This window comes from Scyliorhinus torazame, chromosome 2 (genome assembly GCF_047496885.1).
Source record: "Scyliorhinus torazame isolate Kashiwa2021f chromosome 2, sScyTor2.1, whole genome shotgun sequence".
Taxonomy (NCBI): Eukaryota; Metazoa; Chordata; class Chondrichthyes; order Carcharhiniformes; family Scyliorhinidae; genus Scyliorhinus; species Scyliorhinus torazame.
Window position 1 is genome coordinate 101974053 of NC_092708.1, and position 144179 is coordinate 102118231.

At 47.9% G+C, this 144179-nt stretch overlaps 1 protein-coding gene across 2 annotated transcripts; it reads right to left on the minus strand.

Annotated features, from left to right (window-relative positions):
• Positions 1 to 10305: 10305 nt before the first annotated feature.
• Positions 10306 to 96264, minus strand: LOC140390178 (polypeptide N-acetylgalactosaminyltransferase 5). 2 transcript variants are annotated; one of them, XM_072475135.1, is made up of 11 exons: positions 94970 to 96264; positions 94510 to 94708; positions 78526 to 78692; positions 70283 to 70402; positions 54167 to 54302; positions 33628 to 33747; positions 32701 to 32818; positions 23215 to 23550; positions 21997 to 22077; positions 11969 to 12127; positions 10306 to 11016 (listed from the first exon to the last, which is right to left on the minus strand). In XM_072475135.1, the coding sequence occupies exons 1-11, from the start codon at positions 95844 to 95846 to the stop codon at positions 10876 to 10878; spliced, it is 2454 nt and encodes an 817-aa protein (XP_072331236.1). In that variant the 5' UTR covers positions 95847 to 96264; the 3' UTR covers positions 10306 to 10875. The 2 variants fall into 2 exon arrangements, with proteins under 2 accessions (XP_072331236.1, XP_072331227.1); XM_072475126.1 differs by having other exon boundaries at positions 94510 to 96262.
• Between the last annotated feature and the right edge of the window lie 47915 nt (positions 96265 to 144179).

The following is a 144179-nucleotide window of genomic DNA, read 5'->3' on the forward strand; positions in this document are numbered from 1 at the left end:
TATGCAGCAAGTCTGTGAGGAAGGATAGACTGTTGATAGGGTAAAGTTGCACTCAGTGGAATGGGTTAAAGTGTGTTTGTTTCAATGCAATGAGTGTCAGGAATAAGGGAGATGAACTTCGAGCATGGATCAGAACTTGGAACTACAATTTTGTGGCCATTACGGAGACATGGATTTCACAGGGGCAGGAATGGTTGTTAGATGTTCCGGGGTTTAGATTTTTTCAGAAGAATAGGGCGGGAGGTAAAAGAGGAGGGGGAGTGTCACTGTTAATTAAGGAGTGCACCACAGCTGCAGAAAAGCAGGTAGTTGAGGCGGGTTTGTCTACTGAGTCAGTATGGGTGTAAGTCAGAAACAAAAAAGGAGCAGTCACTTTATTGGGAGTTTTCTATAGACCCCCCAATAGCAGCAGAGAGATAGAGGAACAGATTGGGCGGCAGATCTTGGAAAAGTGCAGAAGTAACAGAGTTGTTGTCATGGGTAACTTCAACTTCCCTAATATTGACTGGAACCTCCTTAGTGCAAATGGTTTGGATGGAGCAGATTTTGTCAGGTGTGTACAGAAAGGATTCCTGACTCAATATGTAGATGGGCCAACTAAGGGGGAGGCCATATTGGACTTGGTGCTCGGCAACGAACCAGGCCAGGTGTCAGATGTTTCGGTGGGAGAGCATTTCGGTGACAGTGACCACAACTCCTTGGCTCTACCATAGTCATGGAGAGTGATAGGAACAGACAGTATGGGAAGGTTTTAATTGGGGGAGGGTAAATTATACTGCCATTAGACAGGAGCTGAGGAGCATAAAGTGGGAACAATTGTTCTTGGGGAAATGCACAACAGTAATGTGGGGGTTGTTTAAGCAGCACTTGCTGCGAGTGCTGGATAGTTTTGTCCTACTGAGACGAGGAAGGAATGGTAAGGTGAAGGAGCCTTGGATGACATGAGAAGTGGAGCTTCTAGTCAAGAGGAAGAAGGAATCTTATGTAAGGTTGAAGAAGCAAGGATCTGGCACAGCCAGGAAGGAACTCAAAAATGGACTGAGGAGAGCTAGAAGGGGTCATGAAAAAGCCCTGGCGGGAAGGATTAGGGAAAACCCCAAGGCGTTCTACACTTATGTGAGAAATAAGAGGATGATCAGAGTGAGAGTAGGGCCGATCAGAAATAGTGGAGGGAACTTGTGCCTAGAGTCTGAGGAAGTAGGGGATGCCCTTAATGAATATTTTGCTTCAGTATTCACTGGAGAGAGGGACCTTGTTGCTCATGAGAACCGTGTGAACCAGGTTAATAGACTCGAACAGGTTGATATTAAGAAGGAGGATGTGCTGGAAATTTTGAAAAGCATCAGGATAGATAAGTCCCCTGGGCCTGACGGGATATACCCAAGGTTACTACGGGAAGCAAGGGAGGAGATTGCTGCGCCATTGGTGATGATCTTTGCGTCCTCACTCTCCAATGGGGTACATAGATTACATAGAACATACAGTGCAGAAGGAGGCCATTCGGCCCATCGAGTCTGCACCGACCCACATTAATCCCTCACTTCCACCCTATCCCCGCAACCCAATAACCCCTCCCAACCCTTATGGACACTACGGGCAATTTTTTAGCATGGCCAATCCACCTAACCTGCACGTCTTTGGACTGTGGGAGGAAACCGGAGCACCCGGAGGAAACCCACGCAGACACGGGGAGAACGTGCAAACTCCGCACAGACAGTGACCCAGCGGGGAATCGAACCTGGGACCCTGGCGCTGTGAAGCCACAGTGCTATCCACTTGTGCTACCGTGCTGCCCATGTGCTACCGTGCTGCCCAGTACCGGATGATTGGAGGGAGGCAAATGTTGTTTCCCTGTTCAAGAAAGGGAATAAGGAAATCCCTGGGAATTCCAGACCCATCAGTCTTACGTCTGTGGTGAGCAAAATACTGGAAAGGATTCTGAGAGATAGGATTTATGATTATTTAGAAAAACATAGTTTGATTAAAGATAAATCAGCATGGCTTTATGAGGGGCAGATCATGCCTCACAAGCCTCATTGAATTCTTTGAGGATGTGACGAGACACATTGATGAAGGTCGGGCAGTGGATGTGGTGTATATGGATTTCAGTAAAGCATTTGATAAGGTTCCTCATGGTAGGCTCATTCAGAAAGTTAGGGGGCATGGGATGCAGGGAAATTTGGCTGTCTGGATACAGAATTGGCTGGCCAAAAGAAGGCAGCGAGTGGTAGTGGATGGAAAGTATTCTGCCTGGAGGTCGGTGACCAGTGGTGTCCTGCAAGGATCTGTTCTGGGACCTCTGTGCTTTGTGGTTTTTATAAATGACTTGGATGAGGAAGTGGAAGGGTGGGTTAGTAAGTTTGCCAATGACATAAAGGTTGGGGGAGTTGTAGTGTTGAGGGTTGTTGCAGGTTACAACAGGACATTGACAGGATGCAGAGCTGGGCTGAGAAGTGGCGGATGGAGTTCAACCTTGACAAATGTACCTTGTGTTGCCTTATTATGTATTTTCTTTTATTTTCATGTACTTAATGACCTGTTGAGCTGCTTGCAGAAAAATACTTTTCACTGTAACTCGGTACACGTGACAATAAACAAAATCCAAATCTTCCCCAATCTTTTCACCTGCCCCCTTGCCTGGGTCGGAAAAACCTCAGTTTTGCCCATATTCAGTTTATAACCCGAGAACTGACCAAATTCCTCCAGTCCCCATAATACCTCCAATTCCCCCCCCCCCCCCCAAGTGGGTCTGTTATATAAAGGAGAAAATCGTCCGCATAGAGCCTGTGTTCCACCACGCCTCGCACTATCCTCCGCCAAATGTTCAACGCTCGCAGAGCCATTGTCAAAGGCTCTATGGCCAGGGCAAACAGTAATGGGGCGAGTGGACACCCCTGCCTCATCCCCCGACACAAGCCAAAATATTCCGACTGCACCCGATTCATCCTTCCATTTGCCACCGGTGTCTGATATAGCAACCGGACCCAATCCACAAATCCCTGCCCAAACCCAAACCGCCCCAGGACTTCCCACAAATATTTCCACTCCACCCCGTCAAAGGCCTTCTCTGCATCCATGGTCACCACCACCTCGACCACATGTCCCCCCCCGTAGGCATCATTATTATTAGCCACCTTAATATTGGTTGCCAGGTGTCACCCCTTAACAAACCCCGTCTGGTCCTCCCTTATTACCCCTGGGATGCAGTCCTCGATCCGTGTGGCCAGGATCTTTGGCAACAATTTAGCATCCACATTTAATAAGGAGATTGGTCTATATGACCCACAGTTTTCTGGATCCTTGTCCTGTTTTAAGATGAGAGATCAATGCCTGTGATAACATCGGGGGGAGCATTTCCAACTCCTTTGACTCATTAAAAGTCTTTACCAAAAGCGGCCCCAGCACCCCGGAAAATTTCTTATAAAATTCCACCTGGTATCCGTCCGTCCCCGGGGCTTTGCCCGATTGCATCGCCCCCAATCCCTCTATTACCTCCCCAAGTCCGATTGAGGACCCCAGGCCCTCCAACAACTCCTCATCCACCTTTGGGAACTCCAGTCCCCCCCACAAAGATCATCTCATCCCTCCTCCCCGGCTGAGGATTCCGATTTATACAGCTAACTATAAAAGTCCCGAAACACATCTTCCCCCCTGCATCCCTCACTTTCCCAATCTCTCTCGCTGCCTCCTGCTTCCTCCGCCAGCATCCTACTAGCTTTCTCCCCATATTCATAGACCCTTACCCTCCTCAGCTGCCTTACCTATGGACAGGAGTCCAAATTCTAGCTGCAGCCTCTGGCGTTCTTTCAAAAGCCCATCCTCCGGGGTCTCCGCATGTCTCCTGTCCTCCTGTAAGATTTCTCCCATCAATCTTTCTAACTCCACCCACTCCGCCTTCTCCTTGTGCACCCTTGTACTCCGCAAGAAGCGCAGGGAAGACAAACATTCCCATCCCAAAGATCCTGTGCGGGATATTACACATCGGATCATCCCAATTAAGTGACAGTAATTTCTGTAAGGAGCATTAAAAATGCTAGTGATGTATTTCAAAAACAATTTCATGAAATACTCAATGATGTTGATGTATAGTATTGCTTTGACTTGTGGTTTCACTTTGACGTGGCCTTCACCTTCAATTACAGAACTTGGGAGAACTTTGATTGAATTGTGCAAAGCAAATTACTGCAGATGCCAGAAATCTGTAATAAAAACAGAAAATTCATGAAATACTCAGCAGGTCTTGCAGCAACTGTGGGGAGAGGAACAAAGCTGAAAATTCAGACCTGTGGCCTTTCATTTGACCCGAGGGACTATTGGCCGACACACCAGGAGAGCTCCCTACTCAATGAATAGTATAATGGAATATTAACCTGAAAAGGCATATTATGACACCTCAACACTGAGGTGCACTGAGTACACCGGATTATCAGCATAGATCATACTCATATCCCAAAAAGGGAGAAGGATATCCTCAATAGATTAAGCCAAACTGACATGAGAGTGTAAATCTTGGAGCCCTTTACAAATTGCCCACTGAACTTCGAAAACCCTAGCTCAAATAAAGCATGGCCTCAGTTCCATGTGCATTGCAAAATAATTTACTATTTAATTTTATTTTCTACCAGGTTGAGGAACAACTCCTTACTTACATTTATTTCACAATTATGCAACTTACAGAGAGGACTAACCAAATTAGTATGCATATACATCATACAATTCCATTAACAAAGTCAAAATCTTAATTTTAATTAACACTTCTTAAACTTACTCCTGTCATGTAAAACATTTTATTATGTTCAGTGGCAGTCAGAAATACCACTACTGAAACCCAAATCTATTATTATAAAGTATTTAAATATAGCTCAGTTCAAAGTATGAACTTTATTTCCTGTTTCCATTCACTTCAACGGTACAAAACTAAATATAGTAAAATTGCAAGCATTTGATGGTAATCAAATAGGTTTTTTAAAAAAACGTTCAGCCAGCAGTTTAAGTGTAGCGTGGACCAATGCTCCAGCACATAGTGTCAAGGAATTCTGGAACATCTGTTGGGTATTCATAAATCTCATGTTGGCGGTTCTCAATTTTGCTCTTGTCAATGAGGGAAGATTCTACATTGTTCAATCCCTCTCAGTGGCATGTCTGAAATTTGGAGCTAGGGCTATGCCCAAGTTGCAGATAGTTCTCCAAACGTTAACTCAGGCAGAATGACAGGAGGCTGGAAGCACGTTACAGGCACACTTCTTGACTGTGGAAACATACCAAATTATTTTTTTGTCTTTATTAAGAGAGATTAAAAAAACATGCTGAAATTAATTAGTGGCCTAGTTAATGGTGAATGAACATTCCCTGCTAAATTAGCATCAGCTTTTCAGATCAAATGACTAAAAACAAGAACCACAACACAGTTGTCTGCTAACTTACCGGGACTCAAAAACTTCAAGAATAAATATCAGCCGACAGCCAACATAAAATATTAAATATGGAAGTATTTATAATTACTTGCCACTAAATGTTTTACTAATTAAACAGCACTAAACAACATTTTTATTTATTTAAAGAAAATAATACATTGCCTTTTTTTAATTGCCTGAATCATTTTGTATACACTAGTGTTGACATTACAAAAACAATTGTTTATGACTAAAGCTGAAAAAATGAACCACATCTGCAACCATTTTGGCCTTGTACCATTAACAAAATAAGAGAAACAATTCTCTTGCAGAATAAATAGATGAATCATTGCACTAGTTTGGGAAACAAATTTATACAAAAATATTTTATTTTCACCATGTTGCAAACATTTCTATTTCTGGATTTTGCATGGTTTATAGACCCTATGTAACCACAGCTGTATTTGCATGTGAAAGAGTGACCCCTTCTGGCACATTAGGTGCATAGCCACATGTTATGTTACAATTTCAAATCAGCAAAATTTCTTTAAATTAAGAAAAATCTATAATCTACTTCTGAACTATCGATTGTGAATATCAATTAAAAATGTTTGCTAAAGGTATCTACTGTAGGTTATGAGGAACACTTTATCACTGCTCCTCTCCAAATTCTTCTGGAATTTCTTTAGCACTTGCTAATGTTATACTTGTTCAGTTCTCTGGCCTGAAAGTTCAACTTGTTTGCGACCACTGTCTCTGGATCAAGCACATGTGTGCATGCCTCTCAGCGAGTGTGAATGACAGCTATATCGTGATGCTCTCGAGAGGAGGAGAAGGGGGGACATGTGGCCTCATCTGCGGAGGGGGCGGATCTGGAGGGGATGGATGAGGAGCCAGGGGAGGACCCGCAGGGGGAATCGGAGGTTGAAGGACAGGCGGCAGCAAGGGTCCAGCTTGCCCAGACCACCAGGGAGGCCCTCATCGATGAATCAGACTACAGGAGCGAGATAAATCACTTGGTTGCATGGTGTACAGAAAACAACCCCTCTGTAAATGTTGGAAAAACCAAGGAACTGATCATCGACTTCAGGAAGCGTAGCACAACACACACTCCCAACTGCATCAATGGCTCTGAAGTGGAGATGATCGATAGCTTTAAGTTCCTGGGGGTCACCATCACCAACAGTCTGTCCTGGTCCACTCATGTTGATGCAACAGTCAAGAAAGCCCAACAACGTCTCTACTTCCTAGAGAAGCTAATGAAATTTGGTATGTCTGCATTGACTCTCACAAACTTCTACAGATGTGCGATGGAGAGCATCCTATCCGGCTGCATCACAGCCTGGTATGGCAACTGCTCGGTCCAAGATCGCAAGAAACTGCAGTGTGGTGAACTCAGCCCAATGCATCACACAGCTTGCCACCCCCACATTGATTCTGTATACACCTCTCGCTGCCTCAGGAAGGCAGACAGCATTATCAGAGACCCATCCCACCCAGGCATTGCCTTCTTCCAGACCCTTCCATCAGGCAGAAGGTACAGAAGTCTGAAGACCCGCACATCCAGACATAGGAACAGCTTCTTCCCCACAGCTACAAGACCCCTAAACGACCCCCCCCCCATCGGACAGATCTGTTCCCTGTAGGAACGCTATTCATGATGCCCTATGCTGCCCCACCCCATGCCCATTCCCTGACATTCCTCCCCCCTCATCCCGACCCACTCCCCCAATTCCCTGTCACTTCCTTCAGCCCATGCCCTCATTTCCGGATCTGCTCCATTACCTGACATGACACTCCGCACCTCACCCCACGCTGCCCTTCCCTGATGCTCCCCACCCCATTCCCCGACTCACGCCACCATTCTGACCCCCCCCCCCCCACCCTATCACATACGTCAACCCTTCTCCCACCCCACCAACCTTCCCTCCACGTCCCGACCCTCCCTCACTGATCCTCCCTCACCCCCCCCCCCCCCCCACCCAACCCATGAAGGGATTGCACTAGTGGGTGCCAGGGGGTGCAAAAGAACAAGCATGAAGACCGGATATTGGAGGCTATGTGCTGTCAACCAGCGATTTGTGGTGGGGGCAGCAGTGGTTGGGAATTTGAGGAGTGGTAGGTTGAACTGATTTCAGGTGAGAGGTGGTAACTTTTGCAGCTTGGTGGAGGTATTGGTCTTCAACTGACATTGTACAGTGTCTTCCTCATCATGCTACTCGAACCTCGAACTGACAGCCGCTGTCACTGCCTCCCAGGTGGCATACCCTTGGGGGAACAGGAAGTGCCGTCTCGCATTAATGGCATCAAGAAGTCTGGCCACATTGACATCTCCAATGCCATTCTTGTGTGTTGACTGGGAGTGAGGGAGCGTTTAAAAGCAGCTCCCCCTTGTTAGCGGTGAGACACTGAAGCATGAGTCTGGTGAATCAGCTAGTAATGGCGAGAAGCTCGTGGAGGCTCACTTCCAGCACTAATAGTTCTTTAATACAGGCCGCAATCTCAGCAACGCGGCCGTTGAGCAACGCCCCTCCAATCTTGCCCAAAATGACACTTAGGAAGTGATTCCCCCAAAAGGGAACAAGGTCCACTAGTGAATACGTTTAGCCGCGTATTTCCTGGCACTCGCAGTGCCGAGAAACACATGGCTATTCAACGCGGCTCACGTTGAATAAGGGGCTCACGTTGAATAAGGGGCCGAAGCCGCACATAGGCCCATTTTGTACAGTGGGGAGCCCCGCTCGCCGGAACTCCCCCAGCCCGAATGCAATGTGGGAGGGTCCCAGGCTGACCCACACACCGCCCCCCCTCCCCAATATCGGGCAACCCCAATCATGTGTGCGGAAAAACTGGCAATGTAGCCTATGCCAGCTGGCACTGCCAACATGCCAGGCTGCACTGCCAGGGTACCCAGGTGCATCAGCAGTGCCAAGACACCACTCTGCCCAGAGCATGCAACTGGGGGCCTCCAATCCCCTGGGAGTCCCCCATGACTGCCATTCCGTCTGGTCCCCATTTGTGGGGACCAGTGTTTAAGACGCTCATCTTAAGGTCTCTGAGGTGAAGTGGTTGAATCCCAAAGTCTCAGATACCCTGGGAATCTGCAAATTAGAGTGAGGCTTAATGCATCGCTCTAATGTGCAGATTTTCTACATCCATTGTGGGTGGGATGCACATCGCAGTGACATGTTCAGAATTAAAAGGTTAATGTCATATCATAATTAACCACTAGATGGAGCTAGATGCACAACTGTATAAAGCACTGACTCACAGGCTTCTGAGAGAAGGTTGGAGAAAACTGGAGAGGAGCAGTGAGAAAGTCTACAGTTATAGATAGGGTGTAGGGACTCGTGTTAGTAGATTATAGATTACTAGGTTATTGTTTACTATAGGAGTAAGTGGTCGAGCTTTAATAAGTAGTGTAAATGAAGGTAGCTTTGTTAATGAACTTAGCTTCTTTGTAAACACTACAACATCCTGTTGTAGGGGGGCTGGTTTAGCACAGGGTGAAATAGCTGGCTTTCAAAGCAGACCAAGGCAGGCCAGCAGCACGGGTTCAATTCCTGTATCAGCCTCCCCGAACAGGCACCATAATGTGGCGACCAGGGGCTTTTCACAGTAACTTCATTTGAAGCCTACGTGTGACAATAAGCGATTTTCATTTCATTTTCACATCCATCCTGATAATAGAATCACAAAGAACACCACAATGGCAACGTCTTGCGAGATTGCATTGAATCTCGCAAGGAGTTGTGAACAAGGTAGAACCCGGGAGCTGAGTCTCCAGGGTTTCAACGGCTGTGCTGTGTCATGCCGCTTTTCCGGCGCAGCTTGGCCATTGGGTTGCGTCCTTAGAAATATTTCCGTAGGCAGCACGGTGGCGCAGTGGGTTAGCACTGTTGCCTCACGGCGCCAAGGTCCCAGGCTTGATCCTGGCTCTGGGTCACTGTCCATGTGGAGTTTGCACATTCTCCCAGCGTTTGCGTGGGTTTTGCCCCCACAACCCAAAGATGTGCCGGCTTGGTGGATTGGCCACGCTAAATTGCCACTTAACTGCAAAAAATGAATTGGGTACTGTAAAGTTAAAAAAAAGGGCGAAATTCTCCGGAAACGGCGCGATGTCCGCCGACTGGCGCCAAAACGGCGCAAATCAGTCGGGCATCGCGCCGCCCCAAATGTGCGGAATGCTCCGCATCTTTGGGGGCCGAGCCCCAACCTTAAGGGGCTAGGCCCGCGCCGGACGAATTTCCGCCCCGCCAGCTGGCGGAAAAGGCCTTTGGTGCCCCGCCAGCTGGCACGGAAATGACATCTCCTTGCGGCGCATGCGCGGGAGCGTTAGCGGCCGCTGACAGTTTCCCACACATGCGCAGTGGAGGGAGTCTCTTCCGCCTCCGCCATGGTGGAGACCGTGGCGAAGGCGGAAGGGAAAGAGTGCCCCCACGGCACAGGCCCGCCCGCGGATTGGTGGGTCCCGATCGCGGGCCAGGCCACTGTGGGGGCACCCCCCGGGGCCAGATCGCCCCCGCGCCCCCCCCAGAACCCCGGAGCCCGCCCGCGCCGCCTTGTCCCGCCGGTAAGGTAGGTGGTTTAATCTACGCCGGCAGGACAGGCATTTTAGCGGCGGGACTTCGGCCCATCCGGGCCGGAGAATCGCGTGGGAGGGCCCGCCAACCGGCGCGAATCTCCGGTGGTGGAGAATTCGGCAACCGGCGGAGGCGGGATTCACGCCAGCCCCCGGCGATTCTCCGACCCGGCGGGGGGTCGGAGAATCTCGCCCCAGATGTTTCTGTTAAATCGTGTCCAAGATGTACAAAGTTTACAGAATCACAGTTGATTAGCAAAGCTTTCTGGGAAAACCCTACTGTAAAACAATGCCCCAAAACACTTTAAGAAACAAATCTGTCACAGAAAATTACATTAAAAATATCATTTTATTCAGTTTTTTTAATCATTGGGAATGTTTTAATGAGTGAAGTAAAAATTGAAACTTGAAAGCCTAAAAATAAAATTACTTCAACTCCCCTATCTTGTCATTTGCATTTGAACAGTTAAAGCTTCCTTTATTTTTAGATATGAAAGAATAGTTTTAAAAAGACTCAACAAAGGGAAAATGTCCAAACTACATTAATTCACAGAAGATTTACATTTGTTACAATAAATTATTTTCCACAGTTTTCATAAAAGGATAGAAAAATACACCACATTAGCAGATGGAACAAAATAAGTTTTGAATTTTCTGCAGGTGTGGAAAAATATTTGTTCATGCCTGAATCCAAGTATTGCTTAACTCCGTGTTTCAGTTCTTTCAAGTACTCACCTGGAAATATGTGTTCCTAAAACTTATTTGCATGTTACGGCTCAATGTTCTTTGTTTAATGTTCACTGATCTGGGTGTCAATCCAACCAAACATTGTTTCAAACAACTGCAACCCTTTAAAAATGCTTGTGACACTCAAAACTAGTATCACCATTGTTATCTCCATCAATCTTCATAATAGTTGGTAAATTTCCATTTTTGGAGAGTGTTGGCTGGATCACAGGTGTTTATGATTAAGATTTTTCCAAATGGATTGCCTTCTAAACACAAAGGAAACTGAGAAATCTCCCAAAGAATATGATCTTTCTGCAAAATGAAAATACATAATAGTTAGCATGTCTTTAATAACTTGAATATTTTAACCATATTTTAACCAAACAACGTTTGCACCTTTAAAAATCGTAACCCTCTTCTCTTAAGTTATTACTTCTATGGCATAGGGGAAAAAACATTGAAGGAAATGGGAGAAAAGGAATTGATATGAAGCAACCCTTAAACCTCTTTGAAAGCTCCGACCCGGACAATAAAGGAGATGGAGGGCCATACTATATATTTTGGACTTTTATCTGATCTTTTAGAATCCATGAAAAAAGTGGCAACTTTTTCCTGGACAAGTGAGTCAATCTAGTCATACGAAACTAGAAAACTAGCCGATGCTGATGCAGCCCCAAAAAACTGATCTCATTTCACGATCACTGTAATTCAGCAGGTAACAACTTTAACTGCTGCCACAGCCCAGTTGATCATTTTTATTGTCGGGACAAAATCCAAAAGCACATAGAAGCACTTTGCAACTGTGATGAATTTAGAAGTTATTGAAGGAGACAAGTTCTGAAGGAGCAAAATTAATGTTGGGTGCTGTAGAAGCATGTTACCCTTGTCTCTCCTGCACATTGCTCTGCTGTCTGCCACCCTGCACCTCAAACTGGCAGTTTGGAGCAGGAAGTGCTTCTGACTTTCAAGTAAGATGGGTAGAATCTGCCCATTAATTAAAAAATATTTTCAAAAATAATCAAAACCAAAAAATACTGAGATTGGTTACAGTTGAATGGGTATGCTGGTGAATTAATGATAATTTTCATAATATAAAATTATTTTTAATGTAACCAATGAGAATCCTTCTTCTAGTATGGAGAGTTCACACAATAAACATGAATATATTATTTCATTTTGGTCAGGGATGAGGAAGCTGGGTTGGGAGAAAACAGTCAATTTTACATGGAAGACATGGAAAAACCCACCTTCAGTCGGTACTTACCAAAGTTGGTTCATCTATAAAGGACCGATGGAACCATCTTAGATTATTGTTTCTTTTATCACAGGGTTTCATCCCCAACCCCTGTTTCACATCCAATAAAGCTATGCACATGTCCATCTGTTTAATTAGTCTTAACCACGAATGACTAAAATGTTGGTTCTATGAAAAAAACATTTAAAACTTTTCTGATAAGAGGTACTTAAGCCACCCTTCCCAAATAATCTGAAGAATGATTCATCCTGGAAGTGACAAGACATTGAAAAAATTGGTTCAATTTCAAATTATTTCTCATACTTTCTCAATGAAAACCATTCAAGGTGTACTTCTTTGTGGTTGCAGGACATAAGCTGAATGCAATGAAATATCGCTACCAGCGCCAGAGACCCGGGTTTGATTCTGACCTCGGGTGACTGTGTGGAGTTTGCACGTTCTCACTGTGTCTGCATGGGTTTCCTCCAGGTGCTCTGATTTCCTCCCAAAAATGTGCAGGTTAGGTCATGCTAAATTGCTGCTAAGTGTCCAAAGGTTAGGTGGTTACAGGGATAGGGCTGAGGTAGGGTACTTTTCAAAGGGCTGGTGCAGACTTGATGAACCGAATGGCTTCCTTCTGAACTGTAGGAATTCTATGATTCAAACCATTCCCCTATAAAACGTATTGCAGAAGCCATTATGGGGCAATGGGATATAATAATCTTTATTAGTGTCACAAGTAGGCTTACATTAAAACTGCAATGAAATTACTGTGGAAATCTCCTAGTGGCCACACTCTGGCATTTGTTCGGGTACACGGAGGGAGAATTCAGAATGTCCAATTCACCTAACAAGCACGTCTTTCGGGACTTGTGGGAGGGAACCAGAGCGCCCAGAGGAAACCCACGCAGAAACGGGGGGGGGGGGGGGGGGGAAAGAGTGCAGACTCCACACAGACAGTGGCCCAAGCCAAGAATCGAACCTGGGTCCCTGGCGCTGTGAAGCATAAGTGCTAACTACTGTGCTACCGTGCCGCCCACATATGTGGCCAAATTGGCATTTCCCATTCCAAATATTGTGTTCTTATGGCTGACCTAACCTTTTAGTGATGTTTGTAATCAATGGAAAGGAAAATTGGACATTATTACTTTGAGGAATATCAATATAAAGCAGCAATTATATAATATTCAGTTCTATCACTGCGGAATAAGTTCTATCACTGCGGAATACCTGTGGAGAAGGTGAAAATGTGATGAGATTTCCCTCCTGTATCTCCCCATACTCCCTCCTAATCATTACTGCAGAATCTCCAACAAACCCACTTTATCTGGTTGAGAAAAGCATTTGTTCTTGTTTTTGAATTTTGGAGCATTTGAGAGGCAAAACTGACACTGACGGTATGCCTATTGCAAAATCCATTTTGGAATTTGTGAAATGACTGATCCGATTCCAAGTGCTATGTTTGCTGTGTTTTATTCTCTTCAACTAGTTTAAGTTACTGAATTCAAACTAAAGAGGCCAAACATTGATTGTTGTATAAATGAGATTATTTTAACTAGTGGCAGTGCCACACAAACTGGGCGCAGGAGTAGGCCTCTTTGGCAAACTGTAATAAAGTTCAGTAACTTAAACTAGTTGAAGAGAATAAAATAAACATGAAAGTAAAAGAACAAAAACAGAAAATGCTGGAAATACCCAATAGGTCTGGCAGCATCTGTTCAGAGAGAGACAAAGAGCGCGATTCAACGGGAACATTTCAAAGTCCGGTTTTGGGCACGTTTGGGGGCGAGGGGGTATTTTGTGACTGCTGAGTAGGTGAGATGACGGCCCATATTCAAAGGTACTCAGTCCCAAAAATTAGCCCCCACAAGATTCTCAACAATACTGGCTGCCTCGCTGTCTGATTCACCCGACTTGCGCCTCAGCAGCTCGCTACAAGGGGGAGCTGCTTTTAAGCACTCCCTCATCATTCACTCCAGGTCAACACAGAAGCATGGCAGCATGCAGACCTGCTCCTCGCTTTGGGGATGGCGACCTCACAAAGTTTCTCGACACTGTGGATGAGAGGGGGGGCCACCCTGTTCCCCTGCGGAGGTCGGAGGACCAGTAGCAGGGTCAGCAATGCTGCCTGGGAGGCAGTGGTAGTGGCTGTCAGTGCGGGCAGCAATGGTAAGATACCACCTTTCTCCTGCCTGCCATGCCACAAATTCCCAAACCACCCCCCCCCCCCCCCCCGAATTCACTGCCTGACACCGCGCATGCTTCCCACATCTGATCTTCGTTCTTGTTCCTCAGAACCCCCGGCACTCACCAGCACAATCCCTTCATGTCTAGGGGCAATGCCCACAAATGCCAACCTCTATAGACCCCCCTGACTCGTCAAGCGTACGGCTCACAATGCCCTCTCTTTGTCCCTGCCCATATTGAAGGGAAAGAGTCCCAGAGAACTGAGTCCTCACCCCTATGAGTAATGGGCCCTGGAAATCGTGGGGTTGACAAGGAGAGAGCAGTCACCGACAGCGAGGTTGATCTGCACCAGAGCGGTGAAGATCCACTGCCCTTTCATCCAGGTGACCTGTCTCAATTGAGTAGTTCATGTCAGACAGTGGTTCATGTCCTCCCTCTCACTGGCCACATGTCCATTGTTAGATTTAGATTTGTCACGTGTACCTCGGTACAGTGAAAAGTATTGTTCTGTGCACAGTTCAGGAAGATCATTCCATACATGAAAAAAACATAGGACATACGATAAATACACAATGCAAATACATGGACATAAGACATTAGGTGAAGCATACAGAGTATAGTGCTACAATAGTAGAGAAGATGCATAGAGAGATTGGTTCAGTCCATAAGAGGGTCATTCAGGTGTCTGGTAACAGTGAGGAAGAAGCTGTTTTTGAATCTGTTCATGCATGTTCGCAGACTTTTGTATCTTCTGCCCGATGGATAAGGTTGGAAGAGAGAATAACGTGGGTGGGAGGGGTCTTTGATTATGCTGCCTGCTTTCCCAAGGCACTGGGAGGTGTAGACAGAATGGACGGGAGGCAGGTTCGCGTGATGGACTGCACAGTTTTCACGACTCTCTAGTTTCTTATGGTCTTGGGCCGAGCAGTTGCCATAACAAACTGTGATGCAGCCAGAAAGGATACTTTCTATGGTGCATCTGTAAAAATTGGTAAGAGTCAATGTGGACATGCTGAATTTCCTTAGTTTCCTGAGGAAGTATAAGCGCTGTTGTGCTTTCTTGGTCATAGCATCGACGTGGTTGGACAAGGACAGATTGTTGGTGATGTGTACATATAGGAATTTTAAGCTATCAACCATCTCCACCTTGGCACTATTGATGCAGAAAGGGATGTGTACGACACTTGTCTCACAGGATCTCCGATGAGGCCAGGCCATGTAGAGATCTTCTCCCCCCCTGCCACCCAAGAGGAGAGCTCCGAGGAGACCACTGGTGAGACACACATCTAGATAGGAGACATTAGTGGACAGGCTTCTGGGCACAATCTGGTGAGCATCAAACAGTAGCTGATGCACAACAGGTGGAGCCAGGAGCATCCAGGGGTGACGGCTGGGTTCCAGGTGGATGCCGAGCCTCTGGTCAAGGTTCTCCCAGAGCTACTATAGGACTCAGCCTTGAGATTCAGGAGACGGTGACAGCAACATTCCAGCGACTGCTAGGCCGATTGATGCAAGTCGCAAAGGCTGCAGGCGCAAGAGATGGTGCCGACAATACATGGCACCAAGGCAAACACTGCTAGGGTGACGACCACAGTGGAAAACCTGGAGCACGACATCTGTGTCTTGAGTGGTGGTGTGCAAGGCATGGCTTAGTCTGTGATGACCATGGTTGAGGCCCTCGACATCATGTCCCAGTCACTGGGGGACGTGTACCAGACGCAGATGGACATTGCTGAGACACTGTAGAGCACGTACCAGACGCAGATGGACATTGCTGAGACACTGTAGAGCACGGCCCAGTCACTGAGGAACATCCCTGAGGGCTTCGACCATGATGCAGACAATGTGGGACTAGCAGTGCCAGATGACGGAGGCCTCTCGAGCTTCCTCCAGCTGTCCTTCGCCCCATGGAGTCACCCAGGGCCCTATGGGCACCATCAGGGAGGAGAAAGCGCTGGAGAGCAACCCGGGGGCTACTAACAAGGAGGCGGACTCCAGTTCTTTCGAATCAGCCCCTCCTGACACTGGCGCATTTCAAAGGCAGCAGATAGAACAGGGTGGCACGGTGACGCAAGAGGGCGTTCCCCAACGGCATCAAAGGCACCAGGGCGTGAAAGGTAGCAGGGTGCCTCCACCTCTGATTTGCATGGTGGTGGAGACACCTAGGCATAGCGCGAGACAACTGAAGATCAGGAGTGAGGAGCACTGAGAGGGCACTGGTGAGATCACTATGTGTAGCTAAGGGGAATGGAAAAATGTCACAGTAAAATGTTCACTTTTAAAACATATCATACCACATACATGTGACGTCTCTGCCCTTCCCCCTCCTACCCACTCCCTCCCTCCCTGGTCCTCCTTGCATGACAGATCCTTGCCCTCACTAAGCGTGGCGCAGCGTGGCGACTCGCTGCAAATTCTCTCACACAGATCCTCTTCTTACATCTCCTATAGCCGAACTAATCTCTTAAAACTTAATTCGAACATTAACACTATCACCAACCTTTCTCTTTTATCTTCACCCGATGCCTCTATGTATTTATATTGTGTATCTTGTGTTGCCCTATTACGTATTTTCTTTTCATGTACGAAATGACGGTTTGAGCTGCACGCAGAAAAATATTTTTCACTGTACCTTGTTTCACGTGACACTAAACAAATCCAATCTAAACCATCAGCCCCTCCTGGACTGCCTCCTCCTCAGGCGAGACCACATGTCCCTCTGTCTATTCCTCCTCCTCCTTCAGCAAGTCGCCCCGCTGCTGTGTCAGATTGTGGAGGGCACAGCAGACCACCACAAAGCGTGAGATCCTTTGCAGGGTGTACTCAAGGCACTGTCAGAGCGGTCAAGGCATCAGAACCGCATTTTCAGCAGGCTCAACGACAGCATGGGTGGCAACGTGGACCTCATTATAACGGGTCTCCGCCTTGGTCACAGGCCGCCGCACCAGCGTCATTAACCGTGGCCTCAACGGATATCCCTTGTCCTCCATGAGCCAACCTATCATCCTGGGATGCTCCTCGAAGACACAGGGGATCTTCGAATGCCCCAGGATGTAGCTGTCATGCACAATCCCGGGGTAGGGCACAGTAGGCAGCACTGCCGCTTCACAGCGCCAGCGTCTCAGGTTCGATTCCCGGCTTGGGTCACTGTCTGTCCAGAGTTGCACATTCTCTCAGTGTCTCCGTGGGTTTCCTCCGTTTGCTCCAGTTTCCCTCCACAAGGTCCTGAAGACATGCTGTTAGGTAATTTGGACATTCTGAATTCTCTCTGTGTGTACCTGAACAGGTGCTGGAATGTGGCGACTAGGGGATTTTCATAGTAACTTCATTGCAGTGTTAATGTAAGTTTACTTGTGACAATAAATATTATTATTATTATAGTGGGCAGGCATGCATGATCCTAAGGCAGTGGTTGCACATGTTCTGGACATTCAGGAAGTGGAACCCCTTCCTGTTTATATGGGACACTCCTTGATGCCCCGGTGATTACAGGGCGACATGCGTACCAGCGATTGCCTCCTGGGCCATCTCGGCAATGACTGCAAATCCTGCAGTCCAGGCATCTTAGTGGGACACTTGCTGCTGGAAAGTGTCATAATATAATAATAATAATCCCCCCGCCTCAGTAAAATGGAAATGGCTACCCACTTCCTCACTTCCCTATAGTAGCCATTGCGCCTGCTTCATGTTTTTGAAAAGGAGTTCCAAACAACGGCCAGATGACTTCCTGTCGGGGAATTTCCAGGAGGCCGCTGCATTCGACTTCAATCTCATCAATGAGATTGTAATCAATGCAAATGAGGGTTAATGATATTCTTGCCATTTTTGGGCATGATCCAGAACGGCCACGCCATCAGGGGCGGATCAGATGGATCGCAGAATGGATTCACACCGGGTCCGAATTTTGATTTTGCCCTCTCCCACTTTCAACCGGAACGCCTAGATCCACGCCAAGCGTAACATGATTGCTGAACCACGTCCAATGCTTCAGGTCGTGATCATTCATCAGAAAGGTCACAAGCTGAAAAGTTGACTGTTTTCCTCTCCACAGATGCTGTCACACAGAGTATGACCAGTTTCTATTTCAGATATTCAGCCTACACAGTATTTTGCTTGTAGATAAAAGTAGACTTCCGGTGACGGGGATGTGCTGAGCGGATGTATTAAAGGTGGCTCTTCTCCTGAGAATTTAGTTTTAGGCACTTTTGGAACATAGAACACAGACCATACAGTGCAGAAGGAGGCCATTCGGCCCATCGAGTCTGCACCAAACCACTTAAGCCCTCACTTCCACCACATCCCTGTAACCCAATAACCCCTCCTATCCTTTTTGGTCACTAAGGGCAATTTATCATGGCCAATCCACCTAACCTGCACGTCTTTGGACTGTGGGAGGAAACCGGAGCACCCGGAGGAAACCCACGCAGACACGGGGAGAACGTGCAGACTCCGCACAGTCAGTGACACAGCGGGGTATCGAACCTGGGACCCTGACGCTGTGAAGCCACAGTGCTAGCCACGTGTGCTACTGTGCTGCCCTGAAATTAACCAAAATTAACCCACCGGATCGCGGAAAAAACACTCCCTCATCCACTTCCAACTACAGCAAAATGAACTATGCCTAGCAGTAGCAGTGCCACGGTCCGAAAAGTGGCAAAAGGCAACTTGGAGAAATGAACAGAGGTGATTGCGAACACATGAGACAATGAAGACCCACCTACACCCAACAAAGAGAGAACGCCAGGCTGTGCACAGAGCTTCCCCTCGCCGGTGGGCGGGTGGAGAGAGTTTGTCACGAACAAAGTGCAAGAGCTCAAGGAGGCCATCAAGACTGATACGAGGGCAATGGTCAAGGTGGAAGTGGCATAGGCACTAATTGCCATGCTGGCGGCCTTGGACAAGGTGGAGAGACAGCTGGAGGCCCAGGGCAACACCATAAAGGAGCTGGAGAAGGCCTCAATGGACCAGAGTGACCGGATCATTGCACTGAAATCCGAGGAAGCAAGGTTGGTGGCAGCACAAGGACCTAAAAGGGAAAATTGTGGACCAGGAGACTAGGTCGAGGCAGCAGAACCTGCAGATAGTGGGCCTACCGGAGGGGACTCAGGGGAGGAACCCCAGGGAATACGTTGCCCAGATGCTGGGAAGAGACAGCTTCCTCAAGCCGCCAGAAATAGACAGGGCCCACAGATCAGTCTGGCCAAAGCCCAGGGCCAGCAAACAGACAACGGCCAAAATTGCCAAGCTGGGCAGGGGTGAGGACAGACATACCATTCATGCTGTGAGATGAGAGCTAGTGAGGTGGACATACTGCTCAGTAAGAGGGCAGTGTTTACTGCGAAAATTATAGGCCGGTTAGCCTTACTTCGGTTATTGGTAAGATTTTAGAGTCCATTATTGAAGATGAGATCGCGGAGTACTTGGAAGTGCATGATAAAATAGGACCGAGTCAGGCTTTATCAAAGGGAGGTCATGTCTGACAAATCTGTTAAGAGTTCTTTGGGGAGGTAACAAGGAAGTTAGACAAAGGAGAACCAGTGGACGTGATTATTTAGATTTCCAGAAGGCCTTTGACAAGGTGCCGCATAGGAGATTGTTAAATAAATTAAGAACCCATGGTGTTAAGGGTAAGATCCTGGCATGGATAGAGGATTGGCTGACTGGCAGAAAGCAGAGAGTGGGGATAAAGGGGTCTTTTCAGGATGGCAGCTGACGACTAGTGGTGTGCCTCAGGGGTCTGTGCTGGGACCACAAGTTTTCACAATATACATTAATGATCTAGAGGAAGGAACTGAAGGCACTGTTGCTAAGTTTGCAGATGATACAAAGATCTGTAGAGGGACAGGTAGTATTGAGGAAGCAGCTGGGCTGCATAAGGATTTGGACAAGCTAGGAGAGTGGACAAAGAAGTGGCAGATGGAATACAATGTGGAAAAGTGTGAGGTTATGCACTTTGGAAGGAGGAATGGAGGCATAGACTAGTTTCTAAATGGGGAAATACTTAGGAAGTCAGAAGCTTAAAGGGACTTGGGAGTCCTTGTTCATGATTCTCTTAAGGTTAACGTGCAGGTTCAGTCGGCAGTTAGGAAGGCAAATGCAATGTTAGTATTCATGTCGAGAGAGGTAGAATACAAGACCAGGGGTGTACTTCTGAGGCAGTATAAGGCTCTGGTCAGACCCCACTTGGAGTATTGTGAGCAGTTTTGGGCCCTGTATTTAAGGAAGGATCTGCTGGCCTTGGAAAGGATCCAGAAGAGGTTCACAAGAATGATCCCTGGAATGAAGAGCTTGTCATATGAGGAACAGTTGTGGTTCTGGGTCTGTACTCATTGGAGTTCAGAAAGATGAGAGGAGATTTTATTGAAACTTACAGGATACTGCGAGGCCTGGGTAGAGTGGACGTGGAGAGGATGTTTCCACTTGTCGTAAAAACTAGAACCAGAGGAGACAATCTCAGACTAAAGGGACAATCCTTTAAAATAAAGGTTAGGAGGAATTTCTTCAGCCAGAGGGTGGTGAATCTGTGGAACTCTTTTCCATAGAAGTTGTGGAGGCCAAATCACTGAGTGTCTTTAAGACAGAGATAGATAGGTTTTTGATTAATAAGGGGATCAGGGGTTATGGGGAGATGGCAGGAGAATGGGGATGAGAAAAATATCAGCCATAATTGAATGGCGGAGCAGACTTGATGGGCCGAGTGGTCTAATTCTGCTCATTTGTCTTATGGTCTTATATGTTGGTTGGCCAATAACAAGAAAATCCATGCCTTGACTGTGTTAAATGAACTGTCATCATTGCTTTCTGTCAAGAAATAACAAAGGTCTTTTTACAGCTGTAACGAGCATGGAAAATAATAATACGGGATATAGTAGATTATACTAAAACTACATAATGAAGTTAAAGGGAACATTTCACTTTCAACATGATTTGTTTTCCTGTTTTTTGAATTTTGAAATAAAATCCTTAGAATAGAGCTTCAGTTTCAACTTGCTTCAATCAAAATTTAACTGTAGGTATTTTTATTCAAATTCAATGGGTTCAGAACAAAGTCTAATACAGGAATCTAAAATGCTACCTAGTTTTATATCAAATAATTGTTAAAATTCTACTCACTTAAGCTGCAGGAGTCTTGACTATAAAAAAAGGTCTTATGGGCATAAAGATTTATAGAAAATCATTGGTGAAAGGTGAAGATTTCAGTAATCCGAATAGGGATAATACAATAAATGACAATGGGAATTATTTTGAGGTACAGGATAGATTTGACGGGCAATGTGCAGAACAATAAGGGCACCCGTCAATTGTCACCAGTAAGAGACTTAAAACCAATTTGCTCATTGGGTGTCATTTAGATTTAGCTGTGTGAGTTTTCTGTGTTTTTCTGGCATTGATCGACTTGCCAGTAGGTGGAGTAGGAAAGTTGGCAGCCTATTTAGGGAGCCAAATCATTAAAGAGCTAGGCTGATTGGGATGGGGACAGTGTAAAGTGGGGCATTATTATGTTTACCTAACTTCAAAGAATCCAGTATTTACATTACTACCAGCTTCTAGCATTCTCTTTGAGATGCTGGATTGACTATGTTCCACTTTATTGTTTTGCATGGATCTTGCACAGCATGGGCACCGTCGATTTATTCATGAAAATTGTATTGGGATTCTATGATAGAACTCCAAACTGCATAAAGTGACGAGGCCCTTGTCTGTTTCTGGAAGCTTTCGCCATTTACTTTAAGTTTTGTTCCAAAATGAGAGATGGCGCAAAAACAAAAGAAATATTGCAATATGTTTTCCAATGCAATTTTGTTCTTGCTGAAAATCAGAGTGATACAGAGACCAAAATTGGCCCCAATATAACCCAGTTATCGTCTTACCTTTTGCTTAATATCACAAACTTCAAATGAAAACGTGCCATTTTCAACAGCAAGACACTTTCTTGTTCCAACATTAAAAAGCTAGAAATTGATAACAATCATTAATTTAATGCAGAAAATGTTGCATTGTTAAGTACAGTTGACCTGTGGGCAAAATATTAAACAATCAATATCCACCTACCTATATTAACGACATTGAGAGCTACACTGAAATTGTCAACCTCTTAAAACAATAGTTGAAAGTGTGATAGCATGAAAATTATGTAAATTCCTTTGTTGAATAGCAGCCAATGGAACCTAACACAAACATGTTAATATATTTTAATACTAATATCATATTGTATGATTTCACATGGATAAAGTTTTAAATGGTTGAAACATACAGAGAATAAGGATTGACAGGAACAGGATCAAAAATGATAGATCCTGCATTTCCTGAGCAGAAATTAATGATGTGGCAAATAAATTTACTTCAAAATTACAGTAAATGTCAATATACTTGGTATGAAATTGCAGTGTGCCATAACTAAACAAATCTTAAACTATTTTCTTCAATTTAAAATGGATTTTTCTCGTGATATTGGAAGGCAACAATATGTTAACTTGACAATTGTTCTCTGTGCATGTCAATTAACGTATTTTCTATGGCAATCATGGAATGGTTACAGAACAGGTGGCTATTTAGCTGGCTCTCTACATGAGAAATTCACCTAGTCCCACTACCCTGCTTTTTTCCTGTGACTCTGCAAATTTTCTCTCTCCAGAAGAACATGGTGGTGTAGTGGTAATGTCACCGGACTAATAAATCGAAAGACGTAGGCTAATACTTTAGGACGCAAGTTCAATTCATAAATCTGGATTATAAAGCTAGTCTCAATAATGGTGACCATAACAACTATGATTAAATAGTGTAAAACTTGCCTGGTTCACTAATATCCTTTGGGAAAGGACATTCACTTCCTTACATGTGACTCCAGACTAGTGAAGCCCATATCCCATGAAAGGAGAAAAAAATAAGCGAATTGACCAAATCATTTTTGAAAGCCATGATTAAATTTGTTACCACCTTACGATCAGGCAGATCTTAACCACTATGATTGATAAAAAAAGTAATCAGAGAACATCAGGAAGTTAAATACACATCAAAGCTGCCATTAAATTCCCGGGCTCCTCTGACTGTTATTTCCTTAAAAACAATTCTTCTCCAAAATAACTTACCAAACCATCAGTTCTCACTAAAGATGTCTGGAAATCAGGGTAGACATTTTCTAAATACCATTTAAAGCTCTTACACTGGAGCTTTTTCCGGAGTTCCTTCTGCTTTCTTAAGTCTCCAATGTTAAATTCAATGTTATTTGTGTTAAGAAGGTGGTGGTAACCATGGCCATAAAAAACATCAACATATTCATCCAGCCAAACTTCTGCCACACGGGCCAGATTCCGCTCCACTGTTTTAATTCTGTTCTTTGGAAATGTGTATGGATTACCATCACGGAAAATATGGCCCACTCTTGAACATGGGATAATTTCAATTTCTCCTCCACACATCCAAACCTGTTCCATGAAAATAAAGAAAATATTTAAGAACATAAGAAATAGCAGCAGGGGTAGACTATTCAGTCCACTGAGCATGCTTCATCATTCAATAGGGTAATGACTGACCAGATACTCCAACATCACTTGCCTGCCTGTCCCCATATTCCTTGATTCACTGGGCAACAAAATATGTCCGAGTCTGAAATATACTCAATAAAAAAATATCCACATCTCTCTGAGCTGAATCCAAAGATTCACAACCTTTCTTGCAGAGAATTTCTAACTCATTACAGTCCTAAAATGATCAACCCCTCCTCATCCTGGCATAAACTCCTGGGTGGGATTTTCTACTCCTTATGGTGGGCATCATGGTGGCCGAGAGCGGAAAACATCGCAAGAGCAGGAAAATTGGTTTAAGGACACCGTAAAACCAGTTTACAATAGTGCTATCCAGACTGCAATGGCGGGTTGCTTTTCCCACCACTCAATGTTGGGGGCATGTTTTGAATATTATGAATACCTATTAAAAGGACTCCTCTTCAGTGTCTCCCCCCCCCACCCCATGTAATCATGAACCAAGGGAACCATGATATAGCTGCACCCTCATTGACCTTGAAGCTGGAGCCGATGGGGCAAAAGAGGGGATTGGGATCGGATGGACACTGCTGGAGTCACCTGGTTAATGACCTGCGGAGTGCAGCTGCTGATCCTCTTCCCCATGGGTGCTCGAATGCACCTGGCAGACTCCTTGAGGAGGAGGGGCTGAAGTGAAATTGAGCTGCCCAACCACCTCTCATGTAGTCAATGATGGATGCTACCAAGGGCTACAGTGAGGGAACACTGCTCCTGCAACAGTGCAGGACTGATGTTTCGCAGCAAGGTCTCCATCCACGACAGTCACCTGCCAGTGTCGATCTCTGTGCGTTGGCATGCCGACGCTATCGCCTTGAACTGAATGCGGATGGTCTCCATTGTTATGAAAACAAAGGTAGTTTTAATATTAGAAATAAGATATGAAGGCTACTGCTAATAGGGAATTGGCAATCGTGGTTATGTTAGCACTTCACTCAACCCAAGTGGATTCCAGTGGGTGGACATGCCATGTAGCATGAGGGAGGTACTGCCTAGCATCCAAATCAGATTGTGATGCCTGGACATGGTGCCTGAACACTGCAGAAGGCAACACCACACAAGCATCAGCCAATATCGAAACCAGGGGATGGGACACGCCACCAGGGACACTGCCGGAGGGTGGGGAGTGCAATGCTGTGAGGACCAGCTGCTGGTCCAGGTGATGTTATGAGCATGTGTTCGGGGAATAGGGTTTGCGGTCCGGTAAGGGGGACCCGCTGCGGCTGGGACTGCGTGGGCTGGCCGTTCCAGGGACCGGGGGGGGGGGGATCAATGGGCAAATGGACGGTCCCAGGATGGGAGCCACTGCTGTTTGTCAGTCTAACACCCTCTCCCAATGTCTTACAGATATTGAATGCTATGGCAGGGATTTTTGACCCAGCAGAACATGCCCTATTGGTGCTGCTGCTAGGCCTGGTGGGCAGACGTCGGAGATGGCAGCATCAGCAGATGCTCGAGACGGCAGCCCACGTGACAGGCTCTGCCCCACACCCCGAGGACCTGGCCGCCCACCAGGCTAGGGAGGGACCCAGAGGGGGAGTCCTGCAACAGCCCAAAGTGCGCAAGCGTCACTGGTCATTTGAATAGATAATGGACAGCGCGTGCTGCAGGAGGCTCCGCCTCAACAAGGAGACGGCGCGGAACCTGTGTCATGTTCTCGTTGATTTGGCGCCACATGGAGGAGGAGGACCCCCTCTCTCTGTGGCCAGCAAGGTCACCGCAGCCCTGACCTTTTATGCCTCAGGATACTCCCAGGACTAGAGCAGGCTACAGCCCACAGGTGTACCCGACAGGTCACAGGTGCCCTGTTAGCCCGGGTGGAAAACTACAAAATCTTTGACATGGGCCAAGCCCAACAGGATGCCCGGGCAGCAGGTTTCTCCGCCATCGTCAGGATGCCACAGGTCCAGGGGGTAGTGGATGACATACATGTTATCCTGCGCTCACTGGGCCATCTGGAAATGCCTTACGTTAACAGAAAGGGGTTCCAATCCCTGAACACACAGCTCGTTTAACACCACCACATGAAGATCATGCACGTGTGCGCACGCTTCTTGGGGAGCGCCCACGATAGCTATTAGTCGATAGCAGTCGGTCATCTCCGACCTATTTGAGGACAACCCCAGGATGGGCATGCCCAGCTGTACCGCCCTGGTCCGGATGCTGACTGTGAGATGCGGCCTCATCAGAGGGGTGGGACTTAGGGGATGGGTCCAGCTTGGCAGCCAGCACCCCCTCCGCCCGCTCGGTGCACATAGAGTCCTGGGTTTCACCTTGGGACAGAGGGGCAGCCAGGGCTCGAACCAGCTGCCCGTGTATCATCTGACTCTGTCAGCCCTGGTGGCTCTCCGACATCTGCACCGTTGTGTCGACACCCACGGCGATGCTCCTCAGTGACTGGGCCATGCTCTGCAGTGCCTTGGCAATGCCCAACTGCGACTGGGACAAGCTCCACAGCGCCTTGGCCATTACCATCTGATGAGCGGCACCTCATCAAGGTCAGCCTGGTACTGGGTAACAACCCCCAGCGAGTTGGACATTCTGCCGAGACCCCCAGCCATGGCCGTCACCGGTTGTGCAATGCCTCGGATACCCTTCACTAATGGTGCCGATGTCGTGCACCAGGCTCTCCACTGCGATCGCACACTAGCAGTGTTGGCCTCGGTGCCACACATTGCCGGCGACATCTCCTGCACCCATAGCCTCTGGGACTCCTCCAATTGGCTATAGATCTGCTGTAATGTCGCGGACATCTCCCTCTGAATGTCCTGACTGCATCCTAACGTCTCCATCGGATCCAGGAATATCCCTTCCATAGGCTCAGCATCAGGCTGGGACCCAGCAGACCTCGGACTGCTGTCTCGACTGGGGGTTTCTGTTTCCACCTGATGTACATCAGCAGCTCTGTGGTGCTCCCAGATTGTGCCCCAGAAGCCTGACCACAACGTTTCCCACCGAGGTGCTTGGAGGATGGGGTGACAGCTGTGACACCTCGATCGTGTCTTCCTCGAGTTTCCCTCCGGGGGTGGGCTCCTGCGAGGCTGGAGAGGGGCCCACCCGAGATGGGCTGGTGGCGTCAGCTGGAGGACTTGAGGGAGAATCGACATGTGGGCAATGAGAGAGATGGGTCAGTCAGCAAGGCAATAACTCACCCTCCGGGTGGGGCCTGGTGGTTCCTCACCTATGCAGCATTCACCAACGACCGCGTGGGTGACCGCCCTATCCGCGGCCATGATAGTCGCTCCACGGTCCACTCCTCGAAGGAGGGGAGGATTCTTAAGTCCGGCACCCCTCTGCCAGTCTGGGCCCTCCCCTGGCGATTGTGGGGGAGCTTTTCCACAGGACAGACAGAGAGGGAATTGACAGCAGAGAGACGGGGGTGTGAAGGAAGGGGGGGTGGTGGAAGTGTGGGGCGGATCGCATGGAGAGTTGGGGGTGGCTGGGAACCCGTGTGGGATGGAAAGGTCTCCAGGGGGAAGGGGGCGCGTTGATGTCTACTCACCCGTGCTGCCCGGTGTAGGTCGTTGACTATTATTCGGCACTCGAGGTCAGTCCTCCTGGTCACACTCCCAGAGTTACAGCTGCCACCACGTCGCCCAAGGCAGCACTGGCTAACCTGGGGCTCACCCTCAGGGACCCTCTGGGGAGCAGGTCATTTCTCCTGGCGACTAGCATCTGCATCGCCAAATCTTGGGGCCGGTCTCCTGGGCGCCATTGTTGCGAGCTGACTGGGGTTGGCTGAGCATGTGCTGCTCCACCTTGTTAGTGGGGGGCTGGGAGCGTGGTACCAGCGAATTGGCTGGTGAGCCTTCGTTTGCGGCAAGAAGCCCGTGGGGCCTTGTTAAGTGAACCAATTAACATTGAATAGCATTGCCGGCCTCACTGGGCCGAGCACCGGGAAGTTTGCGGCAGTTTCCGCTCACTACCACACTTAGAAATCTTTCCGGAGAATTGCGCCCATAGTTTTAAATGGGTGTAATTTAGCGTTTCTATGTCAGAAAGGGTGAATCTATAGTTAGATTCCTCCTGGACAAAGGTGTTGTATGTGTGTGGCATTTGGTTTCAATTCAACTGTTTTTCTATTGTGCTTTGAGATGTTACAATGTGAAGAATAAATAAAAGCTAGCAGAAGCACGAGTTCGTTGATTAGCAACCGAGGGCCCTTTTGAGGTAGGAAGGTTTTGAGTTTAGTCTTTAGCTGAATTAATTTTCAGTTTAAGATGGGACAAGGCACGAGTGAACATCTTTCAAGTTTGTCTCAACATACAATATACCTATTGGTCAGTCACCACTCCTGGGGTGAATTTTCATAGAATCCATAGATCCCAACAATGCAGGAGGCCATTCGCCCCTTGGGTCTACACCGGCCCTTGGAAAAAGCAGCTTAAGCCCACGCCTCCACCTCACACCCCGCAACACCACCCAACCTTTTTGGACACTCAAGGGCAATTTAGCATGGCCAATCCACCTGACCTGGACTATGGGAGGAAACTGGAGCACCCGGAGGAAATCCATGCAGACACGGGTGAAAGTGCAAACTCCACACAAACAGACTCCTGAAGCCTGAATTCGACCCGTGTCCCTGGAGCTGTGAGGCAGCAGTGCTAACCACTATGCCACTGTGAAGTATCCTTTCCTCACAGTTTTACAAATTTAAAAAAGTTGCTTGGGGTTCTTGTAGGGGTCCGTTCCAGTGTCCTATATAGAGGCAGGGTTAGAAAACAAGTAAAATGTTGTAACTATTAAATGTAAGCTATCTCTTTGTTGCGACTATGCTTAATTCTGTGTCTAAGTTAAAGTTTGTTTTACCATAAAGCTGTGTCCTGGTAGAATGTTGTCACTACTGTGGTGCAGTAAAATTTCCTCACAATTTTCCAAAGTTAAGTTAGGTTCTTGTCCGGAATTCCATTAAAAAACTGGGGTTCTCATTCTTTGACCCATAACAATTGGGTTCTAGTCCAGGATCTTCAAAAATTAGAGTTCTGGTCCTGACACAAAAAATGGTGGATGGGATACCAATCACGTGGGCTACTTTGTCAAACATTGAGTGTTGTTAGAACTGCACTCATCGAGGCAATTGGAGATTTTTCCATCACTTTCCTGGCTTGTGCCTTGTAGATGCTGGTTAGGTTTTTTGGGGAATCTGACTGAAAACCAGAGTATTTATACGGCCGGTTCAGTTTCTGTGTAACAGTGACCCTGTGGATGTTGATAGTGGAGGATTTAACACTTTCACAAAGTGCTGCCTTGATGTCAAGGGTAAACACTCTAACCTCACCTCTTGTATTCAGCTCTTTTATCTATATTTGGACCAATGATGTAATGGGGTCACAAGCCGAGTGGTTCAGTAGAGTAAACTTTGATTAGGCAACAATAATGACAATTCTCCCATAAAAAAGCCCATGATGGGCTATACATTCCAGGGTAAGCTAATGTCATTGAATCTCATGGGAAAATGGTTAATTTTCTCTTTCTGGAGATGGTCATTGCCTGGCTTTGTGTGGCACAAATATTACTTTCATTTATTTCTACTACTTATGTACTGTGTACGTTCCCTTGGCCGCAGAAAAATACTTTCCACTGTACTTCGGTACATGTGACAATAAATCAAATCAAAATCAAAATTGAATCATCAGCCCAAGCCTGGATAATGTCCTGGTCTTGTTGCAAATGGATATGGACTGCTTCAGTAGCAGAGGAGTCGCAAATGGTGCAGAACATTGTGCAAACATCAGCGAGCACCCCCCACTTCCATCATTGATAAAACAGCTGAAAATGGTTTGGTCTAGGACCCTCCCTAAGACCTCCTACAGCAATTCCTGAGACTGAAATGATTGACCTCCATCAACCACAATCATCTCCCTTTGTGCTAAGTATAACTCCAACCTGTAGAATGTTTGCCACCCGATTCCCACTGACTCCAGTTTTGCTAGGGTTCCTTGATGCCACACTTGGACAAGTGATGCCTTGATGTCAAGGGTAAGCACTCTAACCTCACCTCTTGTATAAACTTTGATGAGGCAGCAATAATGACAATTCTCCCATAGAAAAAGCCCATGATGGGCTATACGTTCCAGGGTAAGCTAACAGTTGGACAACATTTAAAGCTTTGACATTCACCTGATAAGGCAATGATATCTTCTCTGAGGCACAGCCACTTTGCCATTGGTGACCTACTGCTCAAATAAGCCTTTCTGAAAACCTGCCTTATATTTGTGTCTGGGTCACACAATCTGCCCCGGTCCTGCCTCTGAGCCCTCACTACTTTCAAAGTTGTCTGCCCCAACTTCTATTCTATCTGCCCCACAGACCAAAAACTGGAAGTTTGGGCAGTCCATTTTTAAAGGTCAAGCTCGCAAAGCTAGTAATTCTCTTGTCTCTGGGGCAGCTTTCCTGGAAAACATGCTGCGGTTGGAGGTGAAAACGCACCCTCGGTCTTTCTCAGATCCAAACTTTACCACTATGAGGTTTTTCTACTTACGTAGTCTTCTATGTACCCGAGTAACTTTGACTGACCAACAAAACAAATTACCATGTTTCCCAACAGTGTTATCAGCAAACTTAGATATACAACTCGCTCTTATTTTTTCACGTATAATGACGTGGGTAAAGTAAGACAACAATACTGGAGAACACCACCTTTCATAGCATGCCAATCAAAAAATGAATCTCATTATCTCTACTCTTGTGTACCTTCTTCCAATCAATTACCAACCCTTGTTACAAGATTACCTGTAATTCTACTGTCATAATAGGGAGATATTAAGAACATGGGCCCAGAAATGGCAATTTAGCAGGCAATTTAGGGGTTAGCCAGACTGAACAAAAGACTGCTAGTAGCAGACTCAGAGGGATACACACACATCCTGATTTACCTCTTCCTATTAAGTCTTAAACTTGTTAGTGGGAACAGACAGGAGGCCTCGGTTCAGCCAGGATAATCCACTCGAGATCCATTGTCATTCGGGACAACTTTGTTCAACCAGCCAACAGCCCAACAGAGTTTGATGACCTACTTGTTTGTTAATGCAAGGTTCGTTGCATATCAATGGCATTTCTTCTTTTGTATAAACAGGAGTGAGCAATCAGATAACGTAAGGGCAGCACGGTAGCACAAGTGGATAGCACTGTGACTTTCAAAGCGACAGGGTCCCAGGTTTGATTCCCAGCTGGGTCACTGTCTGTGCGGAGTCTGCACGTTCTCCCCATGTCTGCGTGGGTTTTCTCCGGGTGCTCCGGTTTCCTCCCACAGTCCAAAGACGTGCTGGTTAGGTGGATTGGCCATGATAAATTGCCCATAGTGACTAAAAAGGTTAGATGGGGATATTGGGTTGCGGGGATTGCGTGGAAGTGAGGGGTTAAGTCGGTCGGTGCAGACTCGATGGGCTGAATGGCCTCCTTCTGCACTGTATGTTCTATGTTCAAAGTAATGATAAGGGATTCAAGTCTGACCACCTCAGGGAAGAACCTTTGTTTGAGATGGTGGGTGGAACTTAGAGGAAGAGTTTTTTGAACAGTTACAGCAGAAGGCTACGAAGGCCACCCTGAGAGATCATGAAGGAAGCTGCTCCAGATAGACTTTTGAAAAAGGTTCTAAACAAACTTGACTTACAGCAGAGAACTGCTTCGTAAATACACGTATCATCTTTGCCTGTCTATGCAAGTGGAATGAGGCCTGTATGTTTATTGGACGTGTTGTTTAATTTGAACTAATGTGTTAAGGTTATGAAACTGAATGTAATCTGTTAGTGTTAGCTGAAGTAAACGTTTAAATATTGTTTTCTTTTCTTTTAATAAAGTTTGTTTATAAAATAACAAAGCCCTAGTTCTTATATTATCACTCCTGGGCTGAGTCAATCTTTCCACACTGCATTGAAACTTTATAAAGTTATGGCATCTGGTCCAGTCTCTTAACCTATGTTGAGAGCTGACCAGGTGTCCCGAACATTACAGTCTTATTTTGCTAATATGCTGTAATTACACCACCCCATCAGCATAGCAATTGTTTTGTGGCTTCCTTTGCTTAAATTAAAGTCTAGAGAAATTGATGATTCAACCCATTCCGCTTCTCTACTTTCCAAATTGTTGTACATTTTGCTATTTCACTGCATAATAGCAGAAATCAAATTGTACAAAAATATATTTCATTAAAAAAGACTGTAACCCTGCCGCTGACCACAACATTACCTCACTATTACACTGGAAGAGCAGCATAATTTATATGCTTAAGTTTCTAGAGCCATAACCTTCTGACTCAAAGATTGGCATCGTTAAACCAAACCAACAACAGTGAAAGTGTACTTTCACTTGGAAGATTCAGTGGACATTTGGAAGAACAATTTAGGATACATTATTGTACTTACCTTTGGTCGAGCATTTTTTAGTGTTATTTTAAATAAGTTAACATTATAAATGGCCAACATGCATGAAATGAAATCTGGTTAATGGAATTTTAGAAAAGTAAAAATATAACAGCCACTGCACTTTACTGATTTACCATGACTGTAGTATGTTTGAAAAGCTTTATTAAGATGTTTAAAACAAAATCCTGAATTCACACTTCTGTCGGTTATCAATTTATGCTTTTGAGGTGTCCTTTCATTCTTTAAATTGACTATTTGGGCCTTTTAACTGTGTTTAATTAATGAAGATATAATTTCAATTATCCATTCTTTTTGGCCAGTATGAGATTATTTTTGATGAAGGTCGATCATCATTATTACCAACTTACACTTAAATTAATATTTTGGAACATAACTGTCTCAAAGAAAATGCAGCTATGTAAGAAAAACTAATGGGGATTACTAATGATTTTCTGAATCTCAAAATACTTGAATATTCTCAAAATTTAAATACTTTGATGTAGCCAAATTATGGTACTCAAGTGCAGAAATTATTGTTACAGCTCATTTCCTGGTGAGTAAAAGCTTCAGTTGTCCTAAAATGTTAGAAAAATACTTTTAACTCTAAATAAAATTTTTAAGTTCAATAATACATGCATGTTTCTGACTTCTGGTGAAGGATTTTTATTGGTACCTTAAAAGATAGCTCCATGTTTTCTCCACCCCAGACTTCTAAGCCTGCATCGTAAGTACCCAGTTCATAAAAGTATTTCTTATCAATTGAAAATAATCCTCCTGCCATTATTGGACACCTAAAAGAAAAATCGGTATAGAGTTGAAGCAATATTACACATTTTATTGACTTTTTATTTTTGGACAATACAAAAATTAGAAAATGCTGCATTAACAAAGCAGCCATAGCTTCACCTGGAGAATATGCAAATAAACATGAAACCAGTACAAGTGGATGATTCGAACATTACTCACTCTCGAGGCACTTTCCAATAATTCCAAACTTTTGGTTAAAATTTGACTAGATGAAATTAATAGGTCACAGAAAAACAATGAAATAAAAGCAAAATACTGTGGATGTTGGAGAAAATAAAAGCAAAATACTGTGGATTCTGGAGATGTGAAATAAAAACAGAAAGTGCTGGAAAAACTTAACAGATGTGGCAGTATCAGTGAAGACAGAAACAGAGTTATGGCATTTGTCATATTTGTCCAATATGACTCTTTTTCGGAACCAGAAAACCCTGACCTAGATAAGAAACATATTGATAGAGTAGGGAACAGAAACAAGGAGCTGCTCAAAGAACAGAGCAGAAAACAATGGGAGATTGGCAAACGAGGGATAAACACAAAGTACCAAGCTGTGACCTTTCTCCTAGCTAAGCAAAGCTGAACAATAACTCATATTAGATAATGATTAAAATAGATAGGATTTATAGGATTCAGCAAGTTATAATGCGCCATAATCATGAAAGTAGATCTTCATTTTTTTTACTCTGGCTTTATCAAATAGCGCAAATAAGAAATTTTGAAGGGACGATTTCATAAATGCTTTATGGGGAATTGCAAAGATGGATTAACAATTATTATCTTTAATATGCTTATTTACCTTATTGGGTCCATTTCTTTTAGATTGTATTTTTTAATAATTTCATCAGGTATTGCCTTCCATTCAAAATTCATGGGCCAGGTAAATACTCCCCGGAGAAAACCAGTCACTCCTACATAGCTAAATTAGAAACAAAATTTAATTAGAACAAGCATTCTACATAGTTGAATGAAGAAATCAAAAGCGCAGCTATTTATTCCCTTAAATACAAAATAGCAAACTTTCATAAATGCAGAAAACTATTTTAGAAAAACAAATCAGACGTTCATAAATATTTTTGAATGATTCTATGCAGAACACAACAGCAAAAGCAGAAATTACTTTCATATGTCTGGCTTCAAGCAAGAATTTTGGTCTTTTGTGCTTATAAAAAGGTGTTTAAATCATTCTATTCGACTGAAACAGTCAGCACACTTTTATAATGCTGTGGTATGTGGAAGTACAATTCATGTGCAAAAACCAAATTTCATTGATTTAGATCTTAGTCGTCCTAAAGTTCCACACAATGAGTTGTATTAGGTTTGTATCAATGCACCAATAGTTGCTGATCCTATGGCCAGTTCAGATCCCTCCCTGAGAGAGTGTATTCCATGCAACATGCATGTGATATCTGGTAGCAGAGCTGGTTCAGAGCCTATCCTACATTTTATACTCTCCTCTATATCAGAAAACTTCTTAAGTTAGTTCAGACCTAACAGACTCCTTTCAAACTGTTGGCAACCCCTATCCAAGATATCTGAGCAGTTTGAAGTAGAATGGTATTTCTCTCCTTTGTTGCAACTCCAACAGTAGCACCTCCAAGATAACACCACCAAAAATGGAATATTTCCCCATATTCCTCCGTGTCATGATATTCAAACACACACATCATGATAGACACACCAACAGACAAATCAGAACACACAACACCACAACCAATGACAGAAAGATATAAAAGCACAGACATGACCCCCGGTGGTCAGTATTAGCTGCAGAGGAGAACCAGGACACATCTGTTGCCAAACACACTTAGGGAGACAGCACGTGCAGAGTATCCAGAACGAACTGTATTATAAGAGTTATAATAAAATAGAGTTGTACCACATACAACTGTGTTGGCTCATCTGTGCACCAGAGCACCCAACACCACATGGTACAGGAGTGGATCGATACCTGCCGGCATACCTCAGTGTACACAGACAACCAGCAGTGCCCAGGCATGATGTACGAGCTCCCGGTTCCGCAGCCGCTCCAGTGCCACGGCGACCTCCGCGAAAACTGGCGGCGATTCCGGCAAATGTTCGAATTGTTCCTGGTGGCAGCTGAACTCCAAGACCTGGATGATAGGGAAAAAATTGAATTTCTCCTCACCATCGCCGGTGCAAGGGCAAGAGAAATATTCAGAAGGTTCAGGTTCTTCAGGAGGCAGCAAAGGTACGATTACCAGGCAGTCCTGGGCAAATTCTCCAAGTACTGTGAAGAAAACGCAATCCAATCGGCACATAAAGGTAAGAAAAGCTGCAGTACTCACCTCGTGGCTGGGATCCCGGAGCCCGAATTCCCAGAGGCCGAAATCCCGGGCCTGAGAGAAGGCTGGGTCGAGGTCGGCGGCCATCTTGCTAAAGGTATCACGCTAGCACAGTTGCGCGAGCAGTGCGCAGAACCGGAAGTTTCGTTTGCGCGAGATGCTGCGCATGCGCAGTCCAGAAAACGGCCATCGGTAAAGGAACAGCGATCTGAGCATGCGCAGTCGCTTCCTACGTGCTACATACCGAGCGTCAGGATGTCAGAGGCCCCAGACTGCACCAATTTAAAAGGGAAACGTCCCAAATCCAATTTAAAAGGGAAACGTCCCAAATCAAAAAAACAAAAATCTGTAAAACAACCTTCCCTCACCTGGAATGACAGCACAGTGCCGCAAATTGACCCAGGAGATGAATTTGACCTCCGAAGAACCCTCCGACAAGCAGTTACCTACGCACAAGCCGATGATTCCGACCTTGAATACTTCGATGACGATCTTTACAGTGTTTCCGGACCTCGCGAGCCCAATGATAGCTCCGTGGTCCTATATGACTATGACTCGGACGAACCTTTCGTGTTGCACATTGGCGGCCCCCACATTGAATCCGACGCAGATGCGGATTCATTTTTTGGATTTGAGGATCTTCAATCCAGCAGATATGACGTTCCAACTTATCAGTACCGGATGATGCTGCAGCCTGACATTAACAGACAGGGAGCGGTGCAAGCACACGGAGAGTGCCCTGCTGCCACACAGAGCGTGGTCCACGTCCCGCTCAACGTTCCCGACTCTATGAAAGAAGACATGCAAGACTCCAGAGTGCAGTCCTCGCATGAACCAGAAGTGACTCCAGTGTCACAAGCTTCCACAGCAAGCTCGTGGACAGACTCCACAATTGCAGAAATGCAAGACTCCAGAGCGCAGTCCTTGCACGAACAAGAAGTGACTCCAGTGTCACAAGCCTCCACAGAGAGCTCGTGGACAGCCTCCACGATAGAAGCAACGCAAGACTCCAGAGCGCAGTCCTTGCACGAACAAGAAGTGACTCCAGTGTCACAAGCCTCCACAGAGAGCTCGTGGACAGCCTCCATGATAGAAGCAACGCAAGACTCCAGAGCGCAGTCCTTGCACGAACAAGAAGTGACTCCAGTGTCACAAGCCTCCACAGAGAGCTCGTGGACGGACTCCACGATGGAAGGAACGCAAGACTCCAGAGCGCAGTCCTTGCAGGAACAAGACCATGAGGGTCTAGCAACCTCTCCTGACCAACCAGCGGCAGACGATGCAAGTCTGCCATGCTCACGTGAACAGCAAGAAGGCTATAACAGCCTACCATGCTCCACTACACAGCAGCATGAACATGACGGTCTCTCATGCTACAATGAAGGGCACAGCGCTGAAGACTGTTCAAGCCCAACTGAAGACAAGCCAAAGGAATCGCCTCGTCCAAGCCAGAAGAAAAAAGGTTTATGCGCTGACCTTCAGGATCATTATAGCCGAACAGAGATTAATAATGCTGCACGGCCACAGAAGGATGCTGAGGATTTGCTAACAAAATTAATTGAATGTTTAACTTGCAAGGAGCAGACTGAGAATTGCCAGTGTTTTAGTACGGATCGAAAAAATGGACAAGACATTGATCCTCAGGCAATGGAAATAACACAACCTGAATCATATCTACAGCAGGGACAAATGTCTCCCTTCAACACAACACCGCAAAATCCCAACTTCGGAGACCAGCAGTTAGTCAGTAATGACTCTTCAAACCTTGAGGGGAACATTAATTGCATTGAACCTATACACGCTCCACTGATTATTGAGCAGAACATTGGAGCAAGAATCCTGAGGACACCGACATCGAGTAGCCAGATAACGAATTTAAAACCCACAGCAGTTTCAAGTGAACCAAGTGTGCTTTCCACTAATGGTGAAGATGCAGATAAGGTCGACCCGATTATCCATTGTACCACACTAACCCCAGTAATTAAGCAGTTATGTATGGGGAGTATAATGTGGGCAATTGAGAACAGTAAAAGAGAGACTGTGACCATGCCAGTCCCAGCAAAATCAGACCCAGAGACCATGAAGGCATGTACATTAGACAAAGATACATATGAGGCACCTGAGAAGAAAAGTGAAACGGAATGTTCTTTGGAAAATAGTACAATGTCGATAGAAACATTGGATCCTATATTCGAGACCATACCTATGGGAGAATTTGGGGGTAATAAACAAGGTTCTGCAATGTCTGGGGGAAGATTTAAAATTCCAAAGAAAAGCCCAAATGAAGGACAACGGCAAGACAATGACAGTCCACCGACATGGTGTGCACCACCAGATGAAAACTCTGACAATTTACCCAACCCTAGTGAACAGCAAGCTGCTAATGAGGATCTATCCACGGGATGTGAGACGAGTGACGACAGCATCCCACTTCCCATGCAAAAGGTGCAAGGTGACGGACCTCGCCTAGTGCGTACCGAGGCACTCGACGATCACGGTGGGACCACTGACGACTGCGGTGGCGGCGCACCGCTTCCACCCTCGATGGCTCGACCCTCTCCACTGGTTGGTGCATTCCTGCATGCTCCGACTCCAGAAGTGCAGCTTCAGGGAATCTCGGCTGCCTCCAGTGAACCTGTTGGGACTCCGGACGGGGGGCATCGACGGAAGGCAGACCGGACTCCAGATGGGGAGCAGCCAAGCGCCGACTCTGATTCGCGCACGCCAGACCTTGCTCCGGACGGGCGGTGTCGCGGCCTCGGTGATGGCACGCTCAGGGTGACGGCGGATGCCACGACGACAGGGAATGGATCGCGTGGCAGTCCCACTGGGTCGGCAGTGGCAACCAGCACCGGCGGTCCAAGATGGACACACCAATTCGCGCCATCGCCAGACGTTGATGCGAGCAACAATTCTCTCTCCAAGGCGACATGCTTCGACGTTTCTCTGCGGAGTCGCCCTTCCGGCACAGCAGGTGGCCGGAACCAGCGTACACGGTCTCGGCCAACTTCCACATCTGGCACAGTCATCGCCTTGCATGATATTAGTGATGGTGCTACTTCGATGGCGACGACCCATCGGCTACAAGATGCCGTCCACCACAAACATAAAAAGAAAAAGACTCCACCTTGTTCCTGGCATGCAGGGCGGATGGATTGGTGCGTAGGCGCAATCAGCGAGCTTTGCGCCGCCTTCCACGCTCGCAACTGAACCGTACGCACACGCCGGATCCTCCACTGGTTCCCAAGGATGACTTTGTGGAGATGCCACGGATCATGCCCCTTCCATCGCCACCAGAACCAAACCACAGCCAAGGCACCACTAACAAAGATGTTGAATGTTATATTTGCACGAATGAAAAAACCAAGCACTGCACGAAGTACAACAAATGGTAAAGTAGAGACTTCGGCAACAGCATCACCTCCAACAGTCCAAGGTGAACCAGTGTGACCCCAAATCTCCACAGCTGAACCGGCTTGAGGACCAGCCCATTCTTGAGGCGATCACCCATTAGACTGGACTTATAACGCTGTTCATACGTTCAAAAAGTCAAACACTTCTGTATTATAACCTGTTGTTGTTTATTGTTCCAGATATCGTCTGACCAGACCAATGTTCAAGTTTTTTTTTCTCTCGCATCCAAGTTTTGTTATGGTACAACCTTGTTAGTGTGACGCACCTGACATCGCCCCATGTAAATAGTTACGTCATATACACACGCTGTACATAACACACACACACACTCTTCGATGCACTCACGACACAATTATATTTATAACCACGTAGGCACATATCTTTGTAAAAAGGGGGGATGTCATGATATTCAAACACACACATCATGATAGACACACCAACAGACAAATCAGAACACACAACACCACAACCAATGACAGAAAGATATAAAAGCACAGACACGACCCCCGGTGGTCAGTATTAGCTGCAGAGGAGAACCAGGACACATCTGTTGCCAAACACACTTAGGGAGACAGCACGTGCAGAGTATCCAGAACGAACTGTATTATAAGAGTTATAATAAAATAGAGTTGTACCACATACAACTGTGTTGGCTCATCTGTGCACCAGAGCACCCAACACCACATTCCGGTCAACATTTTTATCAAAATACTGCTTGTTCTTGCTACAAAAATGCATTGTGCTTTAATGCTAAGCAGTTACTATTTAAGAATCACCGCCTCACTAGATTTACCACTAGATTTACCAGTGGCAAAGACAACTTGCTTTATCAAATCTTGATGAAGCAAGTTGTCTTTGCTACTGGTGCAGGATTAATGTGTCCGGGACAGATGCAGATTTGATTGATATTGAAATATCAGTACTCTTATATTGCTCGTACTCACAATCCCTTTAATCTCTCTGTGGAAAAAGCATTATTTTAATCTTACAGTATTGAGATTTTGGAAGCTTTTAGATTTTGGAAGCTTTTAAAGAGTACACAAAAAACAAGTGAAGAGGGCACTCAGTAGAAAGCATGCACTTGCCCCGCTATGTCAATGCAATGGTATTCCAATTACAAACCTCTTCCACGAGTCTTTCCCTTGCCTGGTTGATGCTCAGCAACTACAAAACGAGAAAAACTCAAATCTTTTTATCAAGAGGTTCCACCTCACTGACGAAGTCAATCCACATCCATCAATCTGCCCTAAAAACTGCTCGCATTTTGATAGTTGTGACAATTTTCACCACAGTAGCTGAGACAATTCAGAACATTCTAAAAGAATCGACCACATTCTAAATAAAATAACCCACAACATTCCAAACCCACAACAGTCCAAAGATGTGCAGATTATGAGGATTGGCCATTCTAAAATGCCCTTTAGTGTCCAAAGGTTGGGTGGGGTTACAGGGGAGTGGGCCTTGGCAGAGAGTTCTTTCAGAGGGTCGGTGCAGACTCGATGGGGAGAATGGCCTCCTTCTGCACTGTAGGGATTCTACGATTCTGCTAAAATGTCACTTTGCCCTATTTCCTTATGTTAATGGATCCTTTAAGATTCCAAGATTCAGATCTACATCTTGGCCAAAAACTAATCAGTTCTTCCTTGGGTCATATTATGACTACCAAATTTTGTTGAAATCATCTATGAATTTTAGAGATACCTTATTTAGACACTCAGGCGAACGAATGGGCAAAAACATTGGGCGGGATTCTCCGACCCCCCCGCCAGCCTGAAGAATTGCCGGGGGGTGGCGTGAATCCCGGCTCACCAGCGGATTCTCCGGCGCCGGTTGTTCGGCGGGGGCGGGAATCGCATCGCGCCGGTCGGGGGCCGTTGGCAGCGGCCTACCCGGCGATTCTCCGGCCCGCGAGAGGCTGAGTGGCCGCCCGTTTTCGGCGGGTCCCGCCGGCGTATGTTACACCAGGTCTGTACCGGCGGGACCTGGCTCTGCGGGCGGCCTGCGGAGTCCTCGGGGTGGCGCGGGGGGGATCTGCCCCCGGGAGGGGCACGGTGGCCTGGCCCGCGATCGGGGCCCACCGATCCACGGGCGGGCCTGTGCCGTGGGGGCACTCTTTCCCTCCGCGCCGGCCGGTGTAACGGTCCACCATGGCCTGCGCGGAGAAGAACCCCCTCCGCATGCGCTGGAATGATGCCAGTACACGCTGGCGCTCCCACGCATTCACCAACTCGCGTCGGCCGGCAGAGGCCCTTCGGGCGCCGGCAGGCATGGCGCAAACCCCGCCGGCGCCGGCCGAGCCCCTGAAGGTGCGGAGGATTAAGCACCTTCCGGGCGGTCCAATGCCGGAGTGGTTCACGCCACTCCTCGGCGCCGGTACGGCCCGCCCTGCCGGTTGGCGGAGAATCTCGCCCATTACATCGGCACACCTTCAGTGACAGAGGTAATGAGTTTCAAGAACATTGTAATTTATGCATAAGTAAATTAAGATGCATTTTGCAGTTGTATGGTGCAGAAAAGCTGGTTGTGGGGAAACTTTTCCGGATGACTACAAGACATAAGCGAAGAAATGCTGTTTTGAGAGTGCTTGGCATGCAACCTCAGTTGAGTTAACAGGATGTGAGGAAATTTACTTTGGGACATGCAAGCTGTCCATCTATTTGATGCAATGTAATTCAAATCTGACCTACTGTGGCTGTCAATCCCATCAGCTTCCATGTGCTTTGCTCATTGACAGAGTAGTGACTCTGTCGACCACCTAATGCCAAGCAGACGGAGTACAATTAGGTATTGTGAGGTGCCAAACAGAGTAAATTTTCTGTTCTGTAATGTTTTCACAAGCACCTCCAAAGTAGCATTAGAAAAGGTACTCTAATGATAGTAGATCGGTTTTGTATTGTTCTTGAACAGTAATCTCAGCAATTTGCACTGTAAAGCATCTTTAACATAAAATAATGTTCCAGTGCCACAGAAAGACAATAGAAAAAATTAAAGGAGTGATGGATAAGCAAACAACTATTGCCTCCTCCAAGAACAAGGTCCTGGTGTTTTTCTCCACCTTACATGCAAAGTGTGTCGGCTCTCAACACTTCGTCAGCCCTTGGCTTCCTCATCACTAGAGAAGAGTGGCAGACATGAATGGCATGGAGCTTGAGGGTCCAGCCCTAATTGTGGGCTGCATGGGTGTTGCAGTGCTGCCTTCGGTGTGCTGAGCTAGATGTGTGTTGCTCACAGGGTGGGTATGTTAGATGGGTTGGACACACCCAGGGTTTGCTAGGTGGAAGGCCCTGGGCTGCGCTCCTGCCGATTCTCTCCCCTTCAGGTGCCCAGGAGCCCCTGGGCTCCTCCATGGGATAGAGGGGAAGCTGGAGTGAGATCCAAAAGCCCCTCTGTCCTCTGGCATTGGCACTTGTGAATTCTCACTGCACCATGCAGTTGAAATCCTGCACCTTGTAGCTCATGCCCACTCCATGGAGTGCATGAGCTGAACCATGGAGTGGGCATCCCCTGCCATGGAGTGCACATCTTGCGCCAAGGTCTCCACTGCGGACGCCACCTTCGGAGTGTTGGCCTCGTCGCATTGGGAGTGACGCCACCATCTCCTCAGACAGAAGGTGATGGGGTTCCTCCAGTCAGTCTTGCAGTCCGATGAGGGATGCTGTCATCTATTCCGAATGCTTGCGACTCTGCTTTTGTAGTTCCAGTGGCTTTGGGACGACCGGACCCAGGGGCATACCATCAGCAAGAGGCTCAGCTGAGTCTTGGGCTCCAGCATCCCTCAGAGTGCCGGTTTCCTGGGACATTCCTTCCTCCATCTGCTGTAGATCTTCAGCTGTGAGGTCCTGACCAGTCAGTGACCAAAAGCCTGCCTGCTAATAAATCCAACCAAGGTGGGAGTATCTGGCTGCTGTAGAGTGCAGGTGACAGCTGTGACATCTTCTCCTCAATGCTGGTCTCAGAGATGTCATCTTGGAGCTGCTCGAGTTTGTGGTGCCCAGAGGGCACAAGGATAATCCAGGTTGGCCAACTGATTGACCTGCAAGGGAAACAAGTTGGCATCACCGCATCACGGGGGGATAAATGATGGGAGAAAGTTAACTCACTTGAGGCTTGCATCATGGCTGCATGCACTGTGGCTGCATGTCTTGAAGGTTCCTATTTTTGTCTGCTGCCCCCACTTCAGTCTCTGCACAGGTATGGTCCTGCTAATCGCCTACTAGATCAAGGGCTCTCACCCCAAAGGGCGTTCGGCATCTCAGCTCGGGCCTGACTCTGACAGGCTGCGGCTGCTCATGCTCATTGTACTCAGGTATGTCCTGCACTGAGACAAGTAGGGAGAGTGTAGGAGGGAGTCCTGCCAAGTCAGATGGTAGCGAACACTGACATCCGTGAGAGCGGGGATATGAGGAGCAGATTATCCATTGGGGGGGAACATGGGAGTAGGTGTGGCGAGAGGTTATTGCCAAGAGAAGTGTTGGAAATCCATGAGGTGGCTGGGTGAGAGATCACCGTGAAGATGTGAAGGGTGTACAGAGGGGTACAGTGGAATACATCAGGAGGCAGACTTACCCTGTCTGCATGAAGAAGGTTGTTAATCTTTTTCCGGCACTGTTGCCCCGTCCTCTTATGCAGCAAGCTCACACTCACTTTGTGGTAACTGTCTCCCTGGCAGGGCTGGTGACCTTGATTGATGGATGTCTTTATTTTATATTGTTCCTAATCCATGCCTTGACTATTCCAATGGTATCCTCAATGTTTTTCTGTCTTTCACCCTCCATAAAGCTGAACTCATCCAAAACGGTCATCTGTTTCTTAACTCGCATCAAGTCCCAAACATCCATCACCCAATAGATGCAAGGACCTGCATTGGCTTGTGCTCGAACAAAACCTTGTTTTTAAACTTTGCATCCTTATTTACAGATCTCTTCAGTCTTGCCCTTCCTTCTCATTGTATCCTCCCCCAAACTTACAATTCTCCAAGATAAGGACATATGAAACAGGAGCAGAAATATGTCACTTGATCCTCAAGCCTGCTCCATCATTCAATATAATCGTGTTCCATCTTCTGCCTCAACTCCACGTTCCTGCATTACCCCATATCCCTTAATATCCACCAATCTATTGATCCCGTGTTGAATATAGAGCATCCATTGCTCTCTTGGGTACAGAATGTCAAATATCCACAACCATCTGAGGAACATCAGTTCTAATCGTCAGAGGACCCCTTATTCTGAGAATATGATCCCCAGTACTCGAAACATCTTCCCAGCATCTACCCGTATAATTTTATGGGGGCGATTCTCCCATGCTATGGCGTCTGGGAGAATCGCTGAGCATGACACTTTTTCTCGCGACGCCGGTCCGACGCCATTCAGCCATTCTCCCAACCGGCGAGAACTGCGTCATCGAGGTCGGCGCCGCGCATGCTGGAGAATCTGCCGAGCAAGCAATAGATGGGCCGAAGTCCCAACAGCGTGAGCCCAGGTCACGCCTTCGCCGTTCACCCCTACTAAATAAATTTGTCAGCCAGTCGTGCTGGCTGACACGATGTAGATGAGGGAGGTGAGTGGGCAAGCCCATCCCAGGAAGCAGGAAGCTGCGTGAACGGCCAGTGATGGTGGGGGGGGGGGGGGGGGGGTGGAGAGAGGAGGGCTCTCTGAAGCGTATGCCGCGATCCCCCATGGGGGGTGGGGGGTTTGGGGGAGGAGTGGTTGGGGGAGGTGAGGACAGGGCTAAGGAGGATGGGGTATGGAAAGGAGTAGAGGGAAGGGGGAGGAGGAAGGAGAAGGGGGGAGGAGGAAGGAGAAGGGGGGAGGGGGAAGGAGAAGGGGGGGGAGGGGAAGGTGAAGGGGGGAAGGAGAAGGGGGGGGAAGGAGAAGGGGGGGGAAGGAGAAGGGGGGGGGAAGGAGAAGGGGGGGGAAGGAGAAGGGGGGGGAAGGAGAAGGGGGGGGGAAGGAGAAGGGGGGGGAAGGAGAAGGGGGGAAGGAGAAGGGGGGGAAGGAGAAGGGGGAAGGAGTAGAGGGGAGGGGGTGGGGAAGGAGTAGAGGGGAGGGGGTGGGGGAAGGAGTAGAGGGGAGGGGAGGACGGAGTAGAGGGAGGGGGAAGGAGAAGGGGAAGGAAAAGGGGAGGGGTGGGGAGGGGGAGGGGAAGGGGAAGGAAAAGGGGAGGGGTGTAGGAGGGGAAGGGGAAGGGGGAGGGAAGGGGGAGGGGAAGGGGGAGGGGAAGGGAAGGGGGGAGGGAAGGGGGAGGGGGAAGGGGGGAGGGGAAGGGGGGAGGGAAGGGGGGAGGGGAAGGGGGGAGGGGAAGGGGGGAGGGGAAGGGGGAGGGGAAGGGGGAGGGGAAGGGGGAGGGGAAGGGGAGGGGAAGGGAAGGGGGAGGGGAAGGGAAGGGGGAGGGGAAGGGAAGGGGAGGGGGAGGGGAAGGAAGGGGAGGGGAGGGGAAGGGAGGGGGAGGGGAAGGGGAAGGAGAAGGGGGGGAAGGAGAAGGGGGGAAGGAGAAGGGGGAAGGAGAAGGGGGAAGGAGAAGGGGGGAAGGAGAAGGGGGGAAGGAGAAGGGGGGAAGGAGAAGGGGGGAGAAGGGGGGGAGGAGAAGGGGGGAGGAGAAGGGAGGAGAAGGGGGGAGGAGAAGGGGGGAGGAGAAGGGGGGAGGAGAAGGGGGGAGAGAAGGGGGGAGGAGAAGGGGGAAGGAGACGGGGAAGGAGAAGGGGGAAGGAGAAGGGGGAAGGAGAAGGGGGAAGGAGAAGGGGGAAGGAGAAGGGGGGAAGGAGAAGGGGGGAAGGAGAAGGGAAGGAGAAGGGGAAAGGGAAGAAGGAGAAGGGGTGGGGGAAGGAGTAGAGTGGAGGGGAGTGGGGGAGGGGTAGGTGGAGGGGGAGTGGAGGGGGTAGGAGAAGGGGGAGGGGTGGGGGATGGAGAAGGGGGAGGGGTGGGGGATGGAGAAGGGGGAGGGGTGGGGCAAGGGGGTGGGGAGGAGAAGGGGAGGGGTGGGGGAGGAGTAGGGGAGGGGTGGGGGATGGAGAAGGGGTAGGGGTAGGGGAGGGGGAAGAAGGGAGGGGGAAGGAGAAGGGGGGGGAAGGAGAAGGGAAGGAGAACAGGGGAGGAGAGGAAAAGGAGGAAGGGGAGGGGGAAGGAAAAGGAGAACGGGGGAGGGGGAAGGAGAAGGGGAGGGGGAAGGAGAAGGGGAGGGGGAAGGAGAAGGGGGAGGGGTGGGGAAGGGGGTGGGGGGAGGAGAAGGGGAGGGGTGGGGGATGGAGAAGGGGTAGGGGTAGGGGAGGGGGAAGGAGAAGGGGAGGGGGAAGGAGAAGGGGAAAGGAGAACAGGGGAGGAGGAAGGAAAAGGAGAACGGGGGAGGGGGAAGGAAAAGGAGAACGGGGGAGGGGGAAGGAGAAGGGGAGGGGGAAGGAGAAGGGGAGGGGGAAGGAGAAGGGGAGGGGGAAGGAGAAGGGGAGGGGGAAGGAGAAGGGGAAGGAGAAGGGGAGGGGGAAGGAGAGGGGAGGGGGAAGGAGAAGGGGAGGGGGAAGGAGAAGGGGAGGGGGAAGGAGAAGGGGAGGGGGAAGGAGAAGGGGAGGGGAGGGGGAAGGGGAAGGAGAAGTGGGAAGGGGAAGGTGAAGGGGTAGAGGGAAGGGGGTGGGGGAAGGAGAAGGGGAAGGGGGAGGGGTTGGTGAAAATGATGCCACCATCCTGTCGGGTGGGGTGGGAGGGCCTCCACGGGTACCCGCGGGACCGAGACCCCAGCTGGAGTGCCATGGCAAGGTGGCAAAGACACCCTTCCAATTCGATGCCATGGTGAAGGGCTGTGGCCGCTGACGCAGCAATGAGGAGGTGCGGGAAAAGGATACTGTGGCCAGGTGTAACGGTGCTTGCGTGAATGAACCGTGACCAGGCAGCCGGGGCACCCATTCATGGATAGGGCCCTGGCTGCCTACGTGCCAAAGTGCCCTCCTAACAAATGTCGTTGCCTCTCCCTCCCAAATCCCCCCCCCTTCAAGTTCGTGATGTTTGCACAACAGCCATCAATGTTTGCCGCCGTGGCGGCAGCAGCTGCCATGCAGATTGACATTCGGCGCAGGCGACCAAGGCGGCTCAGTGAGGATGCTGCAGAGGGAGTGGCTGCAGAGGGCCCCGTGCCACGCGCTCCTGCTGCAGGCCCTCGGGCCCAACAGGTCCAAGAGGAGGTGGAGTGTGAAAATTACCCCCACGTCGTCGGCCAGGAAGAGTTCGACGGCTCAGATCCTGATGAGGTACCAGGGGAGGAGCACGAGCAGGTGGTCGTGCCAAGGCGGCGGAGGCGTCCTATGCGGCTTCGTGTGTACCGGGACCGCATTTCTTTCGGGGTCCTAACGGAGCGGCATCCAGGAGGAGACTCAGATTGAGCCGTGAGATGGTGGGACATGTATGCCACCAAATGGCGCACCTGGCACCACGTGGAACGGGGGAGGACATGCCATACTTATGAGAGTGAAGGTCACGGTTGCCCCCAATTCTTTTGCGACGGGCTCCTTCCAGGCGCCAAGCTATGTGGAATCTCTCAGATATCGGTGCACCAGTGCATCCAGGCTGTTACCAACAGCCTATATGCCGTCGCGGGAAGACACAGATTTCCAGGAGGACCACGCACACCAGGCTGCCAGGGCAGCGGAATTCGGCGCAGTGGACGGGATCCCGATGGTCCAAGGCGTCGTTGATGAGGTGCACGTCAACCTGCGTGCACCGTCGGAGAACAGGGACGCCTTCCTGAACAGGAAGGGAACTACTCAATGAATGTACAGGTGGTCTGCGACCATCAAATGCGAATAATGCACGTGTGCGCCTAATACCCGGGCAGCGTGCATGACGCCTTCATACTGGCGCAGTGCTTCATACCCGCAATATTCGAGGGTCACACCCCCCCCGAATGAGGGACTGGTTGCTGGGCGACAGGAGTTATCCGTTGCGGCCGTGGCTGATGACGCCTATACGGAGGCCACAGACCAACGCGGAGACCCGCTACAATGAGGCCCATGCTGCAACCAGGGATGTCGTGGAGAGGTGCTTCGGCCTCCTCAAGATGAGATTCCGGTGCCTGGACCGCTCTGGAGGCGCTCTGCAGTACGACCCCGACAGGTTCGGAAGAATCTTTGTCGCATGCTGCGTTCTGCACAACATTGCATAACAGAGGGACAATGTCATGGCAGAGGATGAACCAGGTGAGCCCGATGAGGGCGACGCCTCTGAAAATGAGGATGCGGAGGATGGGAGGGCGGCGGGGCACAGACACCACCGGGGTGCGGGATATGGCCGGGAGGCCGCACTACGCCACCGGCTGGGATAGCGAGCACACGAGGTGTTGATCGATGCACGTTTCGCACACTAAGGGGAGGGCATCATTGTGCAGGGCACTCGCACCATCAATCGCGCACAAAGGCACCATCCAGCAGCAGCACCCCCCCCCCCCCCCCCCCCACCACAATCGCACAACCCTACCACCCACAGCACCGCTCTCACGCAACACTACACCTGCGGCACATCGTTAATCTCGTCACACATGTACTTCCATCAGCGGGTGTGAACAGTGCCATGTTGGATGATGACAACCCGCTCTGCGATGAGCTGTGAGCTACGGATCGCGACTGAATATCTGACTCATGGCCATATCGGAACCCCCCCCACCTCGGTGTCCCCTCTATGCATCACGGACACTCCATCACATGTCCATGTGGGGCTGCGGGCATCGGAGCGCTGGGGATGACGGCATGCTTGGGGTTGGGGGGGGGGGGCCACACCTGGCCTCACCCTTGTAATGCATTTCGAACACCATCGTCACCGGGCCCCCTCACGACCCCCGCAGGCACCGGACAAAGAACAGACGCATCTAGGTTTGGTGTAACAACTTTAATAGTGACATTGAAAGACAAGTGCCCTAGCCCCTATTACTAATCTGTGCCCTGCACCCTTGCCAACTTACTACGTGTCTAACCTTTTGGCTTTACGGGCTCTACCACAAGTCTAGGTGTTTCCCCAGATGGTACAGCAGGAGTGGAGGCGGACAGCTGAGAATCCTGCCCTTTGACGTGGCTCCCCGCCGGCACGCGTTTCCTGGGGTGGACCGGCCTGGATGGGCCAGGCTGCTCGGCGGGCATGCTGGATGGAGTGTTGCCACCCTCCTCTGCCCACTGCCCACCAGATGCACCAGGGACATAACGGGGGGAGTCCGAGTGTTCCGGTCCCTCCTTTGCTGGGGAAACCGGGACAGGCACCGGAACCTCCTCCTCCCCTGGGGAGCCCGGGGGCCCCCGGGCCTCTCTATGGGACGGTGGTGCGCGCGGAGGCAAGCCCCATTGCACCACCGACACCTGGCGCTGCTAGTCCTGGAGGCCCGCTGTGGAATCGACCAGGGTCTGAACGTTCCCGGCGATGGAGCTGAGGGACTGCGCCACCTCCCGCTGGGACAGTGCGACGCCATCCATCACATGGGCAAGGCCGCCGATGCTCTCAGCGATGGCCTGCTGAGACTGGGCCAGACCCCGGCGGCAATGTCCAGCTGGCTCTGGGACATGTGAGAGGGCAGCCCTGCCGTGGGCCACGGATGACGCATGCACACGGAGACCCACACCTTGAAGAACCTGACCCATGGCCGAAACCGTTGCCCCCATCGCGGACGCCATCCGTGCGTTGTCAGCCTGGGTGGCAGCCATGACCGGCACCACTCCCTGCTCGTGGACGCGGATGGACTCCTCCAGTTGCGTCTGCAGTTGCCGGCAGACAGCCGTCATCCTGTTGTCTGGTCCCTGGGGTTGCAAATGCATCGGGTCGGTGGGTGGGTCTGGAAGGCCCAGGAACCCGGGAACCGTCTGGGCGGCAGCTGGGTGCTGGGCCTGGGCTGCCCTCCGACCATCCAGCCCCTCGGCTGCTCCTACCTACACCTGCTGTACCGGTTCGGCTGTATGGTGCACACCAGTCAGTGAACCAGCGGCCTCGTCACTTACTTGCCCAACCGAGGTGAGTGTGTCTGCGATGGTTGAAGTGGTGGGTGACAGCAGTGCCGCGGCTGCTAGGTCCTCGTCTGTCCCAAGGTCTGGGGTTTCCTGGCTCGAACCTTGGCCCGGTGCATTCAGTCCACGGCCCATGCTAGGTGCCGTACCCCTGTGCCTCGTCTGTCGCAACGTCCTCTGTGCGTCACTGTCCTGAGGAGCTGTCCTGTCATCGTCACTGTCCTGGCTCGCTGTACTCTCCTCCTCCATCTCACTGTCATGTGTGTCATGACTGTCCGTCCAGACATCTGTCTGTCCTCTGTGCGGCACCCTTCGGTGGCCCGGCCTCAGAGGAGGGCCCTCCTGCCCGAGATCCTTCCCCTCTGTCCCGTGCGTCCCTGAGGCTGGAAGTGGTTGGAGCTGGACGGCGGCGGGGTAACCGAGCAGTTCCACGACAGTGCTCTTCTGGCTCTGGAGAACACAATAAGGCACATTTTGTTAGACACCCAGGGTCGTATTTGAGGGGGTGGAGGGGGCAGTGTGAGGGTGTGGACTGTGGGGGTGGTGCAGTGTCAGGCGGTGGTGTGGACTGTGACGGTGGCGCAGTGTCAGGCGGTGGGGTGTGAGGGTGTGGACTGTGGAGGTGGCGCAGTGTCAGGCGGTGGGGTGTGAGGGGGGGGGGGGTGGAATGCGAGGGGGTGGACTCTCACTTGGTGCTGCGCTTTCGACCTGGCATGGCGCTACCTCCCGGCTGGCGGCTCCCCCAGCAAGGTCCAGGGCCCTCTGCTCGTAGACGGTAAGGGAGTGCAGCTCAGGTGACCCCCCCTCCGGTTCTTGAACGCTGCCTGTGGTTGTGAGCAGTCTTGCCCTGGGGGTGGGGGATGAAACTCAGGGTTAGGCGGTCATCAGCTGGACGCACACATGTAAGCACCATTATCATGAGGTGTGGACACTCGGACCCACGCCATGGCACCTGCCCACGGGGTGGGGGGGGGGGGGGGGGGGGGGGGTTCCATGAGTCCCGGGTGGAATGTGGGGCCCCACCCTCCCCTGGGGGGGCGGGGGAAAGAGTATCAGGGTACTTACCCTCGCTGCCCTCGGGAGGTCGTGCAGTTACTTCCTGCACTGGTCTCCCGTGCAGGGGATGTGCCCCACAGCGCTGACCGCCATTCCAACCTCTCCCCATCCTCGCCTCACAGTGCTGCACGGCTGCCGGTGGCTACGTCTGGGGAAGAGGATGGCCCTGCGCTCCTCCACTGCGTCTAGCAGTGCCTACGGGTCGCTGTCCCGGAAGCGGGGAGCGGGGCTCAGCCATCTCTGACCTCGGTGCCTGTGTGCCGATCGCGCACTTCCTATGACACGGCGCGTCGTCATCCTGGCGTCACGCGATGACGACACAGGTCCTGCGCAACGCCCACCGTGTTTCTCGTGGCGCCGCTGCTGGCCCCTTTTCTGCGCCTGAATCGGTCGCGGCGGGGGCCGTTTCGCGCCGTCGTGAAACGCAACGCCGTTCACGACAGTGCAGGCATTTAGTCCCGCGATCGGAGAATCACCCCCTTTATCTTTCTATGAGATTACCTCTCATTCAATTCTAAGGAATATAGGTAAAGTCTACTAAATCTCTCCTCATGGGACAAATACCTGCTGAAGGAATCTTGGGGGTCGGTTAGCTCAGTTGGCTGAACAGTTGGTTTGTGACGCGGAGCGATGCCAACAGCATGGGCTCAATTCCTTTACCGGCCGAAGTTATTCTGCCTTCTCAGTCTTGCCCCTCACTTGAGGAGTGTGACGCTCAAGTTAAATCACAACCAGTCATTTCCCAAAGGGCAGAGCAACCCACGGTGGTCTGGAATTGTGGCAGTATTATTTTATTTTTGTCCATTCATTTAAATTGTCTGCGTCATTTTGCAATCTCTCTACGCCCTCTTCGCAACTTACTTTCCCACTGAACTTCATATAATTAAGAAACTTAGATGAGTTACACTAGGTCCTCTCATCTAGGTCGTTGATACAGATGGTAAATGGCTGAGTCCCATCACTGATTCTTGTTGGATCTTAATTATTAAAACTTGCTAAGCTGAAAATGACCGGTTTATCATGACTCTGTCTTGTTAATTAACCAACCCTCAATCTCATAAACCCTCATTTTGTGTAATAACCGCACGTGTGCACTTTATCAAATGCTGTTAGAAAAATCTAAATACACTACATTTACTGGTTCCTATTATGCTACCCCTCTAAACAACCACATCCCAATAATACATTCGCGTATTTTACCCGCTATTGAAATTGCTGATAACTGGTTTACAGTTTCTTGTTTTATCTCCTTCTGTGGTTTGGTGTCAAACTTTACGAAGCGCCTTTGAATGGTTCAAAATCTATAATGGCACGTTGCTGTTGAAGATTCACTTGTTGCAATTCACTTTTCCCGCCAGGAGCGCATCCCCACCAGCGGGCTTTGCGGCGCCATGATTTGGTTACAATCGGAAATCCCATTGACAAGCAGCAGGAAGATAGAATTCCCGTCAGCAAACTGCGTGCGGCCAAGGAACACGCAGCTAGGAACTGGAGAATCCCACACATTATTTCCTTTGTTATAAAGTACATTTAACTTTGGAAACAAATACTGGTAAGAAGTATATGGACCTTAGCTGGAAGGAAAATAACTTTAGTAAAATGAGTGTCACTAACTTGATAGAGTTTTTCGAGGAGGTCACAAAGATGATTGATGCAGGTAAGGCTTTGGATGTTGTCTATATGGACTTCAGGAAGGCCTTTGACAAGGTCCCTCCTGGTGACTGGTACAAAAGGTGTGGTCACACGGAATCAGAGGTAAGCTGGCAAGATGGATACAGAACTGGCTGGGTCACAGAAGGCAGAGAGTAGCAATGGAAGGGTGCTTTTCTGATTGGAGGGCTGTGACTAGTGGTGTTCCGCAGGGATCAGTGCTGGGACCTTTGCTGTTCATAGTATATATAAATGATTTGGAGGAAAACGTAACTGGTTTGATAAGTAAGTTTGCGGACGACACAAAGGTTTTTGGAATTGCGGATAACGATGAGGACTGTCAGACTGTACAGCAGGAGTTAGCTCGTTTGGAGACTTGGGCGGAGAGATGGCAGATGGAGTTTAATCCAGACAAATGTGAGGTAATGCATTTTGGAAGATCTAATACAGGTAGGCAATATACAGTGAATGGTAGAACCCTCAAGAGTATTGATAGTCATAGAGATCTAGGTGTACAGGTTCACAGGTCACTGAAAGTGGCAACACAGGCGGAGAAGGTAGTCAAGAAGGCATATGGCATGCCTGCCTTCATTGGCCGGGGCATTGAGTATAAAAACTGGCAAATCATGTTGCAGCTGTATAGAACCTTAGTTAGGCCACACTTGGAGTATAGTGTTCAATTCTGGTTGCCACACTACCAGAAGGATGTGGAGGTTTTAGAGAGGGTGCAGAAGAGATTTATCAGGATGTTGCCTGGTATGGAGGGCATTAGCTATGAGGAGAGGTTGAATAAACTCGGTTTGTTCTCACTGGAACGTCGGAGGTTGAGGGGCGACTTGATAAGAGATTTACAAAATTATGTGGGGCATAGGCAGAGTGAATAGTCAGAGGCTTTTTCCCAGGGTAGAGGGGTCAATTACTAGGGGGCATAACTTTAAGGTGCGAAGGGCAAAGTTTAGAGATGTACGAGGCACGTTTGTTTTTTTTTTTACACAGAGGGTAGTGGGTGCCTGGAACCCGCTGCCGGAGTGGGTGGTGGAAGCAGGGACGATAGTGACTTTTAAAGGACGTCTTGACAAATAGGCTGGGAATAGAGGGATAAGGACCCTGCAAGCGTAGAAGATTTTAGTTTAGACGGGAAGCATGGTCAGCACAGGCTTGGAGGGCCGACGAGCCTGTTCCTGTGCTGTACTTTTCTTTGTTCTTTGAAAATACAAACATACATCTGTTTCTACTAGATGGATACTATTTCACGTCCCATCTGGCATCACAGCCATGGCTAGACCATGCCCACAGGGATCAACCCAAGGTTGGATAGAAGTTAGGGATGAGGTCCAATCACACAAATACTTTGTTACATTAACTGAATACAGAGAACTTACTTTGGACATTCCTGATCAGTACATGAAACTTTAGTAGCCCCATTTAGGCATTTTTCCAGGGCCTTATCTCATACTCTGTCAAAATTACAGTAGTCAATTGAAAGAACACCTGAGGCAGGGGAGGTGTAGTGGTATTGTCACTGGACTAGTAAACTAGAGACCCAGAGGTTCAAGTCCCGCCACTGTAGATGGTGAAATTTGAATTAAATAAAAATCTGGAATTAAAAGTCGAATGATGACCTTGAAACCATTGTCAGTTATCATAAAAAGCCATCTGGTTCACTAATGTCTTTGGGGAAGGAAATCTGCCATCCTTACCTGGTCTGGCCTACATGTGACTTCAGACCCACAGCGATGTGGTTGACTCTCAACTGCCCCCTCAAGGGCAATTACGGATGGGCAATAAATGCTGGCACAGCCTGCGATGCCCATGTCCCAAGAACAAATTTTAAAACAAATTCCCAGTGTAATACTCTACTAGTAATTCTGCTAAAGTTAGACATCCAAACCAAGCTAAAGTAACTTTAATGATCCAGATTTGTGCCAAACAGAATTGTGTAATAGTACCTCATATCCTCATCACTAATAACTTCAATCACAGGGCATGCTACTTTTGTTCGCTTTGAATGGATTATTTCCAAGAGTGGTTCTAGCCAGCCAACATTGCATTCAACATGGGAATCCAAAAACGTCAGCACATCACCTAGAAATGAAAAGGGACTTGTTAGCTCCATCCTTGATTAAATTACTACAGCACTCAATGTTTTCAGGTCTTGCTAATAGACAAATGATTTCGGAACAATCAACTCAAGAACATTTTGTTCAAGAAGTGCTCAACACAGCAGTTAGTGGACATGAGAGAAACTGGGGCTGTAAAAAGCATTAACCTTCAAACAGAATACAGCTAAGAAATTCTTCAGAATTTCCCTTGGTCCGCTGAAAATACAAAAAAGATCAACAGCTCAAAAAATAACTATAGTGTAATATTCAAAAAGCTTACTCACAATTTTAATATGTCAGTTTAATCAGGCATGCTGTGAATTTCAATAAATTTCCATTTCTATAATGTGGTGGCTCGAGGCAGTACCCAGTAGACAGTAGTAAGGAACAAAGTGTTTATTGGCAACTAACAAGGGTAACTTATGTACAGGCACAGAGTCTCCAATATAGATGTTAACACTCTGGCTCCAAGGCGCACTCTGGCTAAAACCCCGCTCCCAGGGTTCTCTGCTTTTCCCTCTTTGGTCGGGGTTCACGTGCCCCGCATGATAGGACCCAAGACAATCACATGGACAGCCAAGAGCACGCCAGTTAAAAGGGTCGTGCTACTACTTATTATATATCTTTATTACAATAAAATGAAACAACGCTCTCAGTGCATGTTTGAGAATTGCTTTAATTGCTGAATGGCAGTTATCTGTCAGTCACCTGAAGCATGATTAGAGGCAAAAGATGTAAATTGCATTCTTCTGCTTCAAACTTAAGCAGTGTGAGTCATCTGAGTTTAGCTGGGTTCTATAGCTGGGCGGAGAGATGGCAGATGGAGTTTAATCCGGACAAAAGTGAGGTAATGCATTTTGGAAGGGCTAATGCAGGTAGGGAATATACAGTGAATGGTAGAACCCTCAAGAGTATTGAAAGTCAAAGAGATCTAGGAGTACAGGTCCACAGGTCATTGAAAGGGGCAACACAGGTGGAGAAGGTAGTCAAGAAGGCATACGGCATGCTTGCCTTCATTGGCCGGGGCATTGAGTATAAGAATTGGCAAGTCATGTTGCAGCTGTATAGAACCTTAGTTAGGCCACACTTGGAGTATAGTGTTCAATTCTGGTCGCCACACTACCAGAAGGATGTGGAGGCTTTAGAGAGGGTGCAGAAGAGATTTACCAGAATGTTGCCTGGTATGGAGGGCATAAGCTATGAGGGGCGATTGAATAAACTCGGTTTGTTCTCACTGGAACGAAGGAGGTTGAGGGGCGACCTGATAGAGGTATACAAAATTATGAGGGGCATAGACAGAGTGGATAGTCAGAGGCTTTTCCCCAGGGTAGAGGGGTCAATTACTAGGGGGCATAGGTTTAAGGTGAGAGGGGCAAAGTTTAGAGTAGATGTACGAGGCAAGTTTTTTACGCAGAGGGTAGTGGGCGCCTGGAACTCACTACCGGAGGAGGTAGTGGAAGCAGGGACGATAGGGACATTCAAGGGACATCTTGACAAATATATGAATAGGATGGGAATAGAAGGATACGGACCCAGGAAGTGTAGAAGATTGTAGTTTAGTCGGGCAGTATGGTCGGCACGGGCTTGGAGGGCCGAAGGGCCTGTTCCTGTGCTGTACATTTCTTTGTTCTTTGTTTGTTCTTATATAAGAGAGGCATAAAGCGCACACTCAGTAAGCTTTGCGCACGTGAAATCGAGACAGCCTGAGTGACTGAGAGAGCCAGAATGAGGATTGGAACTTGGTAATTTGGAACAGTGTGGTAATTTGGTGCAGAGTGGGACAAGGTGAGTTTTCCCCTTTTCGTTTTGTTTTCTTTCTTCTGGCTTTGTAACTGGTGATCTGCAGGGAGAGATTCAGAGTGCATCCTGGGAAGGGGAGTGATACAAATATCTTTTCAAATTGTGGGGGGGAAAAACTGAAGTGACATCATAGTAAAGCTGTGACCGGATTGGCTGGTAGGGAATCTGTTAAATTTGAGAAAGAAAACATTGAGAAAAACTAATTAAAACGTATTAATTAACTAGGTAGAGGAGTAATTAAACCTGAGGGCAGAGATTAGTATTTAGCTTTTAACTTTACATTAAGAATCTAGCACCAGGGCCATATAGTTAATTGTAACTTAATCTAACAATAATTTAAGTATTTATTTTAAATTAATTAACTAGTGCTTAAATGTCACTCAGCGGGGTGCAGTGCTGTGACTGTGAGATGTGGCAGATCTGTGATGCTTCCAGCATTCTGGTCGACTACATCTGCAGCAAGTGTAACCAATGGCAGCTCCTCACAGACCACGTGGTTCGGTTGGACCAGCAGTTGGATACACTTAGGAGCATGCAGGCGGCGAAAAGCGTCATAGATAAGAGTTATAGAGATTTGGCCACACCAAGGTGCAGGCAAACAGATGGGTGGCGGCTAGAAAGGGCACGCAGTCAGTGCAGGAATCCCCTGTGGCTGTCCCCCTCTCTAACAGGTATAACCGTTTTGGATACTGTTGGGGGGGGATAGCCGATCAGGGGGAAATAACAACAGCCAGAACAGTGGCACTACAATTGGCTCTGTTGCTCAGCAGGGTAGGGCAAAGTGCAGGAGAGCAATAGTTACAGGGGACTCTATAGTAAAGGGCACAGATAGGTGCCTCTGTGGAAGTGAAAGAGACTCTAGGATGGTGTGTTGCCTCCCTGGTGCCAGGGTCCAGGATGTCTCTGAACGAACACAGGACATCCTGAAGGGGGAGGGTGAACAGCCAGAGGTCGTAGTGCACATAGGTGCTAACGACATAGGCAGGAAGAGCGACGAGGTCCTGCAGACGTTCAGGGAGTTAGGCAATAAGCTACAAAACAGAACCTCTAGGGTTGTAATCTCAGGATTACTCCCTGTGCCACGTGCCAGTGAGGCTAGAAATAGGACGATAGTGCAGCTAAACCAGTGGTGTAGGAGGGAGGGTTTCAGATTTCTGGACCATTGGGATCTCTTCCGAGGCAGGTGGGACCTGTACAAGAAGGATGGGTTGCATCTAAACTCGAGGGGCACAAATATCCTGGCTGGGAGGTTTGTTTGCCAGTGTCACTCAGGAGGATTTAAACTAGTATGGCAGGGGGGTAGGAACCAGAGCATTAGCTTAGAAGGTGTCATAACTGAAGGGGAAATAGAGAACAAACATAAGAGATCATCACACTCGGGTAGAGCAAAAAAGGTGACAAGTGTGAGAAGGGAAATGGTCAATGCAGGACTGAGGGTATTATACCTTAATGCGCGCCGTACACGGAATAAGGTAAATAACCTTGTTGCGCACACTGAAATTGGCCGGCACGATGTTGTGGGCATCACAGAGACATGGCTGCAAATGGATCAGGGCTGAGATCTAAATATCCAAGGATATAAATATCCTATCGAAAGGACAGGCAGATGGGCAAATGGGGTGGGGTTGCATTGTTAGTAAGGAATGAAGTTAAATCGATAGCAAGGAGCGATATAGGATCAGAAGGCATAAAATCTCTTGTGGGTAGAGTAGAGAAATCACAAAGGTAAAAAGACCCTGATGGGAGTTATGTACAGGCCCCCTAGCAGTCGTCAGGATGTGGGGCAGGAAATAAATCAGGAGATGGAGAAAGTATGTAAAGAAGGCAATATCACAATAATCATGGGGGACTTCAATATGCAGGTGGACTGGAAAAATCAGGTTGGTAGTAGATCCCAAGAAAAGGAATTTGTGGAATGTTTAAGAGAGTTCTGCTTCTGTATTCAACTAAGGCATAAAAGAGGAAACATTTGCACATCTTTCTTCAGGAAATTAATGTATTGGATTATAATTCACAAAGAACAAATAGTACTTTGCCCATGACAGAAATTTGGATTGGTGGTCAAATAGCCTGTTATGAGTGGAAAAAAGTTTGTGCTTGAAATTTCAATAGCTATTTGTTGACATAATGTCTGAGAGTTATTGCTATAGCATTACTACTGCTTGACTGCATCAACAACCTGTCATTATCACAGTAAGTTCACAGGTTCAGGGATTAGTTGTCTTTGATGCAGACTACCATGTTTGTTTTTAACCAGGGATCAAGTATTTGAAGGGATCTAAATGTAGAGCAAACTTTAATTAATTAGAGTATAGTGAAGTGTGTAATATATATTGTTATGAAATCCATTTGTTGCTGTGTCCTCTATGTGCTAAATTAGCAGACTATTAATATTGTAACATTTAAGGTACAGGATGTTCCACGGCTTGTTACATTTGTTCCTGCAGGACGGTCTTGAAGTTTTTGGATAGCCCACTAGGTCAGTTCACGGATAAGTGAACAGTCAGTTTGAGTTAGTCAGCCAGCAAATGTCCCAGATAAATGACCAAGACGGGACAGAAACAGAAAAATGAAAAGCGCAGAGAACCAGCGACTAAGTTAGAGAAAGGGCTGCAGGGAGCAGACTTTAAATGAAATGGGTAGAGAGAAGCCCATAAGACCCATGAAGGCAGACAAAGGTAGGCGACTCCATGCTGTGGTCCGTGGGGGCAGAAGTATCCCTTTGGATTGAATTGATTTGTTCAGTACGTGTACCGAGGTAGTGAAAAGTATTGTTCGGTGTACAGTTTAGACAGATCATTCGAAACATGAAAAGAAAATACATAGGGCAAAAATAAAATTACCATGTAAATACATAGACACAGGCATTAGGTGAAACATACAGGAGTGTAGTACTGCTCAGTAGAGGAGATGTGTGAAGCTCGTCCATAAGAGGGTTGTTTAGGAGTCTGGTAACAGCGGGGAAGAAGCTGATTTTGAATCTGTTAGTGCGTGTTCTCAGACTTTTGTATCTCCTGCCCAATGGAAGAGTGAATAAGCCGGGTGGGAGGGGTCTTTGATTATGCTGCCCGCTTTCGCAAGGCAGCGGGAGGTGCAAAGAGAGTCAATGGATGGGAAGCGGGTTGGTGTGATGGACTGGGCGGTGTTCACGATTCTCTGTAGTTTCTGACAGTCTAGGGCCAAGCAGTTGCCATACCAGACTGTGATGCAGCCAGATAGGATGCTTTCCATGGTGCACCTATAAGTTGGTAAGAGTCAATGTGGACATGCCGAATTTTCTTAGTTACCGGAGAAAGTATAGGCGCTGTCGTGCTTTCTTGGTCATAGTGTTGACGTGGGTGGACCAGGACAAATTGTTAATGATGTGCACACCTAGGCATTTGAAGCTGGCAACCATCTCCACCTTGGCCTGTTGATGGAGGCAGGGGTGTGTACGATACTTTGCTTCCTGAAGTCAATGACCAGCTCTTTAGTTTTGCTGACATTGAGGGAGAGACTGTTGTCGTTACACCACTCCACTGAGTTCTCTGTCTCCCTCCTGTATTCTGACTCATCGTTGTTCGAGATCCGACCGACTACGGTTGTGTCGTCAGCAAACGTGTAGGTGGAGTTGGAGCCAAATCTTGCCATGCAGTCGTGTGTGTATCAGGAGTACAGTTGGGGTTAAGTACGCAGCCTTGCGGGCCCCCGGTATTGAGGGCTATCGTGGAGGTGTTGTTTATCCTTACGGATTGTAGTCTGTGGGTCAGAAAGTCGAGGATCCAGTTGCAGAGTGACAACCAAGTCCTAGGTTTTGGAGCTTTGTGAGCTTGGCTGGGATTATGGTGTTGGAGGCGGAGCTGTAGTCAATAAATAGGAGTCTGAATAAATAAAAGTGCTTGTTGTCGAGATGCTCCAGGGATGAATGTAGGGCCAGGAATATGGCATCTGCTGTAGACCGGTTGTGACGGAATGTGAATTGCAGTGGATCGAGGCAATCTGGGAGTTGATGTGCCTCATGGCCAACCTCTCTAAGCACTTCATTACGATCAATGTCAATAGTCATTGAGGCACACCGCCTGGTTCTTCTTTGGCACGGGTACGATGGTAGTCGTATTGAAGCAGGTGGGCACCTCGGAGCGGAGTAGAAAGAGATTGAAGATGCCCATGAGCACATCTGCCAGATGGTCTGCGCAGGATCTGAGTGAATTACCAATGACCCTGTAGAAGGCCGATCTGAATTCGGAAGCACCAACGGTGGGTATGGGTGTGTCCGGGGCTGCTGGGGCAGTTGACAGCGGTCTCATGGTTTCCTGCTTGAATGAGCAGTAGTGTTCTGCTTGGCACAACCAAAAAGATGAAATTGTGCTTGTGAGCTAGTGTTTGGGTGTACTCGGGAATTCAAGAAAGAAAAGTCACGGAAGGCGAGATTGAAACCCTGCAAAGTTGGCTGTTGAAGCCGTCCGAGTTGGAATGACTTTTGGAGAGAATTTCAAATAGGGGGCGGAATTCTCCCGCAACTGGCCGGATGGCCCGACGCCAGCGCCAAGAGCGGCGGGAACCACTCCGGCGTCGGGCCGACCGGAGGGTGCGGAATCCTCCGCACTTCCGGGGGCTCGGCTGGTGCCGGAGGGGTTGGCACTACACCAACCGCCGCCGAAGAGCCGGCGCGAATTGGCGCATGCACAGAACTGTCGGCCAGGCCACCGTGGAGGCCCCCCCCCCGGGGCTGGATCCCCCTGAGGATTCACCTAGCCGGCCTACAAGCCAGGTCCCACTGTGATGGAGCATGTCCATTTCACGCCGGCGGGACTGGCCAGGAAACGACAGCCGCTCGGCCCATCGGGGCCCAGAGAATTGCCGGGGGGCCGCTGCCAACGGCCCACGACCGGCGCGGCGTAAACCCCGCCCCCACCCGAAAAACGGCGCCAGAGACTACAGCAGGGGGGGCCGGAGAATCCTGCCCAGGATCTTTGAAGATGAAATAGATGGAATTTCAGTAAGATTTGTTCACTCGGTGTGACTAACGCCATGATGGATTGTTGAGAAATCCGTGAATCATTTTGGTCGTATTTGTCATTTATTGTGTAGTGTGATGTGTTCAGTCACAGTTGGCTTGTTAACTCACAAGTGCCTCATCCTTAGCCTGAGTGTTACACTATAAGATAACTATTTGAAATTGTTTTTATCATTTTGATCTTGTATAATAAAGTTGATTTTGGAAGCTCATAACCCTTGAAATCTTGTGACTATCTTCACTTAGTAGGCCTCTTGAATTTCAAACTTGGCCTACTTTAAACAAAATGTTATTGGTTCTTAACCGGATCTTACCAACAACTTGGGTACTGGCCAAAGTCACAAAAGATCTTGTAACTCATTTTATTTAATCTGAGAATGGTTCCTGAGGTCTGTCCATGATGGATACTGCCAGTAAGTTGGTATGGAGGATGTAAAGGCATGTGATGGTGGGCTGGCATTCATGGGTTCGCACCAAGTAGGCATAGGGGCTACCAGGGATCATGGAGGTGGGTAGAGAGGAATAGGTTTGCATGAAGTGTATAAGGGGTTGATGGGACATGGGGAGTGGGTGGGAGGGGGAATGAGTGCTCGAGGTTCGACCTGTTTATATTACACTGGGATGAAATTCCAGAACACTGCGGTGAGCCTTTTTAACCAGCCTGCCTCAATGCTCAGCAGTCCTTGCAGTTATCCCTGAACTGTTGCCACATGTGTAGGGCCTGACTCCAACAAACATTTAAACTTCCCACCGGGAGGTGGGTACACCAAGCCAGGAAATTTCTCGGCTCTAAATGCATAAGTCTCGCAAAATACAGAAAGGCATTATCGTAATGAATTCCTAAATAGTAGTGCTGGAACCTGTCCCTTTGTTTCAAAAATAAAAAGCATGCGAATGAGAGATAGCATTTCTGCTTGGATACAAGACTAGGGTGTTTCCTGAAGCTCTGGAGAAGAGGAAAGAGAAAATCATTTTAAGATCAAATTACCAGCTTTTCGCTAAACCCAGAGATATCACAGATAGAAGACAGTTGCAGTCTTGATCTGAGAAGATTTGCAGCCAACTGAAAGAAGAGAGCAAAAGACAGGCCTGCAACTTGAATAGTTAAATTGCCAATTCTATCATTTACCACATGCAATGTGGCTGATGCCTCATGCTCAATTTGAAAACCAAGGAGGACTGGAGAATAGCCAATGTTGTTCCTTTGTTTAAGAAGGGTAGCAAGGATAATCCAGGGATCTACAGGCCGGTGAGCCTTATGTCAGTGATAGGGAAATTACTGGAGAGAATTCTTTGAGACAGGATCTACTCCCATTCGGAAGCAAATGGACGTATTAGCGAGAGGCAGCCCTTTTTTGATTTGATTTGATTTATTATTGTCACATGTATTAGTATACAGCGAAAAGTATTGTTTCTTGCATGCCAGACAGACAACGCATAACGTAACTGGGGAAGGAAGGAGACTGCAGAATATATTGTTACAGTTATAGCAAGGTGTAGAGAAAAGATCAACTTAATACGAGGTCGGTCCATTCAAAAGTCTTTTTGTGAAGGAGAGGTCGTGTCTCACTGACTTGATAGAGTTTTTTGAGGAGGTCACAAAGATGGTTGATGCAGTAGGGCAGTGGATGTTGTCTATATCCACTGCCTTCAGTAAGGCCTTTGACAAGATCCCTCATGGCAGACTGGTACAAAAGGTGAAGTCACACGGGATCAGAGGTGAGCTGGCAAGATGGATACAGAACTGGCGAGATCATAGAAGGCAGAGAGTAGCAATGGAAGGGTGTTTTTCTGATCGGAGGGCTGTGACTAGTGGTGTTCTGCAGGGATCAGTGCTGGGAATTTTGCTGTTCGTAGTATATATAAATGATTTGGAGGAAAATGTAACTGGCCTGATTAGTAAGTTTGCGGACGACACAAAGGTTTTTGGAATTGCGGATAGAGATGAGGACTGTCAGAGGATACAGCAGGAGTTAGCTCATTTGGAGATTTGGGCGGAGAGATGGCAGATGGAGTTTAATCTGGACAAATGTGAGATAATGCATTTTGGAAGCTCTTATGCAGGTAGGGAATATACAGTGAATGGTAGATTCCTCAAGAGTTTTGACAGTCAGAGAGATCTAGGTGTACAGGTCCACATGTCACTGAAAGGGGCAACACTGGTGGAGAAGGTAATCAAGAAAGCATACGGCGACTTCCGGTGGCGGCTATGAGGGAGTAGTTCGCATACTTGGTGGCTCCCGCTCTGGCCGGGCTTTTGGACCTTTTTCCCCGAATTCTTTGTGGTTTTGAGTCTTGATTTGGAAAGTTCGGACATTTAAGTACTGGATCCACACAGTGGGTGCATGGAACGGAGAACCCCAAGGGACCGTAAGGGAAGAAACAGAAAGATAAGCAAGGGCTGGATAGAAGTGGCTGCTGAAGTTAACATGGCCGAGGTTCGGACCCCTGCTGCGACGGCCCAGCCATCGATGAAGGAGCTGATGCAGGTCATTCAAGAGTGCTTCGCCAGACAGAAACGAGATTGTTTCGACCCAATAAAGGAGTCGATTGATCGGGTGGAATGGAGACTAGATGCCCAGGATCGGACGATCCAGAAGTTGGAGAAAGCGCTGGCGGACCAGGAGCACCAAACGGTGGTCGAGCTGGAGGTGGGGATGCTGAAGGATCAGCAGAAGAGGCTGTTAGAAAAAGTGGAAGAGCTGGAGAACAGTGAGCACCGACAGAATTTGAGAATTGTTGGTCTCCGTGAAGGGGCTGATGCGGGCGCTTTTGTGATAAATATGTTCCAGAAGCTTCTGGGGGAGGGGGCTTTTCCCTGGCCACTGGAGGTGGACAGGGCGTACAGGGCGATGGTGAGGAAGCCACGGCCGGGGGACCCCCAAAGGGCGATGTTCATGAGGTTCCACAGATTTCTGGATAAGGAGTGTGTTCTCCAGTGGGCCAAACGTACCAGGAGCTGCAAGTGGGACAATAGCATATTGTGTATCTATCAGGACCTGAGTGTGGAGGTGGGCAGAAGGAGGGCAGGCTTCAGGCAGGTGAAGGAGATCCTGTTTAAGAGGAAAGTGAAATTTGGGTTCCTCTACCCGGCGCGCCTCTGAGTCACCCATGAGAACCAGAACTCTGAATCGGCCGAAGAGGCGATGGACTTTGCCAAGAAGAAGGGTCTGGCGCAGATCTGAGGACTTTTTCGGACTTAAGCGGCAGCGTCTTTCTCGATTTTCTTTTTTGAACGATGTATATATGGTTTGATTGTTGTCCTTTCTTTTTTGTTTGTCTTTGAAGTTTGGGTGAAGATGGGGGAGTAAAAGATATTCGGTCGTTGTTGGGTTTTTTGGTATTTTGATGGAGGTGGTTGGTGGCGGCTTTCTATGTTTTATTTTGTATTATTTTAATTTGCACTATTGAAGGGTGTGCTGTGGGGGTCTCTGTCTGTCTTGGGCTGTCTCTTATGGTAATTAGGAGATTGTTCGGTCTTGGTTTGATGAGGAAAGTGGTTTTGATGGGGGGGGGGGGGGGTAGGGAACAATAGGCGGGAGACTTTGTGGCGCCGGAGGCGAGGGCCACCAGGCTAGCTGAATAAGCTAGTTCACAGAAGCACAGTGGGGGGTGTATACTGGTTCAATACAGGGCTGGGGTTGGGCTAGGGTGATGTGGTGTTGCGGGGGGGGGGGGGCTATTCTGCTGACGAGGGAGGGACTTGGGTCTGGGGATGGAGAGCAGGTCGGGGGTGGGGGCTGCCTGGAGGCGGGCAGTTGGCGGCGCGACACATGGGTGGGGGGCGGGCCCAGAAAGGGGGATGGCTGATCGGCGGGGAGTGGGGGGGGGGGGGGGGGGGGGGGGGGGCGCGGTGCCCCCCAATCAAGCTGATCACCTGGAATGTTAGAGGGCTGAATGGGCCTGTCACGAGGGCCCATGTGGTCACGCACCTGAGGGCTCTAAAGGTGGACGCGGTGATGTTGCAAGAGATGCACCTGAAAGTGGCGGATCAAGTTAAGCTGAGGAAGGGTTGGGTCAGTCAGGTCTTCCATTCGGGGCTGGATACTAAGACGAGAGGGGTAGCGTTTTGAACTAATAAGCGGGTGCAATTCCAGGCGGGCAGTATTGTTTCGGATGGGGGTGGGGGCCGTTATGTCATGGTGAGCGGTAAGCTGGAGGGGAGGAAGGTGGTATTGGCGCGCCAAACTGGGACGATGTTCCTTTCATTAGGGGGGTACTGGGGAAGATTCCGGATTTGGACTCGCACAAGCTGGTGATGGGAGGGGATTTTAATACGGTTATTGACCCTGGCCTAGATCGGTCGTGCTCGAGAACTGGGAAGGTGCCAGCGATGGCAAAGGAGTTGATAGGGTTCATGGAGCAGATGGGGGGGGGGGGGGGGGGGGGGAGAAAATCGACCCATGGAGGTTTAGACAGCCGATGGCTAAGGAGTTTTCTTTCTACTCGCATGTACACAGTGTATTCCCGGATCGACTTTTTCATTTTGAGTAGGGGTCTGCTGGCGGGGGTGGTGGACACGGGGTACTCGGCCATCACTATCTCGGACCATGCCCCACATTGGGTGGAACTGCAGGTCAGTGAGAGCTTCCAGCAGCCGCAGCGGCGATTGGACGTGGGCCTGTTGGTGGATGAGGCACTGTGTGAGAGTAAAAAAGTGTGTGCTGGACTACCTGCAGGTCAATGACACGGGGAAGTCTCAGCAGCGGTGGTCTGGGAGGCGCTGAAGGTAGTGGTGAGAGGGGAGTTGATTTCAATCCGAGCTCAGAGACAGGATGAATAGGACAGAGATGGACCGACTGATTAAGGAGATCCTACGGATAGATAGGAGGTGTGCAGTGACCCAGGGGTGGAACTGTTAAGGCAGCATCTGAGGCTGCAGGCGGAGTTTGGGGTACTGTCCACGGGCAAGGCAGTGGAGCAGCTTAGAAAGGTGAGGGTGACGCTGTATGAATATGAGGAGAAGGCCAGCAGAATGCTGGCACAGCAGTTGAGGAAGAGGGAGGCGGCCAGGGGAATCGATAAGGTGGTCGACGGGGATGGGAACATGGCAGGGGATTCGGCTGGGCCAAACAGGGCGTTCAGGGATTTTTATAGCGGACTTTACCAATCGGAGCCCCCCTCGGGGATGAAACGCTTTTTGGACAGGCTGACTTTCCCAAGGGTGGGCAGGGAGCAGGTGGGCGAGTTGGGGGCTCCGATTAGGTCTGAACAAATTTCTGAGGGCTTGGAGGCAATGCAGTCGGGCAAAGCTCCGGGGCCGGATGGATTCCCGGAAGAATCTTATAAGAAATTTTTGGGGATATTAGGGCCGTTGCTGGTTAAGGTTTTTAACGAGGCGAGGGATAGAGAGGTGCTGCCCCCGACGATGTCACAGGCCACCATTTCATTAATATTGAAGCGGGACAAAAGCCCGGAGCTGTGTGGGTCCTACAGGCCAATCTTGTTGCTCAATATGGACGCTAAGCAGCTGGCGAAAGTGTTGGCCTCCAGGATTGAAGATTGTGCGCCGGAGGTGATTATGGAGGACCAAACTGGATTTGTTAAGGGTAGGCAGCTAGTGGCCAATATTAGAAGGTTGCTTAACGTGATTATGATGCCCCCGGAGGGTGGGGAGGTAGAGGAGTTGTGGCCATGGATGCAGAGAAGGCGTTTGACCGGGTAGAGTGGGACTAATTATGGGAGGTGTTGGGACGCTTTGGGTTTGGTAGGGGCTTTATCGACTGGGTCAGGCTGCTGTACCAGGCTCCGGAAGCTAGTGTAAGGACAAACAAGATGACCTCGGACTATTTTAGGCTGTACCGGGGGTACAAGACAGAGATTACCCCTCTCCCCGCTGCTGTTTGCGCTAGCCATAGAGCCGCTGGCAATTGCTCTGAGAGCTTCTGGGGGGGGAAGCATAAGGTATCGCTGTATGCGGATGATTTACTCCTATATGTGGCGGATCCAGGGGCAGGGATGAGGGAGATTATGCCGATTCTGGGGGAATTTGGCCGGTTTTCGGGATACAAACTGAATATGATGAAAAGTGAGATGTATGTAGTCCAGGCAAGAGGCCAGGAGGGTCGGCTGGGGGAGCTACCGTTCAGGTTAGTGAGGGACAGCTTTCGACATCTGGGGATCAAGTTGCGCGCGACTGGGGCCGGCTACACAAGTTGAATTTGTCCCGGCTGGGATGCGCTCCCTTTATCACTGGCGGGGAGGGTGCAGACGGTTAAGATGATGATATTGCCGAGATTTTTATTTGTGTTCCAATGCCTCCCGATTTTTGTACCGCAAAGTCCCCACGGGTGAAAAAGGTGATGCTCAAGAGGAATCGGGGGAAGGGGCGGCTTGCCCTGCCAAATTTTAGTAATTATTACTGGGCGGCCAATATTGCGATGATAAGAAAGTGGGTGGTGGGGTTGGGGGCGGCTTGGGAGCGGATCATGCAGGGGCACCAGCTTAGGGGCGCTGATAACGGCACCATTGCCATTCCCGCCGGCGAGATATTCCATCAGCCCCGTGGTGGTGGCAGCCCTGAGGATCTGGGGTCAATGGAGGAGATTTGTTGGTGCAGTGAGGGCATTGGTTTGGTCCCAATATGCAACAATCATCAGTTCACTCCAGGGAGCTTAGATGGGGGATTTTGGGTATGGCAAAGGGCAGGGATTGAGAAGATGGGGGACCATATTTCTGGAGGGGAGCTTTCCTAGCTTAAGGGCGCTGGAGGAGAAGTTTGGGCTGACGGCAGAGAATGATTTCAGATATCTTCAGGTGCGGGACTTTCTGCGCAGGTAGGTACCATCCTTTCCACTCCTGCCACAAAGAGGGATTCAAGATAGGGTACTGTCTAGGGGATGGGTGGGGGAGGGCAGCATCTCGGACATCTACAAAGAATTAATGGGGGCGGAGGAGACACATACAGAGGAGCTGAAGCGCAAGTGGGAGGAGGAACTGGGGGGTGAGATGGAGGATGGCCTATGGGCGGAGACGCTGAGCAGGGTCAACGCGACCGCTACATGCGCAAAGCTCAGCTTGATCCAGTTTAAGGTGGTTCACCGGGCACACATGACAGCGACCCGGATGAGTAGATTTTTTGGGGTGGAAGATAAGTGTGTTAGGTGTGCGGGTGGACCAGCGAACCATGTCCATATGTTCTGGGCATGCCCAAAACTTGGGGGATATTGGCAGGGGTTCGCGGATGTCATGTCCAGGGTATTGAAGACAAGGGTGGAAATGTGTCCAGGGGTAGCGATCTTTGGGGTGTTGGAGGACCCGGGTGTTCAGGAGGAGTGAGAGGTAGATGTTCTGGCCTTTTCCTCCTTGGTAGCCCGGTGACGGATACTACTGGCTTGGAGGGAGTCTAGGCCTCCAAAGTCAGAGGCCTGGTTAACCAACATGGCGAGCTTTCTCGGCCTGGAAAAGATCAAGTACTCCTTGAGACGGTCGGTGTCAGGGTTCGCCCAGAGGTGGCAACCATTCATTGACTTCTTCACGGGGAACTAATCGTCAGCAGGGGGAGGGAGGGGGAGAGAGAAGAGGGGGGGCTAGGGTACTATAGAGTAGGGGGTTAAATAGGAGGACCGGATGTCGGCGGCTGTTTTTTTGATTCCTGGTCTTTGTACTCTATTGCTTTTTGTACTGTGGTTGTTTGTTATGCCAAAAATACCTCATTAAAAATTGTTTGTTAAAAAAAAAGGCGGCATATGGCATGCTTGCCTTCATTGGCTGGGGCATTGAGTATAAAAATTGGCAAGTCATGTTGCAGCTGTATAGAACCTAAGTTGGGCCACACTCGGAGTATAGTGTTCAATTCTGGTCGCCACACTACCAGAAGGATGTGGAGGCTTTCGAGAGGGTGCAGAAGAGATTTACCAGAATGTTGCCTGGTATAGAGGGCATTAGCTATGAGGAGAGGCTGAATAAACTCGGTTTGTTCTCACTGGAACGGCGGAGGTTGAGGGGCGACCTAATAGAGGTCTACAAAATTATGAGGGGCATAGACAGGGTGGATAGTCAGAGACTTTTTCCCAAGGCAGAGAGGTCAATTACTAGGGGGCATAGGTTTAAGGTTCGAGGGGCAAGGTTTAGAGGAGATGTACGAGGCAAGTTTTTTTACACAGAGGATAGTGGGTGTCTGGAACTCGCTGCCGGAGGAGGTGGTAGAAGCAGGGACGATAGTGATGTTTAAGGGGCATCTTGACAAATACATGAATAGGATGGGAATAGAGGGATACGGACCCCAGAAGTGTAGAAGATTTTAGTTTAGACGGGCAGCCGGCGCAGGCTTGGAGGGCCGAAGGGCCTGTTCCTGTGCTGTACTTTTCTTTGTTCAAGTTTGTAAGGAGTGAAAACAAACTGGAGGATTTGCCTAGCTAAAACCAGAGGGCGACACCCCACCCTATGAAAATTCTGACTATGGATCATAGTATTTGGAAAGGAAAATAAAAGAAGCAAAACCCTTGGAAAGCTGCAAAACATTGGATTGGTTCCAGAAGTGAATATCTACTTTTAAGGAACCAAATACCAAAACAAAGTTAGGATTTTCAATATCAGTAACAGAAGAAAAGAGGTAAATTTTGATTTGGTGTTTAAAATATATGTTGACTACAAAAATAGTGATAATTAATAATGTTTTGTCTTCAGTTATTGATCAGTTCTTTCAAAAAATGAAGTCTTGAAATGTCATTATTCAGTCTCATAGAATTCCTACAGTACAGATGGAGGCCATTTGGCCCATCTATACTGCACCGACCCACTGAAGGAGCACCCCGGCTAGACCCTACCCCCGTAACCCCAACTAGCCTTTGGACACTTAGGGGCAATTCAGCACGGCCAGTCCACCTAACTTGCACATCTTTGGACTATGGGAGGAAACCGGAGCACCCAGAGGAAACCCACACAGACTCAGGGAGAAAGTGCAAACTGCACAGAGATCGTCACCCAAGGCCAGAATTGAACCCTGGTCCCTGGCACTGTGAGACAGCAGTACTAACCATTGTGCCAACTTGCCTCCCTCTACTTGTCAATAACAGGAAGTTCAAATTACTCTTTAAATTGATCTCTATGCATATCGTAATAAGTCTTTGATCAACTTATATTTGTAAAAGCAATTCACTTCTTTATCTTCATGAAGCACAAAACAAATTATAAAAATGAATTAGAGAAAAGTCATGACACTATACCTGTTGCAATGGTTGCACCTACAAGTCTGGCTCGGATTAAACCATGACGCTCTTGTAGGTGAATAACATGAACTTTTGGGAACTGCGTCATGTATTTATCTAAATTTTCTTTCAAGTATTCTATATAACCAGGAGAAAAATAGAATGTGTTGGTTAAATTGATTTCTCCAAGAAATAATTTTCATAACTTCAAAGAACAAAATCCAATTTGATTTACTTTCTTTCTTACTTCAGAAATAAATAGAAGTGACAAATGCACACTCCTAAGATATAAACCAATAACCTAAGGAAGAACCGAAAGTAACCAGATTGCCACAACTCCTACATATCGACGGTCAATGCAAGTGATAGGAGATTTTCATTAATCATTATAATATTCCAAGTTGTTATTGCTCAAAAAATATTTTCAGAAGCCTTTCATCTTGTACTCATCAGAACAATTGCAAGAACACCAATGTCAGTATAAACAACAACTTTGACGTGTATAAGAATAGAGTTCTGACTGATTGGCAAGTGGACTCTGATTGGTAAAGGCATTGCCATGGAGAATGCACCAGTTAATGGTGACTGATAGTTAAACGTCAAGCACTGTTTGAAAATTTAAATCAGGCAGCTTATTTCAAGATGAGGAGATGCCACTGTTGGGCTGAGGTGGACACAGTAAGAAGTCTGACAACACCAGGTTAAAGTCCAACAGGTTTGTTTGGAATCACTAGCTTTCAGAGCATAGCTCCTTCATCAGGTGACTCATTTTAACCTGATGCTGTAAGACTTCTTACTGATTTGTCAAGGCATTGTCCCGAGGAACGAACTAGCAACTTTTTCATATTCCTTGACAGGATGTGGTCAAATCAAATTGGAGAGTATTCCATCACACTCCTGACTTATGCTTTGTGGAAGGTGGACAGGCATTGGGGAGTCAGGGTTTGAGTTATTCACTGCAGGATTCCTAGCCTCTCACCTGCTCTTGTAGCCACAGTATTTACATGGCCAGTCCAATTCAGTTTCTGCTCAATGGTAACCCTCGGGACACTTATTGTGCGGGTTCCAATGATGGTAATGCCATTGAATGGCAAGGGACAATGGTTAGATTCTCTCTTGTTGAAGATGGTCATTGCCTGGCACTTGTGTGTCATGAATGTAACTTGCCACTTGTCAGCCCAAGGTTGGATATTGTTCAGGTCTTATTGCATTTGGACATGGACTGTTTCGGTATCTGTGGATTCGCCAATGGTACTGAACATTGCACAATCATCACTTCTGATCTTGTACTGAAAGGGAAGGTCACTGATAAAGCACTGAAGATGCTGGGGCTGAGAACACTACCCTGAGGAACTCCTGCAGTAATATCCTAGAACTGAGGTGATTGAACTCCAACAACCGCAACCACCTTCCTTTGTGTTAGGTATGACTCCAACCAGTGGAGAATTTTATCTGATTCTCATTGACTCCAATTTTGCTAAGGCTGCTTGAAGACATGCTGGGTCAAATGCTGCTTTGAGTCAAGATCAGTCAGTCATACCACACCTCTGGAGTTCAGCTCTTTTGTCTATGTGAAATGAAATGAAAATCGCTTATTGTCACGAGTAGACTTCAATGAAGTTACTGTGAAAAGCCCCTAGTCGCCACATTCCGGCGCCTGTTCAGGGAGGCTGGTACGGGAATTGAACCGTGCTGCTGGCCTGCCTTGGTCTGCTTTAAAAGCCAGCGATTTAGCCCAGTGTGCTAAACCAGCCCCTTATGTTTGAAGGCTATAATGAGGTCCTCAGCTGAATAACCCTTGCAGAGCCTAAATGGAGCGTCGGTGAGTAGGCTATTGCAAAGCAAGTGCCACCTGATAGCACTGTTGATGGCCCGTTCCTTCATTTTTTGATGATCGAGAGTAAACTGATAGGGTAGTAATTGGCCTGGTTGGATTTGTCCTGCTTTTTATGTACAGCGCATACCTGGGCAATTTCCCACATTTCCTGTTAGATGTCAGTATTGTAACTGTACTGGAACAGCTTGGAATGTTCTGGAGCACAAGACTTCAGTACTAATGCCGGAATATTGTCAGGGCCAAATCACCTTTGCAGTATCCAGTGCTTTTAACCGTTTCTTGACATCACGTGAAGTGAATCGAATTAACTGGCAGCTGGAGACCTCAGGAGGAGGCCGAGATGGATCATCCACCCAGTACTTCTGGCTGAGGATTGTTGTAAATGCTTCCGACTTACCTTTTGCGCTGATGTACTGGGCTTCCTTCATCATTGAGGATGGGGATATCTGTGGAGCCTCCTCCTCCATTGAGTTATTCAACTGTTCACCAGCATGAGTGATTGAATGTGACAGGACTGCAGAGCTTAGATTTGAAATCTATCCTATTTGAATTAATGGAGGTCATCCTCAATGTGAAGACAAGTCTTGGTAAATGACACCTTTTTGCAATTTGAATGGGGTCTGGCCATTTATTATTGACAGAAATAAGTCTACTTCACGTGCAAAAGCATTTGGACAATGGCAATGTAGGATTCTGAATATTATCCTCCTGGGAGGACAGCAGGTTCGTACTCCATGAAGCCACTGGCACTTCCTTGGGTGCTACCTCGGCAACCCTAGTAACCAGTCATAGAACATATTGAGGGCGGCATGGTAGCACAGTGGTTAGCACTGTTGCTTCTCAGCGCTGGGTCCCAGATTCGATTCCGTTTGGGTCACTGTCTGTGTGGAGTTCTTCCCATGTCTACCTCAAAGCTGCTTTGGCCTAGGTTGACTACCTGGCCCTCATTTCTGCTGGAAGTTCTGTGCCTACAAGACTGATTCATCTGTCTGTCTACATCATCGGAAAAGGGAATTCTATGACATCAGTTTTCAGCCCATTGACCTTCGTGAAAGAATACCTCATTGGACTTTGATTTTGGACTTGAATCTACATGCACAAATATTTATTTTCTCTGTACTATAAATCCTTCTTTTCCCAATTCTTCTCTTTACTGTCTGAGTGTGGAGACCCTGTTGCGAATCTCCACCAATGCATTGGGTGTGTGTGAATAAATTAACCTTTCGACTTCATCCTATCTCGAATTTGCTGTGGGGTTATTACTGGAAGTTTGGGTCACACAAAAACCGGATTGGCGAAATATGCTGCCACTTATAAAGAGGAAAACAAATCAAAACACTTTTCTGCTTATGGACTGGTGGTGACAGGAGAAATTAGTGCTGTTTAACCTCTCCTTCCTGTCTGTAACAGAGTTGTTTGTCTTCTTTCACCTGGTGGTGCACAAGGCAGAATTTCAGTGAGGTTTTCCTGGAACAGATTGTTAGCCTGTCACAAGAGGCTTATTGCTTGAGGCGCGCAACTCTGCATCAGCATGGCTGACCAGGAGCCTCTTCTGCTCTTACCGCCTGCTATTGGCACGTTGGAAGGATTTTGCAGGGTGATACACAACCTAGCTGCACTAGGAATGCACCTTAAGTCCTGGGATGGGACTCAAACCCAGAGCTTCTGGCTAAAAGGAGGACCACTACCCACTGTGCCACAGAATCGCTGCCATAACAGAGTAAATAAGGAAAATCTGTTTCCAGTGGTTAGAACGATGAGTAACCAGAGAACACAGATTTAAAGATGACAGTCGAAAGAACCTGTGGCAACATAGGAAACATTTTTTTCTATGCAGCGAATGGTTAAGGTCTGGAATGCACTGCCTAAGGGTGTGGTGGAGGCATGTACAATTGAAGCATCCAAAACGTAATTTGACTGCACCTGAAAAGAAACCATGTGCAGGAGAATGGCATAGATTTGCTCAGAAGGCAGGTGTAGACACAATGAACCAAATGGCCTCCTTCTGCACTGTAACAATTGTGATTTATTTTTTTAAAGTTGTGATCTGGATTGCAATGCCTGAAAGCATGGTGAAAGCAGACTGATAGCAACTTCCAAAAGGTAATTCAATGAATGCTTGAAAGGAAAATATTTATAAGGCAATAGGGAAAGAGTTACGCAGCAGGAACATAGGACTTAGGAATAGGAGTATGCCATTCAGCCCTTCAAGCCTGCTCCATCATTCCATAAGATCATGGCTGATCCAGTTGAAGTCTCAACTCCACTTTGCCATCTGTGCCCATGAGGTGCCACATAGGAGACTGTTGAAGAAGTTAAGAGCCCATGTTGTTAAGGGCAAGATCCTGGCATGGATAGAGGATTGGCTGACTGGCAGAAGGCAGAGAGTGGGGATAAAGGAGTCTTTTTCAGGATGGCAGCCGGAGACTGGTGGTGTGCCTCAGGAATCTGTGCTGGGACCACAACTTTTCACAATATACATTAATGATCTGGAAGTAGGAACTGAAGATATTGTTGCTAAGTTTACAGATGATAGGGGCAGCACGATGGCTCAGTGGTTAGCACTGGGACTGCGGTGCCGAGTACCCGGGTTCGAATCCCAGCCCTGGGTCACCGTCCATATGGAGTTTGCACATTCTCCCCGTGTCTGCGTGGGTTTCACCCCCACAACCCAAAGATGTGCAGGTTAGGTGGATCGGCCATGCTGAATTGCCCCTTAATTGGAAAACAAATAATTGGGTACTTTAAATTTTTTTTTTTTAAAGTTTGCAGATGGTACAAAGACCTGTAGAGGTATAGGTAGCATTCAGAAAGCAGGAAGGTTGCAGAAGGATTTGGACAGGCTAGGAGAGTGGGCAGAGAAGTGACAGATATGGAAAAGCGGGAGTTTATGCACTTTGGAAGGAGGAATGGAGGCATAGACTATTTTCTAAATGGGGAAATGCTTTGGAAATCAGAAGCACAAAGGAGTCCTTGTTCACGATTCTCTTACGGTTAACGTGCAGGTTCAGTCGACGGTTAGGAAGGCAAATAGAATGTTAGCATTCATATCGAGAGGGCTAGAATACAAGACCAAGGACGTACTTCTGAGGCTGCATAAGGCTCTAGTCAGACCCCATTTGGAGTATTGTAAGCAGTTTTGGGCCCTGTATCCAAGGAAGGATGTGCTGGCCTTGGAAAGGGTCCAGAGGGGGTTCACAAGAATGATCCCTGGAATGAAGAGCTTGTCATATGAGCAACGGTTGAGGACACTGGGTCTGTACTCGTTGGAGTTTAGAAGGATGTAGGGGGATCTTATTGAAACTTACAGGATACTGAGAGGCCTTGATAGAGTGGATGTGGAGAGGATGTTTCCACTTGTAGGAAAAACTAGAACCAGAGGACACAATCTCAAACTAAAGGGAAGATTCCTTTAAAACAGAGATGCGGTGGAATTTCTGCAGCCAGAGGGTGGTGAATCTGTGGAACTCTTTGCCGCCAAATCACTGAGTGTTTTTAAGACAGTTAGATAGGGTCGTGATTAAAAAGAGGATCGAGGATTATGGGGAGAAGGCAGAAGAATGTGGATGAGAAAAGTATCAGCCATGATTGAATGGTGGAGCAGACTCGATGGGCCGAGTGGCCTAATTCTGTTCCTATGTCTTATGGTCGCATAACCCTCAACTCCCTTGCCCATCAAAAATCTGTCGAAGGCGGCCTTGAATAAATTCAATGACCTGGCCTCCATTGCTTTCTGGAGAAGAGAATTCTGAAAATTATTGACCAGTTGAGAGAAAACAAAATCTCCTCATCTCTGTCTTAAGTGGCAGACCCCTTATTATTAAACTGTGTCCCGTGGTGCCAGTTTCCCCTACAAGTGAAAATATCTTGCTGATATCTACCATATTAAATCCCCTCGGGATCTTCAATACGATCACCTTTCATTCTTCTAAACCTCAATGAGTATTGGCCCAACCAGTTCAACCTTTCTTCATAAGATAAGCCTGTCAACCCTGGAATGAGAAGAGTGAACCTTTTCGGAACTGCTTCTAATGTAATTATATTGGTTTTCAAATGCGACCAAAACTGCACACAGTACTCCAGATGTGGTCTCACCAATGTCCTGTACAGCTGTGGTAAAACGTCCTTACTTTTATATTACATTCCCCTTTAAATAAATGCCAACATTCCATTTACGTTCCTAATCACTTGCTACACAAGCATACTAACATTTTGTGATTCATGTATCAGGACACCCAGGTCTAGGTGTGGGACTAAGCGGATAGTTCGAATAGAGCTATAAAGGGCTGAATGGCATCCTTTTAGCTGCTCTACAATTCTATTTAAAGCCCTTAACCAATACGTTGAAGCCTGAATGGAATATGTTTGAAAGGAAAAGAACCTGAATAACGTTAGGAAAACAATGCCAGTTTCACTGACTGCTTTGAATAGTTATGAATACACGGAGTTATTTGCATTTGTTCGTTATTTATCCAAAAGAGAGAGATTACCAGTCAGATATGAACAGTTACCTCATTTGGGGGACAGGCACTGCAACCAACCAGCAACCTACAAATACTGAACTGATATTTTACTGTTTATGCATTTTCAAATTACTGACTCACATTTTGTCTTGTAGATAAAAAGATTTCTGAGATAGGGTCAGAAAAATCCCCATTGACAGCTCCAAGTGATAAAGGTTAGACAGCCTACACAACTAAAGCAAAGAGCCAGAGTCTACAGGGAAGTCCACATCTTCAAATAAAGTTCAACATTGAGTAGAACTTTATTTTATTCTTTCCCTCCTCCCACAGTATCTTGATGTGTGTATTCACTAGCTCGCTAAGTCACCAGTGCTGCAGAGCCCTTATCTTTTCAGAGGAAAGTGAAAACTTGATTTTCCCTGAAGGGACTTCCATTTCTAAAGCATTTTTCTGCTGGCCCCATAAGAATAAAGAAGAAATAAAAAGCTTGCTTAAGTGAATTTACTATTTCCAACAAAAAATGCAGTCATAACTGGCCTTCGACATTTCAAATGTTTTATCCAATGCAAAATCAATCAGGGAAACATTATTAATCAATCCATAATCTTTGCCAAAAGTAGATTCAATTGGGTCTGAATGATTTTGAAGTGTTGCATTACACCGAGCCATGTTTGAGAAGTCGACAAGTAGCTCAAGATATTCCAAATAAATATTTATTGGAGTTCATCTATTCAGTGAGTAAATGCATTGTGTGGTAAATTAACAGGACAAACCGTCAGAGGTTTAACCAAAAAGTTCATCTCAACTAAAAGCAAATTACTGTGGATGTTGGAATCTGAAACTAACAGAAAATACTGGACAATCTCAGCAAGTTTGATTGCATCTGGCAGAGAAAAGGGAGCTAACGTTTCCAGTCTGGATGACAAAGAGTCACCCAGACTAGAAACGTTAGCTCCCTTTTCTTTACACAAAGCTGACAGACCTGCTGAGATTGTCCAGTATTTTCTGCTTTTGTTTGAGCTCATCTCAGCTGTTATGACAACACTATTCAGCAACCCAGAGCTAGGGAGAGTAGGAATTTGGGCATAATGCTTGTGACTGCTATACTTTTCATCTGGATGGTAATGGTAGCAACGCTCTAATAGTCTAATGAATAGGTCTATATGTGAAGAATGACAGGTTGTGTCTGGTGATTGAAAAATATTTGATTTGCACATTTGGTCAAAGTGGATGCAAAAAATTGACTTTCGTTGGTCGCTGAATCAGAACTAAAAAAAGAATTATGATTCTTCAAACCTTACTTTGTCTCTTAATTACGTAAAAGGTTAATTCGCCTATAATTTTGTTTGCTAGCTATGTCCTAATTTATGGTTTAAATACAGCTCCAAATGAATTTGCACCATTCGTTAGATATAATTATTTTTTCCAGGAGCAAAATCTGCAATTTAGAATGCCACTCCCACACAATCATATCCTGATTTCAAAGTTTTTTACTTTGAACTTTTCCAGGTAACTACAGGCATTTGCTGGGGCGATTTTCCCCAATCGGCTATGGTAATTTCAGTGGAAGATTGACAGAAACCCCAGAGAAGATTGGGTTTCTGCCAACGTTATGGCAACTGATCATAGGTACTCAAGGAAAGTCTTGGCAATAACATTTTGTAAAGAATGGAATTTCTACTTATAATTCAAGCAGGCCACCTCGTACAGAACATTGTGATTATTCTATGGTTACACAAAAATAGAAACAGCCCAGCTGGCTTTAGCTGCAGCAGCAAAATAAAACTTCTTACAATTCAGAGACTGACAAAATACGATGACAATCATGAATAGAAGTGTTTCTTTTGAGTTTAAGAACAACCGATTCTTTCCCTTTCACTCTGATTTAAAGGTAATGATATGCAGAAGTCTTTTCAGGAATATATGGTTCAGTAACACTGACTGAACAAGTCCTTTCTTACCTTTGGTGCTGAAGTCATCCACAAGGATAACCTCTTTAATGAGATGAGCAGGTGATCTGTTGAAGATGCTGTGAACTGACCTCAGAAGTGTCGACCACACTTCATCCACGAAGCACATGATGATGCTGGTTGTTGGAAGATTGTTGTGAACTACCTGGTTGGAACACCTGGAACAAATACATCCCCGGGGTATAAGGTTTAAACAGCAAAGAGTAATGGCGTGTTGTAATGTTGTTTCAATGCAAATACAGTCCTACTGATTCTTGATTCCTCTCTACATCCATCAATCTCCTCCAAATGAGAAAGATAAAAGTGGTCCCAATGCTGATCATTGGAGAACACCACTGTCTACCATCCTCTAATCTAACAAAAAACATTTACCATGACTAACTGCTTTCTGTCATTAAGCTGATTATTATCCAAACTGACAAGGATCCTCCTGTTAGGAACCCAAAGGTAGTTTTAAGGGATTTTTATTTGTATGGGTATACATTAGAAATAAGGTATAGTTTTAGGTGGGTTTAATTTATTTTGTGTGTGTTTGGAAGGGACCGCTAGATTAATGCTGGACAAAGGTGTGTGTGTGTGAGGGGTTGGTTTCAGTTCCAACTGGGATTCTATTGGGATAGTGAGAACCACAGCATGAAGAATAAATATAGTTGTTTAGCAACTAAAGGCCCTTGAAAGGGGTAAAAGTTTATTTTGTTCTTTAGTTTTAACTGAAAAGTGAGCGCAGTTATAGAACACGCACGAACAGATTCAAAAACAGTTTCTTCCCCGCTGCTACCAAACTCCTAAACGATCCTCTTATGGACTGATCTGATTAATACTACATTCCTGTATGCTTCATCCAATGCCGTGTCTATGTATTTACATTGTGTACCTTATGTTGCTCTATTACGTATTTTCTTTTCATGTACTAAATGATCTGTTTGAGTTGCACGCAAAAAGATACTTTTCACTGTACCTTGGTACATGTGACAATAAGCTATTCCAATTCCAGAGAGACAACCGGAAAGGAAAAAGCTCCCACAGCTTCGCTAAAAGCAGTGATACTAGAAAGCTAGAGGGAACATCTCTCTCAGCTTTGCTATAAGAAAACCCATACAATGAAGCAATGGTCATCTAAAGAGCAGCCAGTTAAGAACACTGGAGAAATAAGAAGTTTACAGATGGTCTGAGGTTAAGGGTTCAGTCAAAACAGACAGAGCTCAGAGGAAGGTTGAGAAGCCAAAAAAACACCTGAAGTGATCCTCGGGTTTGTGAGATTTTTACGACAGCTTGTGGAATGTGAATTGTAATATCTGTGGGAATTTGTGGCTGGACCTCAAGTGTGCAAAAGTAGTCATGGCAAAGAAATCCTAAAAGGGATCGTGTAAAACTTGGGAGTACATTCTCTGATAGAATTGGAGAAGAAGCTCTGACAAAGAGTCCCTGGAAAACAGGAAGTGGATTTTGGAATGCAACCTCCTAATGGAAAGCATGATCATGAGAGAAGGTTTTAAAGCATGTTTTGGGAGTAGTTTGAAAACTCTCAAATGATAATCATCTGGGGGGGGGAGGATTCTGAGGAAGAAATCCACAGACACACTTTGGTTTCAGAACAGAGTGCATATTTTACCACAGTCAATGTGTGTCTCAAAAAAGTGACATTGCGTGTATCAATGAGATCACTGTAGCTTCAAACGTACTGTGTCGCCTGTGTTACCTTAAAGCCTGTGTGATTGCTAACCAAGAAGGGGGGGGGGGGGGGTTAAAGCAGTATTGTATTATGATGCATTTTTTCATGTTTAATCTTTTTTTCCCTTGTTGTCAAAACTAGCAGTCCTGTGACTCTGTTGCTCCACGTTTGATAAAGAAAAAAGTAAAAGTGACATTCTTTCGAGGCAAACTTCCATTCTGAGATCTTCCCGTCCAATTATAACATCAATTGGGATCGTAACACTTCCTATTCAAAGAGCTCCAATTTTGTTGACCAGCTTTTTAACGTGGTACTTTTGAAATGCTTTCTTAAAATCCATATGCAATCCCGTCACCAACCTTCTGTTACTTCACCAAGAAATTCAATTTGATTAGTCAAGCACAATCTTCCTTTTACAAATCAATGCTGGCTTGCATTAATTAGCCCAAATCACCCCAAGTGCATGTTGCCTTTGTCCCAATTGGGTTTTAGAAGCATCCTACCACTGTTGTTAAACTGATCGGCCGATAGTTAATAAGAATATCCTTTCAATTTTTCTCCAATAAGGGTGTCACATCTGCCACCCTCTAACCCTCTGGCATCTCCCCTGTAACTATGGAAGATTATTGCAAGCCACGCTATCTCCAGTCCCACTGTCTTAATCAAACAGTGACGCAAGCCAACTGTATCAGGCAACTTATCCATTCTAAAGTATAACCAGCCTTTCCACTGTATCCTGCCCACCAATTTCCACTCCACATTGTGGGCGGGATGACTTTTTAAGCGAATCCACATATTAGAATGAGACAGCTAGTCTCACTCTAACATCCATTCCCACAATCTACCCAAGGCGTGGGATCTGACTCCCTTGCTGCTCTCCACAAAAGGGGGCCAGATGGACCAGCATTCGTAGGGGTCTCCCAGGAGCTCGGAGGCCTCCAGGTGCTTGCCCTTTGGGCAGTGTGACCCTGGTACTGCTGGTGCCAGCCTGGCACTGGCACCCTTGCAGTCCTAGCCTGGTACCATGGTGATGCCAGCCTGGCACAGCCCAGGTGGCAGAGCTAGTGCCAGGCTGGCATTTTCTGCGGATCAGGCCTAAGGGTGCCCTAGGAGGTGCAGGGGTGGAGAGATGCAGAGGACCCTCTTGTTGGGAGTCGTGTCGGGGGGGGGGGGGGGGGGGGTTGTGGTTGAGAGGTCGGGACGCCATTTTTAAATTAATCTCGCAGCGCAGAAAAGCACGCTACCTAACGTGACTCCAGTTAGATATGGGGCCTCAGCATGGAACGGGTGGGCGCGGCTGGACTTAGTCCTATTTCCAGAAGGAGATCGGTGGCGTCCCAATCTCTCGACACCCCCCGCCCCCCCAACTCACCCCTAAGGGGATCCACGGGCATCCCTGCACCTTACCTGCACATGGAACCCCCGGGCCTGATCCCTGTCAAAAAAGAAAATGCCAGCCTGGCAGTGCCCCTGCCAGTGCCACCTTGGCAGTGCCAAGCTGAAACCCAGGTGGCATTGCCAGGGTGCTAGTGCCAGGGTGCCAAGCTGACACCAGCAGTGTCAGGCTAGCATCAGTGGTGCCAGGATAACACCCTGCCCAGAGGGCCAGCATCTGGGGATCTTCGATCCCCTGGGAGATCCCCACAAGTGCTGCTCCTCCTGGTCCCCATTTGTGGGAACCTGTACTGAATGGCACTCGCCAGAGATCTCCGAGGCAAAGGAGATGGATACCAACGCCTCGGTTACCCCAGGGAACTGCACAGTAGACTGAGACGAGTGGTCTTGCTCTAATATGCAGATTTGCAAAAAGCAATCCCGCCACAATGTCTGAGATTCACATCACAATGTCTCACGAGATTGCGTTAGATATCGCGAGGCGTAGTGAACCAGGTAGATCCCGAGAGTGGGGACTCCCAACATTTACCGGCCACGTTGCGCTCGAAAGTCAGCGCACCGCAGTGTATCATGGCTGGTAGATCACACTCAAATTCTTCACTATTAAACCATTGCTAACAATCTATGCGCATAAAGTTCCTTTATTCAAAAAGTACTCCAGTGGCAATAGCCAGATTTCTTCTGCATTTCAAAGAACAGTGACTCAACACTGGTGGACGTTAGCCAATGAACAGACAGTAATTCGGGGCGCAATTAAATGGAAGCATAGCGTGACGAGAAACCAATTATCACCACTTAAGCCCCATTTCCATACAATTAACTAGAGCCACCCCTTATCCAATGGCCTCCTGTCATCCAGCGGCCTCCCCAGGAAGAGCTCACGCTGGTGCCGATTAGTACTCTTTATTTAAAAATGTGAATCTGACGGAAGGGCTTCTGTGGGGAGCAGAGGAGTAGCCATCTTTGCTCCAGTCAAAGAGTCCAGGGGTGCGTGTGTGCCCGCTGGCGGATGGGCAACCGCTCGCTGCACCATCATGCCAAATTTTTGTCCCTGCTCGTCTGCCGCTAGACCACCTATAACCCCCACCGACTGCTGAGGCTACTGGCTGTGCAGCTGAAGGCTATTGTCAATAGGGAATTGGCAATTGTGGTTAAGTGTGCGCTGCGCACACGCCAAGTGTATTCCCGTGGGTGGGCGGGCCATGCAGCATGTGGGAGTCATAGCCTACCACCTAAATCAGACCGTGATGCCTAGTCAGTGTACGTGAATATTGCGGGAGGCAACCCACACATGGAGCTGTCACGTCCAAATACCCAGGGGATGGGACACAACTCCATTGATATGTCCACAGCCGGTGGGTGAGCTAGTGCCACGGGGAGGGAGCCAGTGCTCGGTCCGGGTGATGTTGTGAGCGGGTTTCCGGGGTACAGGGTCTGGGGCCTGGTGAGGGGGTCCGCTGCGGCCTGGAGTACATGTGGAGGCATTCCAGGTAGGGTTGTGGGGCGAGAAATTAATGGGGGAAATGGAACGTCCCAGGGTGGGAGCTGTTTGTCAGTCAAACACTCTCTCCAAATTCCTTACAGATATTGAATGCTATGCCAGGGATGTTGGACGCAGAGGTTGCCCTAGTGGTGCTGCTGCTACGCGATACGGCCAGACCCAGAGAAGGCGGCAGCAGCAGCATCTGCAGATGCTCGAGGCAGCGGCCCATGTGCCGGATCCCGTCACACATCCTGAGGTCCGGCCGCCCATCAGGCTAGGGAGGGATTCAGAGGGGGAGTTCCGTGACGGCCCAGGGTGTACAGGTGCCGCTGGTCGTTCAAACAAATGATGGACAGCCTGTGCCGTAGGAGGCTCCGGCTCAACAAAGAGACAGTACAACACCTGTGCCATATCCTCACGGACTTGGCACCACATGGAGGAGTAGGACACCCGCTCCCGATGACCGTTAAGGTCACTGTAGCCCTGAACTTTTATGTTGCAGGATCATTCCAGGGCTGGAGCAGCGAACTGTGTGGTATATCACAGGCCACGGCCTATAGGTGCATCCGGCAGGTCATGAATGCCCTGAATGCCCGAGTGGAAGACTACATCGGTTTTGACTTGGACCAGGCCCAACAGGATGCCTGGGCAGCAGTTTCTCCGCCATCACCGGGATGACCCAGGTCCAGGGAGTCATAGATGCCACGCACGTTGCCCTGCGGCCATCTGGGGGTGCCCTATGTTAACCAAAAGGGGTTCCACTCCCTCAACGTAGATCGTATGCGGCCACCAGATGAAGATAATGCACATTTGTGCCCGCCTCCCGGGCACTCCCGAGAGTGTGCACGACAGTACATCCTGGGGAAGTCGGTCATCCCTGCCCTCTTCAGGGCAGTACGGTGGCACAGTGGTTAGCACTGCTGCCTCACGGCGCCGAGGTCCCAGGTTCGATCCCGGCTCTGGGTCACTGTCCGTGTGGAGTTTGCACATTCTCCAGGTGTTTGCGTGGGTTTGGCCCCCACAACCCAAAAGATGTGCAGGGTAGGTGGATTGGCCTCACTAAATTGCCCCTTAATTGGAAAAAAATAATTGGAGACTCGAAATCCCTGTCCTCTTCGAGGAGCACCCCAGGATGGGCAGTTGGCTCTTGGCGGGATAAGGGATATCCGCTGAGGACCTGGCTTATGACGGTAGTAGGGAGGCCGGAGACCGAAGTGGAGATCCGGTACAATGAGGTCCATGCAGTCACCTGGACTGTCATTGAGTGGTGCATCGGACCCCTCAAGATGCAGTTCCGATGCCTTGACCGCTCCAGAGATGCACTCCAGTACACCGCCCGGGGAGGGGTCGTCCGCTTTGTTGTGGTCTGCTGTGTCCTCCACAGCCTCGCGCCGCAGCGGGGCGATGAGCTGGAGGCTGGTGACGAGGAAGATGTGGCCACCTTGGAGGAGATGGAGATGAGGAGGCGGCCCCTGACCAGCAGGGGCTGGAGGACGAGGCCGTGGAGTAACCTGAAGCCCAGCCAGAGGCTGCAGGACGGGAGGTCGGTGAAGGTCTGGCAAGGCCAGAGGGCCAAGGAGGCCTCATACAGGCCCGATTTACCTAGGACGTTGCCTGGTCCATTGTCACATCCTTACCCACCAACTCCCCCCCCCCATTTCCCACCCTCCCTGGGTATGTGCCACAGGATTCCAGGGTGCTGGAATGTTTTGGCACTGTCAGCGGTTACTGTCAAGGGAAGGGGGTAATGATAACCCGCAGAGAGCTGGGCGCTGGTACTCCTCAATCTATGCCATAGTCTGGCTCCTGCCTGTCTGCTGAGTGCTCACTCACACCGATCACCTGCATGTGGTGATGCATTGTGGAAAAAGGTGACAGAGGCTTCCTACTGGTTGTGTAGAAGGGTGTTTATTGGTCAATACATGTCCCCATTCTCCTGATGGTGGCCACCGTCGCCGCCCCATGGGACGGGTCCAGGTTGGCACTCAGCGCCACCTCCTCCCCGGTCGGTGGTCATAGGGCACCTTGGGACAGAGGGGCAACTGGTTTGAGCCCCGGCTGCACCTGCCTTATCGGGCTCTGCCAGCCCTGGCGGTTTCCAATGGTCCGCACTATTGTGTCAACACCCTAGGCAATGCTCCTCAGTGAAAGGGCCATGCTCTGCAGTGCCTCGGCAACGGCCACCTGCAACTGGGACAAGCTCCGGAGCGGCTCGGCCATTCCCATCTGAGAGCACGACCTGTCCTGCAGAACCTTATCAAGGTCGGCCTGGTACTGTGTGTCATCCGACAGTGAGGCAGATATACTGCTGAGACCCTCAGTCATGGCCGTCATCGATTGCACGACACCTTGGACATCTTCACTCATGGTGCCGACGTCTTGCACCAGGCTCTCCATTGCGGTTGCCACTCTAGCAGTGTTGGCTTCAGTGCCACTCATTGCCAGCGCCATCTCCTGTGCCTGCAGCCTCTGGGACTCCTCCAATCGGTAATGGATCTACTGGGGTGACAGTGACACCTCCCCCTGAATGTCTCGGCCACTCCCTATCGACTCCATCAGCCCCAGGTTACCCTGTTCCAGAGGCTCAGCATCAGGCTGGGTCCAGGGATCAAGCAGACCTCCAACTGCTGTCGCGCTTGGTGGTTCCTGTCTCCACCATATGTGCATCATCAGCAGTGTGGCGCTCACCAGGTTGTGCCCCAGAAGCCTGTCCACTAACATTTCCTACCGAGGTGCGTGTATCTGCGCTTGTGGAGGGTGGGGATGACAACCGAGCCACGACTGTTGCACCCTCGGAGCTCTCCTCTGCGATGTTCGCCACGGAGTCAGGAGAGGGTGCCGCCCGGGATGGACCGGCGCCGTCTGCTGCTGGACCTGCGGGAGAATGGACATGTGGTCAGTGGGAGGAATGGGTCGGTCAGAAAGGCAAACACTACTCACGTTTGACAGGCCCTCCGGGTGGAGCCTGGTGGTTCCTCACCTCTGCGCTATCCACCATCCTCCGAGGGAGATAAATCAGTTGGTTGCATGGTGTACCGAAAACAACCTCTCTCTAAATATTGGAAATACCAAGGAACTGATCATCGACTTCAGGAAGCGTAGCACGACACACACTCCCATTTGCATCAATGGCTCCGAAGTGGAGATGGTCGATAGTTTTAAGTTCCTGGGGGTCACCAACAGTCTGTCCTGGTCCACTCACGTTGATGCAAGAGTCAAGAAAGCCCAACAACATCTTTACTTCCTACAGAAGCTAAAGAAATTTGGCATGTCTGCATCGACTCTCACAAACGTCTCCAGATGTGCGATAGAGAGCATCTTATCCGGCTGCATCACAGCCTGGTATGGCATCTGTTTGGTCCAAGATCGCAAGAAACTGCAGAGTGTGGTGAACTCAGCCCAATGCATCACACAAGCTTGCCACCCGCACACTGATCCTGTATACACCTCCCACTGCCTCAGGAAGGCAGACAGCGTTATCAGAGACCCCTCCCACCCAGGCATTGCCTTCTCCCAGATCCTTCCATCAGGCAGAAGGTACAGAAGTCTGAAGACCCGCACATCCAGACATAGGAACAGCTTCTTCCCCACAGCTACTAGACTCCTCAACGACTCTCCCTTGGACTGATCTGTTCCCTGTAAGAACACTATTCACGACGCCCTATGCTGCTCTTGTTTGGCCTTTCCACACTGTAACCAATCACTGTTTGTCGATGTACCATTTGCCAATGTTCTCTGTTGATTATTCTTTTGTCTACTATGTACGTACTGAGTACGTTCCCTTGGCCGCAGAGAAATACTTTTCACTGTACTTCGGTACATAGAATCATAGAATTTACAGTGCAGAAGGACGCCGTTCGGCCCATCGAGTCTGCACCAGCCCTTGGAAAGAGCACCCCACTTAAGCCTCCACCGTATCCCCGTAATCCAGTAACCCCACCCAACTTTTTGGACACGAAGGGCAATTTAGCATGGCCAATCCACCTAACCTGCACATCTTTGGACTGTGGGAAGAAACCGGAGCACCTGGAGGAAACCCACACAGATATGGGGAGAACGTGCAGACTCCGCACAGACAGTAACCCAAGACGGGAATCGAACCGGAGTCCCTGGAGCTGTGAAGCAACTGTGCTAACCACTGTGCTACCGTGCTGGTACATGTAACAATAAATGAAATCAAATCAGTTGGTGTTTACTTTGCCATGAAAATAGAAGGCAAGAAAACTACATATAAACTTACTTTCTTGGTGTAATTTCAAGGTAAACAAAACTGGCATGCAACATCAAAACAATCTCTGGTGCACTGAGGCATTGGTTAAGACACATGGTTGGAGCAAAGTACTAGGAGCTTCTTCTTTGCTCACAACATGTGCTGTGACTAACTGTGGAACACCTGACATTAGCAGATACTCACGAAACATTTGCAGTGAATTAGGTACCTTTCTTGCAACATTTTATTTCCCATCTCATGCGATACCCATCTCATTCCTTTCATCTCTCTTATATTATCCCCATTCCATCCCTCCTTAGCCATCTAACACTACCCTCCCAAACATTGAAATCCTTCCAGACAGGGTAACTGTTATTGAGCTCCTCTTAACATTCCCTTTTTCCTCCTCCCACAACCCATGCCCTGACCTGCTGCCATCACTGTTTTTCCTCTGCTCTCAGATGAAGTTTCAACTGGAGTCATTGCTGATTAAAAACCAGATCAAGGATAATTTAGCACTTTTAGTAAGCAATGCATCACATACATACCAACCTGCAAGCAATAGGTTTCAGCCCAATAATTGTGCTTGATCAATTTAGATCTCTCACTGATTCTTACACATTATAGTAACTGAGAATGAATAAAAATAACAACTGGTTCAAGAACAAATATAACACAATTATATTGAAATATCCATGAACCTATTTCCTTCAAAACTCTCCTGTAAGGAAGAACTTGTTCAATTTAATCCAATCCTCTGCAAGCCCCACATGCCTGCACGAGATTCTGTCCACCAAATCAATCTACCAACCAGAATAGCCAATCAGCACAGACAAAAACTGTGTGGCATTATCCTAGATTGCCACTAGCAACTGTGTCCACTTCATTTCCCAGCATTGGCTGCCCTCTTATGATATATTTGCATGCCTCTCTTTATTTAGTACATACATTCCAATCGGAGAAACTAGGTTTGCTGGAGTGTATCAAGAAGTATTTTAATTAGGCAGTTGCCTTGAAGTTATGTGCTAAATGTACGTCATGTGATAACAGGTTCATAGTAAACAGGACCAGCAAATCGCGCAGAACATTAACTTGATTGCAATAAAGCAGACTCCTACAAGTGTCGGAAGACGTTCACGGTATCAGAATAAATCAGGTGACATCTCCTGAACATGACTGAGCATGGTTTCACCCCCTTGGACCATATTTTTGGAGGCATCTAACAAGCTCCAAGTTCATTCCCTATCTGAATTTTAAACATCACATGTTCAAAAAGAAATAAGCAGTCTAAATACAATCATTTTTCATGAATGCCAAACAGTTTTTCCCAGCATTAAGAGCTACCAAAGTATGTGTGCAAAAATTAACAATATTGCCACTTACCTACAGATCATATATTTTTGACTAATATTGCTTACACTTCTTGCATTTAATCAGTACAGTGCATTCTGGAACTAAACACCAATTACACTCTTGCTTGTCTTTTTACATGTTGCTGTGTGATTATTTAGAGCACTTGCTCTTTTGAAGGAAACTAGAATGTTTCCAAATCATGATTAAGTTTCTCCATAACAATGCTTTTTCCTTTCTACTTTTTATGTCTTTTCCCACTGTTTAAAAATACAAAAGGATGAAAATGGTTACCCAAAATCCCATTGCACAAGCTATGAAATTGATTTGGTTTGTTTTCTACTTCACTGGCATTAATAAATTACAGCAAAAAGAAAACAAAAATTCTGTAAATACTTAGCAGGTCAGGCAGCATCAGTGGAAAGAAAAAACAATGGCCTTTGTCAAAACAAGAAAAAGTTAGAGATGTAACAAGTTTTAAGTGGAGGTGGAAAGAACAAAAAAAGGTCCATGGCAAGATGGAAAGAGATTAAATGACAAAAGGAATGATGGTGCAAGGAGCAAAACAAGATGGCAAGAGGAAAATCTTTAAAGAGTGAAAGTGAATCCAGAGGAGGTCCAAATGGCAATAGCAGAATCATAACCAAGAGCAGCTGTCCAAAAGCTGGGGGCAGTAGTTCTAATCTGAAATCACTCAACTGAATGTTAAATCCAGATTACTATGAATGCTGAATCAAATGATGTGATACAGTTCCTTGAACTATATTGAGGGTTAGTATGTGTGGTTTCGAGATTTAAAATGTCAGGCAACTGGAAGATCGGAGTCACTCTGATGGTAGAATGGTGGTATAACGCAAAGAAATCATCCAATCTGCATTTGATCTTCCCAATGTAAGGAGATTGCATCATGAATAACTGAATACAAACTTTTGGTGGATTGGTGGTGATGTGAAGATTGAGGGGCTAATATTTAACAAATCAACTACAACGAAGTTCCAGAGAAACAAGGTGAGCCATTTAAATAGCCTGTCATATAACTTGGCAGCCCTTGCGGTTGTGCCTGGTTTCTGTCCTGGTGCCATGGGGGGGGGGGGGGGGGGGGGGTAGGTGGTGCAATCCACCACCTGGGGAAAAAAATTGGGCCCAAAGGTGCATTATTCCTGAGGTGGATGCAGCAAGCAAGGACATTTCCAAACTTGCATTGTCCCACCTCTGCAGCGTAAATTCTGCCATTATATCTATTGCAATGCCATTATCTACCCTTTCAGTTATGTGAATAATAGGTCTTGTGCATCATACTCTGAATGATCTAATTTTAATTTTATATCCTCTAGTTTACCTTCACACCAGGGAATGTTTCCTTCTATCTGTCCTATCAAATAATTTATTGATCTTAAATGCCTCAATGAATGTTTCATATTCAAGGGAATACATGTTTAAATTTATGTAGTCAAGCCTCTTCCTTTTAGATCAATAAATGATTTGAATGCCAGAGGTTAGGGGAGCGTGACTGCCCTCGATACCAAGTCAGCATTTGACTTGGCATCAAGCAGCCCCAGCTAAACTGGAGTCAATGGGAATTAGGGGAAACTCTCCGTTGGTTAGTCATAACTGACACAAAGGAAGATGGTTGTGGTGGTTGGAGGTTAATCATCCCATCTCCAGGACATCACTGCAGGAGTTCCTAGGCACAACCATCTTCAGCTGCTTCAGCAATGACCTCCCTTCCATCATAAGGTCAGAAATGGGAATGTTTGCAGATGGGGGCGGCACGGTAGCACAGTGGTTGCTTCACATCTCCAGGGACCTGACCTGGGTTCAATTCACGGCTTGGGTCACTGTATGTGTGGAGTCGGCACGTTCACCTCGTGTCTGCCTGGATTTCCTCCGGGTGTTCCGGTTTCTTCCCACAGTCCAAAGATGGGTTAGGTGGATTGGTCATGCTAAATTACCCCTTGGTGTCCAAACGTTAGGTGGGGTTGCTGGGATAGGGTGGAGATGTGACCCTAGGTAGGGTGCTCTTTCAGGGGCCGGTGTAGACTCGATGGCCAAACGGCCTCCTTCAGTACTGTTAATTCTATGACTGCACAATGTTCAGCAACATTCGCAACTCCTCAGATAATGAAGCCGACCATTTCCAAATGCAGCAAGGCCTGGACAATAACCAGGCTTGGGCTGACATGTAGCAAGTTACGTTCGTGTCACGCAAGTGCCAGGCAATGACCAGCTCCTACAAGAAAGGATCTAGCCATCGCCCCTTCACATTCAATGACATTACCATCGCTGAATCCCCCACCATCAACATCCCGGGAGTTACCATTGACCAGAAACTGAACTGGATTAGCCATATTAATAATGTGGCTACCAGGGCAGGTCAAAGCCTAGTAATGCCTTGGCGAGTAACTCACCTCCTGATTCCAAAGCCTGTCCACCATCTCCAAAGCTCAAGTCAGGAGTGTAATGGAATACTCTCCACTTGCCTGGATAAGTGCAGCTCCAACAACACACGAGGAGCTCGACGCCATCCAGGATAATAATAATCTTTATTATTGTCACGAGTAGGCTTAACACTGCAATTAAATTACTGTGAAAATCCCCTAGTTGCCACACTCCGCCGCCTGTTCGGATACACGGAGGGAGAATTCAGAATGTCCCATTCACCTTTCAGGACTTGTGGGAGGAAACCGGAGCAACTGGAAGAAACCCACGCAGACAAGGAGAAAACATGCAGACTTCTCAGTGATCCAAGCGGGAATCAAACCTGGGACCTGGGGCTGTGAAGCAACAGTGTTAACCACTATGCTACCCTGCCGCCCTATAAGAATTGAATCCACACTGCTGGGCTTGCTCTGTATCACAAACCAGCTGTCCAACCAAATGGGAGTTTGACCTCATCAGGAGGCAGTGGAGTAGGGGGAGGCAGTCCCGCAGTTGACTGGACTAGTAATCCAGAGATCCAGGGGAATGGTCTGGGGTCCCGAGTTTGAATCACACCATGGCAGATAGTGAAATCTGAATTCAATAAAAATCTGGAATTAAAAGATGAATGATGACCACGAAACTATTGCCGATTGTCATAAAAACCTATCTCATTAACTAATGAGAAGTGCACGATAAAATAGGACTGAGTCAGCACGGCTTTGTCAAAGGGAGGTAATGTCTGACAATCTCATAGAATTTACAGTGCAGAAGGAGGCCATTCGGCCCATCGAGTCTGCACCAGCCCTTGGAAAGAGCACTCCACTTAAGCCTCCACCGTATCCCCGTAACCCCACCCAACATTTTGGGCACCAAGGGCAATTTAGCATGGCCAACCCACCTAACCTGCACATCTTTGGACTGGGAAGAAACCGGAGCACCCGGAGGAAACCCACACAGACATGGGTTAGAGTTCTTTGAGGAGGTAACAAGGAAGTAGACAAAGAGGAACCGGGGGATGCAATTTATTTAGATTTCCAGAAGGCCTTTGACAAGGTGCCGCATAGGAGATCGTTAAATAAATTAAGAGCCCATGGTGTTAAGGGTAAGGTCCTGGCATGGATCGAGGATTGGCTGACTGGCAGAAGGCAGAGAGTGGGGATAAAGGGGTCTTTTTCAGGATGGCAGCCGGTGACTAGTGGTGTGCCTCAGGGATCGGTGCTGGGACCACAGCTTTTCACAATATACATTAATGATCTGGAAGAAAGAACTGAAGGCACTGCTGCTAAGTTTGCAGATGATACAAAGATCTATTGAGGGATAGATAGTATTGAGGAAGCAAGGGGGCTGCAGAAGGATTTGGACAGGCTAAGAGAGTGGGCAATGAAGTGGCAGATGAAATACAATGTGGAAAAATGTGAGGTTATGCACTTTGGAAGGAGGAATTTAGGCATAGACTATTTTCTAAATGGGGAAATGCTGAGGAAATCAGAAGCACAAAGGGACTTAGGCGTTCTTGTTCACCATTCTCTTAGGGTTAACGTGCATGTTCAGTCGGCAGTTAAGGCAAATGCAATGTTCGCATTCATATCAAGAGGGCTAGAATACAAGACCAAGGATGTACTTCTGAGTCTGTATAAGGCTCTCTTTGGAGTCAGATTCTCTTTGGAGTATTATGAACAGTTTTGGGCACCCTGTCTAAGGAAAGATGTGCTGACCTTGGAAAGGGCCCGGCGATTCACAAGAATGATCCCTGGAATGAACAGCTTGTTGTATAAGGAATGGTTGAGGACTCTGGGTCTTTACTCGTTAGAAGGATGAGTGGGGATCTTATTGAAACTTACAGGATACTGCGAGGCCTGGATAGAGTCGACGTGGAGAGGATGTTTCCACTTGTAGGAAAAACTAGAACCAGAGGACACAATCTCAGACTAAAGGGACGATCCTTTAAAACAAAGAGAAGGAATTTCTTCAGCCAGAAGGTGGTGAATCTGTGGAACTCTTTGCCGCAGAAGGATGTGGAGGCCAAATCACGGAGTGTCTTTAAGACAGCGCTAGATAGGTTCTTGATTAATAAGGGGATCGGGGGTTATGGGCGAAGGCAGGAGAATGGGGATGAGAAAAATATCAGCCATGATTGAATGGCGGAGCAGATTCGATGGGCCGAGTGGCCTAATTCTGCTTCTATGTCTTATGGTCTAATGTCCTTTAGAGAAGGAAATCTGCCTCTTTACCCGGTCTGGCCTACATGTGACATCCAGATTCACACAGCGATGCGGTTGACTCTTAACTGCCCTCCCCACTACAATGGCCTAGCTAGCCACTCAGTTCAAGGGCCAATAGGGATGAGCAACAAATGCTGGCCCAGCCAGCAACACCCACATCCCAAGAATAAATTAAAAAAAGGTAAAAAATGCACCCCTTTTAAAGGAAAATCTGTGTTCATATAAAAAATTGTGCCATAAGAAGATTGTGCAATTTTGATACCACACTCCTAATCTGGTTCAATTCTCAGCAGGTCAGGCTCATACAAACAAAAAGGTATTGTCTATATTCTGCTGGAATGGAATTGCCATCATTATGGCTGTGAAACTTTGATCCAATTCCATGATCTATATTCCAGTCATAAAACCGATCGTAACTGGGTCCCACCTGTTGAATAGAAAACATTCGCCAGGTACATCCATGTTGCTGTTTAGATTGGTAATGGTATACCTTGGATCTAATCGGTGAAAGATTATACAAAAAACTAGGAAGAGTTACTAATTTTGGGCTGCAGATCCATTAAAATAAAAATAGTCATGGTCCAGAAAATATCCAAATGTGGAGGAGATTCCTTTTCACTTCTAAGTAGGATGTTGCAACCTACTATTTGTTGGATTGTTTATGGTTTATGTGTTTAATTTACTTGTCCACAACAATACACGTATATAGAGAATTTTGATTCAATTATGTCAGGAATTTATGCTGTAAAATAAACCAAACTGGAGTATCTGAAATCATAACTAAGAGTGTACTATAAATTTAAATTATTGTTCTCCGTAAAATCATTAGCACACATTACAGCAGATTGAATTAGTTATAGCATTTGAAAATACTTTTACAATTTGAATTCTTTGCCACCACCTCAAGCTGATGAGTTTGCATGCAGAAATGTTGTAACAAATACTGTAAAAGAAGCTAGAAAAGTCTCAGAAAAAAGTACTTGGTTTGCAAGACTTCAATACAAATTTAGGATCATTTAATATGGAAAATGATAGTTACAGCACAGCAATAAGATTCTAGAAATAAACCAATGAGTAACAAAACTACGTATGCAATATAGACCTTCAGCTCCATACTTACCAAAATATATTCTATAAATTGTCATAGAAACAACTGGGATTATTATTATATAGTTAGAAAATTGTACACGAGTAAACAGTACTTTGCTAATGACAATCTCACCCTTCAGGTCTGCTATCCGGGATAGCCCTGTCCAGTGGGATCATGTTACTGAGGTATACGTTGAAATGTCCCTCACTCCATTTTTCCTTTGCTAATTTTTCATGTTCCTTTGGCACAACTGATCGCCGCCCAAACTGACCGATGGCTTTAAGATCACGAGGAGATATAGTCATGTCAATCGCCAAGACCTTGTGTACACCTACAATAGAATCTAAATTAATAACTGAATGATTTAGAATACTGCCAAATCTCTCTCGGTCAAATGTTTCGTTGGTTTTAGGAGTTAATTTCACCCCAATGTCTTTCGAAAAACCCTTTTTTTCAATGGCATTTGTCTGGTTGTTAAATTCTAAATTGTTTATGGCGGTTTTGTTGGTTCCAATGATAATCTGTGTCTGTGTGGCATTCGTTAAACTGTTTAAAATTGTTATTTTAGGGACGGATTGTTTTAATACAACACCTCTTGTGGCAGTAATGTTGACGAATTCGTTTTTCGTTCCATTCCAAACTTTAATGCCGATAGACGTTTTCCCATCGGATTGCGTTCCTGTGTCGTTGGCCTCAGTGTGTGGATCGGTTGCCCTGACAGATGAATTCATCTTGTTCCATTCTTCCAGCCCGGCTTTTTCCGTCTCGGCCGCCGCTCTCTGTGGCAGGGAGACTGGGAGAGGCCGGGAGTCGGGGGCGGCCTCTGCCCTGCGCTCGCTCTCGGGCTTGGCCTCTGCCGCCCTCGCGCTCGGCTGCCGGTTCTCCGCGGCCAGCCCGCCGCGCTCGGGCTGCAGCCGTCCGGCGGCAGCCGCCGGCCGAGCCGTGACATTCCCGCCTGGGGCTCTGCGTGGAGCGGGCCTCCGCGCCTCGGGCCCCGGTGGCGGGCCGGGATGGGAAGCCGTGCCGGTCGGCCCGGACCGCGCGGGAGCCTTGGGGCCGCCGCCCTGCCGGTCGGGCTGGGGAGCCGCGGACCCGTTCCAGAACCTTCCAGGGGGGGGCGGCGGGAAGCTGCGGCGGCGGTTGGCCGGGGGGCGCGTGCCCGCTGCCGCGCGACGTCTCGCCAACTTTGCCCCCTCGGCTCGCCGCCCATCCCCGCCGGCGGCAGCCGCCACGCCGGCCACCTCTCCGGCTCTTTTCCTGAACATCTTGTGCAGCTCCTGGTCCTGCAGCACCTTCGCCCTCAGCCGCTCCAGCCGCACCAGCTCCTCTCTGGAAACCCGGCTGTTGATCTCGCTGAAGGAAAACCGCAGCGCTGCCATGTCAAAGATCAGCCAGATAATCGAGGCGGCAAAAATAATCGCCAGGATCCTGCTGCTGCCGCGGAACAACCTCCTCACTTTATTCATCATTTTACTGCCTTGACCTTGCGCCGGGCGACCCCGCTCTCTGCTGGCCCCTCCACGCGCGACGTGGAGATGCCCCCTTCTCTTCCTCCGACTCCCTGCCTCTCTCGCACTCGGTCCCTGTCTGCCTGCGTGGCATTTCCACAACTGGCTTCCCAAAAGCGATCCAGCTGTGCAAACTCAGCGAGCTTGCAAAGTGTGAAGAAAAAAAACCACACCGGGACACCTATCACCTTCAAACAGAATCAACATTTACAACTCCTTCAATCTCAAAGCGGATGTTCCAACCACATAACCATTGTTCCTGGTTTCAAGGTGCAAGTCCACGTGTTCAAGTTCAGATCCTTGTTGGGAACTGCACCGACGATCTTCAATGTCAAACTCGAGTTGCAGATTATGACCCCAATTTTATGCGTGAATGGAGTGAATACATTCGTTCCCTCTAATGCGGTTTTAAGCCTCGGTTGTATGTAGGGTCACCGAAACTTCGAAACACCGATCTCATGCAGAGAAATAACTCGCAAGTGGTGTTTTCTGTAGTCTGAGCTCACGACATTTTGTGTACCTGCTGTCTTTTCAAAGTTTCATCAAACGTTTTGTGGATTAAGAAGCAGAATATCCTTTTATAAGCGTTTTTAAAATATGTTGATTAATTAACGTAGATGGACTCGCAGGCGAGAAGTAAGAAATGTGACTCCATTATTTATTTTATTCTTAATCATTGAATTACTAAAGTTTAAATTCGTACAGTAAGTGGGGTGAGAGGAGGCATCAGTTTAATTCAAAATTAATTAAAATAACTAGTTAATTAAAATACAATAAGGATGGCAGAGTTGGTGATGTGTTGCAACTGCAGGACGTGTGAGTTTCTGAATGCTAGTGTGATTCAGGGCAAACATGTACATAGAACTGTACAGCACAGTACAGGCCCTTCGGCCCACGATGTTGTGCCGTACTAGTCTGAAACTAAGATCAAATCAAGCTACTCCCAATCATTCTAGTGCATTCCATTCTAGTGCTTATCCAATAACCGCTTGAAAGTTCCTAAAGTGTCCGACTCCACTACCATAGCTGGGAGTGCGTTCCACACCCCAACCACTCTCTGAGTAAAGAACCTACCTCTGACATCCCTCCTATATCTTCCACCATGAAACTTATAGTTATGCCCCCTTATAACAGCTACATCCACCCAAGGATAAAGTCGCTGAACGTCCACTCTATCTATCCCTCTCATCATCTTATACACCTCAGTTAAGTCACCTCATCCTCCTTCGCTCCAATGAGAAAAGCCCTAGCTCCCTCAACCTTTCCTCATAAAACCTACCCTCCAATCCAGGAAGCATCCTTTGCACCCTTTCCAATGCTTCCACATCCTATAATAAGGTGACCAGAACTGCACACAATACTCCCAAGTGTGGAGGAACTGTGGAGGAAAAGATTGCAATGCAGATTTTGGATAGGTGCGGTAGTCACAGGGTAATTGTCATGGGTGACTTTAACTTTCCAAATATTGATTGGAACCACTATAATTCGAATTGTTTGGATGGTTTGGTACAGTTACAGCATAACCTCACGGCTCTTAAACTCAATCCCCCTGTTAATAAATCAAAGATTACAATCAAACTTGTGAGGCAAGACTTACCCCTCACAAATCCGTGCTGACTATCCTGGATTAAGCTGCATCTTTCCAAATGATCATAAATCCTATCCCTCAGGACCCTTTCCAATAATTTACCAATGACCAAAATGAGACTAATCGGCCTATAATTCCCAGGGTTATACCTATTCCCTTTCTTGAACAAGGAGACAACATTCGCCTCTCCAGTCTTCTGGCACTATTCCTGTAGACAGAGAGGACATAAAGATCAAAGCCAAAGGCTCTGCAATCTCATCCCTCGCCTCCCAAAGAATCCTAGTATATATCCCATCAGGCCCAGGGGACTTATCTATCCTCAGGCTTCTCAAAATTTCTAACACATCTTCCTTCCGAATATCTACCTCCTCCAGCCTACAAGCCTGTATCGCACTATTCTCCTCAACGACAGGGCCCATCTCCTTTGTGAACACTGAAGAAAAGTATTCATTTAGGGCCTCTCCTATATCTTCAGACTCCATGCACACGTTCCCACTACTGTCCTTGACTGGCTCTAACTTCACCTTGGTCATTCTTTTATTCCTCACATAAGTGTAAAAAGCCTTGGGGTTTTCCTTGATCCTACGCGCCAAGGACTTCGCAAGCCTCCTCCTAGCTCTCCTAAGCCCTTTCCTGAGCTCCTTCCTAGCTATCTTGTATCCCTCAAGTGCCCTAACTAAACCTTGTTTTCTCATCCTTACATAAGCCCCCTTCTTCCTCTTGACAAGACATTCAACCTCTTTTGTAAACCATGGTTCCCTCACTCGACCATTTCCTCCCTGCCTGACAGGGACATACATATCAAGGACACGCAGTGTTTGCTCCACATCTCAATTGTGCCTATCCCTGACAGTTCCTATTTCCATCTTATGCTCCCCAATTCTTTCCTAATCACATCGTAATTACCCTTCCCCCAGTTATAAACCTTGCCCTGTCGTATGTTCCTATCCCTCTCCATTGCTACAGTGAAAGTCACCGAATTGTGGTCACTATCTCCAAAGTGCTCTCCCACAAACAAATCTAACACTTGGCCCGGTTCATTACCCAGTACCAAATCCAATGTGGCCCCGCCTCTTGTCGGTCTATCCACATATTGTGTGAGGAAACCCTCCTGCACACACTGGATAAAAACAGCCCCATCCAAACAATTCGAACTATAGTGGTTCCAATCAATATTTGGAAAGTTAAAGTCACCCATGACAATTACCCTGTGACTACCGCACCGATCCAAAATCTGCATTGCAATCTTTTCCTCCACAAATCTGTTACTGTTTGTGGGCCTATAGAAAACTCCAAACAAAGTGACCACTCCTTCCCTATTTCTAACTTCAGCCCACACTACCTCAGTAGACAGATCCTCCTCAAACTGCCTTTCTGTCTTCATTATACTATCCTTGATTAAAAATGCTACTCCACCTCTTTTACCACCTTCCTTAATCTTCCTAAAACATCTAAACCCCGGAACCTCCAACAACCATTCCTGCCCCTGTTCTATCCACGTCTCCGTAATGGCCACAACATTGTAGTCCCAGGTACCAATCCATTCTTCAAGCTCACCAACCTTATTCCTGATGCTCCTCGCATAAGGGGCTGTTTAGCACAGGGCTACATCGCTGGCTTTGAAAGCAGACCAAGGCAGGCCAGCAGCACGGTTCGATTCCCGTACCAGCCTCCCCGAACAGGCGCCGGAATGTGGCGACTAGGGGCTTTTCACAGTAACTTCATTTGAAGCCTACTTGTGACAATAAGCGATTTTCATTTTTTTCATTGAAGTAGACACACTTCAAACCACCTTCATGCCTGCAGGTCCAATCTTGCGACCTTGGTATCTTCCTCAGTACTGCACTATCCTCAACTTCATGAACTCCAGCAAAGCTATCTCCTGGATTACAAATCAGTTACCAATCCCCCTGCCAAATTAGCTTAACCCCCCCCCCCCCGAAGAGTTGTAGCAAATTTCCCTCCCAGGATATTGGTACCCTCTGGTTCAGCTGTAACCCATCCTGTTTGTACAGGTCCCACCTTCCCCAGAATGTGCTCCAATTATCCAAGTAACTGAAACCCTCCATCCTACACCATCCCTGTAGCCACGTGTTAAACTGCACTCTCTCCCGGTTCCTCAACTGGCTAGCACGTGGCACTGGCAGCAAACCAGAGATGACAACATGATTGGGAGTAGGTTGATTTGATCTTAGTTTCAGACTAGTCCAGCACAACATTGTGGGCCGAAGGGCCTGTACTGTGCTGTACAGTTCTATGTTCTAATCAATATCACAAACAAATATTTCTGACCATTTCCACATTGCCATTCTGGGGATCTTGTGCTTTCTTTTAAAAAAATATTTTTATTAAAATCAGGTCATACATAACCACATACAAACAATCGTTCAAAAACAAAATAAACAAAGCACAATTCTTCTAATTTGAGATTTTTTTCCTGTATTTCCACTAAACCTTTCCCTCTCCCCTCGCCCCTTTTCCCACCTCCCCTACACCCCCCCCCCCCCAACCCCACCATTACCCTGGTAATGAACATCTGTAAATAGAGACAAGAACAGCTTTCATTTTTCCCAGAAACCCCCATCTAAGCCACAAAAGGCAAACTTAATTTTCTCAAGTTTAAGCAAATCCGCAATATCCCCCGACCATGTCAATACCTTTTGTGGATCTTCTGACTTCCATTCCAATAAAATTCGCCTCAGGTGATCGATGTGACAAAGACTACCATATTAGCTCATTTCCCTTCTATTAGTCCTGGTACTTCCGACACCCCAAAAATTGCTTCAAGGGGTCCCGGTAATATTTCCACCGCCACAATCTTAAATACCGAGACCCAGAACCCCACTAATCGTGGACATGACAAGAACATGTGGACCTGGTTAGCTGGTCCTCCTTTACACCTCTCACATTCATCTTCCATTTCTGTGGAGAATCTGCTCATTTGTTCCTGTGTCATTCGGGCCCTGTGTACTACCTTTAATTGTATCAATTTGATTTTCCTGGAGGTGGAAGAGGAGAAACGGCATTGACTGGAGGCTCCACTGAAGTTACGGGAAGTGATGTATGCAATTGGCGCAATGCAGTCAGGGAAGGCGCCAGACCCGGATGGATTCCAGATTGATTTTTATAAACGGTTTGCGACAGTATTGGTCCAACATCTCCTGAAGATGTTTTCTGATTCTTCGGCACGGGGTCAGTTACCGACCATGCTTACTCAGGCGTCTATTTCATTAATCCCCAAGAAAAAGACCCAGTGAAATGTGGATCGTACAGACTCATCTCCTTATTAAATACAGATGGAAAAATTCTGGCTAAGGTTGTAGCACGAGGGGCGTGTTCCGGATGTAGTGTTGGGAGATCAGACAGGTTTTGTGAAAGGGAGGCACTTGTCCAATAATATCAGATGCCTATTAAATGTTATTATGACATCTAAGGGTAGGATGCCAGAGGTTGAGGTGGCTATAACTATAAATTACCTTGTGCTTTCTACATTATAATAGTCATTACACTCCAAAAGTAATTAACTGAATGTAAATCATTTTAGGGAGTTGTGTTTTCTACATTTTAACAGTGATTACACTCCAAAAATACTTAACTGGATGTAAATTATTTTAGGATGTCCTGAGAGTTGTTATATAAATGTAATTCTTTTTATTTAATTCACTGAGATGCCAGATTTTGAAGAAATCACTACAAGTGCTTCAGTGAAACACTTGATGTGATTTATGTCATTGTGTTAATATATCTGGAAATCAGAACCTGTTTGGCAAACATTTTTTCATCAAGGAATTTCTATTAACATATATATTGAAAGGAAAAATTGATAACAGAAAAGGAATAGCAAATGCTAAAAAAAACACAGCTCAGCACACCCATTAAAACACTAAACATGTAATAAAATGTCTGAAGATTAAATAAGCAATCTAATAACGGAATTCCAGAGCTTCTTAGAAGTTCTTCCATTACATTTTCTTACCCTGCTATGAGGCACTAATGACATCTTCTGCTCTTCCTGCTCAGTTCACAAGCTTCTTTGACTGTCTTAACATCTGTCTTAGAGAAAATTTTAGAAGGCATTATTTAAGATGTTGCAGCAGGGCAGTTGATCAGGCAGAGCCAAAATGGTTTTTGCAATTTATATGAATGACTTTAGGAAGTGACTGAAAGTATGGTTGTTACATTTGCTGATGACACAAATATAGGTCGGAAAGTAAATTGTGAAGAGGATGTAAGGAGGCTACAAAAGGATATAGATAGGTTAAGTGAATGGGAAAACATCTGGCACATGGAGTATAATGTGGGAAAATGTGTAATTGTCCATTCTGGCAGGAATAATAAAATACAAGCTTATTATCTAAATAGTGAGAGATTGCAGAGTTCTGAGGTGCAGAGGTATCTGGGTGTCCTCGTGCATGAATCACAAAACGCAGGTATAGCAAGAAATTAGTGAAGCATAAGTGCCATTGAGAATCCATCAGCCCTCAAGGTGGACAGAACCGTCCAGTTGACCCTGCCCATGAGGAATGGGCGACCATTGAAACCTCCTGTCAGAAGCCCCAGTGATATAGAGATTAAGGGAGGGAACAACCAGCTGGGAGGCCAGAGGTGATACTGAAGGGGAGGGTCAAACAATTGAGATGGAAGGGCACCTAAGGTGTGAGTGAGTGGATGCCGCCGGATAACGTGTAGGACTGGTTGCTTCCAGGACAGGGAAGACAATAGATGAGGGAGACTAAAGTAAAGTAGCTGCCACACCAACCTGATGGTCTATCTCTATCTCGTTCATCCCAATCGAGATTGGTATGGAGCCAATAGAGCTGGCAATTGTGGGCAGCACGGTAGCACAGTGGTTAACATTGTCGCTTCACAGCTCCGGGGTCCCAGGTTTGATTCCCAGCTAGAGTCACTGTCTGTGCAGAGTCTGCACGTTCTCCTCGTGTCTGCATGGGCTTCCTCCGTGAGCTCCGGTTTCATCCCACAGTGGAAGACCATGAGGGATTGGAAGAAGAGGTCAGAGAGGGGCCAGAGGCTGGCGGACAGGCAAGGGCGAGGGTTCACATGGGCAGAAGGACGAGGGCTGCCTTCATCGCTTCTAACTTCACACTATAGGAACACCATGTTGTCCAACAATTCAAGAAGCACCCCCCCACCATACTCTTCCCCAGACCCAAGACCGTGCCTATTCCCCCATGATCACCGAAGAAGAGTCGCAGTAAACCTTAGTCATCAGGGTGATAGGCCTAGGGAGTCCTTGTGCCTGCTGATCAGAAAATGCAGAAGGATGATGACTCGCAGTGAGGAACATTCTGCGATGCACATCAGCTATTGCTTATGTCTGACCCCTGTCTGTCTGTTGCCAGCACGCTGACTCCCCAGCTCGTGTGCACGTGAGGTTCGGCCCTAGATCCCTATATCACATAACACTAGAAGGGGATTAGGGATGAGGGTCTGATTAATGCCTGAGTCCTTTCAGGAATTATATTATTTTCACTTTGAGTGAGCCTAACTGGTTGTCTGACTTTGAGGGTCTGTGAGAAGAGCTGTTTCCAGATTGGATGAAGTGCATTTGTGGCATTCAATAAAGACTCCCAGCTATCTGCTAACTTCACCTGTGCCCATTCTGTGCACCTACAATCCCATAGTATTGCAAGCCCTCCCACTACATCTACGTTTATTCCCAGGACGCACATCAGAAGTGGAGGCAACCTGCTGCCTTCAACGCCCTATTGCCTGATGCCCTTGACCGGTGTCCTCTGGAGAGCTGGGGCCTGGAGGGCCCTGGCCTACTCTTGGGTGGCACCGGTGTTGCTGCATAACACTGTTCAGCCTGTTGCCTCAGAGGTGCGGCGGTATCAGGAGGTGGGGCGGATTCAGATTGGCTGGTCACTCCCAGGCTCTCCTGGGTGGAAGGGTCTGGGAACTGCTCCAGAGGTTCCTCCTCCCTCCGGGTGGTCGTGGGCCCATGCGTTACTACATGGGACAGAGGGGCAGCTGGAGTGAGCCTCAGAAGACTGAACGTCGTACAGCGCTGCCAGTTCTGGACCATGGTATTGAAGCCCTAAGCCGTGGTCCTCAATGATTGAGCCATGCTTTGGGGTTCAGCAGTCGTGGATCTGACGTCTTGCCCCAAGCTTTCCACTGCAGTCGCCACCATTGCAGTGTTCACCTGGGTGCCACGCATCGCCGGCAATATCTCCTGCGACAGGAAGCTATGGGACTCCTCCATTTGGCCTCACAATGGCAGGAATGTCACTGACAACCCCTCCAGGTACTGCCGGCCCTGCCTTTGCATCTCAAGCAGCTGAGGGATGAATGTCTCCAGAGGCACTGCACCTGGTTAGGGCACAGCTGTGTCCTGGGATCAGCAGAACTCTGACTGTCTGATCCCTCGGACCTTCCTGCCTCCACTTGATGTGCATCAGAATCAGTCAGAAAGTGACCTGGAACCAGCCTGCTATGTCCGCCCAACAAACTCTCTGTGGCGGTCGGTGGTGCGTGTGATAGTTGTGATGTTTCATCCATGTTCTCCGAGATCTACTCCAAGGTACATTTAGAGGTGGGCTGTGGGGCACTGCTGGTCCACAGGCCAGGCTCTTCGGTTGATGTTCCTGCAAGGCAAGGGACATGGATTTAGGACATGGCCTGGTCAAGGGTTCGGACAACACAGCACTCACTTGAGACTAATCATCTGGATGAAGGTGTAGTGGCTCCTCACTTTTCTCTCAGAAGCCCACCTTGCTCTCAGCACGAGCCCGTTCCTACTCTTCCCCTGTGAGCTCCATGGCCCTCTACTTGAATGGAGTCAGGATCCTCAGCTCAGGCATTTCACCTCTTATTTTCTTTCTTGGCGGCTTTGGGCTATCTTCTCCTGCAGGGACACAAAAGGGGATAATGTGAGCTGGACGCTTGGTGGGACAGAGGTCAATGACAACTGGCATATGTGGGCACTGCACCTAAGCAGGAAGGGGTTCTGATGAGGAGTGCCAGGAGGATTTGAAGATGGTGCTCGGAGTTCGTGTGCTGGGTATCTGTGAGGTGGCAGCTTTTGTGTTCCGGGTGACATTCCAGGGGTGATAGAAGGGGAGAAGGCCAAGAAGAGACAGGGGGCACTAAGCCATTCATCTTCTTCCGACACTGCACTCCCGCCCTCTTGGTCAGGCTGCTGGCACTGACCAGTGCTGCCGCCGTTTCCCAGGCGGGATTTGAGACCTTACTGAAGGGTCTCCTGCAAGTCTGAGGGTAGATAGTTGCCTTTCTCTCCTCCACAGCACCCAACATTCATGTGAGGGCCCCATTGGTGATTTATGCAACTAGCTTCTTGGTTGTCACCATCCTTGCTTGACTGTGAGCAAGTGCTGTGGAACCGTTTAAATACAGAACCTCTTTGATTGAAGTGCTCAAATGACCCTCAGGGCGGGTGAATCAGATCACCTCAGATGTGGCATTTTTCACATGGGGGGAAAAGAAAAGTGTTCAAAATGTCTCAAGGTTGCAATTTGGATCATCCTGTCGGGGCCAACTGGAATCGCACCTATTTTCTCATCGACAACAACTCTTTCCCACTTTTAGGGGAATTCTGCCCTTGGTGTCAAATTTAATTTGAGAATGCTCTAGTTAGGCACCTTTAGACATTTTACTATGTTAAAGGTATGTATAAATGCAAGTTATTATTGTTTATTTGGCCACTCAAACCTCTAAAAACAAATATAAACTGAGTCATCTGAAGACAAGTAGTAATTTGAATGAAGAACAATGGAATAAATGGCGGACCTACTTTAAATTATATACAGTCTCAAAGAGGAATTTTGGAGTTGTCTGTTGATTTAATTGGTATAATTGATTGGATCAATACCCTATGGAATTAACTATTTTGCAGGTAATTTTTTCTGATATCTGAGAGGCAGTTTGTACAATTTACCCAACTGATTATTTAAGTCTATTTGTGTTTTGGTTGCTAATACACCTCTGAAAAACATTGAAAAGTACCCCAAAGATGTGCAGGGGAAGTTCAATCATCCCCCCCCCCCCATCCCCATCTTTTCCGCCTCCCCCCCCAAAAAAATCCTACCACTCACCTTATACACTCACCTTGTAAAAGACCTTTAGACTTACCTGGTTTACTGCAGCAGGTGCCGTAATAAGAGGGCATGGCTTGCTTACCTTCAGCTCGTCAGTCCTTGATGCTAGGCCCCAGAATGCATTGCACTCCCAGATCTCACCTGGCCTGAGTTGGAAGGGTCGCCTGAATCTCTAGTGCAGAGTGACAATCTGACTCAATTAGCACTCAACCAAAGGTTATGGCCCACAGCCTCCCTTAAAGGCTTAAGCAGTGTATAAAATAAAAAATGAAAGTTTCTCTCTTCTCCGATGCTGTGCCTACTATTTCTATTTTATTTCAGATTTGAAGCATCTGCAATATTTTGATTTTATTCTTGAATGATGGAAAGTTATGAGTGTTTTCTCACAGTGGCAGAAAAGACAGATTATTTGCACCCCCATGTTGCCATTTGAATCAAATTATTCTCATTCAATGGGCCGAAGAGCAAGACTTAAATGAGGCTTGCTGAGTTCAACAATTAATTTCATTCACAAAACCTTTGACCTGAGAACATGCTGGTTTTTCATTCAGTTCAAGATGAGAATAGTTGATTTCTTCAGAGTTTTAAAATTAATTACTTTGAATAATCCAAGTGATAGATGAGCCCATTAACACAGCTCGTAGGAACACTGCAGCAACTATGAATAATTTCTGATGGCGAGCAGGATTTTCTTACAAATTACTATTGAAAACCTTTGAGGAGCTGCATGCTTTAGAAGAGGCAGATAGAATATTGTGGCCGAGGCCATTAAAGAACTAGTTGTACTTTACAACTCAATTGTTTCTTGGTCAAGACTAAACTTGTTCTGAAGTGACTACACTATCGGGTGAATTTTAATCTGGGAAATTGGACTACTGCCATCCCACACATGTGTAAAATCCAGCATCATAATATCAGGTCACAAAGCTGTTTCAAAACACTAGCCAGCACGGAGGATGGGTCGGTCCCAAAATTGGCAGACTGCCCGCCATTTTTCAAAAATAAGTTAACAAGTTGTTCAGCTTGTTAACAAGGCTATTGGCCACAATTTTATGTTGCCCATGCCATAATAGACCATAAGACCTAGGAGCAGAATTAGGCCACTCGGCCCATCGAGTCTGCTCCGCCATTCAATCATGGCTGATATTTTTCTCATCCCCAGTTTCCTGCCTTCTCCCCATAACCCCTGATCCTGTTATTGATCAAAAACCTATTTATCTCTGTCTAAAAGACACTCAGTGATTTGGCCTCCCCAGTCTTCTGCGGCAAAGAGTTCCACAGATTCACCATTCTCCGGCTGAAGAAATTCCTCCTCATCTCTGTTTTAAAGGATCGTCCCTTTAGTCTGAGATTGTGTCCTCTGCTTCTAGTTTTTCCTACAAGTGGAAACATCCTCTCCACGTTCACTCTATCCAGGCCTCGCAGTATCCTGTAAGTTTCAATAAGATCCCTCCTCATCCTTCTCAACTCCAATGAGCACAGACCCAGAGTCCTCAACCGTTCCTCATACTACAAGCTATTCATTCCAGAGATCATTCTTGTGAACCTCCTCTGGACCTTTTCCAATGCCAACATATCCTTCCTTAGATACGGGGCCCAAAACTGCTCACAATACTCCAAATGGGGTCTGACTAGAGCCTTATATAACCTCAGAAGTACATCCATGGTCTTGTATTCTAGCCCTCTTGACATGAATGCTAATATTGTGAAGGGAACCAGCTATTTCTGATAGGTAATAGTGTCATTGATTTAGCCATTTTTAATGTAAATACTAAAGCCCAGTTTGAAATTCATTTTAAAATGGATTTTATCATAAGACTTCAAGCATAACCTTAGATTACAAAAACACACAACTTGCAGTAACAAAAAGCACAGAATTTGAAATATCCACAGGCTAGCTAGAAACAAATGCAACATTTCTACTGAAAAGTTAAATTGACATTATAAACTGTCCATTGTTCTAATGAACAGAACTGCAGAAGTTCAAATTAGTTTCATTAAAAGTATTAAACAGTACCACAATATGATCAAGGTCAAAATAAGCACCATTACAACATGAATCCACCATTGTTCAAAATATGAATAGTATCGCAGTCAGCAGAAAAAACAGTACAAACCAGAGCTGATTAAAAGTGTAGATCACATTCCAAAACACAACAAACATCTAAAAATGCAACATATCCACAGCTACATTGCATATTGATGATTGACAACTAACCATCCAACCAAATGTATTTGAGACTCATCCAAGCCGATCAGCACATTACAGGGGTAGGGACAGATGGAATCAGACTGATAACATTTTCCTTAAACGCAGAGGTCTGAGCAGCCATTTTCCATCCAGGATCACTCTATACCTTTTACCTAACTACTCGCTATCCTTATTTCATATTTTCATATTTCCACTCTAACTCTTAAAGACTGCGCAAGCTGTTTTTGCTTTGAGCAAGGAACCATTACTGTATTTTGAAAGTTAAATCTGTTTGTAAACTACTAAGTCGATTATATCTTTTAAAGTCTTATGCTGGCAGGGGCTTTATTGAGAACATTTGATTTGTAACCACAAGAAGATCTCAAACTCTCAATTATAATCAATAGACACAATAAAAGATTTAATTTCGCATCCGAGACGTATAGCTTAAATTTCTACTGAGTTCAAAGTGTATACGAGACTACACTTAAACTGCATGGTAGACTTCAACACATTGCATTTGCCTTCCTAACTGCCGACTGAACCTGCACGTTAACCTCAAGAGAATCGTGAACAAGGATTCCCAAGTCCCTTTGTACTTCTGATTTCCTAAGCATTTTACCATTTAGAAAATAGTATATGCCTCCATTTTTCCTTCCAAAGTGCATAACCTCACACTTTTGCACATTGTAATCCATTTGCTATTTATTTGCCCACTCTCCTAGCCTGTCCAAGTCCTTCTGCAGCCCGTCTGCTTCCTAAATACAACCTGACCCTCTACAGATCGTTGTATCATATGTAAACTTAGCAACAGTGCCTTACACTGGGCTAAATCGCTGGCTTTTAAGGCAGGCCAGCAGCACGGTTCAATTCCCGTACCAGCCTCCCCGAACAGACGCCGGAATGTGGCGACTAAGAGCTTTTCACAGTAACTTCATTGAAGCCTACTTGTGACAATAAGCGATTTTCATTTTTTCATTCATTCATTAAGTTCCTTCGTCCAGATCATCAATGTAAATTGTGAAAAGTTGTGGTCCCAGCACCAACCTCTGAGGGACACTATTAGTCACCGGCTGCCATCCTGAAAAAGACCCCTTTATCCCCACTCTCTGCCTTCTGCCAGTCAGCCAATCCTCTATCCATGCCAGGATCGTACCCTTAACACCATGGACTCTTAACCTATTTAACAGTCTCCTATACAGCATCTTGTCAAAGGCCTTCTGGAAATCTAAATAAATCACATCCACTGGTTCTCCTTTGTCTAACTTCTTTGTTACCTCCTCAAAGAACTCTTAACAGATTTGTCAGACATGACCTCCCCTTGACGAACCCGTGCTGACTCAGTTCTATTTTATTATGCACTTCCAAGTACTCTGCGATCTCATCTCCAATAATGGACTCTAAAATCTTACCAGTGACCGAAGTCAGGCTAACCGGCCTATAATTTCCCATCTTCTGCCTCCCTCCCTTCTTAAACAGGGGTGTTACATTAGCCACTTTCCAATCCTCTGGGACCCCCTTCCTGCCTCCAGTGATTCCTGAAAGATCACCAACAATGCCTCCACAATCTCCTCAGCTATTTCTTTTAGAACCCTGGGGTGTAGTCCATTGGGTCCAGGTGATTTATCCACCTTCAGACCTTTCAGTTTCTCCAGAACCTTCTCTTTAGTGATGGCCACTGAACTCACCTCTGTCCCCTGATTTTCCTGGAGCTCTGGCATCCCACTGGTGTCTTCCACCGTGAAGACTGATGCAAGGTATCTATTCAGTTCCACTGCCATTTCTTTGTTTCTATTATTACTTTTCCAGCCACGTTTCCCAGTGATCCAATGTCTATTTTTGCATCTCTCTTACGATATATTGAAAAAAACTCTTCCTATCTTCTTTTATATTAATAGCTAGCTTGCACTCATATTTCACCTTCTCTCCCCTTATTGCTTTTTTTGTTGTCCTCTGCTTGCATTTAGAGGCTTCCCCAATCCTCTGGCTTCTCACTAATCCTTGTCACTTTGTATGCTTTTTCTTTTTCTTTTATGCTGTCCTTGTCATCCCTCGTCAACCATGGATGCCTTGTCCTCTCCTTAGCATGTTTCCTCCTCCTTGGGATGAATTTCTGTTGATCCTCCCGAATAACCCCCCAAAACACCTGCCATTGCTGTTCCACTGTCTTCCCTGCTAGGCTCCTTTTCCAATCAACTCTGACCAGCTCCTCCCTCATGTCTTTGTAGTTACCCTTATTTCATTGTAATACCGTTACATCTGATTGCAGCTTCTCCCTCTCAAACTGCAGGGTAAATTTTATCATATTGTGGTCACTGCTCCCTTCACCTTAAGTTCCCTCATCAAGTCTGCCTCATTACACATCACTAAATCCAGAATGCCTGTTCCCTAGTCGGCTCTGTCACAAACTGCTCCAAAAAAACATCTCTTAGACATTCCACAAATTCCTTTTCTTGGAATCCACTACCAGCCTGATTTTTCCAGTCCACCTGCATATTGAAGTCCCCCATGATTATTGCGATATTGCCTTTTTTACATGCCTTTTCTATCTCCTGAATTTTTTTTCTGCCCCACATCCTGACTACTGCTAGGGGGTCTGTACATAACTCCCATCAGGGTCTTTTTACCTTTGCGATTCCTCAACTTTCCCCTCAGAGATTCTATGCCTTCTGATCCTATATCGCTCCTTGCTATCAAGGGAGGCAAGGGATGGCATGTGGGGGGTGTATCTAAGGTAAATGGATAGCATTTGGGTAGTTCTGGGGGTTGGAAGTTGGGGTGGGTGTGGGTTTGGAGCTCATGATTGCACTGTGCTGAGGCGTGTGGGGGGGTTCTTTCGTCGCAGGCCCCAAGGAGCACCGGCAATTGGGAGTGTCAACGTAATTGTCAAGGGCAGGTAGCTATGTATTTATTTCTTGTAATTCCGACAGGCTATCTCTCTCCAACACGATTGCAAGTTATGGCCCACAGTCTTTAAATCATACAGGTCTCTCAGTAGAACACGTGATGATGTTTTTACCTTTTGTAATGAGGTCTTATGGTGCATCTGGGGTTTGGAATGTAAATAGTATAATTGACACCTCAGGCTTCCTGTAGTCATGTAGCCATTCCATGTGCCTGCCTCTGGAGGCAGACACTTTGAGATCAGTTCGATGAAAACACACACTAATGAAGACTGTTGTCCTTATACTTGCAACATAGTGTCAGAGAGTGGAAAAATTAGGGGGTTGGATTCTCTGTTCTGGAGACTAAGTCCCCACGCCGGCGTGAAAACAGTGGCGTTTCACGACGGAAGAATCGGCAGCTGGAGTGGCATGGGTCGTTCCAGTGCCGTGCTGGCCTCCCATAGGACTCGGAATAGCTGCTCCTGGGGGCCTGTTGACGCCGTCGTGTTTTATAACGCGTCAACACTTAGCCTCAGGATCAGATAATCCTGCCCTAAGTTCCCAGAAACACAGAAAGAGTTCAAAATTTGCAAACAGCTACTGAGAATAACAAAGGAAAACAGACAAAGCAAGAAACTAAAGAAAAACACATACAGGCTACAAGTGAAATTACTGACTGTAGGCAAAAGGGCAGACAAAAAGCACACACAGGCTGCAAGTCAGACTAATTCATCTTCTCCGTATGGGTCTTGTGCCATCATAGAATAGAATATCGTAGAATCCCTACAGTGCCGAAGGAGGCCATTCGGCCCATTGAGCCTGCACTGACTTTCTGAAAGAGCGCCCCACCCAGGCCCACTCCCTTACCCTATCCCCAGAACCCCACCTAATCTTTGGACACGAAGGGGCTCTGAACATCTTTGGACTGTGGGAGGAAATCGGGGCACCTTGAGGAAACCCACGCAGACACAAGGAGATTGTGAAAACTCCACATGGCCAAACACAAAACGCATTAGTAAACGAGCCAAAGCTACTAAAGAACTCATTTTACTTTACAACTTAATTGTTTCCAGGGCAAGGCCAAACTTGTCCTATAATGACTACGCTATGGTGTGAACATAAGTAACATAAATAATTAGCATTAATCCAAAATCACATATGAAAATCATCAATGTGAACTGTTAAGAACACAATTGATGGTAAACGCTGGGTTATTCCAAAACCTAGAAAAAAAACTTGAAGCAACTGCCTTCAACTGTATTTTGCAATTTGATATAATGTGAGGAAAGGGTTGAAGTCCTGAGAATGATGTCCAAACATTTTGTGATAATTTTAAATGAAATAAATGTTTATTAAGCAACAATAAAATAAATGAGAAGTACTCTTAACTAAGACAGTGACTACATACAGTGGAGGCGATTTTGAGCACGTGCTAGTCGTCTGCAGGATCAGGGGTGTAGGCGGAAAATTCCGTGAGAATCAGGAAATGCCGGACAGATGGTGTTTCCCGATATTCCCTGCCCCTTGCCGGCAAAGTCACGAGGTTCATGCCTACAAATGGTGTGAAACTCATTTTAATATATTTACATCAATTTGAATCTTATTAGCGGGCCCCACATCACATGGTCACCCCTCACTAAATAGTCATACCTTGTCGACAAGAAGTCACGTCGGAGAGGTTTACAATAGGTTTGGCCAGACGTAAGGCAGTCGAGGAGACGTCTTGGGGTTGCAGAGGTAGGTATAGCCCCTGGGGGTGGGGGCAGAGAGAGATACCTGCCTGGGCAAACCCTAACACTGCCGTGGCACAGTTTTGCGCTGCCAGGTTGGCACTGAGGTACCAACCTGGAAGTTCCAACCTGGCAGTGCCAACCTGCGACAGTGGGCAGTGTTGGGGCGTGTCCTAGTGGGAGCCCCATTGGGGGGGACCTATGCCTTTGTGGTGTTGGTGGGGGCTGGAATGCTGTTAAAGATTGTTGGGGGGTGGGTGGGGGTGGCGTATGCCCGCAAGGATTGTCGGGGGGTAGTATGCCGGTGAGGATTCTGGTATGCACTGGCACATGGAGCAGCACCCCGAAGCTGTTCACTATCCCTTGCCATGTGACAGAATCCCACTTTCGGGTTGCCATTTTGAGCAGGTGACCCGACAGCGAGGTACGGTGGCTGGCCCCCCTCCCCCCAACAATACAAATCCTGTCCCCTCTACTGACAAGTAAGGGAAACCCCACCCAATGCCTGAATTGCTGGGTCACCACTCCCCCAGAGTAAGCTTGCTTAAGGGTGACCCGGCAGAAAAAACAACAGAGCCTATACTTTCTCAGGAAACTGAGGAAATTCGGCATGTTCACATTGACTCTTACCAATTTTTATAGGTGCACCATAGAAAGCATCCTATCTGGCTGCATCACAGTCTGGTATGGCAACTGCTCGGCCCAAGACTGGAACAAACTACAGAGAGTCATGAACACAGCCCAATCCGTCACCCGAACCTGCCTCCCATCCATTGACTCGATCTACACCTCCCACTGCCTGGGGAAAGCGGGCAGCATAATCAAAGACCCCCCCCACCCAGCTTACTCACTCTTCCAACTTCTTCCATCGGGGAGGAGATACAAAAGTCTGAGAACACACACGAACAGACTCAAAAACAGCTTCTTCCCCGCTGTTACTAGACTCCTGAAAGACCCTCTTATGGACTGATCTGATCTCTTCACACATCTTCTCGACCGAGTAGTACTACACTCCTGTATGCTTCACCCAATGCCTGTTTCTATATATTTACATTGTGTATTTTATGTTTGCCCTGTTATGTATTTTCTTTTTTATGTACAGAATGATCTGTCTGAGCTGCATGCAGAACAATACTTTTCACTGTACCTCGGTACAGATCCAATCCAATCCTCCCACCGACTGCCCCCCAACCAGACAGACACCCGTGCCAGACCCCCCGTCAGAAATCCCCTGCCAGACCCCATTTCATCTCCGCCGCATCGGGAACTCCGCTACCAGCAACTCCGCTATCGGAGAATCCACCCCTTGTTTTACCTCAAAGGTCTTCTTGCTGGCACTGCCATCTGCTGTTGCAGTTTGCGGACTCTGTCAGAGTGTGCAAAAAGCTGTACTTAAGATATTTGGCTGCTTTTCAGCCATTTCATTTTTCTGCACTATACTCTTTGGCATATGCAATTAATTTCACTGAAATGGTCGGCAGCCATCTTGTGGTTTATTTGAATATTGTCTCCCTCGCTCTGGGGTCTTCTGTCTCCTCCTCTCTGAGGTTTTCTGTCACCTTTGTCGTGTTATGCTTCTTCGTGTAGCATAAGCTGCTTCCTTGATGTATGCTTTGACAAAGGAAGGTCCAGACTTTGTAATGAGTTCAATATGTTTATTGAACTATTAACACAGTTCTTAAATGAGTTCAATCCTCCTGCTAATCTAACTGTAGTAAGTCAGTCTAACTAAACCAGTCTGCTCTAAGCCACTTGCTGGGTGTGTGATGCACAATCAATTACTCTCAAGACGAAGTGATTCATAACTAAAGGCTTTAATCTGCTAGAACTCTTCCCCAGCAGCTTTGATACAGAAAGTGAAGACTGCTGGGACGGCACCGGTTCTTATACTCCGCCTCTCAGTGCGGAGCTGTGTACATCAGCCAATGGTAGACTCTTGGGTCTAACCAATGGTCATACACCTCTCAGGTACCGCAATACCTGGTATTACCACATTCACCCCCTTTTAAAAAAGAGCCCGGCGGGGTGATGGCCAGTGTTAATAATCGCCTTCCGTATGGTATGACCAGGTATGGAGGTAGCGTGATGTTGAGGGTATTAACAAAGTGTTCATAGTGCAGCAATCAGTCGATCGGGTGGCCTCGTCATCCTTCTGGAGCGTCTGGTCTTTGGCGGTGATTCTGATGGAGGCCCCGGCGGTTGCGACTCCAGGAGCGTGATGTCGTCCTCCCAGGCAGCTTCGTCACCCCTCGGCGGCGCTCTTGGGGCAAAAGGTGGACAGGGGGGAAGGCACCTGTAGGGGGCGGCGGTGTGTGTTCGGGCCTAGGCAGGAGCGGCGGGAGTACTGACCCTCCAGTTAGGTGTGGGGAGGGTGGGGGTGGGGGCAATGGTTCGGGTGCGCGTGGGTTTCTGGCAGGCGCCAGGTCCCAAAGGGAGACCGTGTCTTGGCGGCTGTCAGGGAACGCTACGTAGGCGTACTGGGGGTTGGTGAGCAGCAGGTGGACCCTCTCGACCAACGGGACCGACTTGTGCGCCCACACATGTTTACGAAACAGGATGGGTCCGGGTGTCGCTTGCCAGGTTGGGAGCGAGGTCCCGGAGGAGGACTTCCTGGGGAAAACGAGGAGACGTTCATGAGGCGTCTGATTCATGGTTGTACAGAGCAGTGACCGGATGGAGTGGAGGGCCAACGGGAGGACTTCCTGCCAGTGGGAGACTGGGAGATTCCTGGACCGTAGGCCAGCAGGATGGCCTTCCAGACCGTTCCGTTCTCCCTCTCTACCTGCCCGTTTCCCCGGGGTTTGTAACTTGTCGTCCTGCTCTAGGCGATGCCCTTGCTGAGCAGGAATTGACGCAGTTCGTCACTCATAAAGGAGGACCCCCTATCACTGTGAATGTATGCGGAGAAACCGAACAGTTTAAAGATACCCTGGAGGGCCTTGATGACGGTGGTTGTGGTCATGTCTGGGCAGGGGATGGCGAATGGGAGTACTCGTCAATCACGTTAAGGAAGTACGTGTTGCGGTCGGTGGAGGGAGGAGGCCTTTGAAAACCATGCTGAGGTGTTCAAAGGGACGGGAAGCCTTTATCAGGTGCGGTACTCTGGCCGGTAGAAGTGCTGCTTGCACTCCGCGCAGATTTGGCAGTCCCTGGTGACGGTCCTGACCTCCTCGATGGAGTAGGGCAGGTTGCGGGTCTTCATAAAATGAAAAAAATGAGTGACCCCCGGGTGGCAGAGGTCCTCGTGGAGGGATCGGAGGCGGTCCACTTGTGTGATGGCACATGTACGGACAGGGCATCAGGAGGCTCGTTTAGCTTCCCGGGACAGTACAAGATCTCATAATTGTAGGTGGAGAGTTCGATCCTCCACCGCAAGACCTTGTCGTTCTTAATCTTGCCCCGCTGCGCATTATCGAACATGAAGGCAACCGACCGTTGGTCCGTGAGGAGAGTGAATCTCCTGACAGCCAGGTAATGCCTCCAGTGTCGCACAGCTTCTACTATGGCCTGGGCCTCCTTTCCGACCGAGGAGTGGCGAATTTCGGAAGCATGGAGGGTACGGGAGAAGAAAGTCACGGGCCTGCCCGCTTGATTGAGGGTGGCCGCCAGAGCTACGTCGGACGCGTCGCTCTCGACCTGGAAGGGGAGGGACTCGTCGATGGCGCGCATCGTGGCTTTTGCAATGTCTGCTTTGATGCGGCTGAAGGCCTGGCGGGCCTCCGTCGACAGGGGGAGGTTGTGGACTGCATCAGGGGTCGGGCTTTGTCTGTGTAGTTGGTGACCCACTGTGCGTAATAGCTGAAGAACCCGAGGCAGCGCTTTAGGGCCTTGGGGCAGTGAGGGAGGGGGAACTCCATGAGGGGGCGCATGCGCTCAGGGTCGGGGCCTATTAGTCCACTTCGCACTACGTAGCCTAGAATGGCTAGACGGTCGGTGCGAAACACGCATTTATCCTTATTGTATGTCAGGTTAAGGATCTTTGCGGTCTGGAGAAATTTGCGGAGGTTGGTGTCGTGGTCCTGCTGGTCATGGCCGCAGATGGTGACATTATCCAGATACGGAAACATTGCGCGTAAACCGTACCGGTCAACCATTCGGTCCATCTCTCGTTGGAAGACCGAGACCCCGTTCGTGACACCGAAGGGAACCCTTAAAAAGTGATAGAGCCGCCCATCTGCTTCGAAGGCAGCGTACTGGCGGTCACCATTACGGAGGGGTAGCTGGTGGTAGGCAGACTTGAGATCCACCGTGGAGAAAACCTTGTATTGCGCGATCCTGTTCACTAGGTCGGCTATACGGGGGAGAGGGTATGCATCCAGCTGCGTAAACCTGTTGATGGTCTGACTGTAGTCAATGACCATTCTATGTTTCTCCCCGGTCTTCACCACCACTACCTGAGCTCTCCAGGGACTGTTGCTCGCTTTGATGACCCCTTCCCTCAGCAGCCTTTGGACCTCCGACCTGATAAAGGTCCTGTCCTGGGCACTGTACCGCCTGCTCCTGGTGGCGACGGGTTTGCAATCCGAGGTGAGGTTCGCAAACAGGGAAGGTGAGTCGACCTTAAGGGTCGCGAGGCCGCAGACAGTAAGGGGGGGTATAGGGCTGCCAAATTTAAAGGTCAGGCTTTGCAGGTTGCACTGGAAATCCAGCCCAAGAAGGGTGGCTGCGCAGAGGTGCGGCAGGACGTACAGGCGGAAATTGTGGAATTCCCTGCCTTGGACAGTGAGGTTCGCTAGGCTGAACCCCTTTATCTCCACCGAGTCTGACCCGGAGGCCAGGGAGATCCTTTGATTTACGGGATGTGTGACAAGAGAACAGCGCCTTACCGTGTCAGGGTGAACAAAGCTTTCCGTGCTCCCAGAGTCGATCAAGCACGATGTCTCGTGGCCGTTGATGGAGATCGTCGTTGTGGCTTTTGCAAGCGTCGGGGCCGACTCTGGTCCAGAGTCACCGAGGCCAGCTGAAGTAATTGAGAGTTCTGGTTGGGCAGCATGTAGTCGGCTGTGCTGGGGGCCTGGGGCCCCATCCAAGATGGCATCACCCACAGGTCGCACATGGTGTCCGGGGATGAAGAAGATGGCGGCGGCGAGGGACAAAATGGCGGCGCCCACCCATCCAACATGGTGTCCGGGGGGCAAAATGGCCGCGCCCGCGGGTCGCACATGGCCTTAGAATAGAGGGGTGGCGGTGAGCGCTGGGCGGTCGGGGCCTGAAAGGGGGGTTGCCGATAGTCGCTGGAGACCGCGGCCACGGCGCGGACCTGGCAGACCCCCACATAGTGGCCCTTCTTGCCGCAGCCTTTGCAGGTGGCGGTGCGGGCCGGGCAGCGTGGGCGGGGATGATTCGCCTGCCCGCAGAAGAAACAGCGGTGCCCGGCAGCGTTAGTGGGCCGTCTCGCCATGCAGGCTTGCGGGGTCAGGGGAAAGGTCTGAGGGGCTGCCGCTACGGGGTGCCACGCAGCCCAGGGGGCCGCCGCACGATCGGGAGCAAAGGACAGCGCATTTTTATAGGCAACGTCCATGGACCCTGCCAGGGCCCGTGCCTCTGTAAGTCCCAGAGTGTCCATTTCTAGGAGCCTTCGGCGGATATCGGTAGAGCATACCTGCCACGAAAGCATCCCTGATCAAAAGTTCCGTGTGCTCGCTCCCCGAAACTGGCGGGCAGCCACAGTTTCGGCCCAGCACCAGCAGCGCCCGGTAGAAGTCTTCCAACGTTTCCTCGAGGCTTTGCCTCCTAGTCGCCAGCAGGTGACGAGCGTAGACCTGGTTCACAGGGCGGACATAATGTCCTAGCAGCTCGATCGCGGCAGCATAATTCTCCGCCTCCTCGATAAGAGGGTAGATCCCAGGGCTGACCCGTGAGCATAGGAGATGCATCTTTTGTCCTTCCGTGGGGGTGTCGGCGGCTGTGTCGAGGTAGCCCTTAAAGCACGCCAGCCAATGTTTGAAAATAGCAGCAGAGTTGTCCGCGTGGGGGCTGAGCTGAAGGCACAGTTTGATACGGAGATCCATCCTTTCAACTGAAGTTGTAGCAGATTAAATTGATGTGCAATCAATTACTCTCAAGATGAAGTGATTCATAACTGAAGGCTTTAATCTGCTAGAACTCTTCCCCAGCAGCTTTGATACAGAAAGTGAAGGCTGCTGGGACGGCACCGGTTCTTATATTCCACCTCTCAGGGCGGAGCTATGTACATCAGCCAATGGTAGACTCCTGGGTCTAACCAATGGTCATCCACCTCTCAGGTACCGCAATACCTGGTATTACCACAGTGTGATGCTGCTGATCAACCCTGATATACTCTCTAGATGTCTGTGGAAAGAGACCGAGTGTGAGTCCCTCATGCCTTTTATAGTGAGATACCACTCCTGAGTGTCCTGCCTGCTCATTGGTATGTCCTGTTCTCTGTGTTCATTAGCTGCCTGTCTGTGCCTGTCTGTATATCATTATCTGCATGTCTGCATATTATGACATCTCCCCTTTTAAAAAATCTTTTGTTGGCACATGGGAACGTACTTACGTGTGGTGGCATATATTAACATATTTACAAGCGGTGGCATATGTGAACGTATTTACTATGTGAAGACAGCTGTCTAATGTGAGAAAACAGAACATCGTAAACAAAACAAATGTTCATAAGTCCAGTCTCTGGGGCTTGCGTCTGATCCTTGTCGACCGCCGGAGAGGTGGTGGTGGGGACGACGGCGCCTTGACAGGCAGGATGGAAGCCTGACTGGTGGCCTCGTAGTTCGAGGTATCAGGAGGTGGCAAAACAACGGACGGAAACGGAGAAGAAAGCCGTTGCGGGCAGGCAACTTTGCGTCGCACAACAGGACCATCAGCCATACGTACAACATACGAGCGGGGTGCAGCCTGTCGAACAACGACAGCTGGAGCAGACCAGCCACCATCCGGTATCTTGATCCTGACAGTGTCTGCCGGGGATAACATGGGCAATTCGGTGGCATGAGCATCATAGCCCGGCTTTTGCTGGTTTCGGAGCTGCTGCACCTTCTGCAGCACCGGGAGGTGATCCAAATTGGGCAAGTGTATGGCTGGAAGTGTCGTCCGCAGGTCCCTGTTCATCAGGAGTTGAGCCGGCGGCATGCCAGTGGACAGTGGGGTCGCCCTATATGCAAGCAGCGCGAGGTAGATGTCAGAAGCGGAATCCGCGGCCTTGCAGATGAGCTGTTTCACAATGTGCACCCCTTTTTCAATCTTCCCATTGGACTGCGGATAGTGTGGGCTGGAAGTGACATGTTTGAAATGGTATGACTCGGCAAACAGAGACCACTCGTGGCTGCTGAAGCATGGGCCATTGTCACTCATGACAGTGAGTGGGATACCATGCCTGGAGAATGTCTCCTTACAGGCCTTGATGACAGTCCGAGATGTGAGGTCTGAGAGCTTCACGACTTCAGCGTAATTAGAGAAATAGTCAATAATCAACACGTAATCACGACCATTCGCACGAAAGAGGTCGATGCCAACCTTGGACCACGGGGAGGTCTCGATTGGCTGGAAGCGTTGACAGGATACACAGTTGAGGACCATGTTCGAGATGTCCTGGCTAATACCGGGCCAGTGGACAGCCTGCCTCTCTCTGCGTCTGCACTTCTCGACACCCAGGTGTTCCAAATGGATTTGGCAGAGCACCAAGCTCTGGAGACTGAGTGGAATGACAATCCGGTCCAGCTTGAGGAGGATACCATCAATCACCGTCAGGTCGTCCTTTACATTTAAAATTGAGGGCACTGCCCTTTCTGCCAGCCATTGGCGAGGTGGTGCATGACACGCTGCAAGAGGGGGTCTTTGGCTGTCTCCTCGCGGATACGAACCACCTTCTCATCAGACACCGGGAGGGTGCTAGCACACAGCTGCACCTGTGATTCAATCTGCCGGATGCTTTCCAGCGGTTCACTAGGCAATGTGATGGAGCGGGACAATGCATCAGCGATGATGAGCTCCTTGCCAGGCGTGTACACTAAGTCGTACCTTCTGAGTTCGAGGAGGATGCGCTGCAACCGAGGCATCATGTCGTTCAGGTCCTTGTGGATACTGTGGACCAGAGGCCTATGACCCGTCTTGACAGTGAATGTTGGCAGGCTGTAGACACAGTCGTGAAACTTGAGAATGCCAGTGAGAAGACCCAGGCATTCCTTCTCTATTTGCGCATACCTTGTTTCGGTGGGCGTCATGGCCCTCGATGCGTAGGCTACCGGTGCCCAGGATGAAGTGTCATCGCGTTGAAGCAGCACCGCACTGATGCCATCCTGGCTCGCATCTGTCGAGATCTTCGTCTCCCTGTCTGGGTCGAAAAATGCCAAGACGGGTGCAGTGGTGAGCTTGGCTTTCAGCTCCAACCACTCTGCCTGATGTGCTGCCTTCCACTCAAAGGCAGTGGACTTTTTCACTTGATGTCGTAGAGCCATGGTGTGTGAAGCCAGGTTTGGGATGAACTTGCCCAGAAAATTGACCTTGCCCAGGAAGCGCAACACCGCCTTCTTGTCTTCAGGGACCTTCATGACTTTGATGGCCTTGACCTTGTCTGAGTCCGGGCGCACGCCCTGCTGAGAGATCTGGTCACCTAGGAACTTGAGTGTCGACATGCCAAAGCAACATTTGGACCTGTTCAGCTTCAGGCCATTGGCATGGACACGGCAGAATACCTGCTGGAGACGGGAAACATGCTCTTCAGGGGTCATGGACCATATGATGATGTCGTCCACGTACACACAAACCCCTTCAATGCCCTCCATCATCTGCTCCATGATGCGATGGAAGATCTCCGATGCCGAGACAATGCCAAACGGCATGTGATTATAGCAGTATCTGCTGGACTCATCCAGCTGGATTTGCCAAAATCCACGTGACGCATCTAACTTGGTGAAAAAACATGCGTGTGCCATCTCACTGGTGAGTTCTTCCTGCTTTGGGATGGGGTAGTGTTCACGCATTATATTCTTATTGAGATCCTTGGGATCAATGCAGATGCGCAGGTCTCCCGAAGGCTTTCTAACACATACCATCGAGTTGACCCAGTCAGTCGGTTTGGTTACCTTGGAAATGATGCCCTGTTGCTGAAGATCCTTGAGCTGTGCCTTCAGGCGCTCCCTCAGCGGAGCCGGGATCCGGCGTGGTGCGTGGACTGCTGGCTTGGCATCAGGTCGTAGCAGAATCTTGTATCGATATGGCAGCGTGCCCATCCCGTCGAGCACATCCGGATACTGAGCGAGGATGTCATCAAAGTCGGCCTGAAGAGCCACATTGGAGGATGTCGTTGTGTAAACCCGCTGCACAAGGTTCAACTGCTTGCAGGCATGCGCCAAGTAGGGATGCCCTGTCTGGCTTGACAATTTCAAAATGTAACCGTGCATGGGTGCTCCGGTTGGAGACGAGTAGATGGCAGGATCCCAGTGCCGTGATGGCATTTCGGTGTAGTCCAGGAGCCTGCAGGCTGCTGGAAGGATCTTGGGGGGCTTCTTGATGCATTTGAAATCTGCCTGCAAGAGGAGGTTGGCAGAAGCACCTGTGTCCAGCTTAAACTGGATGGAGCAGTGGTTGACCTGCATCACCGCACGCCATTCGTCCGCAGAATCCACAGCGAGGATGGATTGAGTTTGTGATGAGTTGGATGTGGCATATTCACACTTGGTAATGATGCCCACACAGTAGGCGGAGTCCAGGCATTCTTCCTCTGGATCCGTTGTGCTGCCAGGATCAGAGTCCTGTAATCATTGTTGCACACTCTGAACGCGCCGTCGTCGGAATTGGGAGCGCTGGCCCCTGCCCGGTGGTGCAGACTTGCACAAGGCTGCATAGTGTCCAGGCTGCCCGCAGTTTAAACATCGCCTGCCTCTTGCAGGGCAGTGTTTCTATAAGTGGGCGTTGCCGCAGTTCGAGCACATCATGACGTCGGCGTTCTGACGCTCCTCGCGCCGTCGCACATGCGCAAACGGACTTTCCTTCACTGTGCGCGTTTTTTGGATCTGCGCATGCGCGACTCCTTGCGCAAGGTGGCTGTCAATCAAAATTGCCGTTTGCTTCTGTTGCATCCCTACCTCTGCCTCGTGGTGAGTACAGGTGACAGTTTTACCAATTTCTGTTGTGTTTACCTCGCAGTAGTTTTCAAACTTGTCCAAGACTGTCTGGAAGTCTTTTTTGTCCTGCCCTTTGAAGTATTTGAAGGAGTTGCAGATCTCTGTTGCATGCTCACCCGCAATGGTGAGTAGAAGAGCTATCTTTTTAGCATCGGCCACGCCATTTAGGTCGGCTGCTTCCAGGTAAAGCTGAAATCTCTGCTTGAATGCACGCCAGTTGGCACTGAGATTGCCGTGCCTGAGCTGCTGAGGAACCGGAATATCAATCATCTTGCCTGGGTGCTGTTGCTGGTTGTCACGGATCTTGCTGAGTTGAACTAAATAGATTTAACAGGCACTACTGGTACCATGTTGTGTTATGCTTCTTCATGCAGCATAAGCTGCTTCCTTGAAGTATGCTTTGACAAAGGAAGGTCCAGACTTTGTAATGAGTTCAATATGTTTATTGAACTATTAACACAGTTCTTAAATGAGTTTGACTCTCCTGCTAATCTAACTGTAGTAACTCAGTCTAACTAAGCCACTCTGCTCTAAGCCACGTGCTGGGTGTGATGCTGCTGATCAACCCTGATGTACTCTCTAGATGTCTGTCTGTGGAAAGAGACCGAGTGTGAGTGCCTCGTGCCTTTTATAGTGAAATACCACCCCTGAGTGTCCTGCCTGCTCATTGGTCATGTCCTGTTCTCTGTGTTCATTAGCTGCCTGTCTGTGCCTGTCTGTATATCATTATCTGCATGTCTGCATATCATGACAACCTTCACACTGCCGTTTTTTGTTGCCATCTCTCTGAGGTCTCTTATTGCCTTTGGTGCTTTATTGGGCCTGCTTTTTAGGGATCTGCGCTCTCCACAACTTGGAATTTAAAATATCTGTCAAAGACTTTTAAAATTTCGCGAAATGTTGTATGTTGTTGAGTATTGATCTATCAGTTGGCTGTGGAGTACTTAACAAGCAAATGAGCCAAACACGAATAAAAATTTACCAACTTGTATTTCTTCTTATTTAATCCTGTCATTTTCCTGTAAACTAATGATCCATGACTCCCAATCTTCTGTCTGGTTTAGCCACTTCTCATTTTCTGCCCATAGCCATTTTTTCACCTTGTAGTTGCTGCTTTAAATGTTGTTACCCCTTTGAAGCTATCTATGCAGTAACCATTCTTTTCACTCATGCTGCCTGTTGCCTAATGGTATCTCTTTCGTTGATTTTCACATGCCTTTTCACGTGGACGATAAGGGAATAGTGTAGATGGGCTTTAGAGTAGTTTCACAGGTCGGCGCAACATCGAGGGCCGAAGGGCCTGTACTGCGCTGTAATGTTCTATGTTCTATTTTCGGGTTTGACAGGACCCCTATGATCATGGCTTTTATTTAAGAGTTTTAAGCTCTTAAAACCTTTTCATTTATAAAAAAAACTGCAGCATTTTATTCCTTTAAACTCTGCAGGTTTTCTCCTTTACAGTTTTTCTCTTGCTTTGCTTGTTTTTTTTTAAGCAATGCCCTGCACTCTGGGAGACTTGGCAGGCTCCCTCAGATTGCTGGCAGTTTTATTTCTTTAAAACTGCAGCAACTCACTTCTCCGAGCTGCAAAACCAATTTCAAGGTGATTCGTCTTCATTAAACGCTACATGTCTCTTTTATTTTAGTCTGCAGGTTTTTCTTTTTAACTTCCTTTTCAATTCAGAGCAGCACAGCCACCATGTGTTATAGTGCCACTGTTTCTGTTGGGCATTGTGATGACGGGTGCTTTCCTTTGACCTGGCTATGGCACTAGTTATGGTAAAGCACCTAGCGTCTCTGCATTGAATTTATCTCACATCCTGAATAAGGCATTCTTGTCTCATGATTGTCCACAATCCATCCAGAATCATGACGTTCTCCCTTGATGATGTGGCCCTTATCAACCCCCTCTCTCAATGGTAGCCCTTGTTCCCGATCTCCTCTCTTGATGGTAGCCATTGTTCCTGACCTCCTCCCTGGACGGTCGCCCTCGTCCCTAACCTCCTCCTTCGAAGATGCGGCTCTTTCCCGATCTCCTCCCTTGATGGTGTGGCTCTGGTTCCAGTTTGCCTGCCATTTTGTTTATAGCATTCCTTTCACAAGCTCACAACTCTGCTTTTCAGCTGCTGTGATGTACTTTAGAACTTTAGTACATCTGATACCCAATTTGCACTTAGTAAGATTCATAAACAGAAATTACCCCAGATTTGTAAGTGCTACAAGGCCCCTGAAAGCTTTGAAATGGAGTTTGCGGCACATACATCCACCTCTCATATAAAGTGTGCTGGATTCCATATTGGTTCAGGGTTAACCGGGGTTACGAGGGGCCTTGCTGACTGGACTGCCTGAAGACAGGCAGTCAGGAAGAGTATGGAAAAAGTAGAAGGCAGAAGAAATGACCAATTGCCACAAATGAGAGCCCACTGGAGGAAAAAAGCATAATTCAACCTCAGGCCAATGCTGTTCATCTGTGCCAGCTAAGGAAGGGACTGTGTGGGACTCTTTTTTTACCTTCTAATAAGAATCGGTAGTCCAGTTGGTGGGAGGTGTCAAAAATATGACTTTATTGCCAATTACTCACTGATATACACTTGAATAAGAACTGAATAAAAACTTTGAAATGCAATATCAAACAATATATTAAAAAGTCAAGCAAATGGCAAAAAGCATAATCACACAAAAGAAATTCCTAACACAAACAAACAGATAGATGATTCAAGAATTCAGGAACAGAGACCTCGACCACGAGGTCCTACTTTTAAGGGAATTCTTATCTCTGGTTTAACCCCTCATTTACTTTAATTGGCTTCAAATTCTCAGCTGAGACTTCCTGGTTTGTTCAAATGAATGTCTGTTACTTGGAAGATGATTTGTTAATCAAAATTGAACATTACTTAAGATTGACTGGTGCCTATCAAAATTAGCTTAGCGTCTGCGTACACAGTCTTAGGAAAAGTACTGGCTACGTTTCTCAGCTTTGCCAAGTTTCATAGCTTGGCAGAGACCTTATGAATTGATTAGTTGATTAGACAGAGAACAATATGTTCTCAGTGCTGAATACACTAGAATACAATGGTTAATTCATTATATGAGGCACTGACTGAGTCCCACACTCAAGACACTTTTAATATTTTTGTCTCTTGGGACCTGTGCAAAGACTCAGTGGACAAAGAACATGGGTGAGATTTGCCGACCCTCCACACCAGAATTGTGGGCGGTGAATAGCCGTTCACTCCGGAAATCCGACGATACGGCACTTCTGTGATTTTACGCGGACCCGCCAGTCGCTCGCACGTGGTTAACATGGCGCCGGTCGGGGGCCGTTGAAAGCGGCCCCCGCAGCGATTCTCCGCGCTCGACGGGCCGACTGCCCACCGAGTTCTGTCGACTCCCGCCGGCGTGGTTCACATGTGGTCCCACCCGGCGGGACCTCGGTGTTCTGGCAGCTGGGGCCGTCCTGGTGGGGGAGGGGGGGGGAGGGATCTGACTCCAGAGGGGAGACCCTCCACGGTGGCCAGGCCCGCGATCGGGGGCTATCGATCTGCGGGCAGACTCATTGTGGGGTCCCTATGTTCCTCCGCGCTGGGCCCCTGTAGGGCTCCGCCATGTTGCGCAGGGGCCGGCGCGGAGACAGCCATCGCGCGTACCCGGGCCGGCCGTGCAGGGCCGCCTTTCGGTGCCGGAGCTGCGCGTAGTTCTCTGGCACCGTGCTAGCCCCTGAACAGAGGTGCCCTGCTGGGCCAGGAGGCCCATTGACGCTGGAGTACACCATTCTGGTGTCTACACCGGAGTCAACAATTGGCCGGGATTTCGGAGAATTCCGGCCTAAAGCCCTTGCCCCATATATAAAATGTAATACACTTGGATTTCCAAAAGCGTTTGATAAGGTACTTTCTAAATTAAGAGCCCATGGTGTTGATGTAGTATATTAGCATGGATGATGGATTGGCTAACTGATAGAAGACAGAGAGTTGGGATTAGAGAAGCGTCCTTATGCTTACATTGCAAAAAGCTAGCAGGCATGTTCAGCAGGTAAGGCAGGGAAGACAAATGGAATGGTGGCCTTTATTTAAAAGGGAATGGTGTATGGAAATTGGTGGCAAAATTCTCCATTCCTGAGACTAAAGTATTGACACCGGGGTAGGATTCGTGGATTCCTCCGACAGCAAAACTGGACCGATTCAACGACTGTTAAGGGGCTAGCTCCCGCGCAACATGGAACACAATCGATTCCAATGAGAAACGGTGTGGGATTCGCTGGACTCGCGATTGACACTCAGGAGGCCAACAAGCTGCAGCCGCCTATTCACACTTCACTCCCCACACACACCATCCCAGCTAACGATGGCAGCGAGGACAGCGGCACCTCGATTTACAAACGCCGAGCTCGAGACCCTGCTAGACACCGTGGAGGAGAGGCAGGCGACCCTGTACCACACGGTGGGATGAAGGCTGCCAGCCACCGCTGTATGCCGGTACTTGGCGCAGGTGGCAGAGGCTGTCAGCACTGTCAGCAACACCGTCCAGGAGTGGCGGAAGAAACTGCACAACTCCTCAGAGCGGCCAAGGTGAGTAGGCAGCATTGTGTCCCTGATATCAACCCCCGTCCCACACATGCATAATCCCACCGCCGGCAGGAGCGTGGCCAAACCCCCACCTGCACCACATACCGGCACCCATACCGGCCGCCATGGCCGGGTGCCCTGGCCACTGAAGCTACCACCCCTGGCTGCATGCGTCGGACTGTCTAAGACTACGTTTTCAGTTCTCACCGTCACCCACCAGGAGAAGGCCACCCATAACCGCCGGAAATGGGAGATGGGTGGGGGGGAAGACTGCTGGACCTGCAACCCCTCACCTTGGCAGAGCAGCGGGCCCTAGATGTGGTCGGTGGGCCCGTGGAAAGGGCAATCTCCGGGGTGGAGGTCGGTCGAGGAGGTGAGACCCTGCTGGGTTACGGTTCCCTGTGACACGTGTGTCACCTTCCCCAACACCACCCTCACCCCCACATCCAGACCACCCCCACTTCACCACCATCCCTACTCCCATCTCCCAAACACACCCACCTCCTCAACCCACCCCCACTCCCTCCCCAGCCCGCGGTCTAATCATGCGTCTTGTCTTGTGTCTTGCGGGATCTGCTGGTGATGGGGGAGCCCTTCTGGTGTCCCCCGCATCCGCCCACATTTACAGCCGAAACCACAGTTGCAGGCCAGTGACGATGACACCAACATGGATGCGAGCCATAGACCGAGACACAGGAGAAACCAGAGCTCGGGTCCGGGGATAACACTAACTTTCCATCACAGCTGTCTCCAACACGCTCCACCATCCCAGAAACATTCACCTCGGTTGGGCACTTTAGTGAAGAGGCTCCTGGGACACTCCTGCTCACCACAAATGCTCCAATACTGCAGGTGGAGGTAGGACTCCCGAGGGGGCGGATGGTTGGAGGGCGGGCTGACCCCAGGAACTAGCTGCTGTCCACATGGGTTTTGGGCTTCTGGAATGGAAAGTCCCATCGATCGTGGAGATGCAGTCATAGAGTCAGGGACTACATGTGGGGTTGTCGACGAGCATCCACTACGATGGTGGAGGAGTCCAAACATGTACAGGAGCAGGAGGTGGTGTCGACCATGCGTGCCACCCAGGCCAATACCTCATGGATGGCGTCCATGGTGGAGTCCTTTGGCCGTGGTTTTTGGCTTCTAATCATGCATGTCCAAGGCCTTGAGAACTCTGTGCAGGCGGTGGCTGAGGCCCATGACAGGGCTGCCATCTCACAGAGCCACCTGGACATGGCAGCAGTTCTGTTGAGCATGGCCCAGTCACACCGGGCCATGGCTGAGACCGTCAGCAGCATTGCCCAGCCGTTGGCCGACATGACATTTATTATGGGCCAGGGTTTAGAGAACCCCAAAGTGTATCATGGAATTCACCTGACCCACAACTTTTAATAGATTGTGGTATGGGGAGCACACGGCCCACTCTACAGGTGCGGTACAGCAGAAATGGAAAAGTTTTTTTTTTAAAGCAAAACAATGTTTATTCTGCGGTGATATGCATCACTGTAAATACACAAGGGATTAATGTAAATACACTACGACTAAGTAAACACTAGAGGGAGCACCAGAGATGTCATGACATGCAGACATACAGCTAATGAACACATAGAATAGGACACGACCAATGGGCAGTCAAGACACCCAGAGGTGACACTACCACAAGGGGGCATTACACAACCCATATATAAGGACATGGCACACATGCTCTGTCTCTTTCCACAGGTGACACTCAGAGAGTAGGACAGGGGCAGATCAGAAGCATCACACCCACTGCGTGGCTTAGAGCAGACTGGTTAGTTAGACTGAGTTACTATTGCAAGATTAGCAGCAGAGTCAAACTCATAGAGAACTGTGCTAATGGTTCATTAAGTCACATTGAACTTACTTCAGAGTCTGGAATATCTTTTGGTCAAAGCTGCATCGAGTTGCAGCCTGTGTTATCCCAGAGTACATAACACAACATGGTGCCAGTAGTGCCTGTTGAATCTATATAGTTCAACTCAGCAAGATCCGTGACTACCAGCAACAGCACCCAGGCAAGATGATAGAGATTCCGGTTCCTCAGCAGCTCAGGTACCACGGCAATCTCAATGCCAAACTGGCATGCATGCAAGCAGAGATTTGAGATTTACATGGTAGCATCTGACCTAGATGGCGTGGCCGATGCTGAGAAGATAGATCTTCTACTCACCATTGCGGGTGAAAGTGCAACAGAAACCTTCAACTCCTTCAAGTACTCCAAAGGGCAGGACAAGAGCGACTTCCAGACAGTTCTGGACAGGTTTGAAAACTACTGCGAGGTGAACACAACAGAAATCGGTAAAACTGGCGCCTATACTCACCATGAGGCAAAGGTAGGCTTTCAACAGAAGCAAACAGCAATTTTGATTGGCAGCCATCTTGCGCAAGGAGCCGCACATGCGCAGTTCCCGAGAAGACGCGAACCGGCGAAAGTGTTTTGCACATGCGCAAGAAGCCGTGCATGTGCAGTTGCGAAAAGAGCGCACAGTGAAGGAAAAGCGATCTGTGCATGCGCAATCCATTCCTACGCTTTACATCACAACGTCATGACGTCAGAGGCCCCGGACCACGCCCACTTAAAGGGGAAATGTCCGAAAATGGTGAAAAAAAAATTTTAAGCCAGAAAACACAATTCTTTCACTGGAACGACAGCACAATGCCAGTAGCTGAAAGTAACCTCCGCAGAACCCTGCAACAAGCAGTTAGCACCGCCCTAAGAGATGATTTAGTCCTTGAAGACTATAACTCAGATGATGATTTCATCATTGGACGTGGCGACCTCAGTACCAAATCCGAACCGCAACGAGATGTGTTGTACATTGAAGCATCCGACACAGTCATGGACGAGTTCTTCAGATTTGAGGATCCTCAGCCCAGCATAGACGACATCCCGACGCATGAGTACAGGATTCTGCTGCGGCTTGATGCCAAGAGAACTCAGAAAGACTCCACAGCGAGACGACTGCACAACTCCGTTGAGAGCGCACAGATTGACTCCACAGCGAGACTTCTGCATGACTCCACACAGGGAACGATGCCAGACTCCACAGAGAGGGCGGTATAAGCCTCCACAGTGAGCTCATTGACAACTCCACGATGGAAGCAACGCAAGACTCCAGAGCGCAGTCCTTGCATGAACAAGACCATGAAGGTCTAGCAACCTTATCTGAGCAACCAGCAGCAGACGATGCAAGTCTGCCACGCTCTAGTGCACAGCAAGACGACTATGACAGTCTACCACACTCATATGAACAACAAAAAGACTGACAGTCTACCCAGATTATTTGAGCCACCAGAAGAAGACTCTGACAGTGTACCCAGCTCATCTAACAAACAGGAAGTCACTGAAGGTCTACCCACTGTATGTGCGACAAGTGACAAAGGCTTCACAATTCCCATACAAGATGTGCGACATCTCAGCGAGACTGACAGATCTGTACAGAGGCACTCGACAATCAAAGTGAGGCTACTTACTAGTGACTCCCGTGACACCACGTTAATTCAAACCTCATCGACCCAAGCCTCTCCACAAGAACCTAAAATGACTCCAGACGAGGAACATCAAGAAAGCAAAGGTGATTCAGGTGAACCAGAAAGGGCTCCAGACGGGGAGCATCGACAAGCCAAAGATGATTCAAGTGAACCGGACATGACTCCAGACGGGGAGCGCCGAGGAATCAGAGACGGCATGCTCAATGAAACAGCAGATGCCACAAAGGACACTGACACAAGTAACTTTGTGAAGGACTCGAATTCTCCACTCGGTGTGGTCATTGAGAGGCAAGAAACACAACAACAAGCCGTCAATAACAACAATGACAACAATAGAACAACATCTGGTACGACATGGTATAACTCTGCCCATGAAGGACAATGTTACTGCTCAGCTCAGAACAATAGCGAGAGTGCAAACATACCATGGCATGTCAACGCATCTTACCAATTCACGTTTGCTACACTACGGACAAGCAAACCAGCTTTCAGGAAAGATGTCATCAAGAATTGCTACCACAAGCATAAAAAAAAAAGAGTCCACCTCAGACAATGAAGTGATTTGACCATTTGAACACCTCCTGATGACTTCTTGGTTACGTAAACACCAGGACACTGACGGTGTTCACAAGGCAAAGACAACGTCAACATCAATACTTCCATGACAGCACAAGAAAGCCACTCGACCGTGTAAATTCATGAACTTTGGACTCATAACTATTATTTGGTATTGTATAATCCTCAACATACGGACCCAGGAAGTGCAGAAGATTGTAGCTTAGTCGGGCAGCATGGTTGGCACGGGCTTGGAGGGCCGAAGGGCCTGTTCCTGTGCTGTACATTTCTTTGTTCTTTGTTCAGCACACTAGGCTAAATCGCTGGCTTTTAAAGCAGACCAAGGCAGGCCAGCAGCAGGGTTCAAGTGGCGACTAGGGGCTTTCCACAGTAACTTCATTGAAACCTACTCGTGACAATAAGCGATTTTCATTTTTTTTCTTTGTCATCATAACTATTATTTGGTATTGTATAATCCTCAATGTCATCATAACTATTCTTTGATCTTGTATCGTCATCACAGTCATCATAACTTGTACATATCATCACTTATTTACCTGTTATTGGTCAATTTTTCTTTAACACTGTACACAAGGGGTTAATGTAAATACATTACGACTAAGTAAACACTAGAGGGAGCACCAGAGACGTCATGACATGCAGACATACAGCTAATGAACACATAGAATAGGACACGACCAATGGGCAGTCAAGACGCCCAGAGGTGACGCTACCACAAGGGGGCATTACACAACCCATATATAAGGACAGGGCACACATGCTCTGTCTCTTTCCACAGGCGACATACAGTGAACATCTTAGCAACCATCAATTCAAATACAACCCCCAAGAATACAACACTAAATAATGCTTACGCTGTCCTTTTAACATTCAGAAGACTTACAAAAAAACATAACCTTTAACAGAAGCACATCAGGTTAAAGTCATTACTGAGAACATTTATAATTCTGAATTCCCCAAATGATCAAGGGATAGTCTTTTCATGGCGCAGAGAACAGCAGTACACCTGTTTTGTCTGGCTTCAGCTCCAACACTGAAAATGAAACTAAAAAACATAGACACACCCAAGCTTTTCTCAAAGTGAAACTAAAAAACAGAGCCCGAGCTCAGCTCCACCCACGCTCTGACATCACTGCAGTAACATGAGCACCCATTTCTTAAAGGTACTCTCACTACAGATATTTATATGCATACCCATTGAAAACACCCATTTCTTAAAGGTACTCTCACATGACACCTTCCCCCAAGAAAAAAAATAAACCATCAACTTCAAGATGGTTTCATTTTTCACCTTTTCACTATCCTTTAAGAAATAAAGTTTCTCTCACAGTAAATAGACTTTTTGTTTAAAAAAAAACAACACACACAAACAGGTATAATAATATAGTTCATTTTTTTTTCATTCTTCCTCCAACTGGAATCCTTCTCGATTGACTGTCTCTTTGAACAAGAAGGTCTCTGCACGATCTATCCATTTCTCTATGCCTCGGCATTTCTCTTTAAAATCAGATACTTCAGTTCAATCTGATCTCAGAGTCCCTTGTAATTCTCCGACACAGGAGCGTTGGTCATCACAGCTTTCACATCCTGCCACATGTACTATTTTTAAATGAAATGGCTGTAACAATAAACTCCAGCGAAACAGCCTTGCATTGTTATTCCGGAATCGGTCCAAAAATGTCAACGGATTATGATCAGTATATATAATGATGTCAGACAGATTGCTGGTCACATAAATGTGAAAATGTTGCAAAGCTAGCAACAAACTCAACGTCTCCTTCTCAATCGTTGAATACTTTTTCTGGTGAGAATTCAATTTCTTTGAAAAATAACCAATAGGCCGCTCTAGCCCTTCATCGTCATCTTGTAGAAGCACCGCACCAACATCACTCGCATCAACATCCACTTTGCATGGTTTGGTATAATTTGGGATGGCTAACACAGGATCAGTGGTTAACACAGCCTTCAGGCCGTCACGGTGTACTTGCTCCCTCACGGTGTACTTGACTTTCTCGAGGTATAGAAATTCCATCAGGTCCACCAGCTGCACCGAGGTACTTGATGGAGATGGAGACATCCACCCTAGCAGTGCTCGCCTCCGGGCAATCAGCAAGACGAACGCTTAGGACATCAGCCCCTGCGCCTGCCTGCAACTTAGGTGGGTCTGATACCCCTATTTGGCCACTAAAGGACATGGCTCCAGCTCAATCTTCAGAATTGACGACAGAGTGCTAAAGCGGAAGACCCAAAACCCCACAAATTTGGTGTAGTGATCTGCACACCTGCATGTATACAAGGGGTTAATGTAAATATACTATAACTAAGTAATCACTAGAGGGAGCACTAGAGAGGTATAAAATAGATGGACGGGATCCAGGATCCCAGTCTTCACAGGAACGGCAGCTAGTGACCGGACACAGACAGACAGCTCTCATGTAACATCTAGTATAAGCTCTAGAGAGAGAACGAACTTACTCAATAAAGCATTTACTTCAACTGGAAGACTACGAGCTTTATTCAGACATAAGAAATAATATATGGTACCAGGACTTGCTTCAGAACACTTACTAGACAGATTACACAAGATGCAGACAAAGAAAGATTGTGTGGGATAGCACGGAAGCACAAGTGATTAACACTGTGGCTTCACAGCGCCAGGATCCCAGGTTCGATTCCCTGCTGGGTCACTATCTGTGCGGAGTCTACACGTTCTCCCCGTGTCTGCATTGGTTTCCTCCGGGTGCTCCGGTTTCCTTCCACAGTCCAAAGATGTGCAGGTTAGGTGGATTGGCCATGATAAATTGCCCTTGGTGACCAAAAGGTTAGGAGGGGTTATTGGGTTACGGGGATAGGGTCGGAGTGAGGGCTTAAGTGGGTCGGTGCAGACTCGATGGGCCAAATGGCCTCCTTCTGCACTGTATGTTCTATGTTCTAAGAGAAGAAAACTCGTACCGGACATTCGACGTGGGGAGACTTCGCTGATTCAATGGAACTCGTTGGAACTCCACCGCAGCTGGAAACAACCGGTAATTTAAGTCATAACTGGAAAATATTTAAACAAATGTTTGAAATATATATCGTAGCTAATGATTTAAACACGGCCCCTGAAGAAACAAAAATAGCAATGCTACTAGCAGGACATCAAGGAAGAGAAATCTATAACTCGTTGAATTACTTAGAAGGTGAAGACAACACCAAATTAAAAGTAATACTCGACAAATTTGAAGATCACTGTAACACCTGCAATTATGCTGCTTTAAGAGACTCACTGGTAATGGACCAATTAATTTATGGACTAGCAGATGAAAGTTCAAGGCAAGCACTTTTACAAAAAAAGAATTTAACATTAGAAATCGCTACACAAAAATGCCTTGCTCATGAACAAAAGCAAAATCAGTACCTTGAGCCTTTATAGAAAAAAATCGGGAAAAAAATTAAAATGGAGTCTCAGCATTTAAACCAACTTCTTCATCGCGGCGCCTCCGATTCAAAACTGTCCGCACATGAACAAAAGACGCAAACCGGCAAAATTCCGGTCTGTGCAGTTGGAAAAAGATCGCACCCTGTTCGAAGATCAATCTGCGCATGCGCACACAATGCCCGATGATCGATTTGCGCATGCGCAATCGATTAGTACACATGACGTCATGACGTCAGAAGACTCCGACCATGCCCACTTAAAGGGGAAATTCCCGCAAATCACAATTAAGACTCTTAAAGATCCAAAACCCAAAACATTAACCTCAAAAGGCACAACATTGCCTGAGCTTCAACAAAATATTGAAAATAACTTTTGCCGCACCATGGAACTAGCAATTTGCAGCATAAAAAGTGAAGAGCCAATTAACAAATCCAAAACATGATGAAGATGATTTGTTAAGAAAAAGTGAAGAGCTCAAGAACAAATCCGAAGCCAAAGAAGAAGATTTGTAAATTAAAAGGGAAGAGCACAAAAACAAATTCAAAACCACAGAAGATGATTTGTTTATCAAAGAATACTACTCAGACATGGCTGAGTTGTTTGGATATGATCATAACAGCATCAGCAACACGGTTGAAAAGCTCAACACGACTCTACTCATGGTAGATGAATCCAATACCATGATGCAATGGCAGATCATTGACACATTGGATGACAGCAACCTGCCAAATAGCCAAGAAGAAAACAATGCCACACAGAGAGTACTGACCGACTCTGTTGACAGAGCACAGATCGACTCCACAGCGAGAACACTGCACGACCCCAAACAGAGAGTGATGAAAGACTCCACAGAGAGAGCGACGCAAGCCTCCACAGAGTGATCTTTGACAGACTCCAGAATGGAAGCAATAACCATGAAGAAGACTATGAAGGTCTATCCACCTTATTTCAGCAACCAGAAGAAGACTATGAAAGTCTACCCAGCTCATTTAATCAACAAGAAGACAGTGAATGTCTACCCACTGTATGTGAGAATAGTGACAATGTGATCACAAACAGCATACATGATGTGCAAGATCACAGCGTGACTGACAGATCTCAGCTCGTCTGTCCAGAAGCACTCAATAATCAAAGTAAAACTACTCTTGAGTCCAGTGAGACTGCATCAATTAAAACCTCATCCACTCTTGACAACCCACAAGAAACTGAAATCTTGACGATGTTGACTCCAGAAGAGGAGCACCAAGAGATCAACGAGGAAGCAAATCAACCACAATTGACTCCAGAAGAGGAGCACCAAGAAATCAAAGAGGAATCACATCAACCACAAATGATTGATGTCACCAGGATCAATGCAACATCAGATCATTCAGACAATCCTCAAGTCGAAACGCTCAATGAAACATCAGATACCACAAAGGACACTGATACCAATAACTTTGAGAATGACTCAAATTATCCACACGGAACATTCATTGCACAACAAGAACAACAACAAAAACAACAACAAGAAGCATAACAAAGATAACAACAAAAACAACAAGCATGACAAAAACAACAAGAAGAACAACAAAAATAACAAGCACGACAAAAACAACAACAAGAACAACTACGAAAGCAACAAAGACAAACAACAAAAACAACAACAATGAAACAACGACCTGTATAACATGGTACAACTCTGCACATGAAGGACAAAGTAACAGCACAGTCCAAAACAATTGCAAGAGTACAAACATCACATGGCATGACAATGAATCTCACAAGTTCATATCAGCTCCACAACAAACAAGCAAACGAGTTTTCAAGGCAGATACCATACAGAATCAATACCGCAAGCACAGGAAAAACTCCAGGTCAGACAAGTCAGATGACATACAGAATCAATGCCGCAAGCACAGGAAAAAGTTCAGGTCAGACAACAAAGATGACATCCAGAATCGATACTGCAAGCACAGGAAAAAGTTCAGGTCAAACAACAAAAGTCATTCGACAATTCGAACACCTCATGATAACTTGTTGGTTACTTAAGCACAAGAATACTGACGCGTTCACAAAGAAATTACAATATCAACATCACCACCTCAACGACAGAAGAAGAAAGAAACTCAACCAAATAAATGTATAAAGTTTGGACTCATAAAAGTCTTTATAATGATTGGACTCATAAATATTAATTGGCTTTGTATAATTCTCAATATCATCACAACTTGTACATATCATCATTTATCTACCTGTTTTGTACAATTTTCCTTAACACCGTACAGAAAATATGTAAAATATAGTGATCTGCACATCTGCATGTATACAAGGGTTTAATGTAAATACACTACAACTAAGTAATCATTAGAGGGAGCACTAGAGAGGTATAAAATAGACGGATGGGATCCAGGATCCCACTCTTCACAGGAACGGCAGCTAGTGACTGTCATAATATCCATTCATGTATATAATGAGTTGCAGACATGCAGTGATTGACACACAGGATGACCAGTAAGCACACAACACAGTGCAGCCAATCACCAGACAGGACACTACCACTATAAAGCCAGAGGGCGCTAGGTTTCCCGCTCTCTCGGGAACCAGCCACTGAGACAGTCAGAGTCCACGAGCTAGCAAGTGCAAACACCATGCGGTAGCTAGTAAGTCTGGTCAGGCTACTACAAGGTCTCCAGTCAGTTCAGTATAGTGTCGACCCACAGCTGAACATGTATTTCAGTTCTATCGTTGAATAAAACAGTGTTGGATCTTCTCCAGTGTTAGACGTCTGTTTCTAGCTTCCCTGCATCGAGTGCAGTCCACATCGAACCTACCTGCCGAACACATCATGGTACCAGAGTGATACTGATCTTGACGGACCTACCTCGAGTGAATCAGCATTGACCAGCAAGCAGCCATCCGGTGAAATGGAAAACATCCAGCCTCCTCCGCAGCTCCACATCTCCGGCAACCTCGGCGCCAATTGAAAAATCTTCAAGCAAAAGTTCCTCTTGTACATCGAGGCCTCTGACCTCGAAGCAGCATCGGATGCCAGGAAGATCGCGCTATTTCTCTCCACAGCATGGGACCACGGCATCCACATCTCCAACTCCCTTACGTCCACTGACGGCGAAGATAAAACAAAATTCAAAACAGTCCTGCTGAAGTTTGACAGCCACTGCGACATTGAGGTGAACAAGAGCTTTGAACGGTATGTTTTCCAGTAGCGGCTTCAGGGTAAGGATGAACCTTTTCAGTCCTTCTTGACCCACCTCCGCATCCGAGCGCAGTCATGTAACTATGACTCGGCGGCTGATTCCATGATCCGGGATCAGTCCGTTTTTGGGGTCCACTCCGACTCCCTTCGGCAGCAGCTCCTGAAAGTCAAACAGTTGACCCACCCTATCGCTATCGAGACGTGTGTTGTCCATGAGCATGCTAAGAATTGTTACTCCCACATCAGGGCGGCAGAAACTGCAAAGCTGGCCTCCCACGAGGTGGAACCGGTGCAGGCCATTGCGCAAATGCAGGGCCTGAACAGCGAGGAGAGTGGCTGTTTTGCGCGCTTTTCCCGGGTCCCTGCGCATGAGCGCCACGACTGAGTGGACGACGAGCCCGACAACCCGACTGTGCAGGTGCGTACGTCGACCGACCACACTGCGCATGCGCGATGACGCACGGAACGCGCTGACGTCGGCGTCATGACGTGTCCAAATTGTGATTCCGCCCATTTAAAGTGGCAATGTCCGGCAAAAGGATGCTGGTGCCTACAGTGTGGCAAGCGTGGCCACTACGCAGCTCTTTGCAGATCTGCTCCACTGCTAAGCAGCCAGCGATCCCAGCTGTGGTGCAGAAGTGTCCGCTCAATACAACAAGGCATGCCAGATTCCAATCCCGACAGCCCAACAGACCCTGATGCTGAGTGCCTCAAGACCCCATACCGGGTGGGCATCATAACTACACATGCGCCGCCTTCCACCACAATGGTGCAACACCTCTCGATCCTCAGTGGATCTCGACAACGAGTGGTGTGCTGTCCTCAAAGTTAACAAGGCTCGCATCTGATTTAAACTGGACACTGGCGCATCAGCGAACCTCATCTCAAAATCCGACGTCGACACCATCCCCGCCAGACCAAGCATTCTTCCACCGGCCTGCCAGCTCCTTGACTACAATGGCAATGCCATATCTGCCAGTGGCTCCTGTCAACTAGGGGTATCCAACAAGGCGATCAAGGCAACACTGCGGTTTGAAATCGTCGGGCCTGACAGAGCGTCCCTGCTCGGTGCTCGAGCCTGCAAGCTCCTGAACCTGGTTCAGCGAATCCACACCATGTCATCATCACCGGTGATGGCCTCGCCTGATGTAATCTTGCAAGCCGACATAGATGACATTATCACGCAGTGCCACAGCGTATTCGATGGAATGGGCACCCTCCCAAACCAATATAAAATCCTGCTCAAGCCGAACGCCACCCCTGTAATTCATGCACCACGCCGGGTGCCGGCACCCCTCAAGGATTGCCTGAAGAAGCAGTTACAGGACCTCCAAGACCAGGGCATCATATCGAAGGTCACAGAGCCAACAGACTGGGTCAGCTCCATGGTCTGCGTTAAGAAGCCGTCAGGGGAGCTTCGCATTTGCATTGACCCTAAGGATCTAAACTGCAACATCATGCGGGAGCAATACCCGATACCAAAACGTGAAGAGTTGACCAGTGAGATGGCTCATGCCAGATTCTTTACTAAGCTGGACGCCTCCAAGGGTTTTTGGCAAATACAGCTGGATGCGTCCAGTCGCAAGCTGTGCACATTCAACACCCCGTTTGGTCGCTACTGCTACAACCGGATGCCTTTTGGGATCATATCTGCCTCCGAAGTATTTCACCGCATCATGGAGCAGATGATGGAGGGCATCGAGGGGGTGCGAGTATACGTTGACAACGTAATTATCTGGTCCGCAACGCCCCAGGAACACACCGCTCGCCTCAAGAAGGTATTCCAGCGAATTCATGAACATGGTCTCCAGCTCAACAGGGCCAAGTGCTTATTTGGTTAATCGGATATTAAGTTCCTGGGTGACTACATCTCGCAGCAGGGCGTGCGGCCAGATGCTGACAAGGTCTCAGCGATCAACACCATGAAGACCCCGGAGGACATCCTCTGCTTCCTCGGGATGGTCAACTTCCTCGGAAATTCATTCCCAATATGGCATACCACACCACGGCCTTCCGCCATCTCATCAAGAAGTCATCGGAATTCCAGTGGCTGCCCACGCATGAAGAGGAATGGCGTGAGCTGAAAGCAAAGTTCACCACAGCCTCAGTTCTAGCGTTCTTCGACCCAACCAAGGAAACCAAGATATCGACTGATGCAAGCCAGGACGGCATTGGGGCGGTGCTCCTTCAGCGAGATGACTCCTCATCCTGGGCTCCAGTGGCATATGCCTCCAGGGCCATGACGCCCACTGAGCAAAGGTATGCTCAGATTGAGAAAGAGTGTCTGGGCCTCCTGACAGGGATAGTCAAGTTTCACGACTATGTTTACGGCCTGCCAAAATTCACGGTAGAAATGGACCACAGGCCTCTAGTCCATAGAATCCAGAAGGATTTAAATGACATGAGACCTCGGTGACAGCGAATTCTTCTTAAGCTACGTCGCTACGACTTCGAACTTGCCTACACGCCAGGCAAAGAGCTGATCGTTGCAGATGCCCTATCCAGGTCCATTACCACACCGTGTGAACAAAGTGACTTAATCTGCCACATAGAAGCGCAAGTGCAGTTGTGTGCCAACAACCTTCCGGCCTCTGACGAACAGGTGGTCCAAATTCGTGAGCAGACTGCCAAGGATCCTCTGCTGCTGCGTGTGATGCAGCACCTTACCAATGGCTGGCAGAAGGGACAATGTCCCCAGTTCTATAACGTAAAAGACGACCTGACGGTGATGGAGGGAATCCTTCTGAAACTCGACAGGATCGTAATTCCTCAGAGCATGTGGGCTATGGTGCTGGGCCAACTCCATGAGGGTCACCTTGGGGTCGAGAAATGCCGACGCAGAGCTCGGGAGGCGGTCTATTGGCCGGGCATCAGCCAGGTCATCGCTGACACAGTCCTCAACTGCCCCACCTGTCAGAAGTTTCAACCAGCTCAACCCAAGGAAACGCTGCAACAGCACGAGATCGTGACCTCTCCGTGGTTCAAAGTAGGTGTGGACCTTTTCCACGCCAAGGGGCGTGACTACGTACTCCTGGTCGACTACTTCTCCAGTTACCCAGAAGTGGTGAAACTGTCCAACCTCACGTCGAAGGCGGTAATCAAAGCCTGCAAAGAAACGTTCGCCAGGCATGGGATTCCACTAATGGTAATGGGCGACAACGGTCCTTGCTTCTACAGCCAGGAATGTTCTGATTTTGCACAGTCCTACAACTTCCGTCACGTAACCTCCAGTCCCCACTACCCACAGTTAAACGGGAAGGCCGAGAAAGGGGTCCATATTGTAAAGCGGTTGCTGTGCAAAGCTGCAGACTCAGGCTCCGACTTCAACCTGGCGATGCTGGCATACAGGGCAACCCCACTGTCCACTGGATTGTCTCCAGCGCAGATGCTCAAGAATCGCACTCTGAGGACCACAGTTCCAGCCATCCATGTTCCAGACCTTGACCACCTCACGGTCTTACAAAAAATGCAGCAGTCACGGGCCCAACAGAAGGCCACATACGATGCTCATGCCACGGATCTACCCGAGCTGGCCCCAACTGACCATGTTCGTGTCCAGTTGCCTGAGGGCGGCTGGCCAGCCACAGCTGTTGTGGTCAAACAAGTGGCCCCAAGATTGTTCCTTGTCCGCATGGCTGATGGCTCCCTGCTACGTCGCAACAGGCGGGCACTGCGAAGTGTTCCATGCCCGCTATCTGACCGACGTGCCCCGCCTCCTACGATGCTTCCTCCAGACGTGCCCTGCCGAGGCCACCGATCTACCAGCAATCCTGCCGGCCCATGCGACCACTGCAATGGCAGCGATCCCGCCTATCCACGTGCAGGTGACAAGACATTGAATTCTTTACCCGTCAGTCTGGCCTCAATAAAACTCGAGATGGATTTGTGGGCATAGTATTATTTATTTTTAACCAACTTGCAAGTCTGACTCGCTTCTCAGGGACACAGAACACAGAACCAGTCTCCTGGACCCTTGGAAACGAATGAGGTCCGAGACAAAGGGATCTCTGCAAATATATTCAAATGGCATCACGTTTCACATACACGATTCCCATAGGTCATCCTATACCCCTCCTGACCTTGCCATACATCCTAATTGGCTCACTTCTCATTCCTTAACCCTGGGCCTCTTGTTACCCAGCATCCTTTTCTCCTCCTCTACCAGACACCCCTCCCCCCCTTCCTTGCCATGCTTTCTGAAATCCTTTGTCTGTGAACTCACTAGAATTAAACTGGCCTCTATCTACATTACTGTAACTAATATTTAAACTTACTATTTTATATCACATTCGTCATTCCCTCCTTTTATCATTTCATGATAACCTATCTATTCAATCCGTAGCTACGGCCCCTCATCTAAGAAGATTCATCGCTGCATTTCCAATTCCTGTTGCAGCGCTCCATCATCCGCTGCACCCTTGTGGATCCTAACAGCCAAGATTCTAGGGGCGTCTATCTGTTCCAGTGCACCCCGCATTCTACCCATCACGCATTTAAGGATGGCCAGGCCTCCAAAGATGCAGCCGAGTGCCACTGCTAAATACATGGCCATATTTATCAACCAGTCCTTCCAACCTACAAATCCCCAGTTACCCCAAGAGCCAGGGTCCTGCATTCCGTCCAGGTGATCCTGTATGCGATCCATAAATTTAGTGATGTTAGCTGTTAGGTCTTGAACTCCCATGATACACTTGCCCTGCACTATGGCACATACCCCACCCTCACGGCCAGAAGATAGTCAAGAGCATACCGGTTCTGCATTGCAAACAACCGCAGCTGAGACAATTCCTTGGTTATTGCCCCGAGGGCTCCCAAGGTTTCGTTTCCCAGGATGGTAAGGCCACAAATAAAATAATTCCTATCGCTAACCGAAAAGGAACCCCCCCCCACCTCCCAGTTTATCCAGCTTTGGAACGCCCATTCGGGCCTCCCAGCAATGCGGAAAGCCCTAGTCCCAACAGTGATATGAGAGACATTCGCCCAGCCACAAAGGAGCTGGAGGCCGGCATTCAATGGAACGCAGGCGGTGTTGTAACAAACGCATTGGCCAGACGTCGGAGTGATATGACACCTCCTGTCTGTACAGGTGGGGAACAGACATGTTATATTTGTTTCCACCTCTACCAGCAAACAGCCATACCCGTCACTGCTGAAACTATTCTCGTACGACCGGGAGTCTCTTGGGAGTGAAGTGGCTAGGTATGTACGCCCTCCGCCGTTGCAGCCTATCATACTGTGAGTGGGAATTATCCCGAGGAAGGGGAAGGCAGATAGCCGGTGGTGCTGAACCCGGATCATAAGGAAGAGTGACTTGCTCGGGTGGTGGCTCGGAACGCTGACAATGAACCACCGTTTGGGGAGTGCCCCAAAGTGGTGAAACAGAAAATAACCTAGACACTGCTGCGGGCTTTGGGTAGCAGACAACCCATCCCTGGCCATACAAGCGGTGGTAAATCTGGTGGAAGATATTCATACTACTCGGGTTTTGCTCAGTCTGGGTTCTAAATGAATTAAGTGTATCTCCTGATAACCTATGTTCTAGTTGTACTCCCCTCCTTACACGCCCTGTCCTCTCTCTAGTCGCCCTCTCTCTCTCACAACATCTTCCTACCCTCTCCTGACGGTCTGATTTTACCTTTATGGCACCAATCTTAACACATCCAAAATCAAATTTACATGTACTCCAAAAACAAGGCAATGCCCATGTAATGTTCCCTTCCCATCGCCGGGACTGGTGCAATTGTTTCATGAGTCCTGCATTGTCCGTTAACCTGATGACCTTCCATGAGTCGAGACCATGTCCTCGTATATGGGGGCAGCGAAGAACATCACCTCTGCATAAACAGAATGTCCTTGTAGTTTGGTTGGGGTTACAGATATAGATGATATTTCCCTTTTCCACGTCTGTCGCCGATGTCACTCCAAGCGAGGCGAGGCCGAAGATTACACAGGTGGTGCGCAGCCACCCCATCATGCTTCACACCTGTAAAACAGTGCTGGGGAAGGGAGGCAGGTTAGTAACTGACCTTTTTACAGTGGTAGATGTGGACCCAATTTACAGAGGTGGAGGTGGACCCAAGCACTCCGCCCCTCCACTTTAACTGCAGTGGGGGTGGTAAGGAGAACTTGGAAGGGCCCCTCCCATCGTGGCTCCGACCCTTTCCGAGTCCAATTTTTGACCATGACATAACTACCAGGCTGCACTGAAAGCGAGCTAGGTAATGGGGACGGTGGCGGGTGAGCCGCGCATGAGAAATCTTAATTCTTTACCCGTCAGTCTGGCCTCAATAAAACTCGAGATGGATTTGTAGGCATAGCATTAGTTAGTTTTATTTGACTTGCAAGTCTGACTTGTTTCACGGAAACCTAGGACACAACTAGTCTCCAAGCTATCCAGAATCGAGTGATTCTGTAGAACAAAGAAATCTCTACTGTTACATTCAAATGGCATC

What these genes read in the sequence shown, in the direction of transcription:
- LOC140390178 (XM_072475126.1), bottom strand. Translation starts at nt 95,846, where the DNA reads ATGATGAATAAAGTGAGGAGGTTGTTCCGCGGCAGCAGCAGGATCCTG. An exon ending in AGGTGCAACCATTGCAACAG is followed by an intron (nt 54,303 to 70,282) that starts GTATAGTGTCAT and finishes TTTCATTTCTAG; the next exon opens with GTGATGTGCTGACGTTTTTG. An exon ending in TAGTGAGAACTGATGGTTTG is followed by an intron (nt 22,078 to 23,214) that starts GTAAGTTATTTT and finishes ATCAATTTCTAG; the next exon opens with CTTTTTAATGTTGGAACAAG.